At 39.2% G+C, this 144,179-nt stretch overlaps 2 protein-coding genes across 3 annotated transcripts; both read right to left on the reverse strand.

Annotated features, from left to right (window-relative positions):
• Nucleotides 1-8,965: 8,965 nt before the first annotated feature.
• On the reverse strand, nt 8,966-68,753 carry LOC131971468 (neural cell adhesion molecule L1.1-like). 2 transcript variants are annotated; one of them, XM_059332946.1, is made up of 27 exons: nt 68,560-68,753; nt 45,988-46,347; nt 38,202-38,304; nt 36,116-36,285; nt 33,667-33,789; nt 33,021-33,191; nt 31,971-32,085; nt 30,272-30,456; nt 29,187-29,318; nt 27,796-27,939; nt 26,082-26,193; nt 24,710-24,870; nt 24,060-24,219; nt 23,498-23,625; nt 23,311-23,412; nt 21,458-21,664; nt 21,303-21,373; nt 20,979-21,204; nt 16,307-16,413; nt 15,147-15,396; nt 14,122-14,241; nt 12,999-13,184; nt 12,799-12,909; nt 11,904-12,050; nt 11,049-11,180; nt 10,864-10,936; nt 8,966-9,438 (listed from the first exon to the last, which is right to left on the reverse strand). In XM_059332946.1, the coding sequence occupies exons 2-27, from the start codon at nt 46,115-46,117 to the stop codon at nt 9,180-9,182; spliced, it is 3,825 nt and encodes a 1,274-aa protein (XP_059188929.1). In that variant the 5' UTR covers nt 46,118-46,347; nt 68,560-68,753; the 3' UTR covers nt 8,966-9,179. The 2 variants fall into 2 exon arrangements, with proteins under 2 accessions (XP_059188929.1, XP_059188930.1); XM_059332947.1 differs by lacking the exons at nt 45,988-46,347; nt 68,560-68,753 and adding an exon at nt 41,549-41,588 and having other exon boundaries at nt 8,967-9,438.
• Nucleotides 68,754-79,637: 10,884 nt separating this feature from the next.
• On the reverse strand, nt 79,638-84,216 carry LOC131971249 (CMRF35-like molecule 9). Its single transcript, XM_059332577.1, has 5 exons — nt 84,210-84,216; nt 83,311-83,655; nt 82,035-82,223; nt 80,977-81,078; nt 79,638-79,967 (listed from the first exon to the last, which is right to left on the reverse strand). Exons 1-5 carry the CDS (start codon nt 84,214-84,216, stop codon nt 79,948-79,950), a joined length of 663 nt encoding a protein of 220 aa, XP_059188560.1. The 3' UTR covers nt 79,638-79,947.
• Between the last annotated feature and the right edge of the window lie 59,963 nt (nt 84,217-144,179).

The following is a 144,179-nucleotide window of genomic DNA, read 5'->3' on the forward strand; positions in this document are numbered from 1 at the left end:
TTTAAAAATCTCATTTAGGTATATTTGGAAAATCTGTGTATCATTCGTTCTTTCATTTTTCAATTGGCAATCAAAAATCAAATAATGAAAATTGACTGGTTATTTTGTTATTTGTTTATTATTATTATTATTTATTACACAAAAAAACGAAAAAACGCTTGTTTTTTCATATTTCAATACTAAGCTCAGATCAAAAATACGAAATGGAAAAACGGGCACCACGACTAAATTTGAATTTCATGCAATTAATCTTCTTTCCATATTTATCTGGTATTTGGGCCTGGTTGTGTAACACTTTATTCTGAAAACTGAAAACCGCACGTCGACACAACAAATACATTTTCGGAGCGACGCAATTTAATTATTTCATGTGGTGTGTTGATATAAAGTCAATACTTCATCTCCTCTCTGCGGGTCAGAGTTTTATACTGAAAAAAGTGATAAAGAATAACTAAAGTGTTTATCCTTCATGTCAGTTCGCTTGGAGCAGTTTCAATGAATTTACTATAAATATCACAATACGGGCACACTACATTATATAGGGACGGCTGGTTTGACTATGGAGAAGAGAATGACGGCTCACTGGACTGCAGTCAAACTTCCGGGTCACGTAAACCCGACCAATTAAAATCAAATTCAGTCCTGGTGCCCGTTTTTTCCATTTTGGTGTATATATATATATATATATATATATATATATATATATATATATATATATATAGCTTTTATTGCACAATTAAACTATTAAACAATGTACACATTCTGGGTTCCTTTTGTGTACAATGAGATATTGTTCGAACAAAAAATAGGTAAGAATTGGTCCATTGTTCTTTATAAATCGATCATTTTATTATTCATTTGACACAGCAGGGGCCAAGGGCTTCTTCACAGGGGCAGTGGCCCCTTTAGGCCCCTGTGTATAACCTCCACTGTCAGTTGTATATGTTTGGGATGTAATGACACTCCCACAGCAAAACTTGCAGCAGCAGAGTGAAGGATTTAGTGACATCTAGTGGTGAGTTTGCAGATTGCAATCAAATGAATATAACAAATGATACCATAAACTAATTCAGAACAGGCTTAAAACCTCTTTACACGCAGACCAGCATACAGAAGAAGATCAGGAGCAGGTAGGTGAAAAAAAGGAGGATTTTCTTTTTTTCATTAAGCACTTGAAGATTAAGATTATTCCTGTTTTTATCCCACAAGTGGGAAATTAAACCTCTGCATTAAACCCATCCTTTTTTTTTTAAATACACGATGCAAGGAGCAGTGGGCTGCACATGACCAGCCCAGGGAGCTGTGTGGGGGGGTTAGGTGCCTTAAATACTGACAGCTCAAGGACTAATGTCCTTGAGCTGTCAGTCCTGGACTCAAACCGTGACTCTCCAGTTAGATGTCCGATTCCTAACCTCTAGGCCACGGATTGCCCAAAAAATGTTGTTTAAAAAAATCCAAATGTTTGAGAATAAAGTGAACTCTTTGTGTTCGGTAAAGTTAGAATGAAAGTTGGTTGTTCCTGTGTCAATGAGTCATCAGAGGAACATTGTTTTAGAGAAACATCACATCTGTCCGAAGAGTTAGGTAGTCTGCTTTTCATCAGTGTCGTAAAATGAGCAATAACCACAATATTTAAGGCTGTAGACCAGGGGTTGGCAACCTTTACTAACAAAAGACCCATTGTTGGCCAAAATAAGAGAAAAATTGTTGGAATCGAGCCGCGAGGCTTTTTACATTTTTCGTAAGCTATGATGCACATTTTAGTTGACTAATATGTTAAAAAAATGTTTTGATGTATATAAGCTACACATTTTTACAATTGAAGAATACAAATTGCTTTGGGCCTACAACAATGATACATTTTTTGTTTTTTTTTGTCACAACCACAGGGAGTCACTGCAGACGGCCTGCAGAGCCTCATGAGGCTCTGGAGCCACGGGTTGCCTACTCCTGGTGTAGAAGTACTAAAATCCCCCAACACATAAATTAGATATTCTTGGTAGAAGCTGCTATAACTATTGTTTTGGAAAACCTGATTTTATGTAATTAATGCTTTTTTTAGACATATATTAGACTAATTGAGGAGAATCAGGTTGTAGCTCGCAGTCTACTTTACCAACTCAAAACATGACTTTATCCTCAACATTTAAACTTTTTTCTCAAAGTGCATATGGATTTTTTTCCTCCTCTCATATTTTCTCTCTCCTACCTGGCCCTGATCCTCTTCTGTACCAGCAGTAGAATACAGGCACTTCTGTATTTCCACTTCACACACTGTATTGACTTACACACAATCTGACTTCTTTTTGCAGCCAGTGGAGTCGCCCCCTGCTGGATGAAAATAAACATCATGATGTGTTGAAGAAAACTTGAAACCAACGATTGAGACCATAAACTCATTATTGTATTGTAAATGTAGTTGGTGATACTTGGTGAACCATGAGTGATATTGAATGTTGCGCAGCATTTAATACTGTGTCTGACTTACAGCGTCCCTGTTTATTACAGTGTTACATAGTTTTCTTCCTTTGAGATAAACATATGGTGATGTGACAGGACTTCCTCTGCAACCTTTACAGTCATTATTGTTCATTTTAATGGCTGATACAATTAAAGGTACATTTGTTTGGACAAATATAATGATAACAAGAAATATAGCTCATAAGAGTTTAATTTAAGAGCTGATATCATTTTCCATGGTTTTATTGATAAGGATTTTGGTTATTATGAACAAGAAATTGAAGAAAACAATGGTCTTATAATTTTTCCCATGACTGTTCGTTCACTTCAGACCTGTTTGGTGATTAAAGGCTTTTAGGTCTGACCTCGTAGCAATTATTACATAACACCCATTCATTTCTGAAGCGAGCTTTAAATAACAATATCACACCAAACCAACGCATACAAATAGGTGTGTGTGTGTGTGTGTGTGTGTGTTTGAGAGTTTCCTGCTCCGCTGCATTCCTTCTTGGTCACACTCAGTCTACCTTTACTGGATTAAATCACCAGTTATATTTGTTTAACCCTCCAGTGGTCCTTGGCTCCTTTTTGACCCCAAATCATTTTCATCATACCATTAATATCGGTTAACTTTCATAGAATTGCTTGAAATTGCCCCTATGCATCCTTTATAGATAAAATAAAGGTCAACTTTCTTTCTTCTTCGTTGTAGGACACGTAGAAAAAAATTATTAACAACTTTTTTTCCACCTTTTAAGGCAACTCATGACCAACAAATTGATAGATCATTTTCATCTTTTTTTCATTATTATTGGTCAATTTTAGTCAAATATACAAAATTAGGCCTCATGTCAAGGGGAAAAAAAGTAATAAAACCTGAATATTCTGTTATGACAAAGTGCCATGCGTATGCCTTTTCACATAACTTTCTGAACATTTTCACATAACTTTATAAACATTTTCACATAACTTCATATCATTTTCACATAATTTGATATCATTTTCATGTGAACACAATCCGCCCTTTTCATCCTGTAAGATAACAGGTCACAGTTGCTTCTTCTTGTTCTTGCGCAGAATGCCTGCTATCTCAAGTCCTCAAGGTTGTAAGACTGTGCCTCCTTCCCGACACACACACATGTATTGTAACTCTATAAAAACTGTTAGCTCCCTTTGTCTGCAGATTCACTCTGTGCAGACTTTTTTGACTGTACCTTGTGCTCCCCTAATTGCAATTGGAATAAACCTTTTTTGCTTACACTCCAACGACTCAGTGATCTTTCCTCCTTATAACGATTTTTGCCACTACAATTCTTTTCAATAATAATACTGAAATAATACGTTTTGGTCAAACTTAATAATTTGGCAATGACACAATGAACACTGCAGGATTCCTAACCTCATTTTTAAGTGTCTAAATACATTTTTCTGCCGCCCCCGGCCACAGCAGCACGTATTTTAGCTTCTGTGTTGCTACTCCTGTCTGCTTCTACAAACTGGGGGTGTGCATTAAAAAAAGGAGATTAAAATCTTAATTTAGCAACCAATATTCATCTATGCTCTCAACCCTCCAGCTGCACTGTGAGGGCACGAGAACCGTCAAAAATGTCCAAAAAGTCAAGCTGGATGAAACACAGAGAAAAAGAGAGGCAGCAGCTGGGTCTGTTCAGGATATGCGTAGTCCATGTTTATTTATTAGTTGACAGTCTGGGGTTAGTTGTCAGATACAGTACAGCGCACAATGCAACAAGCAGGTACAACATCAGCACACCTCAATATTGCAGTACACCCCCTCCACCCACCCACCCACCCCCCTTTGTGTGTGTGTGTGTGTGTGTGTGTGTGTGTGTTAGATATACACATATACACACACACACCACAGCCGCCCTCCAGGTTCCTCATGTCCCTGCTAGATCCTGTGATACTGATTCATTCATTGTTACGGATCGCACCGTCGCTACGACGACGACACTGAAGAGTCATCGTAACTGATAATTAGCAGTATTGTTATTATTTATACCTAAAGTTTTTTTCTTTTTTTTCCTTACTTTTACTAGTTTTTTATGTTGAGTTTTTTTCCCCCCAATGTGTTTATATGTATAAAAGAAGGCTGCGACAGAGACAGACAGACAGACAGACAGACAGACAGAGCAGGGCTGTACGGTCAGCATCAGGAGCAGAGAGACAGACAGGACTCGGGAGGAGACCTGGGAGACGTTTAACAAGGCAACATGTTGAGGTTGGACTGTGGATTCTTATTATAACGAGAGATGGATGAAGCCAGGTGGATTCAAACTGAGAACAGGAGAAGGAAAAGGTAAACTTCCTGTCATCATGCTGCTATTTCATGTTTGATAAGTTCACTAAGGAGACCTGCAAAAGAAGGCTGAGTCCACATGAACATGTCATTTTAAAAGTGTTTTTTCCTCCTTTGTTCTAAAACAGCAACAAAAAAAATCCTGTCACCACAAACTCTGTTTTAATAAAATCTCAGAACACAAAAACACAACTGAAGCGCTGTGAGGAGCATGCAGACTCTAAACCCTGAAGATAATATTGCAAAGGAGAAAAAGATGTCGGGCCAATCATATGCATGAAAAAAGAGTTATTGGAAATCTATCTTTGCTACAACGCGGCATCGATCCCTCCATAGGACATTCAGCCTCTATATTGTGGAGGAGTACCTGCACACTTATGTGTAAATGTGTAAAAAAAAAGTCCTGTTACCAGGTTAGAATCAGCCTCACAAAGAAGATAACTCCCTGCTCTGCATATCCATCTTTTATGTCATCTTAACCCTGCATGAAGTTCACCAGAGGAAGTTTGTAAACTCCTCTCCTCTCTTTCTCTAAGCTGTAAACGCAGCTTGTTTCCAGAGTGAATAAATCTCAAAACGACTGTGTGGACAGGAAGAAAGCTGAGCTGCTGTTTAGGAGTAAAAGTAAGAAAATCTTTCTGTCACCCTTAATCTTTTTCTCATGATCAATCATTGTAAACGCTGATATACCTGAAGAACAAACTGTACAAGAGAGGTGGGAAAACATTGTGATACAGGATAATATTGCGATATTTTACAAGTTCCTCCAAAAGTAAAACATGTTTTAACTTTTCCACTGCAGCACAAACACACAACACCCACTCAAATGAGCAGGACTACTTGTGTTTTTGTGGCACAGTGAGATCTGCCTGTGTGATCAGTGCATGTGGTGATTATTTTGTCATCTATATTAACAGGTAAGAGCCTGACTGAGCATTGAAAAGAAACATGTTTATCTCACACCTTCCTGTTTCAAAATAAATGCCATGTACTGTTCCTGTGGACGGGATCCCTTTATGTGTTAACAGAAGGCTTTTATTGTGAAATATTTTGAAAACCAGGGCCCTGCAGGCTTTTAATAGTGAAAATTAAATGATAGATTATATTTTTTGCGGCACAGCAGCAAGAAAGTCGTCTGTGTGGACGTCGCTCGGTTTCGAGCTGCAACAGTTCAGCGTAAGAGGAAAAATATGTAGTTTTGATTTAGAGTGAACTGGCCCTTTAAAGATTGACATCATCATTGACATAAGTATTCAGAGATGAATTACCACATTAAGTTTCTGCCTTTTCATGGGATTTGTTATAAAAATAGAAAAACAAGCGTCACTCATCAGGCCCGTCTCTCCCGCCCCTCTCTGCTCCACAAACATTAAAAACAAACACACGGGAAGATTCTGGTTGGTCTATCTCTGCTTCACGTCACTCGTCAGATTGAGTTTGTTGGCACGGCGGAGCCACAAAAATAATAAAACCCTCTAAAGATCGACATCCGGTATCGGTCGTTGCAGGGCTGCATCTCGCCCATGTCCATCAACACAGCACTGCCATGAATAAATGTCAACATTTATGACTCATAATGGATATTATCTGCTGCATCTCTAAGTGCTAGAAAGAAACTGGATGTAGGGGGAGGGCTGGTTCTATGGTTCTAGTCTTCTCTAAATGTCTCTGGGCTTCTAAGTGACACGAGGGAAACTAAGAGGAGACGATGGTGAGTGGGGGGGTGATGGGGGAGGGGTTGCAGCAGGTCAGCGACGCAGCGCTGCATTACAAAATCAAACCAGAGCAACAGATAATAAAAAACAATTACAATTTGATCATCTTATAAAAAGAAGCAATGGAAATTAAAAAAATGACAATCTCAAGGTTCTATTTACATTCAGAGAACGATACGTCAGGTTCTCTATTCCTGTCTCCTCCTCCTCCTCCTTCAGAGGGTCCATGGGGGTTTTGCTACAGAGGACCGGCCCCTCCGTCGCCGCCGTTGCTCCATCGCCCACTTTATGCATCAGTGTAGGTGTGTGTGTGTGCATGAAGTGTTTGTGTGTGCATAGTGAGTGTCTTTCTGTCTCTGATCACATTCTGCGGCGGCCCTGAGAGATCAATGCACTACAACTTAAAAAACAAATATAAAAAGGTAATAATTGATGCAGAAATTGGCTGCAAGTTGCTCAAAGTTGGGAGGTCGTGCTCCTGAATTTGTTGTGTTCTTGACGAGCAGAGGCAGCAGATCAGGTTATCTTTTTTATGATCTTTTGCATTGTTTTTCAGTCGGGAACGTGTTTTCCAATAATTCACAGCATCATAAGGTGGTAAGGTGGTTCTGAATGCTCAATGCACTGTGATTTAGTAAAACAAATGTAAAAAGGTAAAAATGATGCAGAAATGTGCTGCAAGTTGCTCAAAGTTGGGAAGTCATGCATCCAAATTTGTTGTGTTCTTGAGCTCAACGCTATAATACAGAAACAACGAAGAGCAGAGGAAACAGATCAGGTAATTTTTTTTTTATGGCTTTTTCGATTGTTTTTCAGTCGGGAACTTGTTTTTCTGATAATTCATGACATCATACAGTAATGGAAAAACTGATTAGACCACCATTTTTCTTCAATTTCTTGTTCATTTTAATGCCTGGTACAACTAAAGGTACATTTGTTTGGACAAATATAATGATAACAACAAAAATAGCTGATAAGAGTTTAATTTAAGAGCTGATATCTAGAAATTTTCCATGGTTTTCTTGATAATGATTCTGGTTCTTATCAATAAAACCATGGGAAATGTCTAGATCTTTTTTCCATGACTGTATGTTCTTGTTTGTTTATTTAAATTTTCAGGATTGCATGATTCAGATATTACTGCGTAATCCAATCCATAATGTCTGCATTGAATGTGTGCAGGGCTGTGAGCTCTCAGGGCCTCCGCAGCATCCTGCAGCGTGTGTGTGTGAGGAGATGGATGACTGACAGACGGACAGAAAGGAGGAGGAGAGGCTCAGCTGGACTCTCTTAAGGCAACAAGTCTCCCATCGCTGCAGGTTACAGAGCAGCGATGGAGAGCGTCAACAATCGCACACAAACAGACACACAAAGTAACAGTCATACGCTAAATATCACAACCAAATTATTTCTAAATGCCGCAGGGAGGGGCGTGGTGCTTCTTAGGTTCGACAGCCGCGCACACATCAATAAATAGCGAGATCATCCCCAGACGCATGCACACAAACACAAATAAATAGCTTGTAAACAAAGACACACGGTTGTGACGACGAAGAGGCACAAAAAGTAAGAAACTTAACTGAGAGTGGTGATTTTATATTAAAAAAAACAATGAATATGTCTTTAAATGTGTTAATGAAACAGTTATAAATGTTTTTACAAGATGAATGAGATGTTTTGGTCAGACACGATGAAAATTTCCCTTTTCTTTGTCTCACTCTTCATCACTTCGTCTTCCTTCCCTGGACAGGACGGCTGCACCAGCTGCTGGTCTGGAACGTATACAGTCATGGAAAAAATTATAAGACCATTGTTTTCTTCAATTTCCTGTTCATTTTAATGCCTGGTACAACTAAAAGTACATTTGTTTTGACAAATATAATGATAACAACAAAAAAGAGCTGATATCTAGACATTTTCCATGGTTTTCTTGATAATGATATTGGTTATTATCAAGAAAACCATGGGAAAATGTCTAGATATCAGCTCTTAAATTAAACTCTTATCAGTTATTTTTGTTGTTATCATTATATTTGTCAAAACAAATTAACCTTTAGTTGTACCAGGCATTAAAATGAACAAGAGACTGAAGAAAACAAGGTGGTCAAATATTTTTTTCCATGACTGTATATAGTAATGACTGAAGTACAGTACAGTACATAAAGTACAGGTCACATAAATGTTTCTGTCAGTTTAGGTCGGTCTTATCGCACTGATGTATGTTCGTTTTTCTGATCAGTGTTGATTTAATCAGTTATTTGATTCCATAAAACGGAGCTGTGCTGTTATGATTGACAGCTGGAACTGCTGTTTTAAATTTTTTGAACAGCTGGTGCAGCTGGATCCTGTCCTCCACCTCTTTCTGTCCTTCTTTCTGAAGAAGAGTGATTCTGATTTGATGTGTTTGCTCGTAGGTGTGTGTGTGTGTGTGTGTGTGTGTGTGTGTGTGTATTTCTGTGTGTGTGTGTGTGTGTGTGTAAACTTGGAGTATAAAAGGTGAGACATCCTGTAAACAGCTTCACTGCATAAACCTGTGGAATGTAATGATTCAGTGTGTGTGTGTGTGTGTGTGTGTGTGTGTTTGCACTATAACATTACAGGCAGTGGAGTCAGGAGTGGTCTTTCCCTTTGTGTTGTGTTGCAGGCAGTGTGTGTGTGTGTGTGTGTGTGTGTGTGTGTGTGTGTGTCTAGCTGGGCCGGTTCAGGATGCTCGACATGGACGGGGCGATGGGGGGAGGCGGGACGGCGTTAACGGGGGAGGCGGGGCCAGAGCTCTCGTGGCCGTGCGGGACGGGCCCGCGGCCGCTGTACTGTCCGATGAAGGATCCGTCCTCGTTGAACTGGATGTCCACGCTGTCCCCGTACTCCGCCAGGGAGTCGTCGCTGCCCAGCTTACTCTCCCCGCACAGAGATGGCTGGCTGTCAGAGCGCTTCTCATCTGCATCACTGAGGGACCACACACACATTAAATATTTAATATTAATATAATAATATTTCAATTTTATACTACTTTAAACTTATAACATAGTATTATATATTTCTTTTATTTTCTATTTTCTTTATTTCTTCTTTATTTCTAAATTTCTTTTATTACTTTTTGTATTTATTTATTTAATTAATTATGTGTATCTTATATTTGTATTTCCCTATCTATTTTTTATTTATTGTCTTATTTCTTTCATTTGCTATTTTTTTTTGTAATTTCTTATTAATTATTTTTTAAATTTTCTATTTTCTTATCTATTTATTTTCTTTTTAAAATTGATATTTTTTCTATTTTCTTGTGTATTTATATTTTTTATTTTCTTATGTTTTCATTTTGTATTTTTTGTATTTTCTTTTTTTTTCCTCTTATATATTTATTTTCGGATTTTTTTTAATTTTCCATTTACTTACTCATTTATTTATTATTATTATTTTTATCTTTATCTGTCTGTATTAAAGCTGCTGTGAATGAATTTCCCAACTGTGGGATGAATAAAGTCTAAAAGTTTATATAAATATACATAAGAATATATCAATATATTGAATATATTTTGGTATGTATAAAAAACATTTTATTAAATTATTTATGTATGAATAAAATATTATGTATTATAATTATTAAAAATATAATAATAAATGAAACATAAATATTGTGTGTGTGTGTGTATATATATATATACTCACACATTTTTTTATTCATTTTGTATTTTCCCCCCACATTTTTTCTGCATTAAAAGTCGTCTTATAAGTGAAACACCTGACATGACCTGCGTGTCCTGATGGAATTAGCGCTGCAGAAATAGAAATATTCTTAATCTCTCCAGACGTCAGGTGAACATGAAGGAAATTATTCTTGTAAATGACAGTGAAACATGCACGTTGAAGAGTTAAAGAGTTAAAGAGAAGCGGTTGACTTCCTCACCTCTCCAGAGATCTGCAGGCAGAGCGTGAGGGAAGGAAATGTGAGGAAACGTTAGAGCTGAGGCAGGCAAGATATTAGTTAAAAAACACTAAACTAGGTATTAGTAAGTTGAAATTCCATTTAAAAAAAAGGTTTTAACATGTGAAGCAGAGGTTAGGAGGTAAATGGGATTAGGATGAACACATTCACTGTGGTCATGATTGTGCTGATTCCATAGAGCTGCAGGACTTGTAGATTTATACAGATCTTACATGTTGCAGTAAAAAACAAGGACACAGAGAGTAGAATGGAAAATGATGAAACAGCTCTTGAGGTTCAGAGGGTTAAATGGTGTTAAAATGACAATAACAATTTATCACACTTATTTCTGGGACAATCTGTCGTCCATCAGGAGTCGTTACTCTCTGATGTTCATGTTTCCCTCAGTGAAGAATATAAATTTGACGTGGAGAGGAAACACTCACCTGTACTCTCCGAAGGTCTCATCCTTCATGGGCCGAGCCTCAGAGTCCACCTCCTTGTCTTCTTTGTCCTTCACTGTGGGACGAAACATCAAACTGCTGACAACGGACAAAAGTCTGCACCTCGAGGCAAACATTTTTGGCAAAGAGTGTGTGTGTGTGTGTGTGTGTGTGTGTGTGTGTCTCACCTGCGTATTTGCCTCCCTTCCTGCGTTTGATGAGGCAGAGGATGAGCAGGATGAGCACCAGCAGCACGATGGCGCTGATGAGTCCGATCAACCAGCCCTGAGTGGCGAACCCACCGGGCATCGCCGACGGCTCTGAGGGACGGAGAGAAAATATTATAAAATAATGTATGCATTTAATCCAATAGAGTGTGTGTGAGAGAGCTGTAACCTGAGACACAGTGAGCAATCACTTTAATGACCAGACTGAAGACAGAAGTAATGTCGAGCAGAGGAAGATAAAATCTTGATATGTGTTGAAAGACTTGTAAAAGGATGTTTTTGAAGGTTATAATGATTAAAAGTGTGATTATTCTTAAAAAAGGAACCTTACTTACCTTACCTTAAATCATTTTTGTACTTTTTTTGTTTTTGAATTTATTTATATTTGTATTTTCATATCTAATTACTTATTTATTTTCTTATTTTTTAAATGTTCTATTTTTTTTTTACATTTTCTTCTTAATTAAGAAAATAGAAAAAATAGAAAATAAAAAAAAATAAGAAAATGAATTGTCTATTTTTTATTTTCTATTTTTTGCATTTTCTAATTAATTTATCTATTTTCTTATTTTTTTCATTTTCAGTTTTTTCAATTTTGTTATTTTTTTCTATTCTTATTTTTTTTCTTATTTCTTTCTTTTATTTGTTTAAATCTTTATACGTCTGTATTAAAGCTGCTGTGAAAGAATTTCCCAACTATTTATATTTTTGTATGGATAAAAATATTTTATAAAAACACATTAGTTACTGTGCTTCTTCATGGTCAGATTATTCTAGTATTTAAGTTTAATATTGATTTAAACAGTGTGTGTTTACCTGGTCCGCTGGTGGCCGTAGAAGTTTTCCAATGAGTCATGTTTCCCAGCATTATCTTGAGATCGTAGGCTGACGCAGGTTTGAGGCCTTTCAGAGAGTAGAAACCCTGCGTGGAGTTCACCACCTCCGACTCCTCCCACGTCACCCCTGAGACAAACAGAAACGTCCCACACTGAGTTTATATATTCACAAAATATGAAACATGATAATCAAGACTCAGATACCCTTAAGACCGTTTACTTTTGGCAGTGAGTGAAAAAATCCATCACAAGTCTGTGGCTGAATCCAGGACGAACTACATGTGAAAACTGGAACGGAATAATAAAACTGAAAACTTTTCTTTGAGGGACCAAAAATAAAAATTCTACCAACTTTTTTTTAACCCCAACACGAGCAGGCTTTGTATAACTCCATTCATTTAATTTTCTTTCTCAGAGGAGGGAGTAATATTCTTTGAAAAAACTGACCTTGCAGAGTGAACCAATCTCTTAAATTTGTGAATTTATTTCTCTGAATTTGTGAGTTTTCTAGTTAATATTTGTGAGGTATTGTCTTGTAAATTTGTGATTTCTTTCTTTCAAATTTGTGAGTTTTTCTCGTGTATATTTTTTTTCTAGTAAAGTTGTGACATTTTGTTTTGTTGGCAAATTTTTGATGTGTTTTTCTCTCAAATGTGTGAGACTTTGTTAGTTTCAGGATAGATTAGTCATATTCCTTTCTCCTTTCCTCTTTTCCTATCAAACATCTTTCTTTTCCTCCAACGTGTTGAAATGTTTCCATCTCAAGCAGCAGAAGTGTCGGCAGACAACTTATCAGAAGTAAAAAGCTGCTCCTCCCCTCCTCTCCTTGATTCCTCTCCTCCTCTCCTCTCCTCTCCTCTCCTCTCCTCTCTGACCTGTGCGAGTGTAGTGGATGGTGAAGCCGTGGTTCCTGTTCCTCTCTCCGGGCACCCAGCTCAGGTTTAGCGACGTGTTGCTGGCGTTGATGGTGATGTTGGTTGGTGGAACTGAAGGAACACAGACAGGCAAAAGTTTTTAATAAATAAACATGAAATTAAGTTTGAAGTCATTGCAAACAAACTCAGTGTCCTCTCACCTCCTTCCAGCAGGGTGGCGCCCATCTCGGTGATGGGCGGCCCATTTCCGCGGGCGGTGTGTGCGATCACTTTGAAGATGTACTGTTTGTTAGGGTCCAGATTATACAACCCGGTGTAAGTCACACTGGGATCATCAATCATCTCCATCCGCCAAGGATTCGCACCATCTTCTTTGCTCTCCACCGCTGCACACAAAACACCAGCCAGGGAGAAAAACAAGCACTTTTTACTCAACTACTGTACAACTTTACAATTTATTGAGTTTTTCCATTTTAAACTATTTTACACTTTAGAGCTGCAACGATAAGTCGACTCTCAATTAGGTAATCAACTGAAAAAAAACCCCTATAAAAATAATTTTGATAATTGTTAAAGTAATGAAAAAGTTAAAGTTTTTGACTCCTTTTCATTCTGCCTGTATATAAACTTTAAAAAATGTTTCCCATTCCATGTCGGCATCACTGTTTTTAGCACAGCCACACCTATAGTCATGGAAAAAATGATTAGACCAATTTCCAATTCAATTTCTTCTTTGAATGCCCGGTATATTTGTTTGGACAAATATAACAATAACAACAAAAAAAGCTGATAAGAGATGAATTTAAGAGCTGATATCAAGACATTTTCCATGGTTTTATTGATAATGACCGAAATTGTTATCAAGAAAAACATGGAAAATGTCTAGATATCAGCTCTTAAATTAAACTCTTATCAGCTATTTTTGTTGTTATCATTATATTTGTCCAAACAAATGTACCTTTAGTTGTACCAGGCATTAAAATGAACAAGAAATTGAAGAAAACAAGGGTGGTCTAATAATTTTTTTCCATGACTGTATATGATAGTTATTTCTTCACTTTGTCTTACTGGATCAACATTTTGAACACAAAAATGAAATCAGAAAAAAATCAGATCAGAAAAGACATTTTTGCTTTCAAAAAGCTAAATTAATTCTAAATGTTAGTTATAAATATAGCATTTAAGAGGTAAAATGAGGAGAACTTCTAGTTCTATATTTTTATACAAAATGTATTTGACCTTATCTCTTGTTGTGGACCTTAAAGCCAGAACTTTAGAGAGGAGCTGAAGGCAGGGCTGGAGGAGTCGTGTTTTAGACCTTACCCTGATACTGCACCATGTATCCCAGCAGGATGCCGTTGGTTTCCTCTGGAGGCGTCCAGTAGAGGACCAGGGACGTCTCTGAAGGACTCTCGAACCTCAAAGAAGATGGAGGACCAGGCGCTGCGCGCACACATGGGGACATGTTAGCATCCAGCAGCAAAAAAGTATGTGAACCCTTTGAAATTACCTTGTTTTCTGCATTAATTTGTCATAAAATGTGATCTGATCTGCATCAAGTCTAAAAAAAAAAACATTATTGCAAATACAGGACAACTGACCTTTTCTTTGAGGGTCCAAAAACACAAATTCTACCAAATTTGGGATAAATGGATTTAATTTATAAACCCAACACGACTGCTTGTGCTTCGTATAACTCCACTAATTTTTTTCTTTCTCTCTTCCTGAAGCGAACAGTAGAAATGCGAGCAGTCAATCAAACCTTGCAAAGTGAACCAATCTCTTAAATTTGTGAGGTTTTTCTTGTAAATTTGTGATTTTTTTCTCTGAAATTTGTGAGCTTTCTTGTCATATATTTTTGAGGTTTTTCTCATAAAATTTGTGTTTTTTTCTCACATATTTGTGATTTTTTCCCCTATTTTTTTCTATTAAATTTGTGAGTTTTATTCTCTCTAATTTTTTAGTTTTTTTCTAGTAAATGTGTGATTTTTGTTTTTTTTGAACTTGTGAGTTTTTTCTCGTGAACTTGTGAGTTTTTTCTCATATATTTCAGATTTTTTTCTCACAAATTTGTGATTTTTTTCTCATAAATTTGTGAGTTTTTTCTCGTAAATGTGTGCTTTTTTCTCGTAAATTTGTGAGTTTTGCATGGCTTCAAAAAAGAAACTCCGCCTTTTTGAGCGGCCGATTCGGAACCGGAACTGAGGTGCAGATCAGATCACATTTTATGACAAATGAATGCAGGAAATGAGGTCATTTCAAAGGGTTCATACACCTTGTCTTGCCACCTTATCTGGAAAAAAATGCATCTCGAGTTCTCTGTTGTCATCCGTAGAACACACACTCACCTCCCTCTGGTGTGCTGCAGTGGTGCGCTGTGGACCGCGGGCCCTCTCCTTTGCTGTTGAAGGCAGAGACGAACAGCTCGTATTGAGAATAGTACCGCAGCCCCGTCACCTCCTCCCACGTCTTTGTGCCGTGGACCACCACCACTCGCTCCTTCTCCTTCTCCGGCTCCACTCTCTCCTCCTTCTGGTGCACTTCTCCAGGAGACCTCCGGGCCCGATGCCCGACCGGACCCAGCCACCTGATGTGGATCTAACACAAAGATTAAATAAAATTAAGCTCAACCCAGAATCAGCGACTAATCATTTGCTCTGCTTGACAAATTTTGATGAGTGATTAATCATTTAAAGTCTTTTATCAAACAAAAAACCCAAACATTTATCAACCGTTTATCGCAGAACGAAACTGTAAAAACAGGCATTATCATTGTGATTTGAACTTTCCAACGGTCCTTGAACAGATCACAGCTTACAAAAGTTTTTGTTAGAAAAAGTAACTAAAATGAAGCTTAAAATTGTGATGATGCTGTCAGAATCACTTTACTCTATATGTGTCATTTAAAGAGGAGAGGACAGGAGAGGCTGTTTACACAGAGCAGAGAGGAGAGAACAGGAGAGGCTGTTTACACGGAGCAGAGAGGAGAGGACAGGAGAGGCTGTTTACACAGAGCAAAGAGGAGAGGACAGGAGAGACTGTTTACACAGAGCAGAGAGGAGAGGAGAGGAGAGACTGGAAACATGACAATACTTCAATATGCTGAGACACCATTCCCCCCCCCCCCCCCCCCCCCAATAATCATGACACTTGAAGGCACTTGGAAAAGTGTTTTTATATACACTCCATTTTTTTCCAATTTTGAAAATGTAATGAATCAGAAAAATTCTATTTTTGTCATTCTAAATGTGTTATTCTGCACAAAGACATGTTTGAGTTGTTCCCACTTCTAACCATGATTGTGCTGATTCCATAGAGCTGCAAATTTAGATTGTATACGTAATAAAGGGTCAAAGAAAATATGTATTCAATGCTCTTGGATTTTTGCTATGAGCTGTACCATGTTCATGAGAATCACCCATACTATATATATATTAAAATATAGTATTTCTGTGCTAACAGAGCGCTGAAGCCTTCTGTAGAGATGACTTGTTGTGATCATCGGTACCTTGTATCCCAGCAGCAGACCTCGGACGCTCTTGGCTTCATTCCACGTCACTCTGACCGTTGTGTTCGTCACACTGGTGCTGACTCCAGTGGGAGCTTCTGAAGGCTCTGAGACAGAGAGAGACACAACAATTAATTTAGAAAATGATGGGTTTTTTTAACACAATCACGCTCAACAGATAATTTTAAATGTTGCAAATGTGATCCCAGGTTGCAAATTTAACAAATAAGTGGTCAAATATTAAATATTGTTCATGTTTTTTTAAACTTTCTGCACACAAATATGTGTGAAAGTGATTTTTTTAAATTAGAATTAAGATTTGTCTGTCACAGAGATGGGGGTGAGGTTGGAACAGGGAAGACTTTGCTCTGGGAAGGCTGCTGGACCAGATGGTGCCGGTACCAAAAATAAAATGTCCAGCTGAACTTAATGACTACAGACCAGTAGCCCTCACTTCTAACATCATGAAGACCTTGGAGCGGCTGATTCTACGCCTACTGAGAGCTGAAGTCAAAGACAAACTCGACCCCCTGCAGTTTGCATACAAACAACACATGGGAGTGAACGATGCTGTCCTCTACATGCTTCACCGTGCCCTGGCTCATCTGGAGGAAACTGGTGCTCATGTGAGAATCATGTTCTTTGATTTTTCAAGCGGCTTCAACACCATTTAACCCAACATACTCAAAAACAAGCTCACAGAGATGGGAGTGGATCTTTCCTTCATCTCCTGGATCACAGATTACCAGACAGGAAGACCACAGTATGTCAGATTGGGGAACTGTGTTTCTGGGACATTAATGAGCAGCACAGGGGCTCCACAAGGGACTGTTCTGGCTCCATTCCTGTTCACTCTGTACACAGGGGACTTTAAATACAACTCTGACTCCTGCCACATCCAGAAGTACTCCGACGACACTGCTATTGTGGCGTGTATCAGGAATGGACAGGAATCTGAATATAGGGAGTCTTCAGTGACTGGAGTCACAAGAACTATCTCCTACTGAACACCTCAAAGACTAAGGAAATGATCAGAGATTTCCGCAGGTTCAAGCCCCCTCTTCAACCAGTGAATACCTGTTGGGTGGACATGGAGGTGGTGCTAAGTTCTAAGCCAGGTTGGTCACATTGGAGGAGGTGGTGGTGAGATGCACTGTCAAGATGTTCCAGGCCATCTTAAAATACCCGGATCTTCTGCTAGAATAAACCTTTATGGACCAAAAAAACAGCAGTGGACGGCTCCTCTCTCTCCGTTGCAGGACGGAGAGATTCAAAAGATCCTTCGCTCCTACAGCCATCAGGCTGTCTCGTTCAACCAGAGTTACCAGACTAACTGAATTTCCCCTCGGGGATAAATAAAGTAATTTTGATTGATTTATTTGATTGATTTCCTTTATTAGTTCCACTACGGGGAAATTTCAAGAGTTACAGCAGCAAAGTGGATAGCAAAAAAACAATAAATAGTAAACAACGGTATAAACTAGAAATATAAGAGAGTTATTTGCAAATAAACAAGTAAAAATATAAAAAAGTATTAACAATTAAAACAAAAATAAACTTTAGGAACATTATATAGGTGAATATGGACCATTGCACAGAGAATATTGCACATATAAATTAAATTATATAAATATGTGTTTACAGTGCAGTGATTGTCAATTTTATTGAATTATTTTTAATTACATTATTATCATATTGTTATTTTTAAATTAAAAAACAATATTTGCTTGCTGGAGGAACCCTGAACTCCTCAGCCAAGTACATGAACCTTCACAAACCGAGGGAAGCTTCATTAAAAACTTGCTTGTTGTTGTTGTTGTTTGTTTGTTTGTTTGTTTGTTTGACAGACAAACAAACAAGCTTAAGACATCACCTTTCTGTAGCAGGTTAATAAAGAAACATGTTGCATGAGTTCTCTTCTAAACTTCTTTTCTATTTTATGCTTTAAAATAAAATCTTCCTGAATTTCTGAGTGAAATAATCAGAACGGACACATGCCACCCAGTTTAATAACAGCGGCACATTTACTCAGGTTCTGTACTTTATATGTTTACTCCACTACATTTAGCCAACAGATTTAGCTACTTTCCTGTTGGGATTTAACGTGAAAAACATGATCAATTTTGAATGATTCAGCATTCTAAATAAAATTATATTAAGTAGTTAAAATGAGCCCTACATTTACAACAATAACATGCTGCTTAAATAAGTGCATCAATAATAATAATCCAATAATATATTTGGAATATATAAAACAATCTGAGTGGCTCCATTCTACATAATTTGATACTTTTTTCTGTATTACTTTTGATTCTCAGTTTGCGCCGATAAAACTTTTCCACATGTTTCTATCGGACAGAACTGGCTGGTCCGTCTCTCTCTGAGGCTCCTGACCTTTGACCTCTCCCCTCAGACCAGAACAAGCTGCACGTAAACACGCTCACGACAACAAAACGGCTCATTCATGTTGACAATCGACACATTTTTCACAACGAGCCTCGATGTGTAGCCGTTTCATTGGTTTCAGTCTTTAATTTCCAGACTCTCTTGTGTGAAAAGAGGATTTTGACCTTTTTTTATTATGAGGGATGTAATTACTCAGTTTTGCTCTTTATCGGGAACAATTAGCCTCCACTCGTGCTTTACTGCATACACACGACATGACGGTCAGTCTTCTCCACCATGAAGCAGTTTAAGCAAGTTTCAACCAATTGTTAACAGTGGTGAGAAGTACATTTACTCCTTTTTTTGGAGCAGGCCTATCTTAGCTTTTTTTAGGGGGCAATTCTGGGCAGATAATTTGATGCTCTGCCTCTAAAGAATGACCATGAGAGCTCCAGGTGCCAGAACGCAGAATCCAGAGTGACCCGCTGCTCAGCAAACACCTGCACACTGCAGCATAACACTATACAGCCCTACAAAACCTAACTGCAGTAACTGCGCAAAGGGTAAAACTGAGAGAAAAAAGGTTGTTTTTTTTACGTTTTTTAACTGGCTAGCCAAATGGGTTATAGGTAGGCAAGTGATGTGACACTTGTTTCTTCATATATTTATGATGTCATTTTTATATATATATTTTATTTAAACTTTCACCCCAAAAATGTAGTTACTGCACTCTGGTTTTGCATCACTGTAAAAAGATTTAATAGTAATGCACAAACACAGTAACTACAAGGTTGTTTTAAAAGTGTTTAACAATTCCATTTAAAGATTTGTGTATTTTAGACTTAATATTATAAAGTAATGTTATATTTTAGTCTAAATATAATTTTATCTCACTTTTTTTACTTAATTACTATCTAGATAATAATTTCCCCTTCAAATAAACTTATAATTTCTACTATTCTTGTCTTCACTATTCAACACAATGAAGAAATACAAGGCTACACTGTATCACAGTATTATTTCTCTGAAATAAAGCAGAATTGAAATCTTAAACTTTTTCCACAAGATAAAACAGACATAAAGGAGTTCATTTTTAGTTACAACTCAATTTCAACCAAAAATCTAGTTACTGCAGTTACTGCAGTTACTGCAGGCTTGGTAGGGCAGTATAGGCTTTTTTATGTAGTTAATAATGAAGACAAGTCCGGTTATGTGAGACTGCTCAACAACTTGAGGTGAACATAAATTCCTCTCCATTTTTTTTACATTTCGAAGTATCGCAGAACGTAGAAAAGATGTATGCTTATTAAGCGAACTAGTAGCAAAAAGAGGCCATTTTCACAGCTCACTCTGTGAATTAACTGAATTGTTTTGGCCAAACCAGAGTTGGTGGCTGTTGGAACAAGGGAGACTAATATGAAGGTAGCAACCAGTTAGCTTAGCTTAGCATAGATAATAAAAACACTCTTTACTTTCCGTGACACTTCACTTCTACTCCACTTCATTTCAGAGGAAAATATGGTTCTTTCACTGCACTACTTATCTACTTTATAAATAAAGATTTTTGCATAAAAAAAGCACAAGGAGTTTACAAAACTTAAACAACTATTTAAACACGTAATTTAATGAATTAGCTGATTGGCAGAAAACTTTTAGTCATTTAGTCATTTTTTAAAATTGCATGAGATACTTTCTGATGCTGAAAGTCCTATAATAAAATATATATTATTGTGAAATGGACTTTTCTGCATTATGAGCAGCCTAATTTTACTTTTTTAAGATTATATTTTTGGCATTTTTATGCTTTATTGAAAGTGATAGAGTGAAAGGGGGTGATAGAGGGGAAGACATGCAGCAAAGGGAGCTCAGGCCGGATTCGAACCCGGCTCCGCCGCAGAAAGGACTCAGCCTTAGTGGTAAGCGCTCTACCAGTGTGAGCCACCGGGACGCCCCACTTTTTGTACTTTTAAGTTTAAGTCTTTCCACAGTGAGGTATTACTACTTTTACTTTTAATTCTGAGGTACTTTACTCGAGTATTTCCATTTTATGTAACTTTATACTAATATATAAAACAATCTGCAGAACGAGTACTTTTATTTTTTATACTTTAAGTACATTTTCTGATATTTTTGTTCTTTTAATTCAGTAAGTTTTGAATGCAGGACTATTACTGTAGTGGAGTGATTTCACAGTGTGTATTAGTACTTCTACTTCTTCCACCACTGAACATTTTATTCCAAACACTTGTTTCCTGCCGGTGTTATGAAGTAATAAAGTGTGACGTACTGTCCTCTCCGGAGTGTCCGATCTCGGGCTCCGGCAGCGGTCCGTCTCCGATCGAGTTCACGGCCTGGACTTTGATCTCAAACGGCGTGTACGTTCCCGTGTTGTTCACCACGAACGGCGGCGCCAGGACGTCTGCGTGGGTCCAGTGGATGTCTGTCCCCCCGGCCTTCCGCCAGGACACCTTGTACTGGAAGCCCTGGCCGTTGTGTAAGCGTCTGTCCATCTCCTGCAGAGACACACAGGGAGACAGAAATAAAAGGAGTGTGTATGTAATTAAATGGTCAGTTTAAATTTAAGAAAACTTGTCAAATAAAAAATACTCACGTCCCAGGTGATGGTCAGGTGATTTGGGTCTGCGGTGTCGCTGCGTACGCCGGTGGGGTTCTGGTCAGGAACTGCAGGAAGGAGACAGACACTGAGTGAAGACAGAAACATCCCGTCTTAAAGAGACAGTCACACGTATTAGCTGTCCTGCTGACCAGCTGGCGGCGTGCTGCGGTGGTCCGACGGCTCGCTGGGGGCGCTGTGGCCCACCTCGTTGACGGCGATGACCCTGAAGCGGTAGGTGCAGTACGGGTAGAGGGTCAGCTCCAGGTGGTTGAAGTCCCCCGGCACCTTCTTCCACTCCTCCCACTTCCACAGACGCTCCTCCGTGTGCTGCTCCTCCCGGACCTCCACGATGAACTCTGAGGGAAGGACACGGACACAGTGGCGTTAAAATCCCTTCATACTAAATCCTGTCAGAGGTCCAGGTATAAGGTCTTTCTGTCTTTATTTGTGCCATTTTTTTTTTTAATTTGACAATATAGATGGGAGGAGAGAGCGGAATGACATGCAGCAGATTTAATTCACTTTAAATTATTTTTTTTATAAAGTCCAGAATCACATTTGCCTCCGAGGGTTTTAGAGTCTGTACAAAGTTGACAAAGCAGGAGTAAAACCAGATTGTTCTGGTCTTACTGCAGATCCGGACATTTATTAGAAGAGTTCAAGTTAGTGACAGCAGCTCTTACTCTGTTATCTATTTAAAAATATTATTGTCTTTCTTTTAAATCATATTAATTATTAAATTTCTTTCTTTATTTTTAATATTTTGTTATTTATTGCTTTATTTGTATTTTATTGTCTTATTTTGTTATTTATTTATTTTCTTAGGTTTTTATATTCTAATTATTTTATTTTTTTATTCTTAATATTTGTTATTTATTGTTTCATTTGTTTTTTATTTTCTAATTTTGTTATTTCCTTAGGTTTTTATATTGTTCTTATTTTCTTATTCAATTCTTTTTTGTTTTTTATTTTCTTATTTTTATTTTCTTATTTTGTTTTACATTTATTTTCTTATCTTTTAATATTCTAATATTTTCTTATTCATTTGTTTTTATTTTCTTACTTTTATTGTCTTATTTTGTTATCCATTTATTTTCTTATTCTTATTATTTTCTTATTTTTTGTTTTTTATTTTCTTATTTGTATTGTCTTATTTTGTTATTTATTTATTTTCTTTGGTTATTGTATTATTATTTTCGTCTTTATTTGTTTTTTATTTTCTTATTTGTATTGTCTTATTTTGTTATTCATTTATTTTCTCAGGTTTTTATATTCTTATTATTTTCTTATTTATTTTAATTTGTTTTTATAGTCTTATTTTGTTATTTATTTATTTTCTTAGGTTTTTTTTTTTTTTTTTTTTTTTTAAAGATTATTTTTTTGGCATTTGTTGCTTTATTGATAGTGAGAGATAGAAAGGGGGTGATTGAGGGGAAGACATGCGGCAAAGGGAGCTCAGGCCCGATTCGAACCCGGCTCCGCCGCAGCACATGGCATACATGGTTAGCGCTCTACCGGTGTGAGCCACCGGGACGCACCATTTTCTCAGGTTTTTATATTCTTATTATTTTCTTATTTAATTATTATTTTGTTTTTTCATTTCATATTTTCTTAACTTGTTATTTATTAGGTTTCTTAGGTTTTTTCTATTCTTGTTATTTGCTTATTAATTTAATTTCTTGTTTTTTATTGTGTAATTTTCGTATTTATTCATTTATTTTCTGATTATTTTTAGTTCACTATATATTTAGTTTATTATTATTATTATTGTTATTATTATTATTTTATTATTATTATTATTATTATTTTTTAAATGTCTTCGTAACACCCCTTTCTATATCTAAAGCTGCGGTGATGACTGAATTGGATAAATAAAGTCAAAACGCAGCAGGTGACAATTCAAAATATAAAAATAAATTTAATTCATGTACTGTACCAAAGTACAATTTAGGGGTACCTGAACTTTATTTGATGTGTGTGTGTGTGTGTGTGTGTGCGGTACCTATAATGGGGCTGTTGTGTGCGTGTCCTGGGATCCAGCTGAGGGTCAGACTGTGGTCGTCCACGTCAGACAGAGACAGATCTTTGGGAGAGTCCGGCCGCGCTGAGGGGTCCGACACGAGACTGTTAGTGTGAAAACCAAACTGACACACAGACACACACACACACACACACACAAGGTGACATACCTACGACAGTGATGGAGCCGCTGGCCTTAGCGTTGTCCAGGTCAGTGATGACCTCACAGGAGTACGGCGCACTGTCGTCTGATCGAACGTTTGTCACTTTCAAGGTGCCGTTGTCAAAGATAGTGTACCTGCACACACACACACACACACACACACACAGGTATATTGTCAGTGTTGCTATATTTTAGTGACTAAAACAGTGTGTGTGTGTGTGAGTGTGTGTATGTGTGTTTGTGCGTGTGTGTCTTCATATGTGTATGTGTGTACGTGTGTTTGTGTGTGTGTATGCGCGTGTGTTGTGTGTGTGTGTTTATGTGTGTGTTTGTGTTTGTGTGTCCTTGTGTGTGTGTGTGTTTGTGTGCATGCCTTTATTTGTGTGTGTTCATGTGTGTGTGTGTGTGTGTGTGTGTGTGTGTATGTGTGTGTGTGTGTGTGTGTGTGTGAATGTTTGTGTGTGCGCGTGCCTTTATTTGTGTGTGTTCATGTGTGTGTGTGTGTGTGTGTGTGTTTTCATGTGTGCGTGTGTGTGTGTGTGTATGTGTGTGTGTGTATGTGTGTTTACTTGTCATCTTGTAACGACTCCTGCAGCTTCTGTCCGTCTCTCCTCCAGACGATCTGGGTCTCGACCAGCTGAGGGTCTTTGTAGAAGCTGCAGTCCAGCAGAGCGCTGCTCCCTCTGAGCACACGGACGTCCTGAGGACCTGTCAGGATCACGGTCCGATCTGACAGGAAGAGGAGCAGGACAGGTCATTGTGTGCACGCCATGTTTAACCCTCTGAACACCAACATACAGTATGTTTTACACACAGTACACTCTCTGTGTACTTGTATATAAAAAATGGAATAAGATAGAATTTATATATAAACACTTGTCCAAGTGCCCACAAGTGTCATGAATACTGGAAAAAATAATTGTGTCTCCACATATTGAAGTATTGTCAAATGTCCAGCCTCTCCTGTCCTCTCCTCTCTGTTCTGTGTAATATCACAATTTTAAGCTTTGTTTTGGTCACTTTTTAATGGAAACTTTCCTAACCTATGACGTGTTCAAGTTCAAATTTCGACAATAATGCCTGATTTTACATACAATTCCTGAGTAAAGTTGAGAAATAATCAAAGTAACTAAACCCAACACAGTCTACACAGTGATTCCTTTCAGTTGAACATATTTTACATTATGTTGCATGTATGTTTATATGATCTTTGACTCACTGAAGACCTCCAGGTGAGCGGTGATGGAGATGTTGGTGTACATGACGGAGCAGGTGTACTCTCCGCTGTCGGCGTGACTGACACTGGTCAGCTCGAGCGTTCCGCTGGGCAGCAGGGAGATATGAGGGTTGGCCAGCAGAGGGAGCTCGTCCTCACCCTCCCTGCAGAGACACACACACACATATTGATCGTTAGAAACATTAATGAGAGGTGTCGCTGCAGCTCCGTCCCTCCTGACTCTTTTACTCCAACATTAGACACCCAGGAATTAATTCCACAGCAGCAGCAGCAGCAGTAACTCGGCCAATGAGAGTATGCTTCCTGAATCATCATCGGCGACTAAATGGAAGAAGTTCAATAAATGATGGACTAGAGAGGAGGATGTAGAAGCACTGTGAGCATTATGTTGAAGGGCTGTAAAACAACCTCTCAACTGGAGGAAGCTTTCTTTGCAGGATGTAGAATATAAATCTTATTCTCTTAAAGAGGCAAAGAAACCTGACAAATCACATAATTTAACAATTAATTTATTAATTCAACACTTCAATCTTATTTTATCCTTTTAACGTGATTAAATAATTATAATTTTAAAAAAAATATATAGAGCACTTTTTATAAAGTGCAAAAAAACCCTGTGATTGCATGGTGAAAAATCACATAATTTAACATTTTATTTATTCATTCAACAGCTCTATCTTCTTTTATCTTTTTAATGTAATAAAATAATAATAATAATAATAATAATAATAATAATTTAAAAAATGTATTTATAGTGCTTTTTTAATACAGTGAAATAAACCTGTAATTGCTTGGTGAAAAATCACAGAATTTAACATTTTAATTATTAATTTAACAGCTCTATCTTATTTTATCTTTTGAATGTAATAACATAATAATTATAATAATAATAATAACACAATAAAATGTATTTATAGAGCTCTTTTAATACAGTGAAATAAACCTGTAATTGCTTGTTGAAAAATCACATAATTTTAACTTTTTATTTATTAATTCAACACTATAAACCATTATTTAGCTTTAAAATAATAAAATAAAAAATAATAACAACAATAATAATAGTAATACTAGTAATATTATGAATATTATAATAATAGTAATCACTATAATAATAAAAATACCATTTATTTAGAGAGCTATTTTCATACAAGAGATGCATCCAAAAGTGCTTTACAATGAAAAATAAAAATAAAACAAATAAAAATAAGGGCAAATAGATAGAACATTAAGAATAATCAACTAAAATAAATCAATATTAAAAGCCAAATAAAATAAATAGGTTTCCAGTTGTTATCCTGTATCACCTATATTAGGTGTGTGTGTGTGTGTGTGTGTGTGTGTGTGTGTGTCTCACCATACGACGTGTGGTCGTGGCGAGCCGAAGGATTCACAGTGCAGCTTGATGTCTCCACCCTCGGTGACTCGGTACACCACTCCGTCAGAGGACAGGATTTGAGGAGGGAGCTCTGAGGACACAGAAATAATAATCACTCAATACAGATGTACACATTTATATTTATAAAAGTCTGACATGCTGGTTCTAATTTTCTTTCTTTCTAAGGACTATAATTAACAATCATTTGTACTGTTTTGATGGATTTTCAATTGTATGCTCATAATAAAATAAGGACCATAAAACCACCTACTTTATCGAAAACCGGCAGATCAATATACACTCAAACAGACTATTTACATGTCCACATGGATTAAAGTTAAAAAAGATATCTTCTGACTGAAATTTTATTTGCGCTACAGCCAAGTCATGTGCAGTGTGTGAAACATGTTCCAGGTTAAGAAATACTAATGTATAAGAGTTCAGCACCAAATGCAGCCATCACATTTAGATGCTCAACTAATACTGTTTTACAGGAGGAGGATTTTAAACAGCTGTTCTATTGCATCTATTGCATTTTTTGTCTTTTCAATTTTTTTTTGTTGCAAAGCTTGTCTTTACTCTCTAAAATAATCAAGCATCTCCATAGCTTTTCATTACATGTTTTTATTTTCCTTATTATTTCAAGTAAACCTATGAAAATAGAAATAAAAAATACATCAACAAACAGCCCCAGGATTAAATAACAGTGGGTGCAAATCTCTATAGTGCTTTGTCTTATTAAAAAAACCCCCCAACAAACAGAACTAGCATCAAACAAACAACACCACAATTAAATTGCTAATAGGCTAACAGTTAGCTCTGTAGCAGTACAGTGTGTATGTGCTGCTGCTGCAGGAGGTGTTCACTTAGCGATCTCTGTTTGTTTACAACAAGCACCGGACACTCTGTGCACAGTTAGCGATGCCGGTTAATTCACTATGATGTTTATGATCAGTGGCTACCATGTGATCACGGATCACGGTCGAAACTGACGGTAAGCGATTACGCTACTATTGAAAACCATACCTCGACTCTGGAGTCTAGTAAATCCCTCTGGAGCCCTTTTTGTAATGGAGACACGCAGAGTGAGCGGATATTTGGGAGGGCGTGGCCTGAGACTTTCCCAGCGGCCAATCTTTACCTAAGAAAACACGGCTATATTGATCTCATAAGTGGCCTCTGTGAACTCCAAATGACGGAAATCTGTCGTAGCGACGGAGAACTTTAAATGACTGCGAATACACTGAGCAGCATATATGGAAATTAATTATAATTTAATATATTCCTTGCTTTTTCCCTGATGGTCTGAATATATTAAGTGTCATATCAAGAATATTAGGGGGAAAAAATGTGTCTCCACATATTCTACATATTGAAGTATTGTCATGTTTCCAGCCTCTCCTGTCCTTTCCTCTCTGCTCTGTGTAAACAGACTCTCCTGTCCTCTCCTCTCTGTTCTGTGTAAAATGTTGACAATAAAGCCTGTTTTTACATTTTCTTTTTACGATAAACGGTATATTTCAGGACTGATAATGACTGTTAAGATCTACTGGCCTACCAGCAGGTGGAGCAAGATCCTACTCGCCCATTCTTACGCTGATAGCACCAATTTCAATAGTGCGATAACATTTGAATCGTGTAGAGTACAAAAAGTTTCCAAGCAGCTCAGAGTGAAAGTATAAACCGTACGTACCAACGACGTAGAGGTAGGTGTTGACGAGGACGGAGCCGTGTTTGTTGGTGGCCTCACACTGATACACGGCGGTGTCAGTAAACACAACATCCCGCAGGATCAACACGCCGCCAAACACGCTCCGCCGAGGTTCCACATCCACCTCTGAGGAGAGGAGAGGAGAGGAGAGGAGAGGAGAGGAGAGGAGAGGAGAGGAGAGGAGGAGGTGAAGAGGTGAAACAGTGTGTAAGTTTGTCAAACAGAAACAGAGTGAACACAGAGAAACGTCCAACAGAAACAGCTGCTCATGTTTGGTTTTCACACTCTTTCATTTCTGTCTCTCTTCCTCCTTTTCTTTCTTTATTTAATTTCCTCTACTTTGTTCTTTCCTTTCCCTCTCCTTTACTTTCTTTCATCTTCCCTCCCTCCTTCTTTCCTTCTTTTATTTCTTGCTTCTTTGTCTTTCTCACTTTTCATCCTTCTTTCCTTTCTACCTCAGTTACATTGTTTCTCCTTCCCTTCGTCCCTCCTGAATTCCTTTCTTTATTTCTCCCTTGCATCCTTTTTGTTTCCTCCTTTCCTCCTCTATTGCTCCCTCTCTCCCTTTCTTTTTATCCTTCTTTCATTTTCCTTCATTCCTACCTCAGTTCTTTGTTTCTCCTTCACTTTCTTTCTTCCATTCTTTTTACCTTGCTCCCTTTGTTTTCCTCTTCCGTTTCATCCTTCTATGATTTCCTTCCTCAGTCCTTTCTTTTCATCCTTCTTCAGTTTTCTTTCTCCCTTCCTTTTCTCTTCTTTTGCTTCCCTCCCTCCTTTCCCTTCTTTTCTTCATTTCTTTTTCTTCTTACTTCCAATCTTCCTTCAAATTTATTTTTAGTCTTCCTCCCTTTTTCTCCTCACCATCCTTTCCTTTCCTTCTTTTTCTTTCTCCCTCACTTCCTTCCTTTTGCTTACTTCTTTATTCCTTCCTTCCTTCCTTCCATCCATCCCTCCACCTCCCTCCTCTCACTCCCCCTTTCTCTCTCTCCCTCTCTCCCTCCCTCCCTCTCTTTCTGGGAGTCAGCTGAGGACTTCGGCAGGTCCATCTCAACCCGAGTATCCTTTCTAATTCATCTGATCTTAAGAGGTTCTCTGTTAAAGTGGGCCGATGAGTTGGACTGCCGGGAGCCAGAAAATGATTACTGCTCTTCCCTGAAATCTCATCGAGCTTTGAGTAATAAACTGATATAGTCAAACCTTTAAAAGTTCTAAAAGACAGGACAAGGTGATAGAAAATGTTGACTAAATTAGGCCTGAGGTCAGAAGCTTCCTTCCATAAATATAAAGGATAAGTTGATCATCTTCCACCTCTAACAACTAGTAAAGAGTTCAGAAGTTAACTGAGAACCAGGAGGTGGTTAGAGGGCTCGTACCTGAGACGGGCTGCCCGTTGATGCTCCAGGTGATGGTGGGCGTCGGGATGCCTTCAGCCTGACAGTCCAGTCGGACGGTTTCTCCGGGAGAGTACTGCAGGTTCTCAGGCTCCTTCACCCAGTACGGAACGGCTGCAGACAGCAAAGACAACTGTGTGAGTTACTCAAGTATAAAATTACTGTGATTTAAACATGTTCAAAGAGTTTTCATTGACCTTTCACAATCATCTCCTAAAGAACAGACATGTTGAACCCCAATAACAAGTTTCAAGACGTTTTTTGCTCTTTTTACATTCTCCTCACCGTGTCCTTGGATTTCATTGCAATACATAAAATATAAAATAAGTCCTGTATCTCTAAGGAATCAGCACAATCATGACTAGGAGTGGGAACAACTCAAACATGTCTTTGTGCAGAAGTTAGTTAGAATGACAGAAATCAGAAAAAAGAAAGAAAAAAACTCGAATTGAATTGACTGAATCTCTGATAAATTATTTTTCAAAAATAAAATGGAATTTATTTATTCCAAGCGCCAAGAAGTGTCATGAATATATATAAAAAAAGTGTCTCCGCAAGCTATACATTAAAGTATTGTCATGTTTATAGCCTCTCCTGTCCTCTCCTCTCTGCTCTGTGTAAACAGCCTTTCTTGTCCTCTCCTCTCTGCTCTGTGTAAATAGCCTCTCCTGTCCACTCCTCTCAGCTCTGTGTAAACAGATTTTCAGTATTTCAATATTTGTCATGTGACCGGTGGTCTCAGCAGAATCAATCATGTCTTCACAGTGTCTCTGAGGAGCAGAATTTAATGTTTTTAACAGGATCTGGTTAGTGCAAACGCTTTATTTTAAACGACACGTAGAAAAAAGATATTCTGACACAAATATCAACATTTTAACCTTCGTTTTGGTCACTTTTTCTAACAGAAACTTTCATAACCTATCATCTGTTCAAGGACCATCGGAGAGTTCAATCACTGATGATAACACCTGTTTTTACAGTTTCTATCGATGATAAATGCTTTTTGGCCATTTAAAAAAACAACAAACCTAACATACTGGGTTCAGAGGGTAACTGGGTGCTCCTACCTTCCACAGTGAGGGTGAAGGAGTGTGCAGTGGAGCCGTGGAGGTTGAAGGCCCTGCACTCGTACTCGCCGTCATCGTTCTGGGTGATGCTGTCGAAGCGAAGCCAGCGGTCGTTGGCGTCCAGTTGGCCGCTTGTGTCGTCCAGGTTGCCGTCCTTCTTCTTCCATTCTACCTTTGGAGTCGGGCTGCAGAAACAGAGAAGAACAGAGAGAGAAAGATTGAGACTGGATTGATCACGGAGCGATTGAGAGAGATACGGAGGAAATTAGAGCTGAATGGTCAAAGATGATCTTGTTAATGAGGTAACATCCTATTTCATCGTTAAGACGAGATTATAATTACATGGAGACGGAACTCCTAGGAGGAGGAGGATAATTAGAGCGAACACAAAACAGCAACGAGACACGGAGAGATTAATGATTTAATACAAAGGATTAGCAGTGTGTGTGTGTGTGTGTGTGTGAGAGAGAGAGAGATAAACTGAATTGTCCGTTATCTTTTGGGGGAAACATATTTTTTCTCATATTAAGTTTGTTTTCGACGTTTCACAAACAAGTTTAAAATCAAAGGCTTGCATTATGAAAAAATTAAATAAAAAATGAATGGCAAAGTGGTGAACGAGCACCTGTGTTACAAATGTTACTTAATTAAAAAGTATGTAAGAATTAGCTGCAACATGTATTTAAATCATGAAAGGGGAAAATCAAATTACTCAAACTAAATTATTTAAAAAAATGTAAAGGGAAAGCGGAAAATCTTCCCATTTGGGAAGCAGGAACCCTGAAATGTTGTTCTGCTGCACATTCTGGACATACAGTCATGGAAAAAATTCTTAGACCAACTTCGTTTTCTTCAGTTTCTTGTTCATTTTAATGCCTGGTACAACTAAAGGCACATTTGTTTGGACAAATATAATGATAACAACAAAAAGGCCGGAGTCGAACCGGCGATCCTCTTGCTGTGAGGAAGAGTGCTAACCACTACACCACCATGTAGCCAAGTTTTTTTTTATTCTGTTATCTAAATTGAATTTGCATTAGATAAAGAGATAAGACTGAGGAAAAGTTCAGCTGCCAATAAAGGAGCTTTGGAGTTATCCTGATAGTTTCCAGGTCAGACAATCCACCTGTGAGTTATTTATTTACAACTACTTTACTTACAAACTCTGGACAAATCTGCATCAAGAGAACGGCTGATGTACACAACTAGATCTGCTGCTGTTCCAGCCGGTCCACTGGAGCAGAGGCCTGCAGAGCCGGCAAGGAAACATCAGCTTCAAAACGCCACCACACAGGGCCAGAAGGCCTGCAAACAGTCCGCTGAGATTCACTTCACAAACTCGGGTCGGAGCTGCTCACATGCAGCTCCCTGCTCTGCTATCGTGAGCATCCTGAGTCTCTGAGGTGTGCAGTTCACTTATAAATGTATATAAATAATTATTTACATTTTGGATGATGGAAATTTGCATACACAGTAGCTCCTCTGTTTAAACGTGAAGTCGTATTTAGTTTCAAACATGCAACAACTGGAGAATAAACATGTATTGTTATGTTATTAGGAGAGTGTGCACCGACTTGTTGCCAGCTTAAAGGTCTGTACAGTGTGTTTATGTAGAGAACTTCACCATGACTTCAACAGGAATGAACCTGTGCACACACACACACACACACTAACAGCACACACACTCTCCGATCCTTACAGGCCTTTGGGGATACACTCGAGAATGATGCTGGTCTCCCTGAGGGCGAGCACAGACGTGTGTGTGCCGGCGGGGTGGAAGAGGTGGGGCTTCCTGCCCTGCGTGACATCATTACCTGCAGAAAGAGAGAGAAAGAGGGTAAAATCAATGCACACTGTAATGGATTCATTGGAAGTTAAGTCATTTTTCTTCCGTGCTAGATATCATATTTCCATAAAGCATGGTTTGTTTATTCAGCTTAAACTCATCAACGTTAATGTTAGTACAATCATCAATTTCCATCTGATCTGGCTGCAGTCAGATTATTGAACAGCCATTTATCAGCTCTTATCAGGTTAACAATGAGCGAGTAGAGGCCTGTTCTGCCTTCTAGATTTATCTGGATTTCAATTTCCAGCTCGTTGAATTTAGTCAGCAAAAAAGCAGTCGTTTACAAAAGTACTTCTCTAAGGTTTGGTAAGGATAAAAAGTTGCTGGTTAGGCATTGTAAAAGATAATTTTTATTACAGTACAGACTGATAAAACACAAGAAGTAGTTTTGTAATCGGATTTTCAGTGAATATTTGTCACGTGACCATTGGTCTCAGCAGAATCAATCATGTCTTCACAGTGTCTCTGAGGAGCAGAATTTAATGTTTTTAACAGGATCTGGTTAGTGCAGACGCTTTATTGTATACTGTGTAGGATAACAGATAGAAATATCAAAATTGGTTGCTTTTTCTAATGGAAGCGTTTGAAACTGATAATATATTCAAGAACTGTTGGAAAGTTCAAAGTCCGACAATAATGCCCGTTTTTAAAGCTTCTTTCTATGATGAACTGTGTATTTTTGGATATTTTAAAAAGAAAACATACTTTTTAAACCTCCATGTAGGCCGAGGGTTCAACTTGCCATCTGTACGTATTACTGTCAGTCCAATCATTTCTCAGAGTTAGGTTAATTGAGATTTAAATGAACCTCACTGGGCTAAACTCATTTTTAGTCACTTTATCTGTGTATATGTGTGTGTGTGTGTGTGTGTGTGTGTGTGTGTGTGTGTAAGTACTCACTGGGCATGACAGTGAGTCTGACAGCGGTGTCGGGGAGGATCGTCCTGGCTGCTGCGTACTGGGCGTTGCAGATGTAGTCGTCTCTGGTGTCGCTCTTTAGAAGATTAGAAAAGTACAAGTTCCCGTCCAAGCCGACCATCACTCTGTCACTCTGCTTGATGTGCACCATTTCTAAAACACAAAAAAACACACACAGAGCCAGGACGGTTCAGGTACAACGAAGGAAGGAGGGGACAACAAAAAAACAGTGGTGAAGGTTGGTGCAGGACGGCTCTTTAGTGCACTGTAGTATTGATTTAAACAAAACGGACAACTTAAAAGGCACTACTTCATCAGTGAAAGTGAGAGAGACGGGGGGACAAAAAAAAGGAAAGAAATGAGAAATATTAAGAGCCCAGGCTTCAGCTGACAGTACTGCATTCATTAGTTTGAGTGGATATGTTCTGCAATGCAGCGCAGAGATGCAAATCCCTCCAACAGGAGCCTCAGCTGAGATGACGGCTGCAAACAAAATCATGCAAAGCTGCTCAGAGTCAAGAGACTTACAGGGACAGACAGTCTGCAGGGAGACAGAAAGACTGGACAGAGACCAGAAACAGAGTGTCTGGACAGAAAACACAAAGCCAGGAGATAAAAACAGACTCACTCTTGTCCATCCAGTGGATGTGCGGAGGAGTGGAGCTCTGTGGAGGGTTGCAGGACAGGATCATGCTTTCTCCTGCGTATGCTCTCTTATGGACTTTCTGTTGTTTCAGGAGAACCGGCTGGGCTGAAAACACAAAGAGCAGGTTATTAGTAACTTCTCTGGCATAAACCACAAATCACTCTCCCGCCTCCAACTAGTTCAGAACGCAGCAGCGAAGCTTCTCACTGGTTTTAACAAAAGACATCACATCACCCCAATCCTCACTTCCCTCCATAGGTTCTACTCAACCATGACTCAGCACTTTTAGACATCTGCCTACATTTATATCAATTACTCTCCATTACTGACTGGCATATTGCTCTTTAGCTGCTTTGAAGACCCCCATCTCTACATACTACTATTGTGTTTTATCACCAGTTCTACTCAACCATTACTCGGCACTTTTTTAGAAAACTGCCTACATTTACATCAGTTTTCCTCCAGTTTCCTTAAAATTACTAGTTTTCCATCACTTTTTGTGTTTCTGATTGGTAAATTGCTCTTAAGCTATTTTTTGGGTATTTATACTACACTAGCTGCTTGTTATGGCTCCAGGTCAGGCTGGAGATAGACTTGCTGTTTATCCATGCGTCTGCGTTGTTCACATACTAACTTTGTGTTGCATTTACAGCTTGTTTCTGTTACAGCTCTGTTCAGTAAATGATGCAGTAAGATGCTGCAGTGAGCCTGCAGTGACTCACAGTTTCTTATTTCAGCAGAGCTTGTTACCGTCGAGCTTACTCCACAGTTTTCTTTTTTTTATTCTCTTCCCTGTGCAGAGAAGAAAAAATACTGTACACAGTTTTTATTGCTTCACAGATGCTGTAAGACTGTTGATCAAAGGAAGTGGTCAGCATAATAACAGAAGGGAGGAAGGTGTAACTTTTTGCAAGCAATTATTATTCATAATCGTAGGGGGAATTACATTTAGAAACTGTTTATTCTACACCAGGGGTGAAAACTCATTTTAGTCCACTTTGTTCCCAAGTGGGCCAGACCAATAAAACCATTGCACTATAATAAAAAAAAGAGATGAGGTCACCTCTAAATATTTCCCTTTATATTTTAGTAGTTTGTTTGTTCTTTGTAACTGTGTGAGTTACTCAAGTATAAAATTACTGCGATTTAAACATGTTCAAAGAGTTTTCATTGACCTTTCACAATCATCTCCTAAAGAACAGACATGTTGAACCCCAATAACAAGTTTCAAGATGTTTTTTGCTCTTTTTACATTTTCACACACCACAGCAAAGTCCTTGTATGTGAAAACCTACTTGGCAATAAAAACGATTCTAAATCTGATTCATTCCAGTTCATCAATCAACAAAGGCACAAAATATATATTTTTTTCCTTTTTGGGACAAAACAACAATATTGTTTTTCCTCTTTATGATTCAAACAACTTGTTGAGAACCAGACATTTGTTTAATTTTCCTACACTTTCCAGGAAGCAGGTTAAGTTTTTCCCTGACTTATAAATTATTTACAAATTTTGTCACTTATTATTTTTATTATTATTATGTTTATTTTGATAACTATTGTTTTTATAATAATAATAATAATTATTATTATTTTTGTCAACTGATTTTTTCTGCTTATTTAGTTTTTTCTTGATTTTTTTTTCTCCATTGGTTGAAGTTTTTTTTTTCTGTTTATCTCACGTTCTAGCCTCACAACTGAACAAGACGTGAGATACTTGAAGTCCTGTTTTTACGTGGCGTGCAAATAAATCATTTTTAAAAAATGTTTCAGTGTATTTTCCATGTTTACTTCTACCAGCTCTGGGCTCAACCACACTATGTTTGGATGGTGTTTCAGGCTAGCTTTCTTATTTGTTAAAAGGGCTGTGAAAGTGAAGTCACAGCCCAGAAGAAGTCTGTGAAGCACTCTTTAATTTTCCTGCTCTCAGTTTATCTGTGCTGTCAGTGTGTGTGTGTGTGTGTGTGTGTCAGCGGTACAGTCAGAGGACACTGTTCAGAGATGTGATAAGGACAAAAATCACCCCCTCACCCCCCCACACACACATCTATCCTGTCCCCCTAAACCTGTCAGTCCCTCCCTGTTTCTGTCAGGTGGAACTGTGACTTCCCGTCACCGCCTCGCTGCTCGGCAGCCTCGTGCGTGCACCAAGTGACGTCACAGCTCTAGCTCCAGGAAACGGTTGCTACGGTAACGGGAGATGAGAGAGCAGAACAGGTGGCCCCAATCAACCTCACTGAGTCATCACAGTGTGTGTGTGTGTGTGTGTGTGGAATGACGGAGCGGGTGGAGGGCAGTGTGTGTCTTACTGTACAACTGTCTTACTGTACTGTCACAACGTTTCATTCATGTGTGAAGATCAGTACAGTACTCCGTGTTTGTGTGTGTGTGTGTGTGTGTGTGTGTGTGTGTGTGTGTGTGTGTGACTCACGCTCCACGATGACCTGTATGGTTTGTGTCATGGCCGTCCCGAGGTCGTTGGAGGCGTAGCATCGGTAGTAGCCTGCGTATGACTCGAGAGGCTCCTCCTCTTCGGCTCGCAACGTCCCAGTTCCTTTACGCTCCGAGCTGAACGCCTCGCCGTCCTTCACCCAGCGGAAACTACAGAGAGAGGAGGAGGTTACACCAACTACAGACGCCACACAGGATCGAACATAGAAATACATTCATAGACACAACTGAACTGAACTGATTTCAAACATCAAACTTTCCTCAACATTAACCCTCTGTGGTACGGTGTTGCTCTCAGGCAACATACCCATTTTTGGCCTGTCAAATTTCTACAATGCATGTTTTTGAGTGATGTAATACTTTTTAAAAAGATGGAAGAGTATAGGCTTTAATTTGTCACATGACCTCCAGGAGGCCATATTGAAACCCTATTTTTCTGACTTTTCCAAAGGAAACAACTTTGCCCTTTTGCACGACAAAAAATCACTCAAAATGTAATTTTGTGGCCTTTTTCCATCTCGAAAAAATATATTCCTTCTGATAGGTGAGTAAACCTTCATTTTTGATAGTTTCATTCACTTAGACTGTTCAAGAAAGGGTTGTTGGTTCAATGCCTACAGGCAACATTCAGACAAGGCACCGGTTAAAAAAGTTCCTTTTATAATGTTTTTAAATTTAAATTGTTATGTATTGCTCCCTGTTGAAGCGACTGAATCTTTTACACGTTTATTAAATAAATTATGTTAAAATTAAATGAAATTAAAAACTCTCTTTTTCACTGTTATGGTACAATGTTGCCTACGGACAACAAACCCAAAAACCGTTACGTTTACTTAGTCTATTTTAAGACAAAAAACACTCCAAACATTTTTTCCTAGCTGGCATCATAATGTGTACCATAGAAGGTTAACCTTCACTGCTCTGAATTTTTTTGAATGAAATATAAAAAAAAGCCTTTGCAGACTTTGCAGCGTTATTTCGACAACTTCCCGACACAATATGATGTAAATACAGCCTATAGATTCCTTAGATCTTCTAGTTTCATATGATACCAGTATCTCCAGTGTATTCCTTAAAGTGAACCCACTACTGCCTCCGAAAAAAAAAGCCAAAATATGGACGGCCGTCGGATATCGATACTTGGCAGCCATGAATCGATATAATATTGCCACACAAAATATCGCGATACTTTGCTGTACCAATTTTTTCCCCCACCTCTAATTTATGTTGTCTGTGTGACATGTTGACTATGTATGTAATGTTCAACAACCTGCAACGTCCCATAATATATAAAATATAATATATATATAATATATATATATATATATATATATATAATACTAATTTATGGACATGGTCGAGCTAACCCATAATATTTTTTAATTTAGAGGTAAAGAAAACTATTTTCAACTGAATTAAAATGCCGGTGAATTACAGGCCTGATGGTAGACACATGTTTGAGACATTTTGACCAATTTTTTTCAAATATATGAATCTGACCTCTTTGTTTAAATATGATTTGTAGCATCTTTGTAAATTTTCATGTCACAGCCTTTTTCCATGCCACTAACAGCACTCAACAACTATTTATCCGGCTTTAAGCGATGAAGCTCCTCCAGGTCACGAAGGTTCATGATTTTAAATCTAAAAAATGCTTCCAGGACACCGTGTTGTCTACAGTGTTTTAAAAGTTTTCCGTGGGAGTCAATGAGCTTTGAGCTTTGTCCTGGGATTAGACAACATGAGTAGATAATACAGCTGAGCTTTATCACTTAAAAATAACAAAAGTGACGGTTGAAATTGAGAAAAGAATGAGGTCAGAGAGGAAAGGGAGGAGTGGGAGAGAAGAACAGGGACAAGGAGAAATGGAAAGCCGGAGAGATTATTTTATTATTGCTGTGATTTTATTATAGGAACATTTATTGCCATGCCAACAGAAAGGCCAGAGGGAGGAAGTGGACAAACATCCAGACACACACACATATATCTTGTTTGTCTATTATACCGTAAACACACACACACACACACACACACACACACACACACACGGTAGCTGCTGTACGTACGTGGGTGTCGGGTTCCCGGACGCCTCACAGGGCAGATCGATGTCCTCGTGAGAGAAAGCCGTGTACGAATGCGGCATATCGGTCAGGATCGGAGGCTGTGACACTGAACACACACACACACACACACACACACACACACACATTATTACAGCTGAGTAGAGGCAGTGAACACAAGAATACAAAACATTCTCCCTTCATAAATAAAGTTGTAAAAAAAAACAAAAAACAAAAAAAAAACATTCTCCCATGTTCAGGTCGTTTGTGTCCCTGCAGCCCTCCATCAGCTCCACATGTCATGATCCAGCTGTCTTCATTTAACTGATTTATAACTAAATGTTATTGAACAAGTTTATCAGTTTACATTCAATGGTTTTTAAAGAATACATCTCCCTTATCACATAAACACATTTTCTTTCCTGTTTTTGGTAAAGAATTTAAAGAATCTGTCAGTAAAACTGTGATAAAGGTAATTAAAAATTAACAATTAGTAATATTGCCTTATTCATTCAACCCTCTGGGTCCACTTTAATTTACAACCCTTTAAGGCCATTAGTACGGTGGCCCTGAGAGCTCACAGTGCTGCAAAACACGCAAAATAAGTATAATAAAAACAAGCAAATTGAGAAAACATCAACAAAATTGATTTTGATGCAGTTTTTGTCTTTGTGTAAAATACGCTTTAAGTTCATTAAGGCTGAAAAATGTCCACTCCCAAAAAAACACTATAAAAACTTTACAGATTAATATTATTTTCAACTTTTTTCTGCATAAATCTCTTAATTACTAAAGCTTAGATGTATATTTCTGTGAAGTAAAACAAATCAGGTTTCCTGTACACAGTGGAGGAATGTAACCAAGTACAATTACTCAAGTTCTGCATCTAAGTACAATTTGAGGTACTTGTACTTTACTCAAGTATTTCCATTTTATGTAACTTTATACTTGTACTTCACTACATTTTAGAGGTAAATATTGAACTTTTTACTCCATTACATTTAGCTGACAGCTTTAGATACTTTACAGGTCGAGATTTAACATAAAAAAACATGAAACATTCAAATGGATTACACGTTTTTTGTTAAAATGAAACCTCATAAAAGTATATTAAGTTAAAATGATCTTATCTTTACCAAATAAATTACAGAAATGCATTAATCTGACTTGGGACATTCTGCATAATAAATACTTTTACTTCTGATACTTTAAGTACATTTTGATGCTGATACTTCAGTAAGTTTTGAATGCAGGACTTTTACTGTAGTGAGGTCATTTCACAGTGTGGTATTAGTACTTTTCCTGCAGTAAAGTATCTGGGAACAAACTTCAACACAACAGCGGATCACATCGTTGATTAGTTGCAGAATGATGCGTTCACTTATACAAAAATATGAGCTTCTAGCACATTAATGCACCTCACAGAGCAGACAGTGAAGGCCTATCCAACAATACTTCTTCTGATTTCAGTGTGAAAAGTTCCAGCTGAACATTTCTCTGCCTGCAGATAGGTCGACCACGCACGTTTAAAATAAGTCACTTCTGTCAGAAAGAAGTGATATTCCTACAGAAAATTGTCTCCTCTCTCCTGAATAATAAAAAAAATCTTATTTTATCTTCATGCATTTTTTGAGCGTATTCCATTTAGAATTTAATGAGGCTTTAATGAATGATTTATTTAGCCCAAATAGATGCTTGTAATCCTTGCTCTCTAGTGGAGAACATCTTTAAATAAAGGAGTAGTTTGGGGAAATCTGCTTTCCTGCAGAGAAGAAGTTGATTAGATTAATTCTTCTGTATTGTCCAGAGGTGGAAGAAGTATTCAGATCCTTTACTGCAGTAAAAGTACTAATACCACTGTGAAATTACTCCACTACAGTAAATAGTGAAGTAATACTGCATTCAAAACTTACTTACTTAAAAGTTCAAAAGCATCAAAATGTGCTTAAGGATCAAAAGTAAAAGTACTTGTTATGCAGAATGTTTTCTATATTCTAAATATATTATTGGATTATTATTGATGCATTTATGTAAGCAGCATTTTACTTTATGTTAAATCGACCGAAAAGTACAAAATTTACCTCTCAAATGTAGCAAAGTAGAAGTATAAAGTTACATAAAATGGAAAGACTTAAGTAAAGTACCTCAAAACTGTACTTGAGTAAATGAACTTAGTTACAGTTACATTATGTCTGAAGCATTAAGTCTGCAAACAGCTGTGCAACGATAGTAAAATCCGCCTGGCAGCAGCTCTAAAAGCACCCTGATTAACACGTTGTTTCTCGTTCATTTTAAACTAAAGTGAACAAAAACTGAGCAGTAGAAAATTCTGCAGCTTCATAATAGAAGAACGGACAGATAAAACCTGCAGAACAAAGCTGCAGACTGCAGGCTGGCTGCGGTTTCTGCCTGTTTTTTTTTTTTTACTCTTTCAGCAAGCTTGCTTGAGTTCAAGTGCACTCAGAGCAGGATGTGGCCACAGCCCATTATAAGCTGCTTATTTAGCTCGGTGGGTTTGACTGTAATCATAAAACATCATTGAGATAATTAGGAAAAAATTATATGAATTATTTAGACTTTTTGACAGTCTTATAATGAGCTCTGCCAGTTTGAAGAGACGGAGAAATGACAGACTGAGCTCAGATTTACAGCTTTATGTTATTCATTAACTACTGCAGGCTGCAGTAAATATGCTTTTATTGGCATCGTTTGTGTCTGATGTCCTGAGATACTGGACATCAGTGATCATTAACCAATATATAACCAAATGTGGCTTCAGTCGGAACACCTGAACACCAGGTGGAAATAAAATGTACACAAGTACTGAACTTAAGTACAATTTTGAGGTACTTTACTTGAATATTTCCATTTATGTAACTTCATTCTTGTCTTCCACTAAATTTTAGAGGCAAATATTATACTTTTTACTCCACTACATTCAGCTGACGGCTTTAGTTGCATTTTAACTAATTATATTGTATACTGCTACATGGTTTCATTTCTAAAAATGTGTAGTTATGTTAAAAATTGACCTGAAAAGTCGCCAACAACAAAGGTTCATAGGTTACAAAAGTTTCCATTAGAAAAAGTGACCAGAACGAAGCTTAAAATGTTGATATTTGTGTCAGAAACTCAGTGAGTAAAATCTAAAAAGTGTTCAGAGCTCAGAGACTACTTCATATCTTGTGACTCAGTTCAGAATTTATACCGTGAACTATGAGCGAGATCATGGACTAGTGGAGTGTGTCTGCAGGGCTGCAGGGACGAGTGAACAGTCATCAGCGGACAGAGAGACAGATTGGACCGACGGCATCACACACTCCTTCATCGCCACAACCAGGAGAATTACTTACTGTTATGAGCTTTGTCTGTTTGTCCACACGAAAGCAAAGGAGAAGAGAGCAGAGAGGAAACACTTAGACAGGTTTTAAAATGCTCACACACACACACACACACACACACACACACAAACACACACACACACACACATACACACACACACACATGCATATAAGCTGCAGATGTTGATGGCAGATTTATTCATTTATGTCGATGTTATAATGACTCGTCTGAAGGATTTGTCTTCCTCTCAGTTTTCTGACTCAGACTCGATGGCGTCCCTGATCAATTTACATCTTTCTCCTCCGTGTCTCCTCCTTCTCCCCCCTTCTCTCCCTCCCTCCCTCCATCTTTCTCCTCTACATTCTGCTCTTCACCTTCCCTGTCCTCCTTCATCCATCTCTATCTCTCTGTCGTTTATATCCTCTTCCCATCCCTCTCTCCTTCTCATCTACCCATCTCCTCCTACTCCTCTCTCTCTCTGCCACGCCCAGAGGAGGAGGAGGAGGAAGAGGAGGAGGTCGTCAGCTGAAGGTCGAGCTGAAACCGACTCCTCCTCTGGGACCTTGGCTGCTGATCCCGCTGACCTCTGACCTTCACCTTCGGGGGGACGGAGGTCTTTGTGAACCTGATTGTGTTGGATAAGTGTGTTTGTGTTTGTGCTTAAGTCAATGTGTTTAAATGATGAGTTTTTTCTTTGGTGCATTTTAAAGATCAGTCACGAGACAAAGAGCAGAGCAAACACACAAGAAGAGGACGTGAAAGAAGAAGAAGAACAGAAGCACATGAACACTTCCTGTCATTTTTCAATTCAGCGCTTTAACTGACAGGAATTAAAACAGTGAATTTTTCAGGCAGTCCACTTCGATTTGACTCGAAAAATATCTTTATGGTTTAATGAATGCATCTTTTAAAAGCAGTCTGCAATCCAAATTAATTTCATAATGGCGTAATAAGTGAACAGACAAACAAATTTTAAATAATTTAAACTCGTGGCTGTAACATAAACATATATGATCACTACATTGTGTTTTTGTGTTCACTCACTTTGAGGATATTGTTTAATGGGAATGTTTGTTTGTTTTCTCAATTTCTTATTGTTACTATTATTATTATTATATTTTTTCAATTATGTTTTTGTATTCCATATTCTCTAAAATGCTTAACTTTCAGGATATTAATAGGACTATAGGTTCAAATTGTAACAGATAGCATTATAAATTTGACTTCTTTTTTTCATTTCCTCTTTCTCTTTTTCCTTTATTAAAAAGGTTGTTTTTTATTTTTACATATTTATTTATTTTTTTAACCAATATGACAATGTTAATATAAAAAAAATCAATAAAATATTTAGTTGTATATGTTGTTTATTCATATTACTACAGCTATGTTTTTGTATTCCATATTCTCTAAAATGTTAAAATATTTATATAATGAGGCTTTTATTAAATATGTGCTATGTTTTTCATTCTAGAACCATGTTAGAGTGAAAAAGTTTTTACAGAGGGAATTTTGATATCTTTTGTTTGTTTTTTTGCCATGTTTTTAGGAATTAAATATTCCATAAATCTGCAGGGACTTTCCCCCAGGGACTGGGAACCATTTGGGAAACTGAATGTGTTTCAGATGCAGAAATCAGAGTTTAAATTAAGTCCCAGTGCCATTTTCTGGGGTCATTTTACCGCCCATAAAGAGGGTCAGGCGGTGATACTTTTTTTCCCCATTTTTCACCTACAAGTTGCTGGTTCTGATCTGGTTCAAGGTCAAGTTGGTTCAAAGCTGGAACCACAAAACTGCAGGTTTTTTTCTGAAAATGATGAAGAACTTCCTGGTGGAAACTTAAATGAGTCTCTGGATAATATCTGAACAAACCCCTCTGTAAAAACCTTCAGAATAAAGTTTGAAGTGCAGATTTCTGGCTCATTGACAAGGGAGGTTTTAAAGATATGTTTTGAAGAATTCCATACATTTTGCAGGTGAATAGGGATACATTTTAACTAATAACTATCCTAATGGAACTTCCCCTGTTGATTACTGACAGTAGGACACATTTTTGAGTTTTAGGTTTTGTGAAATATGATGTTAAAAATATGAAAATGGGGCACGAAATGCTAAATTTTGGTGAGTAATAATAATAATTTCTTAATGACAATGCACAGAGTAGGTTATGTCAACTTTTGGTGAAACTTATGTTTTGAGAACATTGTACATTTTTAGATGACAGCAAAAAAAAAGTTTAAAAAATCAAACCTGTGGTCAAAAAGGACCTCATGACATGACAGTGGTTTTAGGACATTATAGAAAAAAAATATTAACAACTTTTTTCTTCACTTTTTAAGGCTACTCAAGACCAACACATTGATATATAATTTTCATTATTATTGGTCAGTTTTAGTCAAACATACAAAATTGGGGCCTAATTTTCAAGTTTAAAAAAAATTATAAAATACGTAAAAACTTTTGGGTTTTAGGTTTTGTGAAATATGATGTTAAAAATATGAAAATGGTGCACTAAATGCTAACTTTTGGTGAGTTTAGGAGAAAGTAAGATCAGTATTAACATAAACATTTTCTTTCACTAGTCAAAAGCGAAATCTCGAAATTCACCAGTGCATGAATGCTTTAAAGGGATGGTTTGGATTTGTTGAGGTGAGGTTGCATGACGTTCTGAGCTACAATCAGTGTGTTACTGCAGCAGATGAGCATGTTCCCCACGTTTTACCCCTTTATGTGGACACTATTTAAACCATATGTCCAACGATTTTTGTTGCTATCCACAGCTGCTTAATTTGGCACTACTTTTTCTCAACCGTAGGACTTCAATGTTCCTACACATACAGGTGCATCTCAATAAATTAGAATTCCATAGAAAGTGTATTTATGTCAGTAATTCAATTCAAGAAGTGGAAATAACACATAGATCCATTACACACAGAATGAAACATTTCATCTCTTAATTGATTTAATTTCTTCTAATTATAATGACTATGGCTTACATTTCACAAAGACCTAAAATTCAGTGTCTCAAAAAATGTGGACATTATAAAAGACCTATTTTAAAAAGTAGGTTTATTATGGAAATGATGGCCTCTGAAAAGTATGTCCATCTATATGACTCAATACTTGGTTGGGGTCATTTGACTTGAACTACTGGAAATGGACATCATATTCTAATTTATTGAGATGCACCTGTAGATGCATTAACATGCTTCTTGTGCTGCTGCAGATCAGCTGATTTTGGTCGGAGTCTCTAGTTTTTGTAAGAGACAACAAATACAAGAAAATAAAAAAGAGTAATTATAACAGCAGCGATGAAATGCTGTTCAATATGGAGACAAAAGGAAATCTTTATGGATATTCAGAAAAAGGACTTTTGAATGGGCTGAAAGAGAGAGAGGGTGAACTTCTGTGGACACTCGAGCCCAAGATTAAGCCCAAGAAGAGCTCGAGATGCCTGGAGGTTGGCTGTGTGAACTGTAAACTGAGTTGCTGCCACGAGTTGGACCTGGTTCTGTTTGATTCAGACCATGGGAAGCAACAAAACTTGGTGGACGTGCTGTTAATATATCATACATATAAACGGCTAAAAAATTTAAGGGTTGGCCTTTGATTAGGTGGTTAAAATAATAATAATAATAATAATTTTGTCTGCCGTCTGTTTCCTGCCTGATCGTCTGGTTTTCCAACGTGCAGACCTCACTTCAACAAATCACAACGATCCCTTTAACCCTTGATAGTCCTCCCGTCGACTATGCACTAGGCAACTCATGACCAACACATTAATATATCATTTTCATATTTTTTTCATTATTATTGGTCAATTTTAGTCAAATATAAAAAATTAGGCCTCATTTCAAGTGAAAAAAAGTAATAAACCCTGAATATTTTTTTCAATAGTTATAGTGAAATAATAATTTCTTGATGGGAATGCACAGAGTAGGTTATGTCAACTTTTAGTGAAACTTATGTTTTGAAAACATTGTACATTTTTAGATGACAGCAAAAAAAAAAATCAAACCCGTGGTCAAAAAGCCCCCCATCACATTAGACTGGTTTTAGGACATATAGAAAAAAAATATTTAAACAACTATTTTTTCACTTTTTAAGGCTACTCAAGACCAACACATTGACATATAATTTTCATATTGTTTCATTATTATTGGTCAGTTTTAGTCAAACATACAAAATTAGGGCCTAATTTTCAAGTTTAAAAAAATTATTAAAAATGTGAAAATTATTGAAGAAAGTTTAAATGTATTTGTATAAAGGACGAAGAGGGGCACATATGCTGAAAATGTCAAGCAATTCTATGAAAGTTAACCGATATTAATGGAATGATGAAAATTATTTGGGGTCAAAAAGGACCACAGGAGGGTTAAAGCAACTTGTGAAATTGAAATACAGAGGTGAGCACGGTGAGACATGCTGGCGTCGGAGGAGGAGGAGTACTCACAGTTTTCGGGGATCCGGATGGCTCCCTGAGCCAGCGGAGGCGTGGAGGAGAGGAAGGACAGAGGGAGGAGGAGGAGGAGGACCAGGGGGCGGGCGGGGGAGCCCGTCCACCGACGCTGTGACACACTCATCTCTCAATGTCCCATGAAAAGTGACGCAAGACACCCACACACTCATCAACACATAAAGAAAAACACACACACACACACACACACCCTCCTTCCACCTTATGCACCCAACCAGACACACACACTTCAGGGAGCTCCCCAGAGAGGAGACGAGTCAACAACCGGGGTTTAACTTGGTGTGTGTGTTTCTTTCACAGTCCAACGTGTCGGTCGGTCGCTGCTCCGACTGCTGGCTGAGGAGGAGAAGAAGGAGGGAGAGGAGGAGGAGGAGGAGAAGGAGGGAGAGGAGGAGAGGATTGACCCCGACAACAAAGGAGGCAGAGAGGAGGGAGGGAGGGCACACAGGACAGAGAGAGAGAAGAGACATCATTAATTTCAACAAACATAAATCATGCCAGAATGAGACAAATATTAATTTACTCCAGGGGGGAGTTTGACTTGATGTTGACCTACAAATTAAAAATTCACAATTAACTCCAGGGCGAGTGTGTGGTGTTAAAAATGAATTTTAAATACACAAACTAACCTAAATATTCGTCTGATTTTACACAATGTACGCCTGTGTGTGTGTGTGTGTGTGTGTGTGTGTGTGTGTGTGTGTGTGTGTGAGTTAAAGTGGAAGGCATGAGGTCATCCTGATAAAGACAGAAGATCAGATCAAAGCAGCAGGAAACATCTTCTCTGCTAATGACATTACAAAGACAGATTGTGTGTGTGTGTGTGTTTCTGCCACGTCGGCTGCATTTCCATTCATCTCAACATCTTCTCTTTTGTCCCTGGCTGCTGACTGAACACTGACCCGTGACAGCAGGAGTGTCAGGGCGGGAGGGGGGGGGAAGCAGACACAGATGGATCAGGCTTTCCCCTCTTTGTTCCTTTAACACACAGGCCAGAAACCTCACAGCTCCAAGTTTGGTCATTTTCTCTTGTTTCAGGGATTACATGCTCCTCCGTGGGCTGACCGAAAAGCTTGCGAAATCCTTTGCAAAATCCGCTCTGCGCTTTTAAAAATAAAAAACCTTACAGTCTAAAGTGCTAAAAATAACTGACTGGCACTTCAAAGCTCTTGAAAATCAGGCTGCGCCTCCATTTATGGGAACACTTTAATGAAATCAAAACAAGAATTAAATTAATTCAAGGACGTCCCACTGAAGAACAAACAAGCAAAGACAGGAAAAGTGTTTCTTTTATGCTCTTGATGGAGTGTAGAAATTTACAAATGTCCTTCACTGATCACGGTTCTGCAGGAATACATGATTTCTGCCTGGATTATGTTCTTTTGAAAAGCTTTTTCTAGTGAAGTAGGGAGTTGTTAAAGGTGGATAAAGTGCAGGTTTAGACACAAACCGAAATTCTTTCACTTTCAGACACCCAACGAGCTGTTTCAGTTTTTTTTTCTCTCTCTTTTTGCAATTGATTCACTGTGTCCATATATAAAACCATATACATCTATAAATCCTGCAGCTCTATGGAATCAAGACAATCATGACTAGAAGTGGGAACGACTCAAACATGTCTGTTGTGCAGAATAACACAGTTAGAATGACAGAAATCAGAAAAAAAAAGAAAAAACGCAAGCGGAATTTCTCTGATAAATGATTCTACATGTTGAAGTATTGTCATGTTTCCAGCCTCTCCTGTCCTCTCCTCTCTGCTCTGTGTAAACAGCCTCTCCTGTCCTCTCTTCTCTGCTCTGTGTAAACAGCCGCTCCTGTCCTCTCCTCTCTGCTCTGTGTAAACAGATTTTCAGTGAATATTTGTCACGTGACCGTTGGTCTCAGCAGAATCAATCATGTCTTCACAGTGTCTCTGAGGTTTTTAACAGGATCTGGTTAGTGCAATAAATGACACATGTAGAATAAAGAGATTCTGACAGTAATATTTAAGCTTCGTTTTGGTCACTTTTTATAACTGAAACTTTTGTAATCTATAAACCTTTGTGGTTGGCAATTTTTCAGGTCAATATTTAGCAAAATTACAATTTTTTTTAAATGAAACCATGTAACAGTATACAATATAATTAGTTAAACTGCAAACTAAAGCTGTCAGCTGAATGTAGTGGAGTAAAAATACAATATTTGCCTCTCAAATGTAGTGGAGTAGAAGTATAAAGGTACATAAATGGAAATATTCAAGTAAAGTACCTCAAAGTTGTACTTAAGTTCAGTACTTGAGTACATTTTATTTCCTCCTGGTGTTCAGGTGTTCCAGCTGAAGCCACATTTGGTTATATATTTAAAATCTATTAACTATTTTAAGCTTTGTGCATGGATGTTAACAGACATTACTTAATATAAAGTCTGAATCTCAGAATCTGGTTTACTTGATAATAACCAAAATCATTATCAAGAAAACCATGGAAAATGGCTAGATATTAGCTCTTAAATGAGGTATATTTGTTGTATTTATTATATTTGTCCAAACAAATGTACCTTTAGTTGTACCATTATGCATTCAAATAAACAAGAAATTGAAGAAAAAGGGTGGTCTCATAATTTTTTCCATGACAGTATCTGAATATCTGAGCATTGGTGTTAACAAAGGCGTTAGTGGCTCACTGGTAGAGTTCATATCACTGCATGCCTTCCCCTCCGTCTCCCCCTTCCATTCTCTCTTTCACTATGTAAAAAAGCATAAAAACGTCCAAGGCAATTAGGCGTACACTCCACACAGCTAAAACGACGTCCTGGCAGGTGTTTCGCTCAGGACCCCAAGAAGCAAAGTGTCCAGTGTTCCAAAGTTGTTTGGAAAAGCAGTATTTGGAATAAGCTGCAGGAAGTAAGACGGGACGGGAGCAGCAAGTCAAAGAGAGTTGAGTCAATATGAGTGAAAGCAGCTGCTGAAAATAATTATTAATAAATGTAGAAAGTGTCAGACTGTAGTGACACCAGTCCAGAATAAGAACAGACAACAAGAGCAGAGGAGGTTACAGGAAGTGTCATAACTTATCAATCTCTGGATGTAACTGCCCCGAGTCCTCTGCCAAGGCTCCTCTTAAAACACACACACACACACACACACACACATATACTAGTGCATAGACACACTAACACACACACTTATGGGGTGAGGGGCAAGGAGTGACAGCTGGCTAATGTAGACCCCCTCCGACATCCAATAATTACGCAACCTGTCCCAGGCACACATCTCTCTCTCTCTCTCTCTCTCTCTCTCTCACACACACACACACACACACACACACACACACTCAGATAGACAGGAAACCTACATGACCCCCATTTCAGCTCCTATTGTTGACAGATCCTCGAGCATCTCGTCTGCTGTTGTTGTCAATTATGACTCTTGACTGTCCTACACACACACACACACACACACACACACACATTCCTATAATATGTCGTTGGAAAAAACATATCACACACGATTATTAATATAGATATTATTTAAGGAAAATCCTATGACTATAACTTGCTCTCTGTCCTCCATTATATTTATTCTGGCAGTTAGCAGTTAGGAAAACAATGTTTACAGAAAAACTCTCAATCAGATGTTTTTGTTTTTCAGTTCTATTCTTCCTGTAACACTAAGAGGGTAAACAAGACACGGCTGGAGAATGAAATCTGAAAAAACACACACACACACAGCCACACACACACCTGCCCCCGGCCCGGGGCTGCTGTTACCTGCCAGGCGTATTTACAAAATAAATGACCCGAACAGAACAGCAGGACACCAGGAAGTGTGTGTGTGTGTGTGTGTGCGTGTGTGCCAGTAACGAGGAAAGATAACGACCAGCAGTCGGGGTTCTCCAGATGTAACGGCGGCAGACAGAAACTACAACAGACAGAGAAAATGAATGACGGCTGATGGAAACGTCCCAGCATGCTCCAGTTCTGCTGTTAATGGTGACACACTGATTCTGGTTTGTAATTCATGTGGACTTCCTTTAATTTAAATATTCATGGGCCTCCTGCTGCGGCGGCGAGTTAAGGAGGGGGGAGGGGCGGGGGCTCATTAATGAATTAAGTCTTAATATACAGACGTGTGGAGTGTGTCGGCGTGTCGTTACTGAGCTCAGAGACTCTCGACCTCAGCTGCATCTCACTGCAGCACAGCGACACTTTACACACAGAGTTGTTCACTTTCAGCGTCCATAACGCATTACGGCCTCTGGAATTAAATCAGACAGGGAGCCATTAGAGAAGAGAGTCCATCCAGGATGCAGAGATGAGTGATGTGCAGGATCCCGTTAGTGCTGAACCGTTAACCCTCTGAACCCCAACAAATGTATGTTTTCTTTAAAAGGTCGACAAAAATATGTGTATCATAGAAAAACAGGCATTATTGATGAAATCTGAACTTTTTTGACATTCTTTGAACAGATCAGTTATGAAAGTTTCTGTCAGAAAAAGTGACCAAAATAAAACTTAAAATAGAGATATTTCTGTAAGATTCACTTTAAATTCATCTCAGTAAAGTAAAATCTGTTATCTTGACTTCTTGCATATATATATATATATATATTTGCGCATCCTGGGGTCCCTAAACAGTGTGTGAGCTGCATAAATGGGGTCTGACTGGAAAGCTGAGACTCTTGTGGATTCAATGAGCCCAATGTTCTTCATGTGTGATGATATTAGTGAGTGAAACTTGAGCTCAGTGTATAAAATGAGCTGCTGTGACCTCTAGGATAATCACAGCCTCATGAAACTTTACAACCACAAACTAGACCTAGAGCATTCAGAGGATGGATGGCTGAGACACTAGATTCACAATAAGGGGCTTTCTCAGCAGCAACACAACACAAGAGATGACATACAAACGCACAAAATACAGGAAGTTTCTGAAACCAAATCACAGCATGGATTTTTCTCTGCTGTTCCAAAGGTCTTGGTGTATTGTTGCAATATTCTGCTTTTTGACCATTTGTATCCCTTCTCAGTATTAATATATCAAAAGTAAAATAACTCATTCAACATAGCAACCCAAGTTATGAACTGAACTTTAAAACACAATCACTTCTGACTGGCCTGTACAGGCTGCTAGTATTTTGTTGCATGTTTGTGTTGTGGTTTTGTGATGGTACGATCAATGCAAAATTTCCGACAAAGAGAGAACAATAAATGTAACTTTATAACAACATTGTTAACGTTATAATTCAATCAAGTTTTTAGACCTGTCGCAATCGTATTTAAGACTTATTTGACACTTTTTAAGGATCCACAGAAGCCCTGTCATTCCTGCAGCACTCTAGAGGTTCTGCACGGTCAAATAAATACTTTCACGGACAGAAATCCATAGTACGTGATCCTACAGAGTCACATCAGTTATTATTATAAATAACAAACACAGAGAGGAGAAGAAATGGTAATAAAATTACGGTAACAGAAATCCAACAGAGGGGCTTTGCTGCGTAAAAAAGAAGGAACATCTGTTGTATTTAAACACCTTTTACAACAACGTAGAACAGAAATAATGTGTCATTTTATGTCGTAACTGCTGAAAAAGAAATCATATGTTAATGTTTATAAGTAAGTCTCGTGGAATTAGGAAAAGCCAATAAGTATCAAGCTGATAAAACAATGTTAAGTGTGTTTTGTGCTTTCCAAGAAGGGAACCATAACCTGAGGTTTCAGTTTCACTTTGTTGACAGAGAAAGAAAACATGGACAGTGTGATACATGCTCCAGGTCTAATTATAGAGTTCAGACCCTGTGGGCGCTCCTATTACCGTTCTGTACCGTTTAACTTTAAACATACTGTACTAATTTACTCTCCTCCAGAGTCCTGAGCCGTTCCACAGAACCTGAGGGGCTTTAGAGGGCGGGCAGGTGGACCAGCCGGTCCACGGGGAGGCCCGAGGGGAGGAGGGGAGGCCGGCCGAGTGCAGGTGGGGCGGTCTACAGGGAGGCCTGAGGCGGGGAGGGGCTCCGGTGGACGGGGGGGGATCACAGAGTGAAGGCGAGGGATCGAGGGGGGAGGGGGGGGGGGGGCGGGGGGGGGGGGTGCAGGTGGACGGATAGTGAGCGACAGAGCGAGAAATTAATTCATTGATAGATTCCGATCTGCAGGAAAAAGAATTGGGAAGTGTGGATGGAGAGATTAAGCAAAGGCAAAGAGGACGGAGAGGATACTTCCCCCTCAGTGCACACACACACACGAACACACACACACACCGAACACACACACACACACAAAGAGACACGTGAAGACGAGGAGAGAAAGAGCTATTCCCAGTTTGTCCCTGCCGGTTGGCTGCATGACCTAAATTCACCTAACTTCATTATTCATGACATACCTCACATTTACTACTCCACACACACATCCATGCACTCCAGTCTTTGTGAGGACCCTTCACTGACACAATGCATTCCCGGGCCCTCACCCGAACCACCTCACCATCACAACTAAATGCCAAAACCCCAACCTACCGTCACCTTCACCATTAAACCTAGTCTTAACCCTCAAACAGGCCATAATGTCCTCACTTCTCAAAGTGTCCTCACTGTGTTGGTTAAAAATGTATACCGGTCTTCACTATGTAGGGAGCACAAGTACACACACATTAACACACACACACATAAATGCTGACCACGCCACAGCCTGAAGCAAAGAGGCAGGGTGACCAACCTATAGGTGATTTCATCTGTGTGTGTGTGTGTGTGTGTGTGTATGTGTGTGTGTGTGTGTGTGTGTGTGTGTGTGTGTCTATAGATCACACTGCTGATGTCCTTCACGTCAGGCCTCATGAATATTTAATACAAATTACATTTTAATAAAGCCCCACTGAGTTTAACACGTCTGTGTGTGAATGTGTGTGTGAGCCAGCCCTAAATACTAGAAAATATAACAAACTAAACCCTAAAAAAACAGACGTACTGTGATAAACAACAAAGCCTGACACTGACCTGTAATCAGTTTAACTGCTTGTAAAAAAGAAATAAAAAAGCAGCACTCTGGTGAAGGGAGAGATCCTTTTTTTGGTTCCAATCAACGCAGAAAACGTGTCGTCTCGAGTTTCAAGTTGCTGTGAACTTCAACATGAACTAACCGTGATTGTGATCTTTCTCTGACTGCTTCAGTGCCGAAACACAACCACAAAAACATTCACGTTTTATACTAAATATGTAATCAGTAAACAGTTTGCAGATACTTTTGGTATCAAAATGAATCTTATTATGTTCTTGTTATGTTGACATGGCAATTTCCTTCTGTAAAAACTTTAAATCTAATATACAGTCATTTCTTGTTCATTTTAATGGCTGGTACAACTAAAGGCAATTTGTTTGGACTGTCTGACATTTTTCATGGTTTTCTTGAAAATAATGTTGGTTATTATCAAGAAAACCATGTTAAATGTCTAGACATCAGCTCTTAAATTAAACTCTTATCAGCTTTTTTTGTTGTTATCATTATATTTGTCCAAACAAATGTACCTTTAGTTGTACCAGGCATTAAAATGAACAAGAAATTGAAGAAAACAAGGTTGGTCTAATAATTTTTTCACAGCTCTTTTGCTAAACATAAAATGTAAAAAAAACAATTGAATACTGTGTTAAAGTAAACAAACTGTAGAAGCTTAACGGTGATATCTAAGTAAAAAAAACTACCCTACCCACCTGATGTGTCTCTCTTTAAAAGCACATCTGCATTGACAGCAGATCCTACATTTCCCATAATGCACTTGTTGTAGAAAGAAAGAAAGAAAGAAAGAAAGACAGAAAGAAAGAAAGAAAGAAAGAAAGAAAGAAAGAAAGAAAGAAAGAAAGAAAGAAAGAAAGAATGCTGATGACACCGCTTTGTTATTTTCTACGACTTTAAATTCTTGTCAGACAAGTTTTGAAGCTGTAAAAACCAAAACAGATTTATGGCCTTTTGGAAGAAGGACTCTTTATAAAACCGTATCAATGAACATTTTGTTTGAATGGACACTGAAATCTGACTTTTTCCACATCTGCACTCAATTTCCTCACATCTTTTTTGTTTTGTTTTTTCACTGCAGCTGAATGTATAATTGGCTGAATATGTGAGCTGTGATTCAAACATCCTCAGTTCCCAGAACTCAGTTTCTTCCTGGTGACTCGCTGTTACGACACGATGTCACACACACACACACACACACACAGCCTCGTGTGTGTGTTAAGCTGCCTTTGTGTGTGTCTCTAACTAGCCCGGGCGTCCCTGTGGAAGCCGGGAGACAAATAACTCAATAAAAACGAGGAGGTTTCTGACCCCGGAACAAAGCCTGCGACCACCCTCCGTCTTCTTCTCCCTCCTCTGTCTCTGTCTTTGTTTTCTGTCTGTTTTTGCGTCTATTCCTCATCATTTCTAACATTCTGTTTGTGGCTCTCGACAGCAGAGAGGTGTCTGTGAAGCTGCCTGAGGCGAGGCTTGAACCTGGAGACTCCTCTGTCTTATCGGCTTCAACCATAAAAGAAACACTGTAACAGAGAGACGAGCATCCAGCCCCCCGTTAACTGAGGCGCTGCAGGTCGGCTCTAATAATGTTCTGGTCATGGTTATGATGACTAGAAGACGAAATAACGCTGCAAAGTTAGGCTAAAGTTTTTGATGAAAAGTCAAAATCACAAGAAAAAGGCTTAAATCACCAGGAAAATTTTATAAATTACCAGGGGAAAAAAAAATGTACCAGAAAAAGTGTCAAAATTACCAGCAAAAAGTATTATTACCAAAGAAAAAAGTCTGTTTCTGCATCAATTCCTGCATCACTACTAACACTCTCTGTGGCTCACAGGAGCCAAATCACACGAAAAAAGTAGAATTACCAGAAAAAAAGTCGAAATCACAAGAAAAAGTAGAATATAGGTTCATAAACGTAAGCTGCCATACATGCCTACACGCCATAATTTGTGGTAGTGACACACTACCTATTCTTCCGTTTATGTTGGAGAAGTTGTTGTCAGTTTATGATCGTACAAAACAAATTCTCACAAGAAAGCACAGAAAATGTTCAGTATCTGTACTTCAAATATGATTATTATTGATTATCAGAAGTTGCAGATTTATTTACAGTAATAAAAAGTGTTTATGAATCCCGTCTGCGGTGTGTCGACGTTTCTGAATTATATTATGATGTTATTTCTGTCTGTTTGCCTTTCAGACGGGATGGAGGAGACGTTTGGTCCCAGAACAACCTGGACGCCTTTCACATTCAAATCAGCTCTCATTGGCGTGACATTGTTTAGCCACCTCTGGATTACCCCCTCCTCCACACACACACACACACACACACACACACACACACACACACACACACACACCTCTGCAGACACAAAGCCAGCAGCATGTTTGCTTGTGATTCGCCTCTCTCCACAGGACAAACGAAGCGGCTGCATAGGAGCGCATAAATCAGTCATTAGTGACGGTATGTTGCTGGATAAACAGCAGCTCCGCGCTGGGTGGCTCCCGGCCCGGCTGGGGTCTATTACATTGTAGCTGAGGGGCGAGTGGCACCAGCTGTGAGAGGCCACAGTTTAACGGAGCGCTCAGGGCGATATAAACTAAACCCAGGGCCATACATCTATCACTGCTTCACACAGAGTAAACCATGAGGAGAGAGCAGGCTGCAGAGAGTGAAGAAACTATTAAAGAGGCATTAACAGTCAAATATCAACATGAAAGTGATCTCAGAAGAGAGAAAAGAAAAGAGAAGAAACTGTAAAAACAGACATTATCGTCAGAATTTGAACTTTCTGACGATCCTTGAACAGATCATCGGTTACGAAAGTTTCCGCTATAAAAAGTGACCAAATCTTCTCTTAAAATGTTGATATTACTGTCAGAATCTCTTTATTCTCCATGTGTCATTTGAAATGAAGCATTTGCACTAACCAGATCCTGTTAAAAACACTAAATTCTGCTCCTCAGAGACACTGTGAAGACATGATTGATTCTGCTGAGACCAACGGTCACGTGACAAATATTCACTGAAAATCTGTTTACACAGAGCTGAGAGGAGAGGACAGGAAAGGCTGTTTGCACAGAGCAGAGAGGAGAGGACAGGAGTGGCTGGAAACATGACAACACTTCAATATGCGGAGAAAACGTGAACATGAGATAAATTCAACTTGTTTTTTTTCTGATTTCTGTCATTTTAACTGTGTTATTCTGCACTAAGACATGTTTGAGTTGTTCTGATTGTGCTGATTCCATAGAGCTGCAGGACTTATAGATTTATAGAGATTTTATATATTGCAGTGAAATACAAGGACACAGAGTAAAATGGAAAAAGAGCTATAAAAAAAAGCTGTCTGGTTGGGGTTCAGAGGGTTAATCTAATGTGATGATAATAATAACAGGGTCTGGATGAAAACATGAAATCATCAACATTACTGGAGATGAACTCAGGATGATGCTGCGGAGCCTCGGGGCTGCTGACAGAGGAAAGTGTTTCAGCTGGACTGTAATGTCGATCAATAACTGACATGATCGTATATCACGTGTGAGAGAGGCTCAGTTAACAAACGCTATTAAAACACTGCTGACCAGCGAGACCAGCCACCACGGCAACTCTGCTTTTCTTCCAGCTGGTTTTCTGCTCCAATAACAAGGAACTGACTGAATGAAATGTTAAGCTTCGTTTTGGTTATTTTTACTAACAGAAACTTTCGTAACCTACGATCCGTTCAAGGAATTAAAAAAACACTGTAACATCTTTCACCAGGAAGAGTATGTCTGCTCTCAAAACTACACTGTAAAAAAATAAATAAATAAATAAAAAAAACAGTCTGTAAAAAGTCTGTTAGCAAAGTTGCCAAACACTAACCGTCAAATAACATTAAACAACTGTTAGTTTATTTACAGATGCGCGTAAATTATTAAGTGTCGCGCGCAGATTTCAACTGCCGCACACATTCACAACCACAGCTCTCCGCTTCATCACTGGTAATAAAAGTGCTGTTTCTTGTTTCTATTCGTGTAAATTGTCGTGTAAATACTACTACTAATAATAATAATAGCATGGATTAGAATATATAATAAATTGTATATAAAACATACACTGTTTTATATGCCTTTTACAATGGACATCATACAAATGAAATGATCATACAGTAGTTAAAAGTGTTACATGAGTTTGCCGTGACACGGAGCAGAGACCTTAGTCATTTCCTGAAAAATAACTTTTTTTCTCTTTTTACAGTGTAGGGTTCATTATGAAGACAGTTATTGATTTTTTTTTCTTCAGCACAACAACAAACTAATGACTAGAAACAATTCATAAAACTAACTCATGCAGCCGATGGGTGATTTGAAACATTTAACGAACATATATGAATTGGATCTATTCTTAAATAAAGGTATGTTGAACGGAGAATGAAAATGACTTCAGCTGTCACACTTTTATGAGACTCGAGGCAGTAATAACAGAAGATTATTATGTAGAGGAGTTTCACTGAAATGTTTTCACCACTGTCTCCATCATCACACACACACACACACACACACACACGATCCTCGGCCCGCCTACACACAGCCTCTCTGGAGCCTCCCCGCCCACACACACACCCACCTACCACCAGCAGCACCCAGAGGCTCGTCTGGCTCACAGCTCAGACTCTCAAGCTTTTCTTCTCCACAGCTGCTGCAGATCCACTGACAGCGTCCGACTCCCAGCAGCCTCAGCAGCCACTCACATCACAGCTAATCCCCACTGGCAACCAGGAGACGCTTTGATTCACGCTCTCATCCTCTCCGTCTTCAAGGTGTGAGGGCGAGCTCGGCGACGATTCAGCTCGGGAGGACCAGCCACAGAAAAGTTTACACAGTTTAGACGTGCAGGTGATTGTTCCACACAAACACTGAGATACAGGTGTGTTACACTGTGGGTTTTCTTTGATAGATCACCAGATATCCACCATTTATCGTAGAAAGAAAACTGTAAAAACAGGCATTATCTGCAAAATTTGAACTCTCTGACAGTCCTTGAAGGGATCATAGGTTACAAAAGTTTCAGTTAGAAAAAGTGGCCAAAAAACGAAGCTTAAAATTGTGATATTTCTGTCAGAATCACTTCATTCTTTTGTGCCCCAAATTAATTTCTGGCATTTTTATATCCCACTCAATAGGACACGTTTACTGGTAACTGTACAGTGTGTTTAAGATTACTCCTGTATGTTCAGGTAACGAGCCAGTTACAGTCTGATAAAGTCAGCCTCTGCTTAACCTCAGTGTCATTTAAGCGTTTGCACTAACCAGATCCTGTTAAAAACATTAAATTCTGCTCCTCAGAGACACTGTGAAGACATGATTGATTCTGCTGAGACAAACGGTCACGTGACAAATATTCACTGAAAATCTGTTTACACAGAGCAGAGAGGAGAGGACAGGAGAGGCTGTTTACATAGAGCGGAGGGGAGAGGACAGGACAGGAGAGGCTGGAAACATGACAATACTTCAATATGAGAAGACTCAGTGTAATACAACTCCACAGAAAAAAGCAGAAATTAAAAAAAGAAGCAGCTCATGAAACATGAAACAGCTCGTTGGGGTTCAGAGAGTTAAGGAAAAACACTACTTATATACTTAATACTCCTACAACTAATAATAATATTGGACTTGTTAGAATAATTTAAGCTTCATTTTGGTCACTTTTTCTCAAGGAAACTTTCGTAAACTATGATCCATTCATGGTCTGTCGGAAAGCTCAAACTCTGACGATAATGCCTGTTTTACAGTTTCGTTCTACAATAAAAGGTTTATTTTTGGCAATCTTTTAAAGAAAACATACGTTCAGTCCCACCGGCAAGATGGTGAGTTTCATGCTTAATGTATTTCCTTATCTACCTGTGTTTCCTCAGCTGCATACTTTTGAGCTCTCAGGGCCATTGTACACGGATATCAGAAGCTCATATTTCGGGAGATGTCTTCCTTTCAAATCTGAAAAGCCACAACTCTGCCTCGAAAGTTACACTGCTCCCAGATGGGAGATCGCATTTCTTTATTTCCACTCCATTCTCTGTCTCTCTCTCTCTTTCTCTCTCTCCCGTCATCCCTCCTTCTGCTTCTGCCCCCCCCCCCCCCCCCCGAAGAACAGGAAGGAAGGTTTAAATTAAAAGGAGATTTGATGCTTATCATATTATTCAATCAGTCGGTGAAAATGTCAATTTGCATTGTATGTAAGTGTGTGTGTGCTGCAACCATTCTCTCCCATCCCCATCACCATGGTAACCCCCTGACTCCAGCAGCACACAGCAATATTTCTCTCCCCCATCCCCCACGCTGCCCCTCCTTCTTCTCTCCCATCCCCCACTCCGTCCCTCCACACCTCTCCCTCGCTTTCTCTCCGGTGCCACTCCCTGCATCTCCTCGATTCACCTCTCCCTCCCTCTCTCTCTCTCTCTCTCTCTCTCTCTCTCTCTCTCTCACACACACACACACACACACATACACACATACGCACACATGCACACACACAGCTTCTCCTGCTATTGTCTCCCACCTGCCTCTCTTTCTCCGTTTCCTTTTAAGAAACATTTATTTTCTCAACACTAAGGAGGCAGATGGTCGGTGAGACGCTGTCAGAGACTCGCTGCAGGTACGAAGAGAGAAACAACAGACGGAGGGATAATGAAGAGCACGTAGTCATTAAAAATGTTTTTTGCCAACTCTTTAAATGATGCTCTCATGAGCTGTGTTTCCATCAAAGTCAAAGTGATTTTTGAAGCGAAATTTTGAAATGTGGCATTAGAGAAAAAGAAAGAATCAGTGAGTTTCCATCAGCTGGTTCAGAGCCAATAAACAAAGCTGCAGTAACGTACCTTGGTCAGCAGGTGGCAGTGTAATGTGTTGCTGTAGGCTAATCCGTCAGTAAACGGGAGAAGAAGACGGGAGAAAACAACAACAAAAAGAGAGAAAATGTTCTTTCATGTCAGAGGAAACAGCTGATCAGATATGAGTGTCCTCTCGTCTGTCAGTCTGGAAGTTGTACAGTATAAAAGAGAGCTAATATAAAATATCAAATATCAAATATCACTGGATGGTTTCAGTCAACTCGACTACTGCCAAACATAAGAGGAGGATTCGTCCCTGTCGAAAGATGCTGATTTTTAATTAATTGTACCCAAACAATTATTGTAATCTTCAATTGTTCGCCAGTTTTTTTTATCTCTTTTATCGATAATTTGTTTATTTTATTTTATATTAACCAATTTAAATATAAATATATATTTGACAGAAATATGGATCAAATCAGCTCCTGATGAAACCAGTTTGCAGAAGAAAAGATTCCAACTGATCAAAACTTGTTTAAGGAAAGATTAAAGTTAAATGAAATTCATATAATTAATTGTAACGTCTGAAAATAGTTTTACTCTTACTTGCAAATTACATTCGGCAAAACTTTCCTGTTGGCAAAGAAAGGTGTATTAGGGCCAAGTATGAAATTTTTTTAAAATACGGAAATGGGGGAGAGGGGTAATATTTCGGGAAAAAAAGTCGCAAATTTACGTGATTTTAAGTGGCAGATCTACGAGAATAAAATCGCAGATTTATGAGAAAAATGCACAATTTCACCAAGTCAAGATCAGATCACAGGATGATCAGCCAAGTAAAACTGGAGATGAGGTCAAATATATTAAGGATAAAAATATAGAGCTAGATGTTCTCTATATTTTACCTCTTATGTGTTATATTTGTAACCAACATTTACATTTCTTCACTGAGCAGGATTGTGGTTAGAAAGTAAAAAAAAAAAACACATAATTTTTAAGATCAGTTTTAAGGGGGGTTTTAGATTCAAAATGTTGATCAAGTACTTCAAAGTAAAAAAATATAATCAGGATTCAAAAACATCAGACAGTCTGAAAATCTGTTTAAACAGAGCAGAGAGGAGAGGACAGGAGAGGCTGGAGACATGACAATACTTAAATATGTTGACACGTGGAGACTCAGTGAAATACAAGTCCACAGTAAAATGGGAAAAAGAAGAAACAGAAAAATGTCCTGAAACAGCTCGTTGGGGTTCAGACAGTGAAGGAAAAATACAGCAAATTGTGAGCAGAATTTAATGTTTTAAACAGGATCTGGTTATTCCAAACGCATTATTATTGGACATGTTTTAAATGAGACATGTAGAATAATTTAACCTTATTTTTCTTTTTCTCACAGAAACTTCCGCTTTCGGAAATTATGATCCGTTCGAGAACTGTCGGAAAACTCAAAGTCTGATGATAAAGCCTATTTTTACAGTTTCTTTCTATAATAAACGGTGTATTTTTGGGGATCTCTTAAAGAAATAATACATTTCAATCCCACCTGCAGGATGGTGGGGTTTCATGCTTTTTTAATGTGAAAAAAATATTAATCAGGGTTTAAAAACAGGCAAAATAAACATCAAACTGAATCCAAATCCAAAGAACAGGACGCTCAGGCAACCTCTGGATTCTGAAGGAAAGGGTTTTGGTTTTGAATTCGTCATTCGGGGAAACCAGAAACAATTTACTCCTGGACTGGATGTTGACTGGACCTCCAGTGAGTCAGATTTATGTCATATATCAGCCGGCTGATGGTCACTGTACAGCATGTTATGGCTGTATATACTGAGCGTCATGTGGCTGTGTGTCACTGCTCTGACTGATGATATTGTTTGGTCAGATATTGGGCTGATAAAGTGTCCTCTGTGTTTGTGGTCGCTTCATGAATGGACTCTTATAGTGGTTCAACCACACGGGCCACAAAACAGAAGTTGAATATTTGCAGAAAGGAAGTGTGTGTGTGTGTGTGTGTGTCTTATTGTACTTCCTACATAGTGAGGACCAGAATGTTTTTAACCAACAGATTGAGGGCATTTTTGCAAAGTGAGGACATTTCGGTCGGTCCTCACTTCTTTAAAGGCTTTTTTGAGATTTCAGACTTTGTTTTAAGGGTTTAGGTTACATGATAATGATAATTAACTGAAACTGTATTGTGTGGTTACAAAACTAACTAAAATGATAGTGAAAATGTCCTTCGTTTTCATCTTTGTCAACTTTTTTCATACATAATGAAGATGGATAAGACAAAGGAAATTAAAGCAAAATTAACTCTGACCTCTTTTAATCTCCCACCCAACAAATACCCCATTACAAAAAACTAAAACTAATAAAAACTAAATTAAAACTAAAGCTTTTCAAAAAATAAATACTAAACTAAAACTAGCAAACTCTCTAAAAACTCATAAAAAAAAAAAAATGAACAGCAAAATTAAACTAAAACTAATGAAAAATCCAAAACTATTATAACCTTGCAAGGGAATTCACTATTACAATGAGGCCCCTCACAAAGATAGAAGTTTGTGTGTGTGTGTGTGTATGTTTTCTTGTACTTTCTCCATAGTAAGGACCGGAACACAACAGAGTGAGGGCGTTTTTGTGAAGTGAGGACATTTCGGCCGGTCCTCATTTCTTTAAAGGCTCATTGGAGAGTTCAGACTTTGTTTTCGGGTTACAACAATTTAAGGTTACAATTGGGTTTATCTTAGGGTTAGGGTCAGGCATTTAGTTGTGATGGTGAATGTTAGGTTAAGAGTTAGGGTAAGGCCCTCAGAAAGATAGGATTTGTGTGTGTGTGTGTGTGTGTGTGTGTGTGTGTGTGTGTGTGTGTTCACTGTACATGTAGAAGCTATTGAAGTTAGATTAGCTGTTTCTGAGGAGATTAAGAACCCCAAACACAGAGCGGCTGTTAAGACCCTCCTACAGTCTCTAATCCGAGCTAATGGATGCACCCCCAACCCACACACACACACACACACACACACCTACACACATATATATATATAGGGGTTGAAGACATGAGGAAGAAGAGCTGAGAGGAAAGAGGAGAGGGGGAAAAGAGAGTAAGGGGGCATTCCTCTCATTTCTTAGCACAAAGGCGTCATTCTGTGGAGGAGAAATGGAAAAAACAAGAGAAAGAAAAAGGCCAAAACATAGAGGAGAGATGGATCAGAGGGGAGGGAGCGGGGGCGTGAGAGAGATGGATGAAGATGGATGAGAAAGAGCATAAAGAGAAATACAGAGCTGAGATGGAGGCAGGAACTGGAAGAGAGCAAAAGTCAGACTAATCTCATTTGGTGCCTGCAGACCTCCGTCTGACCCGGAGTCCTGCAGCTCGCATCGCTTAAGTCTGGCTCCAAACTGCATCCTCAACCTTTCTCCTGGGACATTTATTGACTTTATGGACCTGCCAGGACAAGAGATATTCATGTTGTGCTTTTACTCAGCACACTATCGTACAACTCTGGATGAAACGAGGAGGTCAGACCGTCTGTCTGGCTGCTCAGTGACAGTCAGACAGGAAGTCTCACTTCAAGTTTAATATCAGATCAGATACAGGAAGCTGAGAAGACATCAGATACAAACTTATTTTGTAGGACAGGATTGTCCTCCTGTAGTCAGTGTCCCCCCAGATCCTGATTAACCTGGATTTGTTTGATTTTTTTATTAACCCTCTAAACCCCATCGGATTGAAAAAGTATGTTTTATTTAAGAGATCGCCAAAAATCGTTAATCTTAGAAAAAAGCTGTAAAAAGAGGCGTTATCGTCAGACTTTGAACTTTCTGACTGTCCTTGAACGGATCATAGGTTACTTAAGTTTCCATTACAAATATCACAGTTTTAAGCTTCGTTTTGGTTATTTTTTTCTGTCAGAATTTTCCATGTGTCATTTAAAATAAAGTGTTTGCACTAACCAGATCCTGTTAAAAACATTAAATTCTGCTCCTCAGAGACACTGTGAAGACATGATTGATTCTGCTGAGACCAACGGTCACGTGACAAATATTCACTGAAAATCTGTTTACACAGAGCAGAGAGGAGAGGACAAGAGAGGCTGTTTACACAGAGCAGAGAGGAGAGTACAGGAGAGGCTGTTTACACAGAGCAGAGAGGAGAGGACAGGAGAGGCTGGAAACATGACAATACAATGTACAATATGTGGAGACTTAGTGAAATACAAGTCTACAAAAAAAGAAGAAATTAAAAAAAAGAAGCAGCTCGTGAAACATGAAACAGCTCGTTGGGGTTCAGAAAGTTAATGAAAAATAATGCAAATTGTGTCAGAGAGGAGAGGACAGGAGAGGCTGCAAACATGACAATACTTCAATATGTACAATATGTGGAGAAAACTTTTTTTCTCCAATATTCCTGACACAAGTGTTTATATAAAAATTCCATTTTATTCGGTTAAAAAAAAAATATCAGAGAAATTCAACTAGTGTTTTTTTCTTTTTTTATGATTTCTAGATTTATATAGATTTTATATATTGCAGTGAAATACATACTTGATTCTGTGTATTGTTTTTTAAACTGCTCTTGTCTTTTTCTTTGTTATTTAGGTAACTTTTTCTGTGAAGCTGCACTCACCTGTACGAAAGGTGCTGTAGAAATAAAGATTGATAGATCATGGGTTGTATTTGAGACTCGGAACAAACAACATATAAGGCTGTGCGATTTGTTTTACTATATGGAGAAAGATATTCAGATATTAGATATTAGATTCTCAAAGCTTTTGTATCCCTCTGTCTCTTATCAAGGACTCACTGTTTAAAAAAAACGACTGACCAGTGTTAAATTTATCACAGTAAACTGCATGCGTCCTCTCGTCTGTCAGTCTGGAGGTTGTAAAGTATAAAAGAGCGCTAATATAAAATATCACCAGATGGTTTCAGTCAACTCGACTACTGCCAAACATAAGAGGAGGAGGAGGAAGAGGAGGGGGGAGGAAAAAATTTGGCTAAAAAATCCTCCGACGCGATTCGCTCTTAACTTTCCCTCCTCCTCTCCACCTCTCTCATCCTATTCCCAGTCCAGACTCTTTTAATCTCCCTCTCTTCTCCCACATCCTCTCCGTTTTGGATTCTCTCTCCTGGGCTGAAGCTTTCAGCTCGTTGTTCACTCATTAATATCAACTCCGTTCTCTCCCCTCCTCATTAACTTTCCTCCTCCTCCTCTCAGGTTCTGGCCCTGATCGAGGCGGTGGACTCACGGTGAGAAAAGCCCACAATGCAAACGACAGACGGACAGGGAGATGTTTGTGTGGGTTAAATGATGTTGCTACGAGTGAAAAGAGGAATTCAAGAGTAAACAGTCAAACAGAAACCTGCTGCAAAAGTATGAAAGGGAACGAAAAGTGAGAGGAATCCTCTTTGTGGGTTCGTCTGCCTTTAGACAAAGCAAGCAAATACCCTATTTTAGTCATTATTCGAGCAAAAATGACCAAATTTGGTTGTAGATTATGTGGTTTTCTTTGTCATAAATGAGAGTAAACTAATTATTTGGGTTTTTTTGGACAAAACAAGACATTTCCAAACTATAAAAGGGCATTTAAAAGACAAAGAGGACAAATTGATTCATCAAGAAGACAACTGGTGGAATAAATCCATTATGAAAATAACAGTTTGTTGCAGCAAATCATAAGAGGGAGAGAATGAAGTGAGCACTATGAATAAAAGAGACGAAGTCAGAGGAATCCTCTTTGCAGGTTCGACTGCCTTTTAGCAATTGCTTGAGCAAAAACGCCGAAATTAGTTGGTTAAAACTCAAAATTTGAAGATTAAGTGGTTTTAATCGTCATACATGATAGTAAACTGAATATTTTGGGGTTTTGGACTGTTGGTTGGACAAAACAAGACATTTAAAAACTTAAAAACTAATATTTTCAGACAGAAGATGAATAAAACAATTAAGAAAATAACTGGTGGAATAAATTATGAAAATAACTGTTAGTTGCAGCAAATCTAAAGAGTTGACATGTGAGGAAGTCCACTCTCCACTCTCATCACAACATGAATCGCTTGTTTCGTGTCTAACGGCCTGGGATGAAAGAGATAAGAGTGAGAGGAATCCTCTTTGTAGGTTTGTCTGCCTTTAGATGAAGCAATCCAATACTTAGTATTATTTTTTTAGGCAAAAATGCCCAAATTTGTTGGTTAAAACTTCTAAAAATGTGAACATTATATTGTTTTCTTCGTCATTAATGATAATATACTGAAGATTTTGGGGGTTTTGGACTCTTGGTTGGACAAAACAAGACATTTAAAAACTGTAAAGGGCTTTAAAAATGACTTTTTAAAATTATCATTATTATTTTTTTACATTTTACAGACAAAGAGGATGAAATGATTAATTAAGAAAATAACTGGCTGAATAAATCCATTATGAAAATAACTGTTAGTTGCAGCAAATCACAAGTCTCTGCCCTGTGCCTAACCACTCTCACTTCCTGGATTTCTCAACATCATATAATACTGAACACAACATGAATCAGTTGTTTCATGTCTAACAGCATGAGGTGAAGTGAGAGAATGAAGCCAGGAGAGTGATATTTAAGCCGAATTATTAGGTTAAAACTTCTAAAAAGGTGAAAATTATATTGTTTTCTTCATCATAAATGATAATAAACTGAATGTTTTGGGGGTTTTGGGCTGTTGATTGGACAAAACAAGACATTTGAAACTATAAAGGGCTTTAAAAATGACATTTTTAAGACAGAAAATTAATAAAAATAATTAAGAGACAAAGTGAGAGGAATTCTCTCTGCTTCATCTGCCTCCAATACTTACTTTAGTCCTTTTTTTAAAACGTTTTTTGGACTAACAAGACCTTTAAAGATGTCATTGTCAAGATGTGATTTTACATATAAATGACAGAAAACAAGTATTGGAATCCATTATGAAATTAACAGTTAGTTGGTGCAAATCATAAGAGCTGACATGAGAGGAAGTCGACTCTCTTCCTGAACTTCTCAACATCAGATAACACTGAGCACAACAAGAATCACTTGTTTCATGTCTAACAGCGTGAGGTGAAGACAGAGTATTAATAAAAGTGAGAGGAATCCTCTTTGTAGCAAAAATGCCAAAATTAGTTCACTAAAATGCCTAAAATCTTCTTAAACTGAATATTTTTGGGGTTTTGGATTGTAGGTTGGACAAAACAAGACATTTAAAAACTATAAAGGGCTTTAAAAATGACTTTTTTGGATATTTTACAAAGAGGTTGAATTGACTAATTTAGGAAATAACTGGCGGAATAAATCCATTATGAAAATAACTGTTAGTTACAGCAAATCATAAGAGCTGACATGTGAGGAAGTCCACTGTCCTCTCTCTCTTCCTGAACTCAACATACACGCTGAACACAACATGAAGCACTTGTTTCATGTCCGACAGCGTGATATTTAAGCAAAATTATTAAGCTAAAACTTCTAAAAATGTGAACATTACATTGTTTCTTCACCAAAAATGATAATAAACTGAATATTTGGGGGGTTTTGGACTGTTGGTTGGACAAAACAAGACATTTAAAAGCTATAATAAGGGCTTTAAAAATGACATTTTTGGACATTTTACAGACAAAGAGGTTGAATTGATTAATTTAGAAAATAACTGGCGGAATAAATCCATTATGAAAATAACTGTTAGTTACAGCAAATCATAAGAGCTGACATGTGAGGAAGTCCACTGTCCTCTCTCTCTTCCTGAACTCAACATATAAAAACACGCTGAACACAACATGAAGCACTTGTTTTGTGTCTAACAGCATGAGGTGAAGTGAGAGTATGAATAAAAGTGAGAGCAATCCTCTTTGTAGGTTATTCTTTAGATGAAGCAACGGAATACTTAATTTAGCAAATTATTGAGCAAAAATGCCAAAATGAGTTCACTAAAACGTCTAAAAATCTTCATAAACTGAATATTTGGGGGGTTTCAAATTACTGGTTTGGCAAAACAAGACATTTAAAACTATAAAGGGTTTTAAAAAACTACATTTTTGGATATTTTACAGACAAAGAGGATAAATTGACTCATTAAGAAAATAACTGGCTGAATACATCCATTATAAAAATAACCTTTAGTTGAGCTGACAGGTGAGGAAGTCCACTGTCCTCTCTCTCTTCCTGAACTCCTCAACATATAAAAACACGCTGAACACAACATGAATCACTTGTTTCAGGTGGAGGGAGAGAGTGAAGCCAGGATCTTGATCTGATGTATGAAAAGGAAAGAGAAAGAAAAGGAAAGCTCCTCCTGACAGACCGGAGAGAGTTTTTATCAGGAGAGGAAGCGAGCTATTAAACCAGTCGTGAATAATTGAACACTATAATGTTGTATAGTGCGGCGTTTCATTCAATATTAATAAAAACAGGCTGCTGCAGATGACATATCAGATATTAAAAAGCTGAATCAAGCCGGTCAGACACTCCCTGACGGCTGATTGACCCTCACGGAGCCTGTTTGTCTGAACACGAATGCTCAGATCCAAACTCGTGTGTTTTGAGGTGAAAAGGTGCCGACAGTAAACACACACACACACACACACACACACACACACACACATCCTGCACAGTTCATACCTGCCATCGTATTATGTAAGACATCATCGCAGCCTCCGGCCCAGCACACACACACACACACACACACACACACACAGATCCATGCATGGAGAGGCAGACAGCAGCAGCATGGAGCGGTGCTTTTGTTTCCATCTTACCTCTGCAGGTGTCGCGTCTCTTCCTCTGTCTCTTCTTCTCTTTTATCCCTTTTCTCTCGTCGCCACCCTCTCTCTCTCTCTCTCTCTTTCTTTTTCTTCTGTCTGTATTTCGTCTCTCCTGTCCTGTCCACTGAGTCGTGCCTTTTCTCGTGTCTTCTTTTGCACTGATGCTGCAGTGGTACATGAAACACACCCTTCTGAGCTCTGCCTCTCCTCCCTCCCCTCTTCCCCTCCCTGCTGCTCTCTGATTGGCTGCTCCAGAGGGATGACATCAGCCTCTTTCATTGCAGCCTCTCTCTCTGTGTCTCTCTCTCTCTCTCTCTCTCTCTCTCTCTCTCCATCTCTCTCTCTCTCTGTCTCTCTCTCTCTCTCTCTCTCTCTCTATTCCCCTGGTACTTCCTGCCCCTCCCTTCTTCTTTACCTCCATGCTACCCCCCTCCTCCTCTATTTTTACCTCTCTGTCTCAGCTCCATCCCTCCCTGGCTGCTCTCTGTTCTGACTGGTGGCCGGCTGCTTGCACTGTAACAACATCAGAGAATAAAAATCTGCTTTTAACTGGCTGGAAACACCCCCCACCATTATACAGGTCACTCTGAAGAATAATAACCATAAATTCTATTTGTGTTGTGTTTTAAAAGGTACTCTTATAAAATAAAAACAAAAGCAAGACACACTGTAAGCAAAGTGAGTGTTAAAAAACAGCAAAAGCAACAACAGTAAGAACAGTATCAATTTCTGTAACTATATCAGTATATATATGCGAATATATATACAGTCATGGGAAAAATAATTAAACCATTGTTTTTTTCAATTTATTGTTCATTTTAATGCCTAGAACAACTAAAGGTACATTTGTTTGGACAAATATAATGATAACAACAAAAACAGCTGATAAGAGTTTAATTTAAGAGCTGATATCTAAACACTTTCCATGGTTTTCTTGATAATGATTTGGGTTATTATTAAAAAAAACATGGAAAATGTTACTATTTGTGCTATAAAAGGGAACAATTGTTGGGGCTTCGGGGTTGCACAGGCCTGTTGTGTCGGTGCACTGGAAGTATTAAGTAAAGAGCCCGTTGAGCACACTTAAACTCTCTGGTGTTTTCATTGTTTGTACCAAACTGGACTTAACAGTCTGTAAAGAGGAGACTTGTGGGTACCCATAGTTCATTTTCATTCCCACATCTTGAGGTCAGAGCGCCATTTTGAAAATCGACATGTCTTTGCTAAACAGCCTAACTTTGTGTGTTTTTCCCCCAATATATTCCTTAGATCTTCTTGTTTCAGATGATATCAATTCCTTCTCTCATCTCGAAACTGAATTTGCTACAGCCTCCAAAAAAAATAAAAATAAAAATCAGTATCAGTGACAAAGTGTCGCTATTTGCCAATCTGGTCCACACTTTCACACATGGCCTGGGTCTGCGTGAGATTAAAAACAAGAGAACAAGAGAAGAGCAGAGAGTGGTGGTATCCCAGCAGCACAGCCAGCAGCAGAGCTCTAAACCACCCATTGGTTTCCGGGTGAACTGCTGCTCGTTATCACCATAACAATCAGATATAATGTCAACTGGCTTTTCATTCATCGTCCAGGAGAAGCAAACAGCCGGCGTGGCGGAATAAAGAAAGATGCATTACAAGCCACAGGAAGAAGACTGAAGCTGCTGCACTCATGAGGGAGGAAGGAAGCTCACAGCTCAATATTCACTCTCTGTTTTGACTTGTGACAGAACATCGAGCTCCTAATAATTTTTAATGTTAAACTCTCTTCACCAGCTTGTTGTTAAATCTCTCTGAAAACTACGGGTTAAAAATAACCAGAGTAGGAGGATTATTCTATGTGAGCTCAAATTACATGTAATTTAATATTAGATTTAGAAAATATTAAAGTTTTTGGCTTATTTTCCAGCTGAATCGACTATTGAAGGGGACGTTTATTAGAGGTTATCATCCCATAAATAGAGGTGAGCAGGAGCTGCTTCACCTGCTAGAAGGTTATTATCTGCACATCCAATGTTTCTTTATATTTCATTAGTTTCATAACGTTTAGGCACCGAAAAATGCAGCAGTTTCGTTCAGTTTAGGCTCAAAAACTACTTCTCTGAGGTTAGAGCTATAAACTTCCAGGTTGGGTGTTAGACAGATAGAATAAATGAAGATCAGATTATCATAGAAAAAGACAAACGTGCTGTAAAAACGAGAGACCAACACATAAAATGAATAAAAATAACTTAAAAAATTAAAATTTAAAAGTGAAAGAAAAAATAGTAATTATAGTGAAATAAGATCTAGATTACAAATGAATTTAAAAATAATACATAACAAAAAATGATAATAAAAAATGCCACAAAAGACTAGAATAAAAAGAGATAAAACAAATAAAAAAAAGTTAAATACAATTGAAAATGGGGGGTAAAATGACAAAAAAATAACAGACACAATTAAATAATATTCAAAAAATCAACTGCAGGTTGTTTTCAGCTCATTAAACGTGCTGCTATATTAACACATGTTGTTGGTGGCGCCCTCTAGTGGCCGGAGTGATTATGAACATATAAAAGCATGATGGGGGAAACTCAAGACTGTCAAAAAGACACATTTTTTCATGTGATCATTACTATGTCACTTCCCATATAAACATCGTCTTCTTCATAATTTTTTGATATTTACGTGAATTTATTTTACTCTTCAAATTATCTTTTATATAACGCCTAACCAGGATGTTTTTGGTACGTTTACATTTACACATATACATTAATATATGTATGTACATATATAAATATATATGTATATGTATATATATGTATATATATGTGTATATATAAATATGTATGTATGTATATGTATGTATATATGTATATGTATGTACATATATATATATTGTAATGTATTAATGCATTTTTTACTTCACTTGGTTCACTATAATTAACTTTTTCTTACATTTCTAATTTTAATTACATTTTTATCATTTTTATTTATTTTGTGCATTGGTTTTGACAAGTGCTTTTGTCTTTTCTGTGATTTTTCTGGGGTTTTTTTTCGTGCCTAAGTCTAACTAAAGTGAATGTGAAACCGAAACAATCAAGCAAAAACCAAAAAACCAACAGACTGAAAGTCAGCTCAGTCCGAGCACTCAGACAACAGCAGCCCACATCTTGTTATACATCAATCTCCTTCACCCTCCATCTCTCTGGAAGCTTTTCCCGTTTGGCTCCTCCTCCTTCCCTCCCTTCCCTCCTCGTCTTCTTCTTCTTCTTCCTCTCTGTCACTAAAATGGAAATTCTGCTCTCTGTGTAGCCAGACTATAAAAGGCCAGGGACACCTATGTGGCATTTTGATATCTGCCAAAAAGAGCAGGCGGCCAAAACACCCCCACTCTTCCTCTCTCCCTCTCTTTCTCTCTCTCTGTCTCTGTGTGAAATACAAAAAGAAAGAAAAATGTGTGACAGATGGGCAGATGGACATGGAGAGTGTCTGTGTTTAAGGGTTTCTCTTTGGCAGGACGGTACATACGTTTGGAGCCCTGGAACAGTGACCACTTTGTCTGTGATTATTGTTATTTCCTCATCTGTCCCTCATCTTTCATTAAAATAACACAAAGCAGCAGTCAAACAGTAGTAATGAACTGTAGCTGCTAAGCAGAGAGAAGCAGCTGATCTAAAACAGATCTGGACCCAATGTCCATAAATCTTGTTTCAAAAAAAGAAAAATAAAGATCCAAAAAAAGACCCAAACACCAAGCCGTTTCAGGTCGCTTCTGCACATTTTCCTCACTGTGTCCTTGCATTTCATTGCAATATATAAAATCCATATAGATCTATGATTCCTGCAGCTCTATGGAATCAGCACAATCATGGCTAGAAGTGGAAACAACTCAAACATGTCTTTGTGCAGAATAACACAGTTATAATGACAGAAATCATAGGGGGAAAAAAGAAGAATGAACACAAGTTGAATTTCTCTGACATATTTTGGAATTTACGTGTCACAAATGTTGTAAAAAACTGTTTTTCTCCACATATTGTACATATGGTAGTATTGTCATCTTTCCAGCCTCTCCTGTCCTCTCCTCTCTGCTCTGTGTAAACAGCCTCTCCTGTCATTACATTACATTACATTACATGTCATTTAGCAGACGCTTTTGTCCAAAGCGACTTACAATAAGTGCATTCAACCTGATGGTACTAGACATAGACCATAGGAATCTAGTAAGTACATAAAGCTAAGAGCTAACTGTCATCGCTAAAGGAGTGCTATATGTTAAAGAAGAAAAGAAGAGAAAAGAATAAGAGTTTTTTTTTATTTTTTTTATTTTTATTCTTTTATTATATATATGTTAGGTGACCATGACTTAACCGAGATATTGTTGGAAGAGATAGGTCTTCAGCCTGCAGCGAAAGATGTACAGGCTGTCTGAGGTCCTGATGTCGGTAGGGAGGTTCCACCATTTGGGAGCCAAGACAGAGAAAAGTCTGGAAGTGGTTTTGAGGCGAGTTGACCCCCGCAGGGTGGGAGTCGCCAGCTGTTTGGTTGATGCAGAGCGTAGAGGACGGGCAGGGGTGTAGAGTTTGACAAGGTCCTGGATGTAAGTAGGACCTGAACTGTTAGCAGCAGAGTACGCCAGAGCTAGAGTCTTGAAGTGTATCCGCCCAGCCACTGGTAGCCAGTGGAGGGAGTGGAGGAGGGGTGTTGTGTGTGAAAATTTGGGAAGATTGAAGACCAATCGAGCAGCTGCATTCTGGATGAGTTGTAGAGGTCGGATGGCTTTGGCAGGCAGACCTGCCATGAGGGAGTTGCAGTAGTCCAGACGTGAGATGACCAGCGCCTGGACCAGAACCTGAGCTGCCTTCTGGGTGAGAAACGGGCGGATTCTCCTGATGTTATGCAGCAAGAATCTGCAAGATCTGGTAGTGGCGGTGATGATTGTTGAGAGGGACAGTTGGTTGTCAAGAGTTACGCCAAGGTTTTTGGCGGTTTCTGTGGAGACAACCACTGTGTTCTGAACAGTGATGTGGAGGTCAGTGGTGGGGGAGCCCTTCCCTGGGAGGTAAAGTAGCTCAGTCTTTCCCAGGTTGAGTTTGAGGTGGTGCGAGGACATCCACTGGGAGATGTCGGCCAGACATGCAGAGATACGTGCTGCTGCATGTGTTTCATACTGGGGAAATGAGAAGATTAGCTGGGTGTCATCGGCATAGCTATGATAGGAGAAGCCATGCGAGTGGATGAGGGAGCCAAGGGAGTTGGTGTATATTGAGAAGAGGAGCGGACCAAGGACAGAGCCTTGAGGGACCCCGGTGGTGAGTAGACAGGGTTCTGTAACAGAACCCCTCCAAGTTACACGGAAGGTGCGGTCCTTGAGGTAGGATTTGAGCAGAGACAAGGCAGAGCCCGATACTCCAAGGTGGTGAAGGGTGGAGATGAGGATCTGGTGATCCACAGTGTCGAAAGCTGCAGAAAGGTCCAGTAGAACCACCACAGATGAGAGAGAGGCCGCCTTCGCCTTGTGAAGCTGTTCAGTCACAGTGAGAAGGGCAGTCTCTGTTGAGTGGCCCTTCTTAAAACCAGACTGGTGAGGGTCAAGGAGGTTGTGCCTATGCAGGTAGCAGGATAGTTGGTTGAAGATAGCTCCAAAACTTCAGAGTTTTGGAGAGGAACGGCAGGAGAGAGACGGGTCTGTAGTTGTCCACTAAGGATGGGTTGAGGGTGGATTTCTTTAGGAGAGGATTCACCCTTGCTTCCTTCAGAGAGTTAGGAAAGCAGCCAGTAGTCAAGGAAGTGTTGATAAGATGGGAGAGGAACGGGAGGAGATCCGGGGCAATAGACTGAAACAGGTGGGAGGGAATAGGATCCAGCTGACAAGTGGTAGGACAGGCAGAGGTTACAAGGCTGAGCACTTGAGGAGGAGACAGTGGAGTGAATGCTGAGAGGGAGGGAGATGCTGATGGGGAGGGAGGAGAGGCAGGTTGTAAGACTGGATGGGTAAATGAAGAGCGTATGTCCTCAATCTTTTTCAGGAAGTGGTTGACAAAGTGAGTTGGTAGGAGAGAGGAGGTAGGAGGGGGGGTTGGAGGGAGGTTTGTAAAGATGGAGTAGAGCTTCTTGGGGTTGGAGAATGAGGATTGGATCTTGGTCTGATAGAAAGAGCTTTTTTCAGCTGAGACCAAAGATGAGAAGGCAGCAAGAAGAGATTGGTAGTTGCGTAGGTCCTCAGGGTGTTTAGTTTTTTGCAATTTCCGTTCTGATGCCCGTAGGGGAGCTCTGGTGGCGCGCACAGAGTCTGATAGCCAAGGGGCAGGGGAGGACTTGCGTACTTTCCGAGGAGTGAGAGGACAGAGTGAGTCAAGAGAGGAGGAGAGGGTGGCAAGGAGAGTGTCGGTTGCAGAGTTGGGCTGCAGAAGTGAGAATGAGTCCGATGAAGGGAGGGATGAGAGAACAGTTGAGGCCAGAGCAGGAGGAGAGAGAGAGAGCGAACGTTGCGGCGGACCAGTGCAGTATCTGTCGGTGAGGGCAGACAGTCCGACCGGGAGAGAGGGAGGGAGAAGTTGATAAAGTAGTGGTCAGAGACATGAAGTGGGGTTACAGAGAGATTGGTAGTAGAGCAACTCCTGGTGAAAATGAGATCAAGGAGGTTGCCAGCTTTGTGAGTAGGAGGTGATGGAGTGAGCAGAAGAGCGAAGGAGGAGAGTAGAGGTAGTAAGTCTGCTGACTTCTCGAGCTGGATGTTGAAGTCCCCGAGAAGGACAAGTGGTGGACCATCTTCCTGTCCTCTCCTCTCTGCTCTGTGTAAACAGCCTCTCCTGTCCTCTCCTCTCTGCTCTGTGTAAACAGATTTTCAGTGAATATTTGTCACGTGACCGTTGGTCTCAGCAGAATCAATCATGTCTTCACTGTGTCTCTGAGGAGCAGAATTTAATGTTTTTAACAGGATTTGGTTAGTGCAAATGCTTTATTTTAAATAACACATGGAGAATAAAGAGATTCTGACACAAATATCAACATTTTAAGCTTCGATTTGGTCACCTTTTCGAAACGGAAACTTTCATAACCTATGATCTGTTCAAAGGCCGTCAGAAAGTTTAAATGACGCCAGTTTTTACAGTTCCTTTATATAGATAAATGGTGTACTTTTGGCGATTTTAAATGTAACAAATGTGAACACAGGCTGAAAACTTTACATGACTCAGTAAGGCTTTTAAGATCATCAGTCAACATTAAAGGAAAGGTCAGGAGATCAAAAGTCAGAGACTCTTCCTCTAGACACCATAAATGTTTGTACAAAACACGACAATCCATCCAACATTTATTAGATATTTCAGTCTGGACGATAGTGACGGACCGACTAACTGGCACACCGTCCACGAGCTGAAGCCTAAAAATAAGAAAAAGTGATAAAGCTAAAGCAGAAATGCAGACCACGTTGACCTTTAGACAAAACCAGGATATTTCTGTGCCTTTCATTTTCTTCCTCTGATCTCCTTTTGCTCAGCAAATTGAGTTTCCTCTCAAGCAGTTCCATTATCTCCTCCAGCTCCTGCAGGTTGTGTCCTCCTCCCGTACCTTCCCTCCGCCTCCACCCTCTCCTCCATCTCCTCCATCTCCATGTCTTTCCCTCACTTAAGCCTTAATTCACTTAACCTGTGTGTGTGTGTGTGTGTGTGTGTGTGTGTGTGTGTGTGTGCAAGGAGCGAGGAGGGTTAAGATGCAGTAATCAATACAGCAGATGAGGATCTTTCTCTCTCCTCTTGCATGTCCTTGTCTCATGTCTGGCATTGTCTGGGACATGTTATCAAATGCACACACACACACACACACACACACACACACACACACACACACACACACACACACACACACAGAGGCACGCACGCACGCACAAACACACACACTCTCTTTCAGTATGGATACAGTTTACCGTAAGTGTGACTCAGCCTTCATGACTGGAATACAGAACACCAAGAAACTGCTGCACACACACACACACACACACAGACTTCATAAAGACAACCTGTCATCTGCATCATCTAAAGAGTGAGGATGGAGATGGAGAAAGAGAGAGGGGGGGGGGGTTAAAAAGGAGAGGAAGAAGAGAGAAATGAGAAGAAGGGTTAACACTTTTATTTAATTATGTATCAATAAATCCTGTAAGGCAATTAGACCCATTAGGTTTATGAATCCTGCGCCCGCTGCTGTCTTTATTCTCCTTGTAAAACACACACACACACACACACACACACACACACACACACACACAGCATATTAATTTCATAACGCTGAAGCCAAACCTGGACCCAGACTGACGACATCTCACTCAACCAGAAGCTGGATCCTAACAACAAACTACTTACCCCCTCAGTGTAATCTCAAGGTTAATCCTGATTCAAGAAGAAGAATTTAGAAGGAATTTGTGCTAACTTAAAGCCAAAACATTCAAATTTAGCCTCCATTATAAAAGATAAAAATACCTTACTTTATTTGTATTTATTTTATCTAATTCATTTCTAGCCTGCCTCCAGTGTTTACTCACTGCTCGACGTTAAGATGGCGCTTCCTCAGTTTGTGCTTTGTTTATAATGGGGTGGTTGGATGGAGAGTCAGGGGTGGAGGGTTTGCGATAGATGGAGGGTGTTTGCTTGTTTTTATGTTTTATTATTATCATTATTATTATTATTTTTATGTGAAGCACTTTGTGTTACATTCCCTTTGTATGAAAAGTGCTATACAAATAAAGTTTGATTGATTGATTGAATGTCCTGAGCTGTTTTGGTCCCATCTGTCGACCACAACCTCCTCACTGTGTCTCTCCATAACTACAACAACTGATACATAACATGTATGTAATAATACAAAGCCGCAGTACTTTAGTAGGATTCTGTTTTACTTATAAAAACCCCACTAAAATTTAGATTCCTGTAACTCCCTCATCTCTGGCATCTCCCAGAAATCCCTTTCTCGCCTCCAACTGGTTCAGAACGGATGACATCACATCACCCCGATTTTAGCTTCTTTACACTGGATTCCTGTTGGTTTTAGGGTTGATTTTAAGATTTTACTGATCCCTTTTAAAGCTCTTTTAGGTCTGGCTCCTAGCTATTTAACAGAATTATTAACTCCATACGAGCCGACCCGCGTCCTGAGATCCTCGAGTCCTTCTGACCGTTCCAGAGTCAAAGGTGAAAACCAAAGGTGACCCAGCTTTCTCCACCAGAGCGACCCGACTTTGGAAGTAGTAACTTCTTTTGAATCACTTCTTAAAACCCACTTTTATAGACTTGCATTTATGTAATGTTGTCTATCTCACCACTCCTTTTACTTCTTCACATTTTACTTCTTTTATACTCCTTTTACCTTTTATTTTCTGTGTATCTGAGAATGTCTTGTGATAGTTCCTGCTCTGTCTCTTATTGTTTTACTTTTAATGTAAGAATGTTTTTTAGCCTTATGGCATCATTCTCTGTGTAAATAACTGCTCTCTGTCGAAGCCCTTTGTAAATGGCTGTTCTTAAAAAGGTGCTATGTATATATAAAGTTATTATTATTATTATTATTATTATTATTATTATTAATAATAATAATAATAATAATAATAATAATAATAATAATAATAATAATATATATTTGGCTTTCCTGCTCCATCACTGCACGTGTCCCTGCATGTAAAAAACAGATGATTTTTGTGGTAAATCAATACAAACAGTAGCTTATCAATACTGGAGGAAAGATTTCCTCTTGACAGAGCCTGCCTCATGAGGCGCCGATGAAATATCACTACAGTCACTTTGAGGAATCACATTGAAGAATTTAAACTAACTCGGTCATTTTCATTCACTTTTTGACAGAAAGAGTCAAATAATTTATTGACGTGATTATTGGAGGAAATGGGCAAATACAGAACACACAAACAAAAATGAATTAACACACACACACACACACACACACACACTCTCTCTCTCTCTTTTACATTTGTCTACTATCTCTACTATCTACACTATCTCTGTGTGTTAATGTCTCCACCTAGAGGACGAGACAGGCCTCTGCATGCTGGAAAATCTGCTCTTCATGACAGCTGAATCTGAATCACATCCAGATGAGCCAATAATAAGACGTTAATGTAATAATATGTTTTATTAGATTTTTCCTTTTAACCCTCTAGACCCCAACAACTCTTTTTACACTCTCCTCTCTGTATTCTTGTATTTCACTGCAATATATAAAATCTATAAAAGTCCTGCAGCTCTATGGAATCAGCACAATCATGGCTAGAAGTGGGAACAACTCAAACATGTCTTTGTGCAGAATAACACAGTTAGAATGACAGAAATCTGAAAAAAAAAAAAAAACCGAAGTTGAATTTCTCTGATAAATTATTTTTTGGAATTGGAATTAAATGGAATGCATAAACACTTCTCCAAGTGCTCACAAGTGTTGAATATTGGAAAAAAGAAATTGTGTCTCCACATATTGAAGTATTGTCATGTTTCCAGCCTCTTCTGTCCTCTCCTCTCTGCTCTGTGTAAACAGCCTCTCCTGTCCTCTCCTCTCTGCTCTGTGTAAACAGATTTTCAGTGAATATTTGTCACGTGATCGTTGGTCTCAGCAGAATCAATCATGTCTTCACAGTGTCGCACATGTAGCCTGTTTAATGACAGTTAGATTAACTTTTCTAAAGACTCTGATGCGTTTCAGTCTCACGGTAAACGCTGCCATCTACCGGGAACATTAACATTTCAGAGGGAATCTTCATTGAACACAAAGCCAGTAATGCCATTTTAACGCTGCAGTCACCAGTGTGTGATGTTTTACTGAAGCACGTTTTTGAGTTTGAACTTTACGATGGTCCTTGAACGGGTCATTGGTTAAAGATTCTGTTAGAAAAAGTGACTAAAACGAAGCTTAAAATTGAGATATTCCTGGCAAAAACATTTTATTCTACATGTGTCATTTAAAACGTCACCATTTACACCAAGTAACTTCTGTTAACCCCTCCTTTTGTGTTTTTGATTTGTATATGTATTTGTATGTGGTGTGTTTAGTTTTGAATCTTAACATTGTTTTAAGATGATCTAATTTTACTCTATCTTAATGGCCTTTTTTGATTATTATTCTGATCTCTGCCTATGTAAAGCACTCAAATTCACCTCTGTGTTTGAAATATAAATGATCTTCTCCCCTATTCACCTGTAAGCCACAAGAGACAAACTGTGGCCACAGCAGTGCTGAGGTCACCACAGAGAAAGAGTAACAGTCAAATAGAGAGGGGGTTAGGTGTCTTCAGAGCTCGCCTTCATCCGGGTCACGGAGTAGATGACATCATCGGTGTTATCACAGGGCGCGCTGTTGACTGAGGAGGCGGGACTGCGAGGCAAACCCACCTCAGAGTAATGGAGCTCACTCCAGTCGTCTGCAGCCTGGAAGAAGAAAAAAAAGTTTATAACTCGTATACTTGTTAGTCTCCTGCAAATGTGATTTTTTTATCTTCTTTTTTTTCTTTATACACATAATCTACAGAGCCTGGAAGACTTATATATATCTTTCTCCCAAACTCCTACATCATTTCTTTCGATTTGGTGTTTTTTCAAATGTGTGTGTATGTAATTCAAAAGGTCAAACTAAGATCTCAGTTTTCTAAGGACAGAGAGCAAGTAATCACTCTTCTGGTATTTTTTAAAACCCTTGATTAAATATAGAACTTGATGATATACCTTCTTACACAATAAATGTTAAATCTACGTGTGATATGTTTTTTCCAACAACAGCTGCATTAACGCTTCAAACATCATAAAATTGGAGTTAATCTGTGAAGATTATCCTGCTGAACAAAAGCAGAAACGTGTGTTGCAACAAAGTTTATTTTCTGCAATGATCCAGAATTCTCAACAGACCCCATGGAGAGGCTACTTCCGGGTTGGCTGACAAAAATACATAATTTTGTTTGCTCTCTATAGACAAACTGACATAAACTTCAAGATAGTGGATCTGTATAATCCCTTCTTTAATAATGAACTCCTGTAAACATAGCTGTTTTGCCATGTTCAGTGTTTCAGTTGTTTACTCTTTGTTAGTTTTCTGTCCAATAAAGTGGTTAGAAAAGAATACAAGTTAATATGCATTATACCAACAAATCAACAAACATCAAAGTTTCCCAAATAATTGGATTTGTGTATAAGAAAATGTGTCAATAAAAAACTAATGAATCAAATCGAACTGTGAACACTGTGACGTATATAAAAGAGACGTGCGACTGGCAGCTAAAGCAGCTGTGCCAGATGTCATAATTAACTCTGAAATGACGGCGCCTAAATAAAAACATCTAATTTTAATAAATGCCTCCTCTCTCTTCTTCACTACCTCAGCTCAAACATCAGGTTGGAGGGACTAAGAAAGGAATCAAAGAAATTGAGTTTCCTGTTGTCTTACCTTCTGATTCCCCGCCCCTCCTCCTGCAGCAGAAGAACAGCACAGTCAGGAATATCAAGAGCATCTTGACGGACAGAATGAGGCCCACAGACAGCAGCTTCCCTGTGGATGGTTGATCAATGAGAAAGACATCAGCTGATCATAACTGATACTGCAGCATCTGTTACAGTTACAGCAAAACAGAACAACTCGCCAGAACATAAGGCGTGTTTCCATTGAGTACTTTTTGGAAAGTTGAGTGTTTTGGCTCCGCCCACTAGTTAGTTCCTCTCGGCCTCTGTTTCCATGCAGGTACTTTTGTAGCGGCTAAACAAAGGAGTTCGAATGTGACAACAGACCGACTCGGTGAGCAGTCTTTCCAACTAATCGACTTTGTCGATATATTAAGCCACTATTCAGACCCTCTAGAGACTCTTTGTCTCTATTTAGACTACTCAGATCCCTCTAGTGACTTTTTTTTTTTTTTAAAAGGACTAGCGACAAATCTAGCGACTTTTTCTGGTGTTATTGGAGATTTTTGGAGACTCATTTAGTTGTACCAGGCATTAAAATGAACAAGAAATTGAAGAAAACAAGGGTGGTCTAATACATTTCTCCATGACTGTATGTTAGATTTGGGACCATGATTTGAAAGTTTAAAAAAATCAGATTTCATGTTCTTTTGGGATGTTAATTGGGTTCAAAATGTTGATCCAGTAAGTCAAAGTGAAGAAAATTATGATCAGGTCAAAAAGGTGAGATTTTGCTGAAAAAAATAATACCAACATGGCATTGTAAACACTTTTTAAGTTTATTTTCAGGCAGAATAAAAGGAGTCAAAAACTCCAAAGGGTTGAAAACAAACCACAGCTCCAATAAGGCTTTAACATCCTGTATGTCATCGCAGATGTCGTTTCACTGTCTTTACATGTGCAACCAGAAAAATTATCTTGTGATAATGTTGATGGTTTTCTGTCCAATTATCTGCTCTTGATATTTTATTTTCATCTCTCTTCAGTGTCTCACAGTGAAGGTTTGTATGTACTCTCAGTCACTAGGGGAACAAACTGTTACTGTACCTTGATGTGCAGCTGGTGTTGCTGTTCTCTCTGTCACACACTGGCTGGTGGTTTTTGGGGAAGCTGACGGAGATGTGAAACTTCCTGAACTGGAGCTTGAACTCTGAGCTGCTGGTGTTGGTGTGGAGGCTGATGGGGCTGGTGATGTAACAGGCCGCTCAGTCCAGCTTGGTTTCAATGTGGCTGGAGCTGTGAACGATGAAACACAATGAAATAATGACGGCATCCATCCTCCAGACTTCACACAGACTGACAGAAGTTTTAAATAAGTAAATTATCTGCAGTATTTAAAGTCTACTCATAACAAATAGGTAAAATATGTCTTCATCATCATATTCAAATAAAATGGAGTGTGTCTGCATCACAGCTTCAGTTTTACTCTCTGGCCTCCAACAAGCAGTTTCAGGGTGTGTGTGTTTTTTTTTTTGCTCTTTTTACATTTTACTCACTACTGTTACTGTCCTTTTATTTCACCTCAATATATATAATATATATATAGTCCTGCAGCTCTATGGAATCAGCACAATCATGGCTAGAAGTGGGAACAACTCAAACATGTCTTTGTGCAGAATAACACAGTTAGAATGACAGAAATCATTTCTCTGGTAAGTTCTCTTTTTAAAATTTCAATAAAACAGGATTTATATAAACAACACACAAGTGCCCACAAATGTCCCGAATATTGTAGAACAAATTAAGTCTCCAAATATCGAAGTATTGTCATGTTTCCAGCCTCTTCTGTCCTCTCCTCTCTGCTCTGTGTAAACAGCCTCTCCTGTCCTCTCCTCTCTGCTCTGTGTAAACAGCCTCTCCTGTCCTCTCCTCTCTGCTCTGTGTAAACAGCCTCTCCTGTCCTCTCCTCTCTGCTGTGTAAACAGATTTTCAGTGAATATTTGTCATGTGACCGTTGGTCTCAGCAGAATCAATTATGTCTTCACAGTGTCTCTGAGGAGCAGAATTTAACGTTTTTAACAGGATCTGGTTAGTGCAAACGCTTTATTTTAAATGACACATTTAGAATAAAGAGATTCTGACACAAATACCAACATTGTAAGCTTAGTTTTGGAAACGTTCGTTACCTAAGATCAGTTTAAGGACCATTGGAAAGTTGAAATTTTGACGATAATGCCCCGTTTTTACAGCTTCTTTCTCCTATAAATAGCATATCTTTGCTGCCAATGTTCTGAACCCTCTTTAAAATGTCGCCAGTCAGTCAAAAGTAAAAACTCAGCCTTCCAAATGAAGGTTTAGTTGACGTCTTTCAGTAAAAACTCACCATCTTTTACAATGATCTCAAACTCTTTGTGTGAATCTGGAAACAATCTTCTGTCCAGACCACACGAGTAGCGTCCTGAGTCAGACCGGGTCAGCTGTGTGATGCTCACATACAGAACTAGAGTGAGTATAGATTTCTTGCTATATTCAATGCTGTATCTGCCATTCACAGCTCCGTCACCGGCTGTTTGAACGAGAACACCTTCTTCACATTCTTGCTTGCAGAAGAACCTCCGGCCTCCAGAGAAAGTGAAGGTGCATTCGACTGTGATATTTCCTCCTTCAGTTCCTGTAAGCACGTCGTATCCTCCTGCATCAACACTTCCAGTGTTTCCACCCTGCAGCGCTGTGGAAAAAAATCTATCAAAATCAATAGTGATAATTGTTTTTTGGAGAAAGATGCTGGATGCTAGCAAGATTATTGTTAAAGTGGTGCCTCCTCATCAATTAAGTATTCTGGATATTTAATCTGATGATTTTGTGACCTGACACTATGAAAAGTCCCTGCTCAATGTTTGCTTTTTAGAGGACAGGCGTGGAAGAAACAATCTGTGGAATGTCCCTGCAGCTGAAAGGGAGGATCTCTCACTTTGTTCTCGAAAAAATAAACAATTTTTCTTTAAAAACAAGCTTGTGATTAATGTGAGATTAATGACATATGAATTATGGATGAATGATGTAACGATCTGACTGCTAATACGGCTGCTTTTCAAAAATTATTCTAAGGAATGTTATTTTATTTATGTATTATTTTTATTTCCCCCTAATTCTTACTTCCATGTGTTAATTACAATATTGCACTGCAGTATTTATATTTATGTTCCTTTTTGTAAAAGACAATAAAGAGTTGTTGCAAAAAAACAAAAAATCAATAGTTACTCTGCAACTCTAGTAAGCTACAGATCATTACGAATTCTGTCATATTTTAGTCACAATCTGGCATGATACAATCAGGAAACTTTAAAAGTGCGTAGTTGAGATAAAAAAGGTTGGTACAGTATGACTGACACGGGGGGGAAACCCAGGAATAGGACTCGGATGCAGAGTAGTTGAGAAAAACAAGGTCTTTATTTGTGTCCAAGAAATACGGAGCTACAGGTAACAAAAGGCGCCTCTAAAAACGAGGGAGAAACTAAGAAAAATACCAAAACTAAACTGAGGAGATCTCTAGGCAAAAAGGGGCAAAAGGCCAACAAAAAATCACTCTTTACGAGGGCTAAGGAAAAACAACAGTTTAACAAGACTATGACTGTGGTAATACTGTGGTTCAGAGCTAGTGGTGCGGACAAAAGACATGACACACTGGCACAGGACAAAGGGGAGACACAGACTATAAGCACATGAGGGTAATTGGGAACAGGTGGACACAATCAGGGAATCAGGGAAGACAATCAGACTGGAGACACATGAGGAAGGGCAAGTGACCTGAAACGAGAGGAGAGTTACTTTTCAAAATAAAACAGGAATTGACAAGACAGAGACAGGACAAAAACGCAACTTGACAAAACACTCACCGCGGTGTGACAGTACCCCCCCCTCTAGGGCCGACACCTGACGGCCCAGGCTGTTCAGGGTGTTCTTTATAAAAGTCTCGAATGAGGTCAGGGTCCATGATGAACCTGGCTGGGACCCACTGTCGTTCCTCTGGGCCATACCCCTCCCAGTCCACAAGGAACTGCCTGCCCCGACCTCGATTGCGCACTGCCAGCAGCTTCTTTACAGCATAAACAGGCCCCCCTTCGACCATTCGGGGAGACGGGGGTGGCTTGGTTGCCGGCACCATGACGCTCTCCTTGACAGGCTTAATCTTGCTGACATGGAAGGTGGGATGTACTCTGAGGGACCGGGGCAGACGGAGGCGCACGGCTGCTGGATTGATGATTTTAGAGATGGGGAATGGACCAACAAAGCGTGGAGCCAGTTTGCGGGACTCCACCTGCAACGGCAGCTCCTTGGCAGCGAGCCACACCCGCTGGCCAGGTTGATAGGCAGGAGCCGGTCTCCTCCTGCGGTCTGCTGCTCTCTTAACTCTGTCCCCTTGACGGATTAGTGTCTGGCGGGCTGCTGCCCAGATGCGGCGGCAGCGGCGGACTAGGGCATGGGCGGAGGGCACCGACACTTCAGGCTCAGACTCAGAAAAGACAGGGGGTTGGTAACCAAACACACAATTGAAGGGGGACATACCGGTGGCAGAGGTGGGAAGGGAATTGTGGGCGTACTCGACCCATGTCAGGTGTTGACTCCAAGACGCTGGATTCTGTGCCACCAGGCACCGGAGGCCGGTTTCCAGCTGCTGATTGAGGCGCTCCGTCTGGCCGTTAGCCTCTGGATGGTACCCCGAGGTGAGGCTAACAGTAGCTCCGATTAATTTGCAAAACTCTCTCCAGAACCGTGAGATAAATTGGGGCCCCCGATCTGACACAATGTCCTGAGGGAATCCGTGGATCCTAAACACATTGTTCATCATACACTCAGCTGTTTCTTTAGCAGACGGCAGTTTAGGCAAAGCTATGAAATGTGCCATCTTAGAGAATCTGTCCACTACGGTTAAGACCGTAGTGTTACCTCTGGAGATCGGGAGCCCCGTGACAAAATCCATGGAGATCTCCGCCCACGGCCGGGACGGGATGGGGAGAGGCTGCAGCAAGCCTGCGCGGGCTCTGGAGGAGTTCTTATTCCTGGCACAGACTGGACACGCCTCAACGTACTCCTGGACCTCCGGCTCCATGGACGGCCACCAGAACCGCTGTGCGATGGCGAACATGGTCCGACGTACACCCGGATGGCAGGTGAGCAGAGACGAGTGAGCCCAGTGAATCACCTGTGGGCGCAGATTAACAGGAACAAACAGACGATTTTCGGGGCACCCACTAGGTGGAGGGGTCTCACCATTCGCCTGCTTCACCTCGGCTTCTATGGGCCAGGTAACCGCTCCAACCACATGGTTAAGTGGAAGGATGGGGTCAGGTTCCGTGGCAACGGGCTCGGGGCTGAAAAGACGGGACAGGGCATCAGGCTTAGTGTTCTTTGACCCCGGTCTGTAAGATAGGGAAAATTGAAAACGGTTAAAGAACAATGACCAGCGGGCTTGTCGAGAATTCAACCGTTTGGCTTTTCTTATGTACTGCAGGTTTTTATGGTCTGTCCAAACCAGGAACGGGTGTTGTGCCCCCTCCAGCCAGTGCCGCCACTCCTCCAGCGCCACCTTCACTGCCAGCAGCTCCCGATTTCCCACGTCGTAATTTCGCTCCGCTGCCGTCAGGCGTCGTGACAGGAAGGCACAGGGGTGAAGCTTGTTGTCTGACTCGGCTCGTTGGGACAGAACACCCCCGATCCCCTCATTGGAAGCGTCAACTTCCACCACGAACTGGCGAGAGGGGTCGGGGAGCGTGAGGATGGGTGCTGTGGTGAACCGCCGCTTAAGCTCTCGGAAGGCTGCATCCGCGTCGGCGGACCAGCGGAACGGCACCTGTGGAGAAGTGAGAGCATGGAGAGGAGCCGCTGTCGCGCTGAAGCCTCTGATAAACCGCCTGTAAAAGTTGGCAAATCCTAAGAATTGCTGCACTTTCTTGCGGCTATCTGGTGTGGGCCACTCAGCCACAGCGCTAACTTTTGCCGGGTCCATCTGAACCCTTCCAGGAGCTATGATAAAGCCCAGGAAGGAGATGGTATCGGCGTGAAATTCGCTCTTTTCGGCCTTCACAAACAACTTATTCTCAAGGAGACGTTGCAGAACAAGTTTAATGTGTCTCTTGTGAGTCTCCAAGTCGGGAGAGTAAATCAGGATGTCATCTAAGTAGACATATACAAAGTGATCTAGAAAATCTCTCAACACATCATTTATCATAGACTGAAATACTGCTGGAGCGTTTGTGAGGCCGAACAGCATGACTAAATACTCATAGTGTCCTGAAGGTGTGTTGAAACCAGTCTTCCACTCATCCCCTTCCCGAATGCGAACGAGGTGATATGCATTACGCAGGTCTAATTTGGTGAAGATCTGCGCCTGTTGAAGTTGGTCGAATACTGAAGTCATGAGGGGAAGGGGATATCTATTCTTTACTGTGATCTCGTTGAGGGGGCTATAGTCAATGCAGGGGCGGAGGGTCCCATCCTTTTTCTTTACAAAAAAGAAACCAGCCCCGGCTGGGGACGAGGATGGTCGAATCAGGCCTGCTTTCAATGAGGTTTCAATGTAGTCTTTCATGGCCTGCCTTTCAGGCCCAGAAACCGAATAAAGCCGGCCCTTGGGAATGGTGGAGCCCGGCAGGAGCTCGATGGGGCAGTCATAGGAGCGATGTGGTGGAAGAGCTGTGGCCTTACTTTTACAAAAAACCTCCGCGAGGTGGTGATAACAGCTTGGTACTGTGGTCAGGTCGATGGTCTCTGGGTCTATGGCAGAGTTAACAGAAACATTGTTCAGAGTGAGAATTTCATTCTGGGGCCGTGGGTCCCGGCAACAGATCTTACAACCCTCCCCCCACCCAATAATGTCCCCGGTCTGCCAATCAATGCGCGGGTTGTGGCGCACCAGCCACGGGAGCCCGAGGATGAGAGAGTGCTGAGGTGAGTTAATCAGGTATAGTCTAATGTGCTCCTCATGATCTGCGATGTAAATGTGTACTGGTTCAGAAATATGTGTAATGTCAAATAGTGCGCGCCCGTTGAGCGCGCTCGCCTTAATAGGCTTACTCAGCGGCTCTACCTGGAGCCCCAGTCTCTGAGCAAACCCCCAGTCAATCAAGCTCCCATCCGCCCCCGAGTCAATCAAAACACCCTGCTCAATGTCCTTGCCAAGGTGCGTAATCGTTACGGTTGTTAACTTTCGTGGGATGGGGGTGACGGCTGTGAAATGACTCACCACCAAGGTCGCTTTCACGGGGCAGGCGGCGATGAGGTGGCCCTGTGTGCCACAGTAAAAGCACCTGCCTTCCTGGGATCGCCGCTGCCGCTCCTCCCGAGAAAGCCGGGACCTTCCCAGCTGCATCGGTTCCTCCTCCAGCTCAGCAGAAGGGCGAGGAAGTGGCTCGGGAGGAGATCGACGTGGCGCCGTGCGCCAAGGAGCCGCGGAGGGACCTGGCATAGCGGCTGGCACCAACCTGGACCCGCGCTGCTGCTTCCTCTCCTGCAGCCGGTTATCCGTGCGGACGGCGAGAGCGATGAGGGAGTCGAGGTCCGGAGGGAGGTCCAGCGGAACCAGAAGATCCTGGATAGGATCTGCGAGCCCTTTCAAAAAAACGTCGTACAAGGCAGCGGCGTTCCACCCGCTCTCCGTAGCCAGGGTGCGGAAGCGGATGGCATAATCACAAACTGAATCAGCTCCCTGCTTCAGCCTGCAGAGTTCCCGAGCCCTCTCTCGATCTGTCGCCACCGGGTCAAAGACGAGTCTGAGAGCTTCGGTGAATCTCTTCTGTGACGTACACACCTCGGAGTCTCTGGCCCACTCCGCGGTGGCCCACGCCCGGGCCCTCCCCGTGAGGTGAGACATAATGAAGGCAACTCTGGATCTCTCCGTGGGAAAATCATGGGGTGAGTGTTCATAATGCATTTCGCATTCCGTGATGAAGGACCTACTTAGTCCGAGGTCCCCAGAGTATCGCTCCAGAGGAGCCAGCCTGGTGCATGCGCCAAAGCGCGTGGATGAGGGAGAGGGCTCCGGAGACGCTGCGGGCGGTTCAGGCGCTGCTGCCGGGTTCTTGGTGAGGATGAGGAGAAGCTGCTCCACCTGGGAGCCGAGGAGACCCACCTTGGACATCACGGTGGCCTTAAACTCCTCTTGGCTGAACGCGAGTCCTCTGAGTCCTTGGCCAAGGCTGGCCACCTGCTCCTCCTGCTGCGTGAGTTTGGACGCCTGGGAGCGCAACGCCGCGCTCAGCTGGTCCTGCTCTGCCGAGTCCATGCTGGCCAGTGTGTACTGACACGGGGGGGAAACCCAGGAATAGGACTCGGATGCAGAGTAGTTGAGAAAAACAAGGTCTTTATTTGTGTCCAAGAAATACGGAGCTACAGGTAACAAAAGGCGCCTCTAAAAACGAGGGAGAAACTAAGAAAAATACCAAAACTAAACTGAGGAGATCTCTAGGCAAAAAGGGGCAAAAGGCCAACAAAAAATCACTCTTTACGAGGGCTAAGGAAAAACAACAATTTAACAAGACTATGACTGTGGTAATACTGTGGTTCAGAGCTAGTGGTGCGGACAAAAGACATGACACACTGGCACAGGACAAAGGGGAGACACAGACTATAAGCACATGAGGGTAATTGGGAACAGGTGGACACAATCAGGGAATCAGGGAAGACAATCAGACTGGAGACACATGAGGAAGGGCAAGTGACCTGAAACGAGAGGAGAGTTACTTTTCAAAATAAAACAGGAATTGACAAGACAGAGACAGGACAAAAACGCAACTTGACAAAACACTCACCGCGGTGTGACAATGACCAAGGGTGGATGTTGGGGGTAGTAATTGTCCTGAACTGGCCTTGTAAGCTGGTGAGATCCCATTAAAAGATTTTTATTCTCCTTGGCGTTCAGTCCCAGCTAGGCAAGAATCCTTGGTTTTCTTTTTTTTTACTTTTTTACCCTTTTATTTGTCTTTTTTATCTTTAACTCTGTTTTGGATTGAGTTTTTATTACTATTTTATTCTACTTTATTTGATTGTTTTACTGTTTTTAGTATTTTATTCTTTTTATTGTTTTTATTTATACCCAGTTGTGTATGATTTATTCTATTTTAATAACTGTACAGCACTTTGGTCAACTGAGGTTGTTTTTAAATGTGCTCTATAAATAAACTTTGACTTGACTTGACTTGACTCTAATTTAATCTGTGTATATTGTAAAATGCACTGAACTGATTCCATAACAACTCAATGTTTTGCATATTTAGAAGAACAGTTAGCTGTCTACTGAAACATTCACGCTTAAAGCTTTTACAGGTGTTAAATGTGTAAACAGTAACTTGTATTTCTGTGAAAATAAAAAAAACTGCACTATAGTTGTTTTTTACTTCACTATTTGTATTTGTGAACCAAGATTAAGAGATGTGGTTTAGAGTTCCAGGAGTTTGTAAAGCATTTTAACCTGCATGTTACAGCTGCAGCGTCCATCTGCCTCTGGAGCTTTTTTAAAAATAAATGTTTTCTCTCTTCAGGTGTAAGGTCAACAGATCGATTTAGCAACCAGAACATTAAAAACACTCAAGTTGCATTCACTCTGTGTAGTTTCCTGTATTGTGCAGGAAGAACAGTCTCAGTTACAGTCAAGCTGAGCTAAATATACCCTTTACTGTTTGAATACCACAAAAAACTATTACAACAGAGGAAAACAAATCCAGGCAGACCACTGCCAATTGCAGAGGCAGGAGGAAAATGTTCGTTAGTTCTGTAATAATTATAATGAACCACAGGTGACTAATTCTCACATCTTATCACCATGTTTCAACAGAAACTCATTACTCAATACATGTAAAACAGAGACGGAAAGAAAAAAAATAGCTCTTTCTGGTGCCGTTTATCTCTGATCAAATGTAAATACATAAAAGAAAAGAAGGAAAGTGAAGCTAATGTACTCACAGAAGAAGAAGAAGAAAGTGTGACAGACTTTCATATTTGTGGCTCTGATAGTTTTATGCTGCTTTTCTTTTATCCACATTTACACACCAGGAACTTCTTACTTCTCTAAACGATGGAGTCCCTCCTCTAAACACACACACGCACACACACACACACACACACACACACACACACACACACACTCTCTAGTATTTCTATCTTTGTGAGGACCCTCATTGGAACAGTGGATTCCCTAGCAAGGTTATAATAGTTTTGGATTTTTCATTAGTTTTAATTTTGTTGTGAATTTTTGTTTTCAAATTCATTTAGTTTTAATGAGTTTTTAGAGTGAGTTTGCTAGTTTTAGTTTAGTATTTATTTTTTTGAAATGCTTTAGTTTTAGTTTAGTTTTTATTAGTTTTAGTGTTAGTTTTAGTTTTTTGTAATTGGGTATTTGTTGGGTGGGAGATTAAAAGAGGTCACAGTAAATTTTGCCTTTATTTCCTTTGCCTTATCCATCTTCATTATAAATAATAACTATTTATATAGCACCTTTCAAAAACAAGTTACAAGGTGCTGTACAACAGAAATAAAACATATCAAATACAATTTACTGACAACAACAAAATAAAACAACAAGGAGAAATTACATTGGACTTAAAAAATTGAAAATTGAAAATCACCAATCACAACAAGGTAATCTTACAACAATAATAAAAGGAAATTAAGAGAAGGTCAATCGATAAATGTGATTATGTATGAAAAAAGTTGACAAAGATGAAAACGAAAGACATTTTCACTATAATTTTAGTTAGTTTTATAACCACATAATACAGTTTCAGTTAATTATATATTTTTTGTAACCTGAACCCTAAAACAAAATCTTTAATTAAAAAAAAAGCCTTTAAAGAAGTGAGGACCGGCCGAAATGTCCTCACTTTGCAAAAAATTCCTCACTCTGTTGGTTAAAAACGTGTTCTGGTCCTCACAATGTAGAAAGTACAAGAACACACACACACACACACACACACGTATGCAGTGTCACATTAAAATGGTTTCCTTGCTCGTTTTTTCAAATCTTTCGTATAAAAACTCCAGCAACCCAAATATGACGTGAATCTTCAAAAATTTGATTTCCAAAATTTTACTCTTGAGATTAAAACTTTTATTCATCCAGAGTGAAATTGTTGTGCAGCAGTTGCAATACAAAGTAGGAAAGACTGTAAATATAAAACACACTATAAGAAAATAAAAACCGTACCAATAAAAGTGCCAAATACAAGACAACAGCAAAACAGGTTAACAGTACGGATCATACATTTTTATCTCACTGGAAGTCTCTTAAATCAAGCATAAAAACTCAGCTTTGAATAAAGCATAAGTGTAATAACACTGGAAATAATGTTTCATATCAATAAATAGTGAAACCTAACTTAAGTTATGCCAACATGAGTTGCACTATTGTGCAACAAGACCAAATTTGTGGTTGTTCTTAATCACACAGACAGATTTTTGTGTGAATGTTTCAGATTATTTACACTGATTAAAAACAGTTCTCTGTTGCTGACTGGGAGGGTAAATGTGGCAGTTACAGCTTATTAACAGTAGAGTACACAGGCAGATCTTCTTCAGCACGGCTGGCGTCAGGAGCCCGAGTAACAGCGTACACAACATGATTGTTGTCACCACGTATGTCTCTGTTGGTCGAGGCCCGGTTGGAAAAATCCACCTCAGAGTAGGTGAGTGGACTCGAGTCGTCCTCAACCTGGAAGAAGAAAACAAAGATGGGACAAAGTTTATAAGGCCTGGGGGGAGGTTAATCAGTATTTCTGAGCTACTCTCTCTAAAGCACAAGAAGTAAGTCTCAAATGTGTGAATTCATCAATTAGATGTCTGGAGCTACTCAACCGAAACAAATGGGAGGCGGATTTTGTGGAGCCACACAATGTGAGTGAATATTTTTGGACGAATAACACATATGAATATTGAATAAAATACACATGGTCCCCTTTTAACAAAAAAACTAGTGATGTAAAAACTAATTTTCCCCACTAAAATTGTTCCTCAGTTTCTAGACCATTGAAGTCACGTCAGAGTTGCACTAGCGTGACAAAATCTTTCAAACGGCAGGAGCATCTGTCTGTACACAGTTCTGTCTTGTCCACAAATTTAAAAACGTCACGCAAGCAACAAGCTGTTTCAGAGTGTTTTTTGTACATTTTTGTACATTTTCCTCTCTGTGTCCTTGTATTTCACTGCAATATATAAAATCTAAATCTATAATCCTGCAGCTCTATGGAATCAGCACAATCATGACTAAAGGTGGGAATGACTCAAACATGTCTTTGTGCAGAATAACAGTTAGAATGACAGAAAAAAAGAAAAAGATAATTTAAATTTCTCTGATGAGTTATTTTTAAAAAAAGTGAATAAAATGGAATTTACATCCACAAAACTTTTCTAGGTGTCAACAAGTGTCATAAATATTATACAAATTGAACAATTTGCATTTTTGTACAACCTCTACTTGCAACCTCTCTTCTCCTGTCCTCTCCTCTCTGCTCTGTGTAAACAGATTTTCAGTGAATATTTGTCACGTGGTCTCAGCGAATAAATGATGTCTTCACAGTGTCTCTGAGGAGCAAAATGTAATGTTTCATGCCTGTTTTTACAGTTTCTTTCTATGAAAAACTGTATTTTTTGGCAATTTCTTAAAGAAAACATACATTTGTGGGGGTGGTTTGGGTTCAGAGAGTTAAAATTCAAGTGAAATTCCAGTGTGAGCACATCTAAAACACTTCCTGTGGAGGAGTTCAGTCCGTGACTGAGACAACTTGTGAAAGAAGTCAGGTTATTTTTTAATAGTTTTCTGTTTTCTTAACCCAAAGCTGAAATACTCTTTTTCCTTACTGTATTTTGAATATTAGCTGCAGCTACCACGCTGTAGTCATCATTGGTTTCAACAACATTTTCTTTGGTATATGAGGCGTAAGTATGAAGAGGAGAGATTTTCACAGCAGGAGATGTGTTCCATCCGTCCTCTCTTAAGTTCTCGTAAACTCGATCTGTCTACAGGAGAAGACAGGTTCAGTTTGGATAAACATCAGCTCCTTTCACAAACACTAATATGAGATTCAGTGAAACTCACGTCTGTGACAGAAGCGTTCTGTGTTTCCTCAGGCGGTTCTGAAAAACAAAACGTGATGTTAAGAAAATGTCTCAACACTGATGAAACATATGGCTCAGTCAGATGGAGAAATGGAAACATTCTGGTAAATAGACTTTGAATTGAATGTCCATTTCAAAAGTTAATTTTACATGCAAAGAGAGAACAAACAAATGGGAAGTTTCATCGCTTCGGCTGCCAGCGTGTGTCTCGATGTTTCCTGTTTCCTCACCTTTGGCTTTAGCAATCCACTTCTTGCAGAAAACCAGCACAGACAGTGATATTATCACCATGACGACCAGAGACAGACCGACATACAGCAGCACATCTGGAGGAGTTTGAGGAGAAGAGCAACTTTGGATGTTGTACACATATTTATTATTTGTATACATGTGCATACACATCTATCTATCTATCTATAAAGCAAGAAGCGTCTGTGTGTGTGTGTGTGTGTGTCTAGGGCATATCTCGCTGACCATTAGTCAGACTGACCTAAGATTTGGTTTGTGGCTTGCGCATGGCACGAAGGTGTGCATCCTCGATTTTGAAGATTTTTGAATTCACTTTTCAAAATATCATTATTTACATAGGACGTGTTGCGGCATTGCACTGTTTAGGGGAGCTCCGCTATGGAAGAATTATCCTGTCTTTATTCAAGAGCGTAGATTTTCAGTTTGAGAGCATAATTTGTCTTTCTCATGCTCAGATTTGTTCTCCTCATGCTCACATTTTGCGCTCGCACTCAATCAAATCAAAATGTATGCATGCACTTAAAAATCACATGCTTGTGCTCACATTTCTTCTGCTTGGACACAAACATTTCGCTCGCACTCAAATATGTCCTGTGCTCGCTCAAATCTAAAGTCTACGCGCTCAGATCTCAACTCTGCGCTCTCAAAACTTTTGTGCTCGCACCCAGAACACGCATGTCCTCTCAGGTTGAGGTGTCTGCTCAGACTGAACGATGTCCCGCCCTGCGCTTAAACTAGTGTGTTTCACCAGCCAATAGGGAGACAGCTAGATTGTGACCCCGTCTTAGGTGCGCTGCCTCGCCTTTTTGAGCGCTCCGTCGGGGCGGGTATATGGTCTGTTTGTAAAACTGCTTCTCTCTTAAAATACACCAATTTACCATATTAGCCAGCTATTTGAATCGTCACCTATTTAAGACGCAGCATATTTATGTAGAATTAATCTTAAGTAGTCCTAAAAAGAGTTATCATAGTTTAGATTAGGGCCTATATATATTTTTTTTTATTATTATTGGTATATATATATTTATTGTTTTTTATTTTTCACCAGTTCAGTGGTGGCACGATAGTCCAGTGGTGAAGGACGCTACCATCTATTGCATTTTAAACCATGGGACGCCGGTTCGCATCCGGTCCGCTGCACTCTTGCTGCATGTCTTATGATTTACATTTTTAATTGATAAATTAATGTAACAGTAATACAATCCGTGTAACCAGCTGCTTCTCTTATTGAATCACCGTCCTATTTACGCGGTCAAAGCCAGGGAGTGCGTAATAAGGCTAATGTTGGTAATACTTTCACTTTCACAAGAAGAAGACTTTGAGCAGGATTCGGAGCGCGGCAGCGAATGAATGGGAGACGAGATGGATGGCCAAAGACCTCAAGTAAGTTCATTGCTAAATGTTGCTACAACTCAAAACACTCATACTTATCAACATATATAGCGGGCCTTTGTCGGCACTAGGGACAGCAACTCATTATGAATGAAGTGACGTCAGCGGGGATTCCCTTCAGCTCGCGCATCATTATGTGTGCCTACCTGCCTCTGGTACGATCATACGTTGCCAATTATTGTACTTTCGTTGTACATGTTACAATGAAGGCCCGCTATATATGTTGATAAGTACGAGTGCCAAAATGATTACTGTACTGTTATTGAAACTACTGTATATGATCGATGTGTTTTGAGTTGTAGCAACATTTAGCAATGAACTTTCTTGAGGTCTTTGGCCATCCATCTGTCTCCCATTCATTCGCTGCCGCGCTCCGAATCCTGCTCAAAGTCTTCTTCTTGTGAAAGTGAAAGCATTACCAACATTAGCCTAATTACGCGCTCCCTGGCTTTGACCGCGTAAATAGGACGGTGATACACTGCATTACACGCACAAATGTTATCCTCAAATCATTATCATCATCATAGTGTATTTTTCATTATACCTTTTTAATCACGTAGCCAAGTCTATTTACCCATCATCTCTTGTTAAACGTTTCAATAAGAGAAGCAGCTGGTTACACAGATTGTATTACTGTTACATTAATTTATCAATTAAAAATGTAAATCATAATAAGACATGCAGCAAGAGTGCAGCGGACCGGATGCGAACCGGCGTCCCATGGTTTAAAATGCAATTGATGGTAGCGTCCTTCACCACTGGATTATCGTGCCACCACTGAACAGGTGAAAAATAAAAAATAATAAATATATATATATAAATAATAATAAAAAAATATATATATATATATAGGCCCTAATCTAAACTACGATAACTCTTTTTAGGACTACTTAAGATTAATTCTACATAAATATGCTGCGTCTTAAATAGGTGACGATTCAAATAGCTGGCTAATATGGTAAATTGGTGTATTTTAAGAGAGAAGCAGTTTTACAAACAGACCATATACCCGCCCCGACGGAGCGCTCAAAAAGGCGAGGCAACGCACCTAAGACGGGGTCACAATCTAGCTGTTTCCTTATTGGCTGGTGAAACACACTAGTTTAAGCGCAGGGCGGGACATCGTTCAGTCTGAGCAGACACCTCAACCTGAGAGGACGTGCGTGTTCTGGGTGCGAGCACAAAAGTTTTGAGAGCGCAGAGTTGAGATCTGAGCGCGTAGACTTTAGATTTGAGCGAGCACAGGACATATTTGAGTGCGAGCGAAATGTTTGTGTCCAAGCAGAAGAAATGTGAGCACAAGCATGTGATTTTTAAGTGCACGCATACATTTTGAAAGAAAGCAGCAGAAATCTGAGTGCGAGCGCAAAATGTGAGCATGAGGAGAACAAATCTGAGCATGAGAAAGACAAATTATGCTCTCAAACTGAAAATCTACGCTCTTGAATAAAGACAGGATAATTCTTCCATACTCCGCCCCCTTCGCCATCTTGCGTCGCCATCTTGTTTTCGATACGCGGAGCAGACCATAATTGGACTGTGGCGGAGCGCGAGGGATCTGACGACACTGACTACAGCTTCTCTACACCGGCAACCCGACTGAGAGAAGCCGCTGCTAATTCATGTTAGCATTAATTGGAGCATTAACTGGGATGTTAGTTTTGGCTAGCAAAAAAACAAAAACAAAATGTATCTTTCTTACCTCAGAAAACTGAGCAGCGACTCCTTGGAGTGTCTGTTAGTCCAACCAAGCACTGAACAAGACATTTTACTGAACAAAACTGTCGTGTAATTTACTGGTCCAAGTTGTAGGTCAAATAGCTCATAAATTAGTTTTTAAAGGAGTCCAATTGGAAAAAATTACTTCTCTATCTTTAACAGTTATTCAAAAGCCCAGTTGGAAATCAGCTAAAAAAAAACTCTCTAACAGGTCTCAAAAATCTTCAAGCAGGAGTCCAAGATGTTGTGGCAACACTTTATTATCGATAAAAAGTGGAGAGAACAAATATAATACACACAAGGTGCAGTCCATAAGCTCTCTAACTCGAAATGAAATTTACATGAGGTTTTATAGAGAAATCACACACATCTGTCCATCCTATCATAAATATTCATTATGACCTTTCCTCCAATAAAATTTGTTGATTCTTTAGATTTCTCCTCCTAGGGGCTGCTCCAAATCCGCCCCCCTAGGTGCAGGTGGCATTACCTCATCTCCTGGCATTGAGACACCAATATGTTTAGGGGTTGAAAATACTCAACATAAGTGGCATTACCTTATCACTATGATTTTGAGTTATCCGTAGGTTCCCATAGGGCCTTTCTATGCTTTATTCACTATGATTTTGAGTTATCCGTAGGTTCCCACAGATCCTTTCTATGTTTTTATTCACTATGCTTTTGAGTCATTGGTAAGTTCCCACAGAGTCTTTCTATGTTCTTATCTCTCACTCATCTCTGTTTGTCATACACAGAGCCTTTTTTATTTTTCATTTCTCACTCAGAGTCTTTCTATGTTCTTATCTCTCACTCATCTCAGTTTGTCATACACAGAGCCTTTTTTATTTTTCATTTCTCACTCAGAGTATGCTACTGTATTTAGCCCTTGTTAATGCTGCTTCTTGCCCAGCTGGGTAATCCTTGCTCTTATCAGCTCTCCAGGACCAGCACTCTAATGAACATCTCTGGCGAAAGATCACAGGTGTTTTTTCTGGCACAAACTTAACATTCTTATCTAGGCCTTATTTTACTTCTCCTCTCTTCCAGTACTTCTCCACCTTTCAGTTAAATCTCTGCAGCATTTTGATTATACATATAACATCATATAGATCACTCAGGGTTACATTATTTAATCACAATTTGTCATACAAATAGCTACGTAGTCCCTCTAGAGACCCTCATAAAGAGATACTAGCTAACTCTCACCACATTATTTACTCTACATTATTCCCCCCTTTGTGACTTAATTAGTCACATCTCAGCAATGTCGCCGTCTAAAGATGGCCGTAGCCACCCTACTAGGTTCACTTTATCACTATTGACTAGGATCCATTTTTACGGCTTAAATGGGAGTTTTGCCAGCTCTCGCAAGGACTAGGTGCAAGCCTTAAACTCGTTTCCTAAGCGTTTTAGCGTTACAGTAGTATATGTACGAGGTCACACAGGATATATAATTCCAGCACACTGGTCCAGTATATATTTTCACACAAATCTTAGTGCGGTGATACAGTAGATAATGTAATGTGACAATTAAAACCTTTACCAGTGTTTGAGTAACTTCATCAAATGTAATGTGACAATTAAAACCTTTACCAGTGTTTGACTAACTTAATCACCTAAACTATGAAATCTCCAAAAGGGAGCTACAATACATCACACATTTTGAGTCATATAAAGTAAACATGATTATACCATGGTAAAAAGAAATGAAATCTGCTGAGATAAAGATCTTTTGCTCCATGTGCCAGACGCACAGTGGAGTGCCACCACCAGGGAGAGGTTACATGTGATGCCTGGTGATGGGGTTCTCAGCGTTCCTCAGGTCCAGGAAGGCCTCAGATGTAGAGGATAGGGACCCCGGGTCCCTCATCAGGGCTTGGTAAGCAGATAGGAGTGGTGGGTGAATATGAGGGTGATGGGCTGCGGTGAGTGGGCAGGTTGTATTCGTCGGTGATCATATCAGCCAATGCCTAAGTTAGTGCCACACGACATGGCGCATTAGGGGAGAGTTCCCGAGTGTGGCGTCTGTAGATTTCCAGCTCACGTAGGAGGCGCTTCACCAGGATTTGTTTGTCAACCCGGATCTCCATCTCGTACCTCCATCTGGCCAGCAATCTCTCCCGCTCGCTGGCCCACTCCTGTTTCATTGCCTCTCTTTCAACAGCCCATGCTCTCTCCAGCGTCTTCTGGTTGCTAGCCCACACTCTCTTCTGTGCTGCAGCCGCTTCGAGGCGGTCACGCTTTGCTGCCCAGTTGATCCGGGACTTGATTCTGGCCCTTTCCTAACGGAGGTTGGCGACCTCTTCAGGGGTACGGCCCTTCAGGTACCTGGAGAATGCCGCCATGGTCATTTTTGCCAATGCCTCTGCTCCCTCCCCTTGCTGCAGTAGGGCGTAGTTGGCCTCCTTCTCTTCCTCGTCCGATGAGGTGGATTCGTCAATATCCTCAGTCGCCGGCCTCCCTTCTCCAATCATCATTTGCTCCTCCCACTGGCGCTGTAGAGACTTCTGGGCCACTGGCAGCTGCATGTGCCGGGGAGTTTTGGCAGTAGACTTGGATGGTCTCACCTGCTGATTCCCTGGCCCTGGTTTTGGTTGTGCGGGTGGTTCCAACAGCCCTAGCAGTATGCTCGGTCCCTGCGCAGGAGACGGGTCGTGCATCTGAGACATCTGTTGCCCAGAAGGGTCACCTGGGAGCCACGCCTGCTGAGGGAAGTGGTGGGAACTGTGTGGCCTTAGCCTCTATCACAGTTTTGACCTGTTGGAAGATAGCCTTGTATATTTGCGTTAGATGTTTCAGATAATAGGTGAATTCATGTTGATATTGTTCAAGCGGAGGCCCCTCATAGGGTCCTCTGTAAAAGGGGACCGGCATCGGTCTCCCTGTTAGTGCTTCATGCGGTGTTAGGTGGGTTAGTCTGTTACACTGTGTTCTCATGCTCATCAAAGCAAGTGGCAACGCCTCCACCCAGCTTAGCTTATGGTCATTGTCATCCATAATTTTTGTGATTTTGTTCTTCAAAACTCCATTAGCTCGTTCTACTTGTCCCTGTGACTGAGGGTGATACACACAGCCATATTTCTGCTTAATTCCTAGCATTTTCATGGCAATTTTCATCACATTAGCTGTAAAATGCGGACCATTGTCAGAGCTCATTACATCTGGTATTCCAAACCGTGGAAAAACTTCTTTACACAGAAACTTAGCTGCTGACCGCGCATCTGGACCTTTTGTTGGAACTGCTTCCACCCACTTGGTAAACCTGTCCACAACCACAAGAATGTACCTGTAACCATTCTTTCTGTCTATCATATCTATGTAATCCATTTGTAGATGGTGAAATGGCCCTTCAGGCACCGGAACATGTGCTAACGGCGTCGTGAACGCTCTCCTGACATTATTTGTGTTACATACTGTGCATGCATTTATCCATCTATCAACTCTGTGTGCCAACATTGGTGACCACCAGACTGCTTGCAGTCGTCTCAATATCTCCCCCCTTGCGACATGGTCTTGACCATGCGCTTCCTGAATGGCAATTGGTACCAATGCCGGTGGGAGGACAAAATGACCCTGCGCACTGAGCCAGAGGCCATTTTTATGTGGGTCTGGATTATTTTGGATTTTAATTGCGCCTCTTTTGATCCATATTTGATGTGACCACGGACCGGCTCTTTCCTGTGCTTCTTTTAGAGATGTTATGTTTGTTATAGGTTCCAGATCTTCTGCCATTAAAAGTGGTCCCATGCATGTGGGCGTAGCTACACGTTTAGCTGCTTCATCTGCTAAATTGTTGCCTTTGGCTATCAGGGAGTCAGTTTTTTGGTGGGCCGGGCATTTGATAATAGCAAGTGCTTTAGGGAGGTGTATGGCCTCTAGCAGAGCTGAAATAGCTTCCCCATGAGTTACTGGAGAGCCATCTGCCCTTAAAAAGCCTCTTTGCTTCCACGTGACGCCATGAACATGGCACACGCCATAGGCGTATTGTGAGTCTGTATATACATTTAGGGTCTTACCTGCTGCCAAGTGACATGCTGCAGTCAAAGCCTTGATTTCTGCGAGCTGCGCTGAACAAGGCTGGTTAAGTTTAGTGGCTTGTACCTCATAGAAAGAGCCGTCAGACTGCAACTGTATTATGTCGTAACCAGCGTGGTTTCCTACTGCATCTCTAAAACAGGAACCATCCACAAACAGAGTTATTTCAGCAGTTATTGGTTGATTATCTAGACCTTTACGTGGTTTCATGAACTCATCTGTTGTCTGGAGACAGTCATGTGGTGTCCCGTCTACAGGAATCACCATCCGGGTGGCAGGATTGATTGTGGTGCATCTTTGTACTGTAAGCTCTGGGGCAGCAAGGATTACCTCATAGCCTGTCCGTCGAGCCTGTGTCAAAACAAATCTGGGACTTGTGATTAGTGCATGTAATTGATGTGACGTATACAAAATAGTCGGGTGTCCCATTGTGATGCTTGACGCTTTCTGAAAGGCAAAAGCTGCCGCTGCCAATCCCTGATAACATGGAGGAAGACCTGTTTCAATGTTATCCAGCTTGGTGCTATAATATGCTAATGGTTGCTTACCACTGGGAGTGTCCTGCATCAGAACCGCACACGCATAACCTGCTTTTTCTGCAACATATAAGTGGAACACATTAGCATAGTTAGGATTACCTAGTGCTGGCGCTGTTTGCATGTCTGCTTTGAGGGCTTCAAAAGCTCCCTCTGCCTCAGGATGCCACTGTAGCGTAGCTGAGCCGTTTGTCTGACCCGCGGCTCGTATCAAACCTCTTAACGGGGCTGTTTTAATAGCGTAGTCGCAGATCCACGGGCGGCTGAACCCCGCCATCCCCAGAAAGGAGAGCATTTGCCCCACCGTTTGTGGTTTAGGGGCTTTTGTCACTGCTTCGATCTGGGAGGGTGCAATAGCACGCTTGCTGCCACACAGTTGCCTGCCTAGATATTCAACTTGTGGCTGACAAAATTGTAATTTGTCTTTACTTACTTTGTGACCCCCCTTTGCTAAAGCCTGCAAGACCAGGACTGAGTCATGCTCACACTGCGCCTGAGATGTGCTACAAACTAACAAGTCATCAACATACTGCAAAACGATGCTAGTGACATTTACGTGTTGTAAATCATCTGACAATACTTTGTTAAAAATCGATGGGCTCTCGACATATCCCTGTGGGAGGCGTGTGTATGCGTATTGTTGTCCTTTGAATGTGAATGCAAACAGAAACTGTGATGCGGGATGTAATGGCACACTGAAAAATGCTGAGCATAGATCAATGACTGTGTACCAGCAGGCGTCATGAGGGATATTTGAAAGTAATGTGTGTGGATCTGGTACTATAGGTATCTCTGCACCCACCACTGCATTGATGGCGCGTAGATCATGCACCAGTCTGTAGTCATCTGAGCTTGGTTTCTTTATAGGAAAGATAGGAGTGTTACAGGGACTTTTGGTTGGTTTTAACACACCTGCTACTACCAGGCCCTTGATTGTTGTTTCTATTCCTGTTACTTGATGTGGCTTCAAAGGATATTGTTTCCTGTACGGTAGGGTAACATCCTGTTTTATTTTTATTTTTACTGGTTGTGCAGATTTTACTAATCCTACATCTGTTTTATGTTTTGACCACAACCCGGATGGTATGTTACCTAACAGTTCATTATGTTTTTATGAAAGTGGCATTTAAGTAGGCGGCCTTTCACTGAGCAGCACCTGAACAGGTTGTACTTCTTCATAGGTGCGCACAGATATCTTCATGAACTGTCCATTAAGGGATGTTTGCACATGTGTGTCAGTTGTGAATTTCCATTCCCCTATTTGCTGTGCTGCCTTCACCATTGGTCCCAGATCGTGTGACTCATAGCCTTTGGTTGTCATGAGTGTAACATGTGGGGCAGAGTTAGGCACAGCAAACCAGTCTCTTAAGTCACGCCCACACACATTCAGGTTAACGGCTGCCGCCGCTCCTTGTGGTCCAATGTATATGTTTTCACAAGCTATGTGCACAGGAGCTTTTTGACACAGCAAGTCTGTCCAACAGGTTCTGTAATCTTGATGTTGTTGTTTGTCATCAAACATCATTGTGCAGTGCAACGGCAATCGTGGCTCCTGTGCTGGAGGCAGCTGTTTCTCAACAAACATCCTCCACTTCTGCCATTTTTCTTCAAGGTGTGATGGATTTTGTAGTTGGAGCCAATACACTGTAGGCTGGACCTGCTGTCGTTTGCTGATTTCTTTAGCACGCTGCATCACCATCATTCCAGATGTTTTTTCTTTTATGAAGTCCAGTTTCAGGCCTTTGTCTGTGCAGATGATTGTCGCTTTCAGCGGGCACAAAATGTCTCGTCCCAAGAGGTTGATGGGCGTATTTTCTGATCACTGCCAGGTTCTTTTTTGTTGTGGTTGGTACGGGAGAAACGTGCCTGATAATCTCTCTTGTTTCTTCTTCCCTCGGAGCTGCTGCTTTCTGTGTCAGAAGAGTCATCACTGGAGCACACTGTGTCAGGCTCAGCTTCAGTGTGATGTGCCTTGTTGCCAGATCTTCTCACCTTATTTTGGACAATGTCACTGGAGGTCATGCTCTTTTTATCCTCTTCTCCAGATACTTGTTCATTTGGTTGTGTGTTCCAGTTAATTGTGAATTTTCCCATTATTTGTCCTTCAGTGGTATCTCCCTGTGCCCTTAGTGGATATTGTCCTGTCCCGGATGGGCCAGCAGGGGGAGCTGTAGGAGGCTGAGCAGTGGTGAGAGCTACAGGTGGGATCATGGGCTGAACTGAAGGGGGCGCACATGGTGGAGGCTGAGTCATCTCCCCTTGTGCTGCAGGCGTGGTCTGTTGTTCCGTCTCCTCTTTATCCATCATGGCTGGCATCTGTTTGACGTCCATCACATGTTGTCTGGCTGTTTCTCTGAACCAGCTGAGCACCTCTCTTTCTCTGGCCCGTTTCCCTTCTCTGCTGTTACTTGTGTCTTTGGCCTTATAGTGCTTGATGTTGGCCTCCACCTCTCTACAGCATGCTGCTTCGAACGTCCCGTTAGTGGGCCAGCACAGTCTGCCATTTGTACGTCTGTTCCACCTCTTCATGCACTTTTGGATCTGTTTGGCATAATCCGGGTGTTGTCTTATTACTAGTTCTACTGGGGTTAACAATCCTCCGCTTTTTATCATTTTAGCGCCCATAATCTCTTGTTTAGCTCCCGTATCCTGCCTAGTAAGTTCTGGCTGTCCCTCTTCTCTGGTTCTGATAAGAACTATTATTTTGCTAACAGTTATCCCAACTTTTTTTTTTCCACCATTGGGGGAAGTTGTAACGCAAATTCTCAGTCCTGTCCTTGGCTCGGGTTTTCACTATGTATTCAAACTTTCCTGTGTCCCACTCTACTCTCCTGGGGACGATCCTGATGTCCAACCGTGGATCTACAGCCCCCCTGTATACTCCTGCGATGGTTAAATCGTCAGGAATGCCCAGCCACGGGCGCAACGGGAGGGTGCCTGTAATTAGGGGATTTTGGCACAAACTCTCTAATATTGTGGCTAGGGTGTATGGGGCCCAGATTCTACGTATTATTCCTTCCCACGACACTGCAGGAAATTCCTTTTTGGTTTGGGTTAGATTAAGAATTCGAGTGAGGTGCCACAACTTTTGACAGATCTTCTGTTCTGTCTGCCAGTGCTCTATGCCATATTCGTCAATATATGACCGTTCCAACAAAAAATGAGCTCTGATACCATGGGTTTCAATGTCTCCCTCAGTAGTTATATGTTCAGGGGTTAATTTTCATCTTCACTCTCACTACTCATTCGATTTTTGGCCATATATTCTCTTACTCCTCCTTATTTCACTATTTTGGGTTATTTTATACCCTCTTACTGTACTATTGTGTATTTTACCTTCTTTAACCTATTTATTTCTATTTATTTCTATATATATATATTTATATTTAAATTTATTTATCATTTAATTTTCACTCCAACTCTCAACTACTCTCCAAATAACTCCACTAAGAGCCTATTTATTTCTATTTATTTATATGTATATATTTATACTTAAATGTATTTATCGTTTAATTTTCACTCCAACTCTCAACTACTCTCCAAATAGCTCCACTAAGAACCTATTTATTTATATTTATTTATATGTATATATTTATATTTAAATGTATTTATCATTTAATTTTCACTCCAACTCTCAACTACTCTCCAAATAGCTCCACTAAGAACCTATTTAGGAAGCTCAGAAGAGTTAGAATTCCTAAGGTTATTTGCTCCGTAACAACTGACGCGTTATGGGCTGTAAATTTTCAATCCTTTCTGCTCCTTCAAACGAAAAAGTCAGATTTATACAAATGTGTGTGCGTATTTTAAGCAGTCTGTTGTTAGGGTGGATGTGGATGTGTGTGTGTGCGTTTTTTTATCTCTCCCCTGTGTGTGTGTGTGTGTGTGTGTATGTCTTATCTCTCTGCTCTCTCTTTTTCCTCTCTCGCCCTCTCAGCCAGCCGGCTCCAGCAGGCTTGCTATTAACTCACACCAGCGTTTATATACACTCAAACAGCGTCTATATACACATTACTAAACTACAAGAGCAAGGAGAACAAATTAGTTGGGCTTGCCTGCCACTATCATACATTGCTTATATACCACTCCTACTGTAAACAAAGTGGGGCTCCTAGGAATACCGTACACTCTGACGGTAGCTGCCTCCGCTGGACAGTCGCATGCTTTAAATGATTTGTTCCTCAAATCATTTAGCTACCTCCGCTGGGTAGTGAGACGTCTTTTCTTATTCCTCATAACATAAAACACCAACAGTCTTGCCTGCCTTGACTCCTTATACTTCTATCAAAATTCTTTCCCTTTCTCACACTATTCTTTTCAACCTCTTTTAGCACAAGTACGTTATTAAATACACTTCCCTAACATTAACAACTGTATCTAGTGCTCACCGTCAGACCCTTTTTTCCTTTAAAAAGGTGTTCTTAAATACTCAACATTAAGAACTTCAATCACTCACTTACACAGCTCTCTCTTTTTTTTTTATGACTTACTATTTCTTATCTATTCAACTATCACTGTCTCAGCACCTGCCAAATTAGACTTCCGCCAAACGCGGCTGCTGCCAGCAACCAGATTACAATGCAAACATTAAACAGTATCTGATCACAATCATTCACTCTCTCCGCGCCATGGTTTTGCTGAGACATGCAGACAGATTTGGACAAACGTAAAATAGACAGCACACACAGTTACTTAGACAGACAACATGGTTTGTCACAAAATCTCTGTTATCTCCTGCAATGGTTAACTTGGGTTAATTAATTCAAATTAGATTGGGTTCAAGAGGGGAGAATCACAGTTTAGAAAGCAATCCCTCACCTGGGCGGACCTCACCTGTCACTCAGACACCACTTTGATCAAATTTGCAGAGACAACGTTCTGCTTACCTTGATTTTTAGTGGGCCCGTGGTTCTGACGACAGGATGAGATGACGCCTCTGGTGACGGATGCCTCTTGGATTCTTTTCCCTCCTGGCTAGCTCGCCAAAATGTCGTGTAATTTACTGGTCCAAGTTGTAGGTCAAATAGCTCATAAATTAGTTTTTAAAGGAGTCCAATTGGAAAAAATTACTTCTCTATCTTTAACAGTTATTCAAAAGCCCAGTTGGAAAACAGCTCAAAAAAACTCTCTAACAGGTCTCAAAAATCTTCAAGCAGGAGTCCAAGATGTTGTGACAACACTTTATTATCGATAAAAAGTGGAGAGAACAAATATAATACACACAAGGTGCAGTCCATAAGCTCTCTAACTCGAAATGAAACTTACATGAGGTTTTATAGAGAAATCACACACATCTGTCCATCCTATCATAAATATTCATTATGACCTTTCCTCCAATAAAATTTGTTGATTCTTTAGATTTCTCCTCCTAGGGGCTGCTCCAAATCCGCCCCCCGAGGTGCAGGTGGCATTACCTCATCTCCTGGCATTGAGACACCAATATGTTTAGGGGTTGAAAATACTCAACATAAGTGGCATTACCTTATCACTATGATTTTGAGTTATCCGTAGGTTCCCATAGGGCCTTTCTATGCTTTATTCACTATGATTTTGAGTTATCCGTAGGTTCCCACAGATCCTTTCTATGTTTTTATTCACTATGCTTTTGAGTCATTGGTAAGTTCCCACAGAGTCTTTCTATGTTCTTATCTCTCACTCATCTCTGTTTGTCATACACAGAGCCTTTTTTATTTTTCATTTCTCACTCAGAGTCTTTCTATGTTCTTATCTCTCACTCATCTCAGTTTGTCATACACAGAGCCTTTTTTATTTTTCATTTCTCACTCAGAGTATGTTACTGTATTTAGCCCTTGTTAATGCTGCTTCTTGCCCAGCTGGGTAATCCTTGCTCTTATCAGCTCTCCAGGACCAGCACTCTAATGAACATCTCTGGCGAAAGATCACAGGTGTTTTTTCTGGCACAAACTTAACATTCTTATCTAGGCCTTATTTTACTTCTCCTCTCTTCCAGTACTTCTCCACCTTTCAGTTAAATCTCTGCAGCATTTTGATTATACATATAACATCATATAGATCACTCAGGGTTACATTATTTAATCACAATTTGTCATACAAATAGCTACGTAGTCCCTCTAGAGACCCTCATAAAGAGATACTAGCTAACTCTCACCACATTATTTACTCTACAAAACGTTCAAATAAACTGTCATTAAGTGAAAATACAGTGTGAAAGGGTCAAAGTTATGAGACCAAATAGGTAAACGTCCTCTTTTCTATCTATATAACGTTATATATAACTTTATTGACACGTTTCCATGGATACGCATTGCTCTGCTTCTCTCCTGGTGACGGCTCGCCTTGTCAGTGACCTGTCAATCAAAGCTAGAAACGCCCCAAATCATACGATACTTTTTCTTCTATTTTCTTCTAAATGGGGGCATTATTAGAACTATTGACATCAAATTGTATTGAACAAGATTTTTTACTAGCGATTGAGACCATAATGTTGTCCCTGAAAATTTTTTCTGAAGTAATAAATCAAGTGACAAGTTTTCAAATTTAGCACTGAAATGAATGGGCAGATTTCTTTTGCAGCCAAACTTAGCACCCCCTACTGGAATTTTCGGTGAATTGCAGGCTTTATGCACTTCCTGGTGGCCTCCATGCTCAGACACGGAGATTGCCGCCTGGCCTACACCTGGTCAGTAACACAATTCACTCGATTTCCACGCCTGACTCATCTCATCTGTAAGTCTATTTAGCCTACCTATCTTTCAGAGTTTTAAAGTCCGCTACAAGATTCGATTTTCCAATAATATTCAAATGGTTTCCAGCGAATATCAATGTTCAATGTGTATGTGCTGGATGGTGTGCGTACCTTATGAAAAGTGTTTCATGGAGTTGCAGACGTTGTAGTGTGGCATGTAATGTATGAATACATACTTCCAACGGGCACTGCACTAGTAAATATAAATGCATAAACAGTATACGTCTGTATGGTCAGACAGACTTACATGTATATAAGCAGGAGGAAACTGCTAGACGGACTCTTAAACATCTTGTGAATGCTTGTAAAAATCTGGAATTGATGCATGTCTTTTTGAATAAATATAATATATTAAATATTATTATTATTATTATTATTATTATTATTATTAATAGTAATAATAATAATAATAAATATATATACATAATATTGAGTTTTATCCATCCATATACAATTTTGGTAACACTTTACTCGGATATTCAGTGACATACAGTTCAGAGAAAATATTTCTTGTGAGTTGAAATTTAATAAACCAATATTTTCACTTTGTTTGTACATGTTCAGCATATTATTTCATGAACATATCTACAAGTTCTCAGATTAATTTAGTTGAATTTGAAATACTCACTGAATCTATGTTATTCAACTCGCATTCAGTTCAGTTAAAACTGAGTTGATCAGAGTTCACAGTTTAGTGAAATGTTCACTCATTGTGTGTTGAATATGTGCATATATACTGTCAAACACCTGTACGGCAAAGGTTGAACGAGTAGTTAAAATTCAACTAGATTATTCTGAGAACATGAATGTTCATCAACGGTCAAATAACCTCTGTTGATAATCTGTCGAACATCTACAAAGTTAAAGTGTTGAATTGTTCAATCTCAACCAATAAATTACTCAAATCTTACAAATACTCTGAACTACCTGTCGCTCAACATCCAAGTAAAGTGTTATTGCAATTTTATGTACTCACTCAATTTAACTCATGTACTTTCAAATATTTAACATGCATGAAGAAGATTCATCGAGTGTGTGGAGTGGAGGTACCTCTAGTTGTTGTATCCTCAGTTGGTGGATTTGTGGAGTTTAAACCCTGTGATGTTGTTGCTGTGGAGGCTGGTTCATTAGAAGTGGTGGGAGCTGTGAACAACAGAAACAAATCAAGTCCTGATGAGAGGAAGGAGATCCTCTGTGTGCTATGCGTCTCTATACTATGACCATGAATCAGTGTTAAAACATCAGCAACTGTCAGTGAAAACTTTCTTCAGACCTTCAAAGGAACAAATAAACATTTTTATTCTCGTTCCTCATTATTCCTCATTATTCCTCTTATTATTTTCATTCAACTTTGAAAAAAAAACTCACCATCTGTGACAATGATCTCAAACTCCTGGTAGGGATCTTGAGAGAAAAAACTGTCCAGACCACATCCGTATCGTCCAGAGTCAGACTTGGTCAGCTGTGTGATGTTCACATACAGAACCGCTCCTGACTGAACTCTTTCTAGATACCTGATGCCGTATCTGTCTCTCTTAGCTCTTGAACCAGTTGTTTCAACAAGAATGTCCTCTGTGTTACATTCGTCCTTGCAGAAGAACTTCCTGTTTTCAGAGTGAGTAAAGGAGCATACAACTGTTATATTTTCTCCAGTTCTTTTGTAGAGGGTTTTGACGAGAGAAGAATCTTCATCCAGCTCTGCTGTAAAAAAGATGAAAATCAGCGGTTACTTTCTAACACAATTTGATGTCTTCACAATAAAGATGTAACAGATTGAAACCATTTAATGAATCAACATGTCACTGATTGTACATTACTGGTTTCTAAATGAGTTTTAACATTTGAGAAGAACCAGCTTTGCAATTGTAGATTATGAAACCAATCGAGTATATGTATATATATATATATTATTTTTTTTTTTTTTTGCAAATTGTCAAACTTAATTAATAAAAACTCTCTTCAAAAGCACAAACAGTTAAAATGTTCACACTAATAAAATATACAGAAAGTATAGAAAATATTGTTCTTTTATCTATGAACTTCAACTGAAATAAAATTCTGAATTAATAAAATATCACTTTAAATATTAAATCAGTATGTGTGTTCCACTAATATACAGATAAACTGATATGTCAGCAACATTTTGTTTAGAAAAGACAAACATTTCTGACTTTCAGTAGAAACTTACCATCTACAACAATGATTTCCAACTGTTCGAATGAAGATCCACAACCACACCTGTACAGTCCTGAGTCAGACTTGATCAGCTGTTTGATGGTCACTGAAACATCTCCCCTGAAAATCCCCCTCTGTTCAATACTGTATCTGCCTTTCTGAGTGCTGAAGAGAACTGTTTGGATGAGATTGTCCTGTTGTCTACATGGTTCCTTACAGAAGAACATCGTCCTTACAGTCAAAGAACAGGAACATTGAACTGTGGCATCTCGTCCTTCAGTTCGTCCATAGACAATGGTTTGGGCATTGATGAAACCAGTGTTTCTATCTAGCAGAGCTGTGGAAAATATGAACAATCGTTAGTTACTGTCTGTTAGATGCTGCAGTCTGATCACAATATTTCCTGCTTTAGCTAAACACGTGCAGCTTTCAAAATAAGAGCACAATGTGTTTCCAGAATCCACCAGAGAATTTACAAGAAGACTATCAAAATATGATGCCTTAAATAAAACATAGAATAACTCTTATTCTCTTTATAATAATTAATAAAATATGCAATCATTAAGATCAGTGTATATGATGGAATAGTGGCATTAGTATGTGTGAGAGGCACCAAATTTGGCCTTTTTATTGAAAAAACTAATTCCCGCACTGGATGGCTACTCCATGTAGGAGTGGAAAACTGTTAACAGGAACTAGATGTCACAGTAGGATATCAATAAAGAGTCTATGTCACGGTATCTCCTGACATAAAATGTTATATGAGGTGTTTGCTCACATTAAGCTGTCAAAGTGTTGATTTCTCCAATCCTGCTTTTGAATATGATAATTCCTACTCAAGGGTAACTGATGCAGCACATTAATGAAACACATGTCAACCTCCTACTGAGGTTTTATAATATAATATTATTTAGGATATATGTCGAATAGGATATTACTATCTACCAAAGTGGACAGTCTTTACTCTCACACACAGACACAAAATAGCACAACACAGCAGCAATAAACAGGACGACAGACTGAACCTTTCTACGTTCAGTCAGTTTAAAGCTTTTGCAGCCTGATAGAGGTGTTAACAGTAATCAGAAGGTTGTGTTTCATTAATAATTTAACGTCAAGAAAATTAATTTTAGTTCTGTCAAACTTTTTTCTCATAAGTCTTTTCTGCTCAACAGGACAAACAGAATGATTTAGGGAACCAGCCCATAAACAACACCTTATTTCCACACCACTGTTTCAAAACACTGCTGGTTTTGACAAACATTTACTTCCCAAAAGCCAGAATTTAACACTTTTCTTTCTTATATTTGATAGACAAAAAAAAAATGAAATAGCGAAAAAAGGATAAAGGATAATATAGAATAATCATTCACTGCAACCATAAAAACAAGTTTGTAAAAAAACAAAGCAAAACCCTGATCATTGCAGACGGCTGGCAGCAGAGAAATCATGATTCAAGGAAATTATTCATTTCTTTTCAGCAGTTTTACTTTGTAAAGTAAGTTAATAATAATAACTGAGCTTGTTGCCTTCATTATTCTTACTGATGTAGATTATTTTGAAGAAGTAAAATGTACTGGTAATTAACTATTAAAAAACAAAGGTTCACATGGTTTCAAGTCTGTCCTAAACCAATTGCTGTTCTTCTATCCATACTGTCCACAAAGAGATCCTTATTAAATCTATTTCTACTTTAAAATCCACAGACCTGACTCTGTGTAAAAATATTAATTATGTTAATGTGAGCCTTCAGATGAATCAAGTGAAGCCTCATGTTCACTTTAGAAGAAAAAAGATGAAAGAACAACATAAAGTGACAGAAACACAAAAATGAATGTACTCACAGAGGAAGAAGACGCAGATCAAAGTGTGATGGAGTTTCATGTTGATGCTCTGATGGATTACTGCTGCTTCTCTTCTTTCTTCACTGACAAACAAGGAACTTGAAACTTCTTTTAAAGATGGAGTCCCTCCTCCAAACTCTCCTCCCCTCTTAAACATTTCTGCAACTATAATGGCCCAGCACTAGGCATTACATAATGACATTGTGTTTGGGTTGACTATTTCTATATATTATTTTACTATGACAGGATATGATAGAATTATTTCTTGTAATCACTAATATTTACATAACAGAGCCCTGGCCCACCTAAATGAAACAGAGCTATAATTATTTGTGCTTGTGGTTACAGTGAGATGTCAAAACTGTTGCTGTGAAAAAGGCCTGTTTTTTTTTAATTTACATCATACAAACTCTAAGAGAACACACATAATACAGAATCATTCAAATCAAAAGACTTTAAGTGAAAATACAAGATCGGTTATATATAAACATACATAATTATGTGCAATTCATGTTATTGAAATCATAAGACATGTATACAAACACAAATGGAAAAAAAGGAGAAAGCACTTCAAATTAAGGGGAGTAAATGAAAACAGTAGGAAGCGAGACATTTCCCGACAAGTCTTCTCTACTTTTTTACTAGCATGTGTTTTATTTTAATTGATGAGAAAAATCATTTAAAATCATTCATTAACCAAATAAAGGAGGGCTTACTATCTCTGAGGCTGAGGCCAGACACCCTGCAGAGGAAACTCATCTCAACCGCTTGTATCTCATTCTTCCTGTCACATTATATGGAATGTATCACAATGGTAACATGTAATAAGAAACTCTCAGGGCCACCGTAAATTTACTGCAAACCCTAGAAAATATACAGACAAAAAAAAGCAAAATAAATTAAACAAAAATTCATCTAAGTAGTACAAAGTCATTCTACAATTTGACAATATTCACACTGCATAAAAAAATTTATTGCTGATTCAGAAAATATGCAGGTTTCTTTACATGTATGGTTTTCTCCTGATTGCAGTGCAGTCAGTACAAGCTGGACTCTTGAGGCTCATGTGAGTATGGAGTAGATCTGGTTCTGGTCTCTGCTGGCTGGATCGAGGCTCTGGTAGGTGGAGTCTTCACCTGCAGCGACTGGACAACAGTTCTCATAGACCTGAGGAAACAAACAAACAAACAAATGTAGCCCTGTGGTTATTATTTTCATTGATTCATATACAGATATTAAAATGTTTGTGTTGATAATACATAATAGTTCATGAAGTGTAAATATGTTAAAAATGTTGGATTATAAAATGTTAAAACAGTCATTTCATATACAGTTACAAGACAGAGATAAAAGAGTGGTGTTATTTTAAAAAATCCTTCATAGGTAATGTCAGCACAAGGAGACCTCGATTGTTGTGGGCCAGTAAAGCATCTTTCTTTTTATTCTCCCATCTTTGTATGTCTGTAGAGCCAATCCTGTCCTCACCTTGTTCAGGTAGGAGGGACTTAGCGTCACCTACACGCTGCAGTAAAGTTAGCGGTAGCAGAGCCTGCTTTATCGGCATCCGAGTTGGATAGCTGTAAACTGTAAAGTAAAGTAAAAACACTCCTAACTTCCAAGACTGACGGAGAGTCGTCCTGTGGTCAATGTGTGTGAACTCTGTGAAGCTGCCAGAGGTAAATTCATATGTTTTGATGTGCTAGGTGCTGTTGTTTTTTTTGTAACATGTATAAAACGAGCTGAATCGCTAATCGCCATTAGCCTTTAGCTTAGCCTCCTCAGAGGCCGTCACACTGTTTTGTTCTGCATTGTCATTAGCAATTGCTAATTTGTGTGATACATTCTGTGGGTTTTTCACCATGAATAGGCCTGTAGCTCAGTTACTAAGAGGAATTGTGTGATTCAGGACCGGACATTTGCCATAAGAGGGAGAGAGTGAGGACCGGGAGAGCCCTGGACCGTGGAGAGAGACTGTAGCTGCTGTACTTGAGCGTGGTTTCCCCGCACCGTGTTGCTGCACGCTCCGTCCCCTTGCCGCTGAAACTGCACCTTGCCTTTTAGCCCTTTTCCCCCATTTTCATCTCTGACTGTGAGGATTCGTGAGTACACTAACACCTTGCACGTGTTTTTTTGTTTGTGCTGGTTAAAACCCAGTGAACTGGCCACCGGCCTCCACGCTCACAAGCATTGAACGGGCCTGCAACGTTTTTATTTTCATTTACATTTAATAGCCCTGCGTGAATGTGTGTGTGAGTGTGGGCTGTGGACACTTGAGTTGACCTAGTCACTTTGATTTTGCATCCTCTCAGTGGGTTTAACAGTGGTCATTTGTGTATAAACCTTCCAGTGCATTATGTGAGAGTTGTATACTGTTATACATGCATACTTAAAGGTCAACAGTGTACTAGTTAAATAATTTCTCATTCATAACTGTGTAATAAATTGATTTTGTTATTTCAACTAAATCCTGTGTTATAATTACGAAGATAATACTGTTTGGATAAATATAAAGTAGGTTAAAGTGAACTTTTGTTTTTTAAAGGGGAAGTACCAAATTTTGCGTTTACTTCTTAAGAGTTATTGGAGGCACCGCCAAGTTATTTTATTTCACTATCACAGTTATCACAGGTAGCGCCATCTTTAGACGAACTCAGGTCCCGTCCCACTGTACTACAACACCCCAATTAGTCAATATTTCATAGCTACATGGGACTGGGGTTACACAAACAAATAGACATATATTTGACAGAGAAAGAGAGCATACCTAATAGTTAGACATTAAAGTTATTTTTTGAGGCGACCTGAGAGATGAAGAGGACAGAAATGAAACTAAAGCAGACGGCTTTATGAGACTAAAGCTGTCTGCTGAGATACATTTAGTACAAACTTTGAGGAAAGAAAGTGGATTATACTGCAGAAGTGGTTTGGGCTCTGATGACATTTTGTTGTGAAATTAGTGGATACGAGTTCATTATTGTTATTATTGCTTCTGTGAATTCCAAACTCACTAACTTAAATTATTTTTTTATTTTCCTGTTTTATCTTCCTGTTTATAACTCCATCAATTTTTGTTTCTGTCTGTGCTGCTGTAACGCCTGAATTTCTCCTCCAGGGATCAGTAAAGACTTAAATCTGACTCAAACTACTCAATTCAATTACTGAAGGCCCATTTTAAATTAAATTAAACATTCATCATCAATACTTGGTGGTTCTGCACATTATTTAATATTGGGTGACATTTGTCTATTGAAATATGTAACCCCTGAAATCTAAATAAAGATATGATAGAGTATTGTAATATGTTCCCTGTATTCTTACAGTCAACATGGACTGAGTAGCTGTGGAATATAAAATGATTCTGTCGTGGCAGCATTATCAAATCAAATCAAAATTACTTTATTTGTCCCCGAGGGGAAATTCAGTTAGTCTGGTAGAACCTCTGGAAGAATTATTAGATAGGGGATATTAGTATCGAATTATGCAACCCCTGAAACCTAAATAGCAATTATATTAATATAGAGTAGCAAAATGTGTTCATCTTCTTGTTTATAATCATAAACAGAGATAAGATGTTCAAATACTTTTGGACATTGCTCTCAAGAAAGAGGGAGGAGAGATTTCAGGTTCAGTAACTGACTGCAGACACTATAATTTTCACTCCTATGTGCAGGAAAATGATCGTGCTAAAGACTGTTAGAAAGGAGAACAGCTTCACCTGCAGGCTGAGGGGGACAAAACAGTAGAGCTCAGTGTAGAAAGTGTCAGTATCTACACTGGTGTATTTTCATCATAATATTTTAAAATACTAGAGATTATCGTGCACAGGTACATGTTAGCCAGCAGTGAGAGTAAGAAAGGGTTAAAGAAAGTGCCTCCATGTCTCTGCTGTCTGTGTTTCTGCTGGTGTTCAAACCTGTGGGACACACAAAATATAGTTTTTGAGGTAAAAAGCTCAAAACAGCCAATGATAAAACACTGACCACAGTCACACACAAACATCCAACAGCTGTTGAACTCCGCCTCTTTCGCACAGCCTGTTCAAGGCAGAAATGTCATTCTGACTCCAGTTCTAAGGAAAAAAAAGGCACAAAAAGAGAATGAAGGCAGAGAGCTGTTTGTTGCTAAACTGGCTAATAACTGAGCCAGATCTTCTTAATGGCAGTACTGTATATATCTGTGTGGAGGAGGCTAATGCAGGGCTGTCACACTGAGCCAGCTGTGGCTGCATGTTTCTGTTCTCACCAAGCAACAGCAAACCTGAAACAACAAATCAAAAATATGAAACTTGTGAGTGACACACTTGAGTGTAAGCTGTTATCTGTCTTCACTCTGGTATGAAACTACAGTGATGTACAGTCGTGTTAAAAATAATAGTAGTCGAATGTGACGAACCAGATTAATCCAGGTTTTTAGTATATATTTTTTATTGCTACATGACAAACAAGGTACCAGTACCTTTCAGCTGTTATTCCACTCCAAGATTCTTTAACAACATTCCTCAATTAATTTACATTTCTTGGTTTTGCTTCAGAAACAGCATTTTTGATGTCACCCCACAAGTTCTCAATTGGATTAAGGTCCACTCCATAACATCAATGTTGTTGGTTTGGAACCAAGATTTTGCTGGTTTACTAGTGTGTTTGGGGTCATTGTCTTGTTGAAACACCCATTTCAAGGGCATGTCCTCTTCAGCATAAGGCAACATGACCTCTTCAAGTATTTTGACATATGCAAACTGATCCTTGATCCCTGGTATGTGATAAATAGGCCCAACACCATAGTAGGAGAAACATGCCCATATCATGATGCTGCACCACCATGCTTCACTGTCTTCACTGTGTACTGTGGCTTGAATTCACAGTTTGGGGCTCGTCTCACAAACTGTCTGCGGCCCTTGGACCCAAAAAGAACAATTTTACTCTCATCTGTCCACAAAATGTTCCTCCATTTCTCTTTAGGCCAGTTGATGTGTTCTTTGGTAAATTGTAACCTCTTCTGCACATGCATTTTTTTTAACAGAGGGACTTTGCGGGGGATTCTTGTAAATAGATTAGCTTCACACAGACGTCTTCTAACTGTGACAGCACTTACAGGTAACTCCAGACTGTCTTTGATCATCCTGGAGCTGATCATTGGCTGAGCCTTTGCCATTCTGCTTATTCTTCCATCCATTTTGATGTTTGTCTCCCGTTTTCTGCCACGTGTCTCTGGTTTTGCTCTCCATTTTAAAGCATTGGAGATCATTTTAGCTGAACAGCCTATAATTGTTTGCACCTCTTTATAAGTTTTCCCCTCTCCAATCAACTTTTTAATCAAAGTACACTGTTCTTCTGAACAATGTCTTGAACGACCCATTTTCCTCTTTCAAAGAGAAATGCATGTTCAATAAGTGCTGGCTTCATCCTTAAATAGAGGCCCCCTGATTTACACCTGTTTTTTTACAAAATTGATGACCTCACTGATTGATTGCCACACTGCTATTTTTTTGAACACACCCCTTTCAACTAATTGCCCAATTGCACAGCCTTAAGAGCGTGTATATCACGAATGCTGGGTCTTGTTGGTTTTCTGAGAATCTACTGCACCTACTGGTAACTTGTTTGCCATGTAGCAATAAAAAATATACTAAAAACCTGGATTAATCTGGTTTGTCACATTGGACTTCTATTATATTGAACACTACTGTATCAGATCAGTCTGATCAGCTGCAGCGTTCAATCAATAACTGATGTCCAGTAAGGGACGTGTGGACCAGTGAAAAGACTTCAGTGAAGGATGCTCTCATGTGTCCTCGCTCATGTCTCCTCCGATATCCCTCCTCGCTCCTCCATCCTCAGAGCACTAATAACAGCTTTGGGACGGTCGGGAAGATGGCGCATCAGAAGAACTTCAGGTTCAAGCGAGGAGACATAAAATAAGAGAAGTGAGAAGTACCATATGATAATCTGTCAACAAAGCCAGTGGGCTGGTACATGTGGAGAGCTGATGAGGGAATAAGATGCAGGGGAGGACAAAGCAAATGAGGGAGGGGACAGGTGAGGGGACAGGTGAGGGGACAGGTGAGACAATCAGGTGAAGGTGAAAGGAAGGAAAGTTCCAGGACATCTTGTTGATGGATGAGAAATGACAATAGTTTGATTTGTGGAACAACAAATGTGTCTTCAGACTATCATACTGAAAAACAGGAAATGTCAGTTGTTCATGTTGCCTCACCATCAGGTTTGGTCCTCCTTAGAACACAGATTACCGTCAGGGCCAGCCCTGAGATGAAGATGATGATGGCAACACTCACGAGCACAAAATTCCACAGAACTGTGTGAGGTTAAAAAAGAGAGAAGTTCATTTTAAGTCGTCTTTTCGTTGATGATGACCCAACATGTGACACTTAAGGCCCCGTTGATGCAGTGATGTAATAATAGTAACACCTGAATAACTGTCCTATTCTAAAGATCACAGCCAAATCCTAAAACCAAAAGAATATTACATACATGTACAAACATTAATATGATTAAATACTCTAGAAGAATCTTTTGTTGCAGAAAACTTGACACAGGTTTTAAAAATGGGCTCTTTTAACAAGGGACTCTTCTTTATAATTGTTTCACCTCCATATAATTTAAAGAATATTATAGAAGGGAGAAAAAGTCCCAATTATATGAAGTTGTGAGTTAAATAGCAAATGGTTTGTCAATTCTGTGATATAAAGCACCGGTGAGTTTGATAGTCTGTCAACCTTTCCCGGGTGTACCCCGCCTCTCGCCCAATGTCAGCTGGGATAGACTCCAGCCCCCCGTGGCCCCAGTGCGGATAAGCGGTTAAGGATAATCAATGAAATGAATGAGTTCAGAGGGGCAGCTTGTGTGTTACAGTCTCCATCCTGTGGTGTTCAGAAAATGAGACATTAAAAGGACCACACTACGGGACGAATGCAGAAAAGGATTGTGTGGCTTTTTGCGGCCGTGAAATGTGCGTTAAGACAAAAACAAACCGTCTTATTGTCAAAGCATGACCAGCGCTATTTTTCACTGGAGTTACGAGTTATGTTTAAAAATGCTACAAAGTAACTTTGGATGTGACGTGAACATCACAGTGTAGCCCTCTGATCCCAACCAGCTCACATCCAAATAAATGGTCAATAAATGCTGTATTTAAAAAAAGACAAAGCCACTTGCATTATGTCTTTTCTTAGTAATATTAATATTATTATTTCCAGGTTTGAAAGAGACAATTGGCCATTTTCAGGAAAGAACAGGCACCCTGCAGCCAATCAGAGTCAGTTATTCACCCAGACCATGGTGCAAACATATATTATTCATGTCCCATGTACCTGTTGGCTGAGTGAGTGGAGGTGTGGAGCTTCCTGAACTGGAGTGTAAACTCTGTGTTCTTGTCCAAGTGGTGGGAGCTGTGAACAACAGAAACAAATCAAGTCCTGATGAGAGGAAGGAGATCCTCTGTGTGCTATGCTTCTCTACTATGACCATGAATCAGTGTTAAAACATCAGCAACTGTCAGTGAAAACTTTCTTCAGACCTTCAAAGGTACAAATAAACATTTTTATTCTCATTATTTTTCATTCCACTTTGACAACAAACTCACCCTCTGTGACAATGATCTCAAACTGCTGGTAGGGATCTAGAGACAAAGATCTGTTCACACCACATCCGTATCGTCCAGAGTCAGACTTGGTCAGCTGTGTGATGTTCACATACAGAACCGCTCCTGACTGAACTCTTTCTAGATACCTGATGCCGTATCTGTCTCTCTTAGCTCTTGAACCAGTTGTTTCAACAAGAATGTCCTCTGTGTTACATTCGTCCTTGCAGAAGAACTTCCTGTTTGCAGAGTGAGTAAAGGAGCATACAACGGTTATATTTTCTCCAGTTCTTTTGTAGAGGGTTTTGACGAGAGAAGAATCTTCATCCAGCTCTGCTGTAAAAAAGATGAAAATCAGCGTTACTTTCTAACACAATTTGATGTCTTCACAATAAAGATGTAACAGATTGAAACCATTTAATGAATCAACATGTCACTGATTGTACATTACTGGTTTCTAAATGAGTTTTAACATTTGAGAAGAACCAGCTTTGCAATTGTAGATTATGAAACCAATCGAGTATATATATATATATATATATATATATATATTTTTTTTTTTTTTTTTTTGCAAATTGTCAAACTTAATTAATAAAAACTCTCTTCAAAAGCACAAACAGTTAAAATGTTCACACTAATAAAATATACAGAAAGTATAGAAAATATTGTTCTTTTATCTATGAACTTCAACTGAAATAAAATTCTGAATTAAAATATCACTTTAAATGTTAAATCAGTATGTGTGTTCCACTAATATACAGATAAACTGATATGTCAGCAACATTTTGTTTAGAAAAGACAAACATTTCTGACTTTCAGTAGAAATTTACCATCTACAACAATGATTTCCAACTGTTCGAATGAAGATCCACAACCACACCTGTACAGTCCTGAGTCAGACTTGATCAGCTGTTTGATGGTCACTGAAACATCTCCCCTGAAAATCCCCCTCTGTTCAATACTGTATCTGCCTTTCTGAGCGCTGAGGAGAACTGTTTGGATGAGATTGTCCTGTTGTCTACATGGTTCCTTACAGAAGAACATCGTCCTTACAGTCAAAGAACAGGAACATTGAACTGTGGCATCTCGTCCTTCAGTTCGTCCATAGACAATGATTTGGGCATTGATGAAACCAGTGTTTCTATCTAGCAGAGCTGTGGAAAATATGAACAATCGTTAGTTACTGTCTGTTAGATGCTGCAGTCTGATCACAATATTTCCTGCTTTAGCTAAACACATGCAGCTTTCAAAATAAGAGCACAATGTGTTTCCAGAATCCACCAGAGAATTTACAAGAAGACTATCAAAATATGATGCCTTAAATAAAACATAGAATAACTCTTATTCTCTTTATAATAATTAATAAAATATGCAATCATTAAGATCAGTGTACATGATGGAATAGTGGCATTAGTATGTGTGAGAGGCACCAAATTTGGCCTTTTTATTGAAAAAACTAATTCCCGCACTGGATGGCTACTCCATGTAGGAGTGGAAAACTGTTAACAGGAACTAGATGTCACAGTAGGATATCAATAAAGATTCTATGTCACGGTATCTCCTGACATAAAATGTTATATGAGGTGTTTGCTCACATTAAGCTGTCAAAGTGTTGATTTCTCCAATCCTGCTTTTGAATATGATAATTCCTACTCAAGGGTAACTGATGCAGCACATTAATGAAATACATGTCAACCTCCTACTGAGGTTTTATAATATAATATTATTTAGGATATATGTCGAATAGGATATTACTATCTACCAAAGTGGACAGTCTTTACTCTCACACACAGACACAAAATAGCACAACACAGCAGCAATAAACAGGACGACAGACTGAACCTTTCTACGTTCAGTCAGTTTAAAGCTTTTGCAGCCTGATAGAGGTGTTAACAGTAATCAGAAGGTTGTGTTTCATTAATAATTTAACGTCAAGAAAATTAATTTTAGTTCTGTCAAACTTTTTTTTCATAAGTCTTTTCTGCTCAACAGGACAAACAGAATGATTTAGGGAACCAGCCCATAAACAACACCTTATTTCCACACCACTGTTTCAAAACACTGCTGGTTTTGACAAACATTTACTTCCCAAAAGCCAGAATTTAACACTTTTCTTTCTTATATTTGATAGACAAAAAAAAAATGAAATAGCGAAAAAAGGATAAAGGATAATATAGAATAATCATTCACTGCAACCATAAAAACAAGTTTGTAAAAAAACAAAGCAAAACCCTGATCATTGCAGACGGCTGGCAGCAGAGAAATCATGATTCAAGGAAATTATTCATTTCTTTTCAGCAGTTTTACTTTGTAAAGTAAGTTAATAATAATAACTGAGCTTGTTGCCTTCATTATTCTTACTGATGTAGATTATTTTGAAGAAGTAAAATGTACTGGTAATTAACTATTAAAAAACAAAGGTTCACATGGTTTCAAGTCTGTCCTAAACAAATTGCTGTTCTTCTATCCATACTGTCCACAAAGAGATCCTTATTAAATCTATTTCTACTTTAAAATCCACAGACCTGACTCTGTGTAAAAATATTAATTATGTTAATGTGAGCCTTCAGATGAATCAGGTGAAGCCTCATGTTCACTTGAGAAGAAAAAAGATGAAAGAACAACATAAAGTGACAGAAACACAAAAATGAATGTACTCACAGAGGAAGAAGACGCAGATCAAAGTGTGATGGAGTTTCATGTTGATGCTCTGATGGATTACTGCTGCTTCTCTTCTTTCTTCACTGACAAACAAGGAACTTGAAACTTCTTTAAAAGATGGAGTCCCTCCTCCAAACTCTCCTCCCCTCTTAAACATTTCTGCAACTATAATGGCCCAACACTAGGCATTACATAATGACATTGTGTTTGGGTTGACTATTTCTTTATAATATTTTACTTTGACAGGATATGATAGAATTATATCTTGTAATCACTAATATTTACATAACAGAGCCCTGGCCCACCTAAATGAAACAGAGCCATAATTATTTGTGTTTGTGGTTACAGTGAGATGTCAAAACTGTTGCTGTGAAAAAGGCCTGTTGGGTTTTTAACTGTAAAAAGTAACTTATTACTTCCTATGTAAAGTGTCTTTGAGTAACTTTTAAATTGCGACACAAATAAAATTAATTATACATTTTTAGTCAACTAAATGTAGTGAAATAAAAGTCCAATATTTCTGACAGAAAAGCATAAAATAAAGAAGAATAAAACTGCAATACTCAATACTACAAGCATGTATGTCAAGATAGAAGTAACTAGATATTTTATTTCACCACTGCCTGAAAAAAAAATCACAATTAGTGATTCGAAACAGGGTTGTCGGTTCTTTTGTAGAAAAAAAACCTATTCCCACAATAAGGTAAACAGTCATTCAGACTTAACATGAGCTCATATCGTTAACTTTTAAATAAGAAAATCACTTTTTTGTTTTTTCACCATTTTAGAACAAATATGCTGCTAAATGTAGCAGATTGAAAAGTACAAAATGTATTTCTAAAATGTCAAAATAGCATTTAAAAACAGGAATATTAAATGCCACCGCTGTCTAAACACATTACTTTAAGTGATGTAAAAAGTAAGTAAACACAGTGATTTATAATAAGCTCATATCTATAACAGATTAATTGTTATATTATTATTTGTATACAGTCTGACTGTTAGCTGTGTAAATATGTGATGTGAAAGAAAATATGGGGAAAAAATTATTGACGTTCACAATGACATCAAAATGGATGGCGGATTTATGGTTTTTATTAATTTACACCATACAAACTCGAAGAGAACACGCATAATACAGAATCATTAAAATCAAAAGACTTTAAGTGAAAATACAAGATCGGTTATATATAAACATACATAATTATGTGCAATTCATGTTATTGAAATCATAAGACATGTATACAAACACAAACGGAAAAAGAGGAAAGCACTTCAAATTAAGGGGAGTAAATGAAAACAGTAGGAAGCGAGACATTTCCCAACAAATCTTTTCTACTTTATTACTAGAATGTGTTTTATTTTAATTGATGAGAAAAATCATTTATAATCATTCATAAAGCAAATAAAGGAGGGCTTACTATCTGCAGAGGAAACTGATCTCAGCCGCTTGTATCTGAGATCTCATTCTTTCTGTCACGACCCAAAGCTCATGACCAGAGGTGAGGGCTGGAACATAGATGGACTGGTAAACTGAGAGCTTTGTCTTCAGGCTATCTTTATATCTTTGCACAGCAAACTGTTGTATGCTGCTGTATTAATGTTGTGAATGTGGTTTACGTCACCTTAAGGTTTCGAAAAGATCATGATTTGACTAAAATAAGTACATTTCTTGGGTTATTTCACTTTTGAATGTAATTGCATGAAAATTTGAGTGAAGTGATGACAAGTCTTTAACTTTTAGTCCTAAATGGGACACAAATACTGGTCTCCTGAATCAAAGTCCTGTGTTTGGTTGACCAATCAGTCTGATCTTTAAATTTCATAATTATTACGGCCACCAGAGGTCGCAGCTTAGCAATAAATGTAAATATGAGTCATGATGAGCTGCTTTAGAAAATGGCTTGTGAGTTCTTTTTTTAATTTTTTTTAGGAAAGGACAGTCTGAAATGAGTTATTGCTATAATAAAAGTTAATATTATATGGAATATTATTATATGGAATATATATTATATATAATATTGTGTGGTGTCACAATGATAACATGTAATAAGAAACTCTCAGGGCCACCGTACATTTACAGCAAACCTTAGAAAATATGCAGACAAGAAAAAAGCAAAATAAATCAAACAAAAATGCATCTAAGTAGTACAAAGTCTTTCTACAATTTGACAATATTCACACTGCATAAAAAAATTCATTGGTGATTCAGAAAATATGCAGGTTTCTTTACATGTATGGTTTTCTCCCGATTGCAGTGCAGTCAGTACAAGCTGGACTCTTGAGGCTCATGTGAGTATGGAGTAGATCTGGTTCTGGTCTCTGCTGGCTGGATCGAGGCTCTGGTAGGTGGAGTCTTCACCCGCAGCGACTGGACGACAGTTCTCATAGAGCTGAGGAAACAAACAAACAAACAGACAGATATTTGACAGAGAAAGAGAGCATACCTAATAGTTAGACATTAAAGTTATTTTTTTGAGGCGACCTGAGAGATGAAGAGGACCGAAATGAAACTAAAGCAGACGGCTTTATGAGACTAAAGCTGTCTGCTGAGATACATTTAGTACAAACTTTGAGGAAAGAAAGTGGATTATACTGCAGAAGTGGTTTGGGCTCTGATGACATTTTGTTGTGAAATTAGTGGATACTTGAGTTCATTATTGTTGCTTCCATTTTCTGTGAATTCTAAACTCACTAACATAAATTATATTTTTATTTTCCTGTTTTATCTTCCTGTTTATAACTCCATCAATTTTTGTTTCTGTCCGTGCTGCTGTAACCCCTGAATTTCCCTAAATAACAATTATATTAATATAGAGTATCAAAATGTGTTTGTCATCTTATTGTTTATAATCATAAACAGATATAAGATGTTCAAATACTTTTGGACATTGCTCTCAAGAAAGAGGGAGGAGAGATTTCAGGTTCAGTAACTGACTGCAGACACTATAATTTTCACTCCTATGTGCAGGAAAATGATCGTGCTAAAGACTGTTAGAAAGGAGAACAGCTTCACCTGCAGGCTGAGGGGGACAAAACAGTAGAGCTCAGTGTAGAAAGTGTCAGTATCTGCACTTGTGTATTTTCATCATAATAATATTTTAAAATACTAGTGATTATCGTGTACAGGTATATCTCAACCAGCAGTGAGAGTAAGAAAGGGTTAAAGAAAGTTACCTCCATGTTTCTGCTGTCTGTGTTTCTCATGGTGTTCCAACCTGTGGGACACACAAAATATAGTTTTTGAGGTAAAAAGCTCAAAACAGCCAATGATAAAACACCGACCACAGTCACACACAAACATCCAACAGCTGTTGAACTCCGCCTCTTTCACACAGCCTGTTCAAGGCAGAAAAGTCATTCTGACTCCAGTTCTCAGAAAAAAAGGCACAAAAAGAGAATGAAGGCAGAGAGCTGTTTGTTGCTAAATTGGCTAATAACTGAGCCAGATCTTCTTAATGGCAGTACTGTATATATCTGTGTGGAGGAGGCTAATGCAGGGCTGTCACACTGAGCCAGCTGTGGCTGCATGTTTCTGTTCTCACCAAGCAAGAGCAAACCTGAAACAACAAATCAAAAATATAAAACTTGTGAGTGACACACTTGAGTTTAATCTGTTGTCTGTCTTCACTCTGGTATGAAACTACAGTGATGTATCGGATCAGTCTGATCAGCTGCAGCGTTTAATCAATAACTGATGTCCAGTAAGGGACGTGTGGACCGGTGAAAAGACTTCCATGAAGGATGCTCTCATGTGTCCTCGATCATGTCTCCTCCGATATCCCTCCTCGCTCCTGCATCCTCAGAGCACTAATAACAGCTTTGGGACGGTTGGGAAGATGGCGCATCGGAAGAACTTCAGGTTCAAGCGAGGAGCGACGAGACGTTACATATGACTGGTACATGTGGAGAGCTGATGAGGGAGGGGACAGGTGTGTGGACAGGTGAGGGGACAGGTGTGGGGACAGGTGAGGGGACAGGTGTGTGGACAGGTGAGGGGACAGTCAGGTGAAGGTGAAAGGAAGGAAAGTTCCAGGACATCTTGTTGATGTATAGAAATGACAATAGTTTGATTTGTGGAACCACAAATGTGTCCTCTGACTATCATACTGAAAAGCAGGAAATGTCAGTTGTTGGTGTTACTATGAAAGGTTTTTCTGTTGCCTCACCATCAGGTTTGGTCCTCCTCAGAACACAGATTATCATCAGTGCCAGCCCTGAGATGATGATGATGACGTTGATGGCAACACTCACGGCCACAATCACAGACAGATCTGTGAGGTTAAAGAAGAGAAAAGTCCATTTTACAGACTCTTTGACTGCTCAAACCCACGTGTTGCCACTGTTCACAGCTTAGATGACGACCTTTGGCACTTTCAAACACTTCAGGGTTAAAACTGTAAGAAAAGTATACATTTTACATGTGGGTATGCACAAATATTTTAACAATAAACTTATGTTTAGGGTTATAAATGCCGCTGAGTAACACAGTCTTTGGATGTGAAGTGAGCATCACAGTGTAGCCGTCTGATCACAACCAGCTCACATCCAAATAAATGGTGAATAAATGTTGTATTTTAAAAAAAAAGACAAAGACACTCGCATTTGCTCTTTTGTAAGTAATATTAATATTATTATTTCCTGGTTTGAAAGAGAGAATTGGCCATTTTCAGGAAAGAACAGGCACCCTTGTAGGGCTCACAGCTACTCCAGAAAGTTTCATTTGGATTAAAGACTGAATGCAGTGAGATTTGTCAACAAATTCTCTCCATGCTTCAAGATGGAGGTCGTTCTTTGTCCCCCTCCAAACAAAGACAAACGACCCCCACCCCCACAGGTATCTGGAGATACCTAAAGGCGTCTCATTGGCTGATACCAACAGGAAATACAACTTCCAGGTTGAGACACAAAAGTGTCCTGCAGCCACCCCTTCTTCGCTCTTCTCTTCTCAACTCCCTGAGGAACAGCATGCCTGCTGTCCTGGTCTGATCTTCCAGGAGGAAGATCAGACACCATCCCCCTCTGTCTCCAGCTCTAAGGTGAGGTGGCTGGTGAGGCCCAAACCAAGTGGGCCCATCACGACGCTTCTAAGTTCCTGCCTGTGATCTATCCTGGACATAATCACAGAGACCAAGCTTCTGGAGCCAACAGCAACCAACGCTACAACCACCAAAACCCGACCAGGAACCAGATTCTTCCTCAAAAGGAGTGCTGCTTTCCCCTTTCAACTCTGGACTCTGTGGTATAGTACTGGGCAGTTAGTAAGCAAGAACAAGTTTGTTAAGCTTTAATCAATGGTGTTGATCTGTTGTGTGTTTAAGTATATGTGTTGGGATATTTTGTGTAGTTAGATCACTTGAAGTTGTATGATTAATGTTGCTCTACATATCTCAAGTTGTACATGTAATTTAACTATAACTCATTTGATTTGCTCACACACTAATCCACATGAAATATACCTTTAATCTGGCTTCCTGCAACATATAGACCTTCAAGACCGCATGGTCTATTGTTCTTCAAGAACAAAAGGGCTTCCGCCATTTTGATTTATTTAAATGACCGCCTTTCGGCAGCCATTTTGTTACACATCCTTTCTCATCCACATTTCCACTGTAAATAGTCTTTTAGATTAGTTATGGTGTGTTCTGTTTGCTTTGCTTTATTTAGAATAAATATGTTTTTGGATTGATATGCTCCTCCCTTTAATGTTGCACATGAATGAATGATTTGCTAACCTCTGCTATGGAAAGAACTCAAAATTCCTTCAACCGTTACTAAATATTAATAAGGTAATTCGATTATAATTATATTCATAATTAATAATCAATGTTCCAAATTGATAATTTGTTAACTTTATGAGTTATACTGATTAACTATGATTTGCTATCTTTTCCTATTCCTAAGTGAATAGGTGGTGCCCCATCGAGTAACTTTAATTCATTTAAAGTATTAAATATTAATTTAGTCAATTTCCGATAGCAAAATTGACCTAAATTAGCTTTTACCTCTAAATATTTTGGTACCCCTAATGGAGGCAATGTGTATCTGAACCAGTTACCCCTACACCCTGCAGCCAATCAGAGTCAGTTATTCACCCAGACCATGGTGCAAACATATATTATTCATGTCCCATGTACCTGTTGGCTGAGTGGGTGGAAGTGTGGAGCTTCCTGAACTGGAGTCTAAACTCTGTGTTCTTGTCCAAGTGGTGGGAGCTGTGAACAACAGAAACAAATCAAGTCCTGATGAGAGGAAGGAGATCCACTGTGTGCTATGCTTCTCTATCGTATACTATGACCATGAATCAGTGTTAAAACATCAGCAACTGTCAGTGAAAACTTTCTTCAGACCTTCAAAGGAACAAATAAACATTTTTATTCTCATTAGTTTTCATTACATTTTGACAACAAACTCACCATCTGTGACAATGATCTCAAAATGCTGGGTGGGATCTAGAGACAAAGATCTGTTCAGACCACATCTGTACCATCCAGAGTCAGACTTGGTCAGCTGTGTGATGTTCACATACAGATGCGTTCCTGTCTCAATGCTTCCTAGAGACCTGATGCCGTATCTGTCTCTCTGAGCTGTTGAACCAGTTGTTTCAACAAGAATGTCCTTTGCTTTACATTGTTCCTTGCAGAAGTACTTCCTGATTCCAGTGAGACTAAAGAAGCATGCAAATATTATGTTTTCTCCAGTTCTTTTGTAGAGGGTTTTGACTAGAGAAGAATCTTTAGGCAGCTTTGCTGTAGAAAAGATGACAACAATCAGCGGTTACTTAATATAACACAATATGATGTCAATGTGATGTCTTCACAATAAATAGTTTTAAAAGTGATCCACAGTTACACTGGGAGCTGCTCAGTTCAACAATTTAAACAAATTCCCAGCCATTTAATGCATCATAATCTCACTAATTGTTTATAATTGCAATTAATATAAAATGAAAAAAATAGGAAATATTGCTCTTTTATCTGTGAGCTTCTGCAACCGAATCAATAAAATATCACTTTAAATATTAAATATGTATGTGTGCTCCATTAATATACAGATAAATTGATGTATCAGCAACTTTTTATTTAGAAAAGACAAACATTTTTGACTTTCAGTAGAAACTTACCATCTACAACAATGATTTCAAACTTTTCGGATGAAGATCCACAACCACACCTGTACAGTCCTGAGTCAGACCTGATCATCTGTTTGATGGTCACTGAAACATCTCCCCTGGAAGCCCCCCTCCATTCAATACGGTATCTGCCTTTCTGAGCTGTGGCCTCGGTCGTTTCGATGAGATTGTCCTGTTGTCCACATGGTTTCTTACAGAGAAACTTCCTGCTTGTATTTAAAGGACAAGCGCATTTAAATGTCATATCTTCTCCTTCAGTTCTTGGATAGACAAGGTAGCCAGTGTTTCTATCCAGCAGAGCTGTTGAAAAGATGAACAATTGTTAGTTACTGTCTGTAAGATGCTGCAGTCTGATCACAATATTTCCTGCTTTCACATTAACACACATCCACAGAGTTCAACTGCAGTCTGTGTCTGAAGATCGTGGACTGCAGGGAAATGTGACTGTTTTGTTTGAGATCACTGTCGTTCTGTCAGCCACGGACACTACACGTCAAAATTCATATGAAACAGCTTTTTCTGTGGGCCGCTTTCGCAAAATGACGATCATTAATAATTAGGGCTGCACAAAAAGAAAAATTATGTAATTACAATTATTTTGTTGGGTTTTTTTTGGCTGGTGGTAACCCGTTGTTTTAAAATCACAATGTTATGAATTGAGAGTAATTTCCTCAGGAAAAGTCTGTAGATATTGGGACTTGGGAAAATGTATCTCAAAATGTCTTTAAGAGAGCGTTCATGAACTTTAACATTTGACAGTGGGACGTCCCGAAGCCCTCGCTCACTTTGTGGGAGCCAAGTGTATCTCAGACAATATCAGGACATTCTGATGTGGAGTTAAAAAAAACTTAAAGCTCTCTAAAATGTCCTGTGTGAGCTATGGCCCCTCTAAATTCAGATTTGTTCACTAGAATGATCACACTGGTGTGATCCAACACATCAATGGATTCAATCAAACAAGCAGTTACGTTATTTCAGAGAAAATATAGATATTATCTGTAGCCCTAATTCCCTCCAGATCATTTAACCTGTTGTGGTTTTTCAACTCATTTTTCTCTGTTCAAGACGGTCCTGCACTCAAATACAACCCCATGCTACCAACAGCCATATGGTCAAATCTCTGATTTCTCCAGTCCTGCTTTTGAATATGATAATTCAAGCTAATTTCGATTTATTTTCAATTCTGAATTGAAATTGTGACATCTCTACTTAAGGGTAACTGCTGCAGCACATTAATGAAACACATGTCAACCTCCTACTGAGGTTTTGATGTCAATAATGACATTGTTTTAAAATATAATATTATTTAGGATATCATGTAGAATAGGATATTACTGTCTATCAAAGTGGAGAGTCTTTTCTCTCACACACAGACACAAAATAGCACAACACAGCAGCAATAAACAGGACAACAGACTGAACCTTTCTACGTTCAGTCAGTTTAAAGCTTTTGCAGCCTGATAGAGGTGTTAACAGTAATCAGAAGGTTGTGTTTCATTAATAATTTAAGGTCAAGAAAATTAATTTTAGTTCTGTCAAACTTTTTTCTCATCAGTCTTTTCTGCTCAACAGGACAAACAGAATGATTTAGGGAACCAGCCCATAAACAACACCTTATTTCCACACCACTGTTTCAAAACACTGCTGGTTTTGACAAACATTTACTTCCCAAAAGCCAGAATTTAACACTTTTCTTTCTTATATTTGATAGACAAAAAAAATTGAAATAGCGAAAAAAGATTAAAAGATAATATAAAATAATTATTCACTGCAACCATAAAAACAAGCCTGTAAAAAAAAGCAAAACCCTGATCATTGCAGACGACTGGCACCAGAGAAATCATGATTCAAGGAAATTATTCATTTCTTCTCAGCAGTTTTACTTTGTAAAGTAAGTTAATAATAATAACTGAGCTTGTTGCCTTCATTATTCTTACTGATGTAGATTATTTTGAAGAAGTAAAATGTACTGGTAATTAACTATTAAAAAACAAAGGTTCAAGTCTGTCCTAAACAAATTGCTGTTCTTCTGTCCATACTGTCCACAAAGAGATCCTTATTAAATCTATTTCTACTTTAAAATCCACAGACCTGACTCTGTGTAAAAATATTAATTATGTTAATGTGAGGCTTCAGATGAATCAGATGAAGCCTCGTGTTCACTTTAGAAGGAAAAAGATGAAAGAACAACATAAAGTGACAGAAACACAAAAATGAATGTACTCACAGAGGAAGAAGACGCAGATCAAAGTGTGATGGAGTTTCATGTTGATGCTCTGATGGATTACTGCTGCTTCTCTTCTTTCTTCACTGACAAACAAGGAACTTGAAACTTCTTTAAAAGATGGAGTCCCTCCTCCAAACTCTCCTCCCCTCTTAAACATTTCTGCAACTATAATGGCCCAACACTAGGCATTACATAATGACATTGTGTTTGGGTTGACTATTTCTTTATAATATTTTACTATGACAGGATATGATAGTATTATATTATGTTTAAATCACTAACATTTACATCAAGCAGAAATGTTGTGTAAGAAGAGTATAAAATATAGCAACATAAAAGTAAAGTGCAAGTATGTCAAAATTGAAGCAATTCTACCACAGCCTCAAAAATAAATATAACTTTGAGTGATTTTTTGTGTGTATAACCGGTTTCTACAATAAGGTAAACATGCTATATTAGACTAATTATAGGCTCATATTAATAAGACTAAAATATAATTTTATTTCACACAAGTTTGGAGCAAAAATGCTACTAAATGTAACAGAGTAAATTTATTTCAAAATGAGGAGTAGAAATTTAAAATGTCTCAGCATAAAATAGAAATACAAGTTAGTAAGTACGTCAAAATAGAGGAATATTAAATGTCTCGGCTGTAATCACTGTAATTCATAATATTATAAATAAGATATCAATAACTTTTAAACATATAGTGTTCTTTTTTTTCTAAAATTACGGAACAAAGATGCTGCTGCACAGCTCACTTAGAAAATGATAGAAAATAAAGAAGATAGAATTTTTATTTTATTTTTATTTTTTACCGTGAGTACTTTATTAATATATTAACAGAGCTTACATCTGACGTAACATTTCTTCTCATACTAAATTCACAAAGTAAAATACTAAAATGTTACTTTTAACCATTGTAACCATTAACGCCCTGTGCCCAGGGCGCTACTATTGGGCCCTGGGCACACCCATTTTGACCCAGGCCTATCGTGAGTAGTGAGTGATTTTTATTCTATCTGTTCATCCAGCCTGAGGAAAGTGGGAAAACCCAGATGCGTTTGAAGCTTTTGCAGCCTGATAGAGGTGTTAACAGTAATCAGAAGGTTGTGTTTCATTAATAATTTAAGGGCAAGAAAATTAATTTTAGTTCTGTCAAACTTTTTTCTCATAAGTCTTTTCTGCTCAACAGGACAAACAGAATGATTTAGGGAACCAGCCCATAAACAACACCTTATTTCCACACCACTGTTTCAAAACACTGCTGGTTTTGACAAACATTTACTTCCCAAAAGCCAGAATTTAACACTTTTCTTTCTTATATTTGATGGACAAAAAAAATTTAAATGGCGAAAAAAGATTAAAGGATAATATAAAATAATCATTCACTGCAACCATAAAAACAAGCTTGTAAAAAAAAACAAAAAACCCTGATCATTGCAGATGACTGGCAGCAGAGAAATCATGATTCAAGGTTAAACAAGGGTAACTTTTAGGAACTACTTGACCTGGTTTCCAAATATGACCCAGAAATACAAAGGCGACTGGATGAATTACCCAAGAACGGTAAACTACTGCCCAACCTCTTTTGTGCCACTGCACATATTTTACATTAGAAAAATCACATGGCATACCACCAAACAAAAATGTAAAAAAGACTGTAAAAAAACAACCTAAATATGTTTAGAACTGCATGTGTCATCTGTCACAATTCCAACCCTCCTTTATCTGGCCTAGGAACCGACAAAAGTGATCCAAAACAGACTGTCAGCCAGCCAGTGGCGACTTTGCACTTGCACGATTCATTTGCAGACTGGACGCTGAGGGGTTAACATCTCTGCTCTGACTGCATCTGGGAGAGACTGCTGCGAGAGGACTGGGCCGCTTGTGAGTGCTTTGAGACGGGCCCACGGCAGCACACTCTGGAAGGACTCTCCAAAAGACTCCAATAACACCAGAAAAAGTCGCTAGATTTGTCGCAAGTCGCTTTATTGAAAAATAGTCACTGGAGGGGTCTGAAAAGTTGCTAAATATATCGACAAAGTCTCTAAGTTGGCAACACTATTCCAGCTGCTGGACATATCGTGCTGATACACTGCTCTCTGCTGGATGAGCATTTAATTGCTCTGCCTCTCACTTAGAGTACCAATCAGGTGAAATTCGATAATCTTCCATGGCACACCTGATGATTTCTCACGGCACACTTGTGTGCCGCGGACCAGCGGTTGGGAATCACTGAACTACTGCACCACGACACACCAAATGAGATACTGGAAATCAAAGCATTACTCCTTGTAAAAAAATAAAGGCAGATTTGCATCATGAGCTGGACACATATTATGCGATTTTAGCAGATGAGTACAAAGACTTATCAAAAAGAGAGCAAGTGGCAGTATGCGTCAGATACCTGCACAACGGCACATTGAAAGAACGGGCTGTGGGATTTGTGGAAACGGACAACATGACTGCAGAGGCAATATCGGCTAAGATTTTGGAAGTGCTGGAGCCATTGCAGCTGGACCCGGGGCTGTGCGTCGGATTTGGGTTTGACGGCGCATCAGTCATATCGGGGAACAGAGGAGGGGTACGTGTGATACTGAAGAAGACGTTTCCCCACGCTATATATGTACATTGTAACTCACATAGACTGAACCTTGTCCTGTGCACAGCAGCTAAAGGGTCTCCTGGCATTTCAACGTTTTTCGATATTATAAACAACTTGCATAACTTTATGACTGGGGCGCACAGACATGCCAAATTTCTGGAAATTCAAAAGCAGATGTGACCAGGGCAAAAAACACTGGAGCTGGAGAGATCCTGTGATGTGAGGTGGAGCTCATGGTCAAATGCAGTCAGTAAGGTGTTGATGCTCCTGAGACCTATTTAGGAGACCCTCGCCACATTCTCCGAACATTCTGGCCAAACAAAAAAAAAAGCTGACTCCATATTGCACCAAATGCAAACGAAAAAGTTTTTGTTTTTGCTTGTCACATTCAACCAGCTATTTGAAGTCAGCGACTATGCCACCAAGGGCTTGCAATCTTCCACACTATCAGTTACAGAATGTATTGATCTGAAGGGCTCAAGGACAGCTACACACCATTCAGGAATGAAAATGATACATTTGATAAAGTAATGGCACTGACCGATGAGCTGATGAATAAAGATTTGCATTTCTTGTTCCCCGCTGGTGGAACACACTATCAGTTCCAACCAGAGCAGGGGCGTCCCTCTCTACCTTTAAAAAACTTCTGAAGACCCAACTCTTCAGAGAGCATCTTCTTTCCTAGCACCACATGATAATTCTACTCCTCAAAGAATTGTCACTAGCACTTATTGATGCACTAATAGCTCTTATTGCACTATACCTTGATTGTTTGCTTTTATTCTTCCTGTAAGTCGCTTTGGATAAAAGCAATAGCTGTAGGGACCAGTGCTCGGGGCACTGCTCCCCACTATAACAGTACTGTTATACTGTGGATTTTTTCTTCTTCCTCTTCCGGACGCAATTTCGTCCCGCTACTAGTCCTACAACTTGAAGAGTTGCAGGACAAATTATATATCAAAACGTGCGGTTTGATCGGGATCGGTGTGCTATTACTTTTCTCTACAGAATACGAATTTTTCGCGACGTAAGAGCGAAAAAAAAAAGAATTGGAGATTTTTAAACGTCAACTTCTCCAGCATAATTTCACCTAGAGACTCCATTTAAACTTTAAACAGTAGACACAAGTCTTGTGTATCGGTGTATTAATCCACGTTTCGATAGGTCATATAGTTTTTTATCAATCCCTGTTCAATGATCATGATCATTTTTTGAGAAATTCTGAGATTATAATGGGTGTGTATTGCACGGAATGTTCGTGTCACAGTGTGTGACATCATCGCCAGAGTGTAGAGGGAGAGAAAAAATTGTCAAAAAATAAATTTGAAAACTGCGCTCCAGGCCGCAAATTCCACTCTACAGAAATAATTTATACATAGAAATGTAGGAAAATTTGTCTTCTCACTCACAATCCTCTGGTAAAGCTGTCAGAGTTATAGTTTGGGCGCACGACGCAAAGATGCGCCACCAACACCACCAACAGCCTCATTGGGTCCCATATTAAAAACGCAGGAAGATTTCGGAAAAAAGGAAGATGGAACAGTTTTTTTAGATCGCTCTAACAAAGCTATTTTTAAATTTTTCTTTTAAAAAATCATATGTAGACGTTCAGGAAGAACTCAGGACGCTCAAAGTGAAGTCGGATCAATGATAGGTATTATGGTTTTGCCAAAAATGCTTTCTGTTCCAGAAATTTCAGTCTGTCCACCTCCGCTGTCACTGTGAGCGAACAGGTGTCAGTTAATTCTGTTGATTGCTTTGATCTGTTGCCTTTGATCTTTGATGTGATTACAGTTACAGATACACACACATGCGTGTAAGTGCGCACACTCCTCACACATGCATACACATGCTTCAAACACGCACGCACACACACACACACACACACACAGGTAACTTTATGTGATTTTAATTACACACACATACACAAACACACACACACACACACACAACTTTATGTTTCACACACACACACACACACACACACACACATACACACACACATTTTGAGGTTAAAGGGCATAGTTATAAATCTCTGAAGAATCTCATCATAGTGTACACACACCGGCAGTAGCCCCCGTGGCCCTTTCAGAATTTCCCCAGAGGAAATTTTCTAGTTATTATTATTATTATTATTATTATTATTATTATGATTAATAATAATAATAATAAATCTTTGGCTTTCCTGCTCCATCACCGCACGTGTCCCTGCATGTAAAAAAAGATTTTTGTGGAAAATCAATACAAACAGTAGCTTATCAATACTGGAGGAAAGATTTCCTCTTGACAGAGCCTGCCTCATGAGGCGCTGATGAAACATCACAACAGTCACTTTAAGGAATCACATTGAAGAATTTAAACTAACTCGGTCATTTTCATTCCCTTTTTGACACAAAAAGTCAAATAATTTGTTGACGTGATTATTGAAGGAAATGGGCAAACACAGAACACACAAAGAAAAATAAACACACACACACACACACACACACACACACACACTTTTACATTTGTCCTCACTAAATCTGTGTGTTAATGTCTCCACCTACAGGACGAGACAGCCCTCTGCATGCTGGGAAATCTGCTCTTCATCCAGATGAGCCAATAATAAGACGTTAATGTAATAATATGTTTTATTAGATTTTTCCTTTTAACCCTCTGGACCCCAACAACTCTTTTTACACGCTCCTCTCTGTGTCCTTGTATTTCTCTGCAATATATAAAATCTATATAAATCTATAAGTCCTGCAGCTCTATGGAATCAGCACAGAAGTGGGAATGACTCAAACATGTCTTTGTGCAGAATAACACAGTTAGAAATGACAGAAATCAGAAAAAAAGAAAAACCGAAGTTGAATTTCTCTGACAAAAATATTTTTTGGAATTGGAATTCAATGGAATGCATAAACACTTCTCCAAATGCTCACAAGTGTTGTGAATATTGGAAAAAAGAAATTGTGTCTCCACATATTGAAGTATTGTCATGTTTCCAGCCTCTCCTGTCCTCTCCTCTCTGCTCTGTGTAAACAGCCTCTCCTGTCCTCTCCTCTCTGCTCTGTGTAAACAGATTTTCAGTGAATATTTGTCACGTGATCGTTGGTCTCAGCAGAATCAATCATATCTTCAAAGTGTCGCACATGTAGCCCGTTTAATGACAGTTAGATTAACTTTTCTAAAGACTCTGATGCATTTTAGTCTTAACGTTTCAGAGGGAATCTTCATTGAACACAAAGCCAGTAATGCCATTTTAACGCTACAGTCACCAGTGTGTGATGTTTTACTGACGTTTGAACTTTACAATGGTCCTTGAACGGGTCATTGGTTAAAGATTCTGTTAGAAAAAGTTAAAATTGAGATATTCCTGGCAAAAACATTTTATTCTACATGTTTCATTTAAAACGTCACCATTTACACCAAGTAACTTCTGTTAACCCCTCCTTTTGTGTTTTTGATTTGTATATATACAAATCAAAAACATTAGCAATTAGGAATCATCTTAAAACAATGTTCAGATTCAAAACTGAACCCACCACATACATATATGTATGTGGTGGGTTCAGTTTTGAATCTGAACATTGTTTTAAGATGATCTAATTTTACTCTATCTTAATGGCCTTTTTTGATTATTATTCTGATCTCTGCCTATGTAAAGCACTCAAATTCACCTCTGTGTTTGAAATATAAATGATCTTCTCCCCCATTCACCTGTAAGCCACAAGAGACAAACTGTGGCCACAGCAGTGCTGAGGTCACCACAGAGAAAGAGTAACAGTCAAATAGAGAGGCGGTTAGGCGTCTTCAGAGCTCGCCTTCATCCGGGTCACGGAGTAGATGACATCATCGGTGTGATCACAGGGCGCGCTGTTGACTGAGGAGGCGGGACTGCGAGGCAAACCCACCTCAGAGTAATGGAGCTCACTCCAGTCATCTGCAGCCTGGAAGAAGAAAACAAAGTTTATAACTCGTATACTTGTTAGTCTCCTGCCAATGTGATATTTTATCTTCTTTTTTTTCTTTATACGCATAATCTACAGAGCCCGGAAGACTTATATATATCTTTCTCCCAAACTCCTACATCATTTCTTTCGATTTGGTGTTTTTTCAAATGTGTGTGTATGTAATTCAAAAGGTCAAACTAAGATCTCAGTTTTCTAAGGACAGAGAGCAAGTAATCACTCTTCTGGTATTTTTTAAAACCCTTGATTAAATATAGAACTTGATGATATACCTTCTTACACAATATATGTTAAATCTACGTGTGATTTGTTTTTTCCAACAACAGCTGCATTAACGCTTCAAACATCATAAAAGTCGAGTTAATCTGTGAAGATTATCCTGCTGAACAAAAGCAGAAACGTGTGTTGCAACAGAGTTTATTTTCTGCAATGATCCAGAATTCTCAACAGACCCCATGGAGAGGCTACTTCCGGGTTGGCTGACAAAAATACATAATTTTGTTTGCTCTCTATAGACAAACTGACATAAACTTCAAGATAGTGGATCTGTATAATCCCTTCTTTAATAGTGAACTCCTGTAAACATGGCTGTTTTGCCATGTTCAATGTTTCAGTTGTTTACTCTTTGTTAGTTTTCTGTCCAATAAAGTGGTTGGAAAAGAATACAAGTTAATATGCATAAAACCAACAAATCAACAAACATCAAAGTTTGCCAAATAATTGGATTTGCGTATAAGAAAATGTGTCAATAATAAACAAATGAATCAAATCGAACTGTGAACACTTTGACGTATATAAAAGAGATGTGCGACTGGCAGCTAAAGCAGCTGTGCCAGATGTCATAATTAACTCTGAAATGATGGGGCCTAAATAAAAACATCACATTTTAATAAATGCCTCCTCTCTTTTCTTCACTACCTCAGCTCAAATATCAGGTTGGAGGGACTAAGAAAGGAATCAAAGAAATTGAGTTTCCTGTTGTCTTACCTTCTGATTCCCCGCCCCTCCTCCTGCAGCAGAAGAACAGCACAGTCAGGAATATCAAGAGCATCTTGACGGACAGAATGAGCCCCACAGACAGCAGCTTCCCTGTGGATGGTTGATCAATGAGAAAGACATCAGCTGATCATAACTGATACTGCAGCATCTGTTACAGTTACAGCAAAACAGAACAACTCGCCAGAACATAAGGCGTGTTTCCATTTTGTACTTTTTGGAAAGTTGAGTGTTTTGGCTCCGCGCACTCGTTAGTTCCCCTCGGCCTCTGTTTCCATACAGGTACTTTTGTAGTGGCTAACCAACGGATTTCGAATGTGACAACAGACCGACTCGGTGAGCAGTCTTTCCAACTAATCGACTTTATATTTAGCCACCATTCAGACCCCTCTAGTGACTCTTTTTTTTTAAAAGGACTAGCGACAAATCTAGCGACTTTTTCTGGTGTTATTGGAGACTTTTGGAGACTCGTTCCTACTCTTCTCAACCAAGGGCGCAGATAGTGTGTACGTCAGGGGGGTTCTGACGTACACAGTTTCGAATGACCCTCAATCCGTCCCCCTCACTTTTATTCAAAAGACTAGTTCTAATTTACTGCTTTGCAACAACTCACATAAAACAGTCAGATCAAAGACGGACAATCATTTTGTTGAGCTGGGCAGGCTGCCTGCGTCGTCAGAGATTCTAATTTAAAAGTTACCCGGTCTCTCTGGCGTTTATGTCTCGAGCCTGGTTTCCATGGTTACCCAGAGCACGTATGACAGGCATCAGTGGGACAGCCCCTAGTTCAGGATCCCACAACCAACGACACACGCATGATGAGGCCATCCAAACCAAAAAAGCAGAAAACAATTGGATCCTTTTTTCAAAAAGCATCAACTGTAAGTAAACTGTGCATTACAGTATCATATCACTTTGCATTTTTTTGGCTGTCTGTTCAGAGTAATGTCGCCGTGGAAGAAAAAAAGAGTAGAGACGGTCAGTGAGAATAGCGTGAAGAGAGGTGCCAATTGGGGAAGGGGGAATCTACCTTCATGCATTTATTTATTATCAATTAAATCGGCAATTGCAACTTTATTCTTCAGCTTGAACGCAGGCTACTGTGGGCCGTAACCAACGGCAAAACAATAAAACACACAATCAAACCGGCATATAGCATCAACATTAGCTCTGTCACGTCTCACTCCATACACATACAACTCCCCAGGACACACCCCCACAGGCCCTCCGCCAATCCCAGCTGGCTACTTCGCGCCCAGCATTGCCATGGCAACTGCCATGACTGACAGGCTTCACAGCCTCTGATAACGCCACTCCCCAGACATCACCCATACACTTCAGCACAACTTAACTGAACGCAACCCAAACAGCCACAGTACATGGTCCGCTACAATATTATATATGGCCATTTAAAGAACAAATCATACTAATGGATTAGTATGATTAATGGACTAGTGGACTGCCCGTTGGGAGCCTCGAGATCAGCGTTATACTCTTCGCCATCTTGCGTCGCCATCTTGTTTCCGATACGCGGAGCAGACCATAATTGGACTGTGGCGGAGCGCGAGGGATCTGACGACACTGACTACAGCCTCTCTACACCGGCAACCCGACTGAGAGAAGCCGCTGCTAATTCATGTTAGCATTAATTGGAGCATTAACTGGGATGTTAGTTTTGGCTAGCAAAAAAACAAAAACAAAATGTATCTTTCTTACCTCAGAAAACTGAGCAGCGACTCCTTGGAGTGTCTGTTAGTCCAACCAAACACTGAACAAGACATTTTTACTGAACAAAACGTTCAAATAAACTGTAATTAAGTGAAAATACAGTGTGAAAGGATCAAAGTTATGAGACCAAATCAGTAAACGTCCTCTTTTCTATCTATATAACGTTATATATAACTTTATTGACACGTTTCCATGGATACGCATTGCTCTGCTTCTCTCCTGGTGACGGCTCGCCTTGTCAGTGACCTGTCAATCAAAGCTAGAAACGCCCCAAATCATACGATTCTTTATCTTCTATTTTCTTCTAAATGGGGGCATTATTAGAACTATTGACATCAAATTGTCTTGAAGAAGATTTTTTACTAGCGATTGAGACCATAATGTTGTCCCTGAAAAAAATTTCTGAAGTAATAAATCAAGTGAGAAGTTTTCAAATTTAGCACTGAAATGAATGGGCAGATTTCTTTTGCAGCCAAACTTAGCACCCCCTACTGGAATTTTCGGTGAATTGCATGCATTATGCACTTCCTGGTGGCCTCCATGCTCAGGCACGGAGATTGCCGCCTGGCCTACACCTGGTCAGTAGCACAATTCACTCTGGATTTCCACGCCTGACTCATCTCATCTGTAAGTCTATTTAGCCTACCTATCTTTCAGAGTTTTAAAGTCCGCTACAAGATTCGATTTTCCAATAATATTCAAATGGTTTCCAGCGAATATCAATGTTCAATGTGTATGTGCTGGATGGAGTGCGTACCTTATGAAAAGTATGTGTTTTATGGAGTTGCAGACGTTGTAGTGTGGCATGTAATGTATGAATACATACTTCCAACGGGCACTGCACTAGTAAATATAAATGCATAAACAGTATACGTCTGTATGGACAGACAGACTTACATGTATATAAGCAGGAGGAAACAGCTAGACGGACTCTTAAACATCTTGTGAATGCTTGTAAAAATCTGGAATTGATGCATGTCTTTTTGAATAAATATAATATATTAAATATTATTATTATTATTATTATTATTATTATTATTAATAATAATAGTAATAATAATAATAATAATAATAATATATATATATATATATATATATATATAATATTGAGTTTTATCCATCCATATACAATTTTGGTAACACTTTACTCGGATATTCAGTGACATACAGTTCAGAGAAAATATTTCTTGTGAGTTGAAATTTAATAAACCAACAGTTTCACTTTGTTTGTACATGTTCAGCATATAATTTCATGAACATATCTACGAGTTCTCAGAATAATTTAGTTGAATTTGAAATACTCACTGAATCTATGCTATTCACCTCACATTCAGTTCAGTTAAAACTGAGTTGATCAGAGTTCACAGTTTAGTGAAATGTTCACTAATTGTGTGTTGAATATGTGCATATATACTGTCAAACACCTGTACGGCAAAGGTTGAACGAGTAGTTAAAATTCAACTAGATTATTCTGAGAACATGAATGTTCATCAACGGTCACATAACCTCTGTTGATAATCTGTCCAACATTTACAAAGCTAAAGTGTTGAATTGTTCAATCTCAACCAATAAATTACTCAAAGCTTACAAATACTCTGAACTACCTGTCGCTCAACATCCAAGTAAAGTGTTATTGCAATATTATGTACTCACTCAATTAAACTCATGTAAATTAAAATATTTAACATGCATGAAGAAGATTCATCGATCAAATAGAGTGTGTGGAGGTAACTCTAGTTGTTGTATCCTCAGGTGGTGGAAGTGTTGTTGCTGTGGAGGCTGACGGGACTGATGATGAATAAACTGGTGGTTTGTTAGAAGTGGTGTGAGCTGTGAACAACAGAAACAAATCAAGTCCTGATGAGAGGAAGGAGATCCTCTGTGTGCTATGCTTCTCTATGCTATGACCATGAATCAGTATTAAAACATCAGCGTGAAAACTTTCTTCAGACCTTCAAAGGAACAAATAAACATTTTTATTCTCATTAGTTTTCATTCCACTTTGACAACAAACTCACCATCTGTGACAATGATCTCAAACTGCTGGTAGGGATCTAGAGACAAAGATCTGTTCACACCACATCTGTATCGTCCAGAGTCAAACTTGGTCAGCTGTGTGATGTTCACATACAGACGCGTTCCTGTCTCAATACTTCCTAGAGACCTGATGCCGTATCTGTCTCTCTGAGCTGTTGAACCAGTTGTTTCAACAAGAATGTCCTTTGCTTTACATTGTTCCTTGCAGAAGTACTTCCTGATTCCAGTGAGACTAAATTGGCATAAAAATATTATGTTTTCTCCAGTTCTTTTGTAGAGGGTTTTGACTAGAGAAGAATCTTTAGGCAGCTTTGCTGTAGAAAAGATGACAACAATCAGCGGTTACTTAATATAACACAATATGATGTCAATGTGATGTCTTCACAATAAATAGTTTTAAAAATGATCCACAGTTACACTGGGAGCTGCTCAGTTCAACAATTTAAACAAATCCCCAGCAATTTAATGCATCATAATCTCACCAATTGTTTATAATTGCAATTAATATAAAATGAAAAAAACAGGAAATATTG

Source organism: Centropristis striata, chromosome 5, assembly GCF_030273125.1.
Source record: "Centropristis striata isolate RG_2023a ecotype Rhode Island chromosome 5, C.striata_1.0, whole genome shotgun sequence".
In the NCBI taxonomy this organism is placed as follows: Eukaryota; Metazoa; Chordata; class Actinopteri; order Perciformes; family Serranidae; genus Centropristis; species Centropristis striata.

Coding starts and splice junctions, on each gene's coding strand:
- LOC131971468 (XM_059332946.1), bottom strand. CDS start 46,117: ATGAGTGTGTCACAGCGTCGGTGGACGGGCTCCCCCGCCCGCCCCCTG. Junction 38,305..45,987: donor CATCCGGATCCCCGAAAACT/GTGAGTACTCCT, acceptor GTGTGTGTTCAG/TGTCACAGCCTCCGATCCTG. Junction 33,192..33,666: donor CATCCACTGGATGGACAAGA/GTGAGTCTGTTT, acceptor TTTGTGTTTTAG/AAATGGTGCACATCAAGCAG.
- LOC131971249 (XM_059332577.1), bottom strand. Junction 82,224..83,310: donor TGAGATCATTGTAAAAGATG/GTGAGTTTTTAC, acceptor CATCGTTCACAG/CTCCAGCCACATTGAAACCA. Junction 79,968..80,976: donor GAGGGGCGGGGAATCAGAAG/GTAAGACAACAG, acceptor TTCTTCTTCCAG/GCTGCAGACGACTGGAGTGA.